This window comes from Lingula anatina, chromosome 2 (genome assembly GCF_051362555.1).
Source record: "Lingula anatina isolate TDL-2025a chromosome 2, LinAna3.0, whole genome shotgun sequence".
NCBI lineage: Eukaryota > Metazoa > Brachiopoda > Lingulata > Lingulida > Lingulidae > Lingula > Lingula anatina.
The window spans coordinates 31,910,095-32,040,637 of NC_141768.1; the positions used below are offsets into that span (position 1 = coordinate 31,910,095).

Here is a 130,543-nt window from a genome sequence, read left to right on the forward strand (position 1 = left end):
CCTCCCAAGTTCATTCTTGCACTTGATGTTGACTAAAATAATCATTTTTAGACCTAAAACAACTAACAATAACACCTACATGACATGAATTTATTGGTCAGTTCTGGCTATATCCAACCAAAGCAGTAGTATTACTAAGAATACTTTGTACAATAATGACAATGAGCATGATACCTTTTTACCATAATAAACTTAGAGCACCTGCCATTCATAACTGTGTACACTATGTACCTGCACATAAAAATAATCCAATCAAGACGGTTTTCAAAAGTTCTGCCCTTTTTTACCGAGCAAAACCACACTTCAAGTCCAAAATAAAACAAAAATATGGTTTTGCATTTATGAGGAAATGTTTGTCAATATACATGCAAAAGAAAAAAATCAATATTCTTTGTAAGAATAATCCAAACATGCTGACTTTTAAAAGGAATCTTTTTTAACCAAACAATGCTACTCAGTAAATTTAAGAGTAAACCAAACATATGGTTTGCCAGTTACAGGGACTGATGTTTCTGATGGAAACAGTATGGGTGATGACAAGGACAGACCAGTGATCAATATATACAGATACGCGTACATATAGTGGCTCTATTGAAAAATATATTTATCATTCTTTTCAATCATAAAACAAAAAAGTTTACACTAGAGGGTGCAGATTAAACACGCTATTCAGTTAACAAATAATTTCTCAGCCCAGTTCTTTTTGTAATTTCTAATTCGTTTCAGTATTGGATTGCCACTTCAATAATTCAATGCCTCACAAGTTCCCTTCATCAAGCAATGAGATTCAATTCCACGTGTAGAGATGCATGAACCACCAAGACACAGAGTCAGAGCTATTACTTATGAAAATGATATAACACTATTGCAAGAATACAGATAACTTAAATTTTATGTAATCTTTTCACCTTCCTGCACTGTACTTTAACTGGGCATGTCGGTCCAAGGATAGTTAGTTAATATTCTTGCCAAATTTCTCCAAACCTTCTTAAATAGTTAACTTTATTATTAAGGTATCCATATTTTATCTTCTGATAAGCAACACAAAACATCCTTTTTAGAGAAAAAAAATTAAAAATTACAAATTTTCTTTAGAAAAAAGGAAAAACAAGGAATATCTCCAAAAAAATAGGAACATGACACCCTATCAATAAAATATCAGTGTACACAGAGAAGAGGGACACACCATCAGAAATGCCCTCATGAGTTCTATAGACCCTCTGGAAAAAGGGGGAAAATGTGAGGTGATAAATGAAGGGAAGAGTGGGGGATGCCGTGAGGTGTACATTGGAGAAACAGGGAGATCCATAGTGGGAAGGGCAACTGAACACCAAAAAATCAACAAACAACAGGCACAGTAAATCATCACTGAGCCAACACAGGGACAAAAGATACCTAGTAAATATATTGTTGAAAAAAAAACAAAAAAAAAAAAAAAAAAAAAACAGATACTGAACCCAGAGAACAGAACCGAAAAGTCCTGGTGGTGATATATACAAAGATACAAAAATCTAGTTGAAGCAGAAACCATGGAGCCTCGTTCTCCGACCTCCATTCATCTACAGAAGTAATATAGAGGGAGGGAAGACAAACTGCACCCCTTGGTAGAGACCATTATAAAATCTGTAACTTCATTTCTTAAAGGCGTGGAGCAATACATTGAACCATTGGAGAGGTAATATTCCAATCTTTGGCTGATGTTAAATGGACCTATCATGATAAATTTGCATTATCTTGTCTGTAAATATCTTCACAAATGATGAACATCTTCCATACTGCTAACTCCATGCTACCTTTCATTAGCTTTGAATTTTTTTATCTGCATCTTTGTCATTTTTTTAATTCTATTAATCAGATATGGATAGAACTGTCATCACCTTAAATAGAGAACCCTTCACATTAAAAATTTGTCTGATGACACATTTAAAGAAAGAACAGTCATTTTTCCTTTTTATCTTTTATCCACTTAATCATTAATTATTAGATGTAATGTGATAATATTGAACACCATTGTTTCCAGTAACATTACTTCAATTACCTATAACAGGTAGTAAATACTGCATTCTGCTCTGCAAAATGTTTACTTAACCTTTGAATTGCATGGCACTTAACAGATGGCTTTGCTGTAAATGCTTCCGTTTATACCCGTTCTGACTTAGGCTCACCCCATCTATGTCACAAACATAACAAGCAGTTTAAAAGTTGGGTGTATCATGGAAGTAAATGGGACAGAAATGTAACAGGCTGAGAGTGTACCTAATTTCATTAATTCTAATTTCACTGGTTCTAATGAATAGAGAGATAATAACAAAAGGACCATGTGACTTACCAAAGGTACCTGGAATTTTTGAAACCCCTCTTTTTACAAAGAAAACAGTGATTTTGGCTTTTCCACGTAACCTAACCAAATCAAGGATGTAAAATGCAATGCTGTTTTGTCATATTAAAAAAATATAAAAAGTTAACTGGACTCTGTAAGATCAAATGCCACATGTCCGCATATGGTTTTCGGTCACATTTGTGGTTACTTCCTTTTGCACATTGTCTCCATCTTACGTGAGAGTAATAAAATAAGTTTTTTCAATCAAATGCACTTCACAAATCAGATCACTGGTAAATGAGTGGATTCCAATTCCTTTTTCTTGCTTGTCACTGGATGTAGCCACCCAAAACTTTTGTGAATCACACAATATAGCCTGTGATTCAGTACATTTTTCATACATACTTCTGATTGTCCAAGGTGTGACAAGATAAGCAGTCTTGGCGTTTGCTGTCAATGGTAAAACAAAATGGGATAAACCACTTTTTTCCATCCCTATGCCTTACATATTACTGTTAAATTTTCCTTATCAAATATTTTATTTGCTCAGTGAAATGAGGCAATTTTCCCCTTGTGTAGCCTCTTAGCAAAACCCTGGCTCAGTGGTTGCAACACTGTGGTTTTTTAGAACACTGTGCTTAAAATGACACCTGATATGTTACATAAAAAACCTAAAATGTAGAGACACAATTGCAATAATAGTGCATGGCAATATAGGCTTTTCCTCCACATGATCCTTTTAGTTAGGAAAGTAAATATCAATATTATAAGCAATCAGAATAACCAGCCACATACAGCTGACATGAACAGACAATCTTTAACACTATAAATATATATGAGAGTGACCAATATGTAAATTTTTAGTCGTGATATCATATACCTAACTAGTACTAGAAATACAGAGCCAAAATAATTGATAGCATTATTGAAACAAGAAAAATAACCCAATCCAACTCAATATTAAGTAATACAACAGTGTACTTACCACCAAGAATAAAGTAATTCTTCAATCAACAGTTAATATTGACAGCTTATTTTTCCTACACTTTTTCATAACATCTTTATCAAGGAATGAGGCTATCCAGGTGAATTCAGTGGATAGATTGAAGAGAAATTACATTATTCTTTTAACAGATGAAATTCTTCTCTGTAATTACCACCAATTTTTAAATATGCACTACTGTTACTGTAGTTCTTTAGAAAATGACTAGAACAGGGTTTCAGGTCCATGGGAGTTCTAAGACCCCATTCCCATAGATTTTAGATCAATCTATCCCTGTGGAGAGTCTTACTAGATTACTGTCAGCTTAGCCGGCTTAATCGTCTGTCCCGCCTACTAAAAGATGTAAGGGGGTAATTAACTATTGTGCGCACTCGGCTGACTGCAATTTAGCGTGAACCCCCAGGTAGTTAGGTTGATCTAAGTCTAAATCTCTGGATCGATCTTAATCTCTGGGAATGCACCCTAAGTCACACCTTGAAAATGTCAGTGTTTGAAAAATGAGAAATTGACAAAATTATTTCACAATTTCAAGAAAACTAGAGGACCAGAGAGGCAATACTGCCTCCTGGGTATGTAACACCAACATGATTAGGCACAGAAAAGGGACAAGTTTGCAATATTGGCATATAATGGCTGACACGTGTAAATGTACCAGTACCTCAGTTTACTATTAAACCATCAAGTGGGGGAGGGGGGGGGAGATCATCACATGGCAATACACGCCCAGTCACAATGGTGACTTTATGTCTAGACACAGTGTCTGTCCATAAAAATGGTGAATACATATCCTGTTATGGTCGTTTCAGTGTGTCCAAGTCTGGTAAATTTATGTTTAATTCTATTTTAGCATTAACTGCTTTGAAGCTGTCATAAACTATTTGTATACAAGTTTATTTTGTAAAAGCCCATGCTAATACAGTGTCCAGCATCTGTCCCACTGAAGTTTCCAAAAACTGGAACTGATATATCAGAATATAATGTTGGGGGTACAATAGAAATATCTCAATTTACTTTATTTTATACATTTTCATGTAAGAGCTATTATTACAGTTCCTGTGTATGGCAGTGGTACGTTACAGTTAACCTTCCAGTAACACTAGTACTGTAGTTCCTCACCGGTTGTCTGATCTTATGAAACCCAGACAAAAAATATATGTAAATAATTAAAAAATCCTGATCATCATTTAAAAACATTTCGATAAAAAAGTTTTGATTACAAACTACAGGTCTTCTCTTTCTACTTGTTTTCTTTACATTCGCATTCTCTCAGTCTCTCTCGCTATATCACAATTATTTTAAAGTAACGGCTCCCTCTCCACGCTAGGCCTGGGCCAGGAGACAATACTGGGAGCACTGCAGCTCCTCACTACTGGCACATTAGTACCCTGCAGTCCTTGCTGTCCTACACTTCTAAGAACGTGGTTCATAATGCACAATATTCACTGTAAACAACTCCAGCCTTGGCATGGTGTCTTATTCCTTCAAGTCAGTGATATCACTGGGGTAAAACTGAATCCTCTGGAATCTGGGGAATTCCCAAAATCATCATATGCAGGGATGTGATATGGCCATTTCTTGAGGAATTTCTTGAAGAATAACATTCATGACCTTTGCCTCACACATGGTGGTGGTGATGGTACAAAACTTTTGTTTTGCGCTGTGTCCTCCTGTTGTAGCTTTTACATTATTTTCTACCTACTACTACTTCACTACTTGTTCTCTCATTCTGAGACCCATTAATTGATGTATATCCATCTTTAAACAGTTTCCACTCAAGACCTATCTAGTTTCGCCAAGCACTGATATTCTGAAACCTGGATCATTCGCTACTGCTTTGACTCAAGTTGCTCCCTTGTATTCTGATTTGTGAAGCACACAAGAGACACAAGAATCTTCATGTACCATGCTGTTAGTCTTCTTTTTTCCTAAAAGACTTTTTTATATACATATATATAGTATATATAGCCATTCAGAGTTTTTTTATATTGTATGGATGAAGGTCTGACAGCTCTACATGGTACATTTTTTCCATCTGATAATAAGAACAGCGTAGAGTAGCAAAATATGTTCCAATCAAATGCTGGCTAATTTTCCATATTCTATTATACTGCAACATGGACAACGTGCTCTGCAGCTACACGATAATGCTCTTTTCTACTGTACTGGATTACAGTCGAGTACTGCTGTGCATATATAAAGCTGTACAAGGTCACAGTAAATTTTTGCTCAAGGTCACAGTGAAAACTGCAAGAGGTCACAGGATCTCCAGATAAAATTGGTTCTGTATGAGGTCACAGTAAATTGACATGAGGTCACAATGATTATGTATGAGGTCACAGTGCATCTATATAAGGTCGTGGTGGAATCGGTGCAAGGTCACCATTTGAATGCATACATGCTTTGGTACTTCAGAGTCGAGGTGTCTTTGACAAAAAAAAATTGTTCACACTCTTCCTTCATTCCTAAGTTCAGAGCATTTGTGCAGTCTCCTATTTACTAGGTCTTTGACCTTTGGTCTATGAACCTTGCCGTGCTGTTTCCAGTCTTTTCCAGCCTACTGTTTTGCACCATTCTATGACATACTTGAGCAGGGTAGGCGAGGAGAGCCCATCTGAGTGAGAACTTTGTCCAGCCACTGAAGAGGACCATTTAGGTGAATCTCTATCCAGCACGGGGTGCTTGTCACTGTCTGACGCCTGAAAATGGGACAGAATTCCAGTATTTCATATACCACTTAACTCCATTTACAAGAATGTGATAGACAAATTAAAAAAAAAAAAAGGATTCCCAGTAACGCATATAAGCCACTTCCACCAGTTTCTTATGCAACTAAAATTGCCAGGTCATAGAAATTAGTCCCTCATTCTGCTAAAAATAAGCTTAAAAGCTGCACCTTTTTCAAATTTTTGGTCATATATTGACCAATTTATTCACTCCTCCAGTTTATAAAAGCCCCATAAATGATGTGCAAAGATGGCAAAATCCTATGCCTATTGACATATTTTAGTTCAGAAATTTATCATAAAAACTGTACTTTTCATCTCAATCTTTATCTTCAAACTAATTTTATTGTACACCAAATTATCACTTTACCTATACTCGGCTCCCCAGCCTTTCACAAAGCTCATCCTTATGGTACACATGCGTGTGAGTTGGTAAACAGATTCAAACCCCTGGTTAACTGACTGAGCCAGCAGGGCAGCAAACTCTTGGTTGTTGAAGATCTTCAAATTGCAACCTAACAATAATGGTAGAAGAGTTCCAGTTCAGGACTCATGGAGAAATTGAACACATAATGTGGACTATATATATTATGTAAGCAAACCAAAATGCCAAGAATTCTGATAACTGAGGAAGATGATTATAAGACATATAATTTTGGTCATAAATTTTATTTTGTATGTAAGCTTGTAGCCCCCGACTTCTTAGGACCATGTCTTCTACCCTTTACCTGGTGGTATCTTGCAGACAGTGGCAGGATGCCATCCATATCTCTGGTTACAGTTAGGACTTTGCACAAATACTGCACTCTCACTGAGACATTCTGCAAACACCTCCCCTCCTATGTAGTACAATCGAACTCCTTTGCCTGCAAGAAACAAAATGGTTGGGTAAAAGTCTACAGGCTACCATGCTAGTGAAGTGACTTTTGAATTGAGTGCTGGAAGCACTTTGTCGAGTAATGCATTATGCCAAGATTGTCTGAGCAAAACAAAGCAAGCAGCAAAGCTGTAAAATATACAAAACATAAAAGTCACTAACGATGTACAAAATACATTATTTTGTCAATTTGATGCAATTTTACATGATGTTTGGAAAAATAATCAGATCAGGCTTGCTTTCGAACTTGACCTGAATTCAAGAAATATTGATCACTCTTATAAGTTTGAAGACAACAGATCAATCAGTTTTTCACTTTAGGTGTTATCTGTATTGCATATAGTATAATATAATATATGCTGAAAATGCTGAAATATAGTATAAAATATGCTGAATGACTTGTCTCTACAGAAAAACTTAAACAAAAATATCCACAAAGCTTTCACTCACAACCATTTTACTTAGAAAACATAGAAATGCTCACCTATATGCCGTCTTGTCATCTCCACTTGCTGTGTTCTGTTCACATTCGACAACAGACCAAGGCAGAACCGTTCGGAGTTGGAAGGATCAGTGAAACCATCCACAGTCAGTGAGGGCTGAGAGGCATGAAATGTCTCCCCAACACGTGTGTTCATCTCATAATAGGATATGGAACACCAGTGGGTGGGTTCAGTATATGTCACTGGTTCCAAATCTACATATAAAAGACAAAAAAAGGAAATACACATTGCAGATGGCACATATACAAACAAGACAGCAAAGATTGTAAATATAAAGTCACTTAATGCCCATGCATCTAATAATGCACTTGATTCTGTGCAATATGTTGCTTCCAAGAAACAAGTTGCATCATTATTTGACCTACAACTTAAGCGCAGAAGTCCATTTATTTATTTATTTATTTATTTATTGGACCGTTTAATTTCAAGGTGGCATAGCTGGTATTTTAAATACTCGAGTCCAAAAAAATTGCTGTACAACAATGATTGCTACAAAAAGCACCATAGCCTACTATGATTCTCTCTCCCCACTTAAATTTAAATCTACATGTATTTCATTTTATTATTTGTAAGAATTTCTCCCCATTGAATGAATGTTGCGGGGAAGGTGTGTTGTCTTTCACTGTGTAGTATAAGTATTGCTTTAATGTTATAATGCACTAAAAAATATTAAGTAAAAACTTACCCATAGAAGGGCTGGCTGGGATCTGATCCACTCCATCTAAATGTGACAAAGTGACAAAAATGTATAAAATACTGATGGACATGCTAGGAACATAAGTACAGTATAGAACCCATTTTTATACTACTGTCCATATCACACAAGTATTTTTTCATTCCCCATATTCAAAAGAAAAACAAAATTTCTCATTTGAATGTCAGAAAGGAAAAGATCATAAGTATGAATCTATGATATGTACAAGCCTTATAAATGAAATTGCCATTCTTGACTTGGAGTTGCAGATAAGTGATTTCCACTGCCAAATTAATGACTTAAACCAGTTTTCAATGTTAAACAGTAATTAAACAGAAATTTTAAACAGTAATTTTTTTCCGTCCCACGAGCACAGTAAACAAGATTGCTTCCGAGTGTGCTGTGTTTGTCTTGTTTTTTTCCTTAAAACTAATGTTTCGACACCTAGGTTATACGTCTAGGTTTTCTGCAAGTTTGACAAACACTTAATTTATCCATTTTGCTGGCCATGTGACCATTTCCATATCTGCACGTCCACAATACTGGGTAACAGCAGTGGGTGATCATCTTTGAAAGTCTGTCAAAATATTCTTATGCATTGGATTACAATGGGAGTGCTTTCATGTGAAAGGGGATAGATTAGTCTTAATACAACAAGTAATTTTATGTTTCCAAACATTGTTGTGTATTTTAAACTTTTTAATTCTCAGCCGAAAATGACACTAAAACAGCGCTTAAATGTAGGACACAGACATACCAGTCTGTTTTACAGCTGTACATTATGGAAAAGAAAACTCTCAAAAATGTATTGTCATGTGTTTTTCTCATCTCAGGGATCATTTACGGCACACGCATTAGAGAAAAAACAAAAATTGCTGTTCATCACAAATTTTGATGGGTGAGGAAAACGAGTTGTTGTGCATTACTATAGTTTCCATTTTAATCTTCAGTACAAAGTGAACATACACGTGAACTACACAAATCATTCAATTTCAGGATTTAAATACCTGAAATACACTCTGCTCTTCATAAAACAACAATGTGTAAGGAAATTCTGTCATCTGCATGTGTAATCACAGATGTTATGACCCAATCCTGTACTGTTTCCCCCAGATTCGCACGACAACGAAACTACAGCTAGTGTGTAGTTTCGTTGCCCCATTCAGATTCAGCCCAACCACATAGCGTAAATAGTGGAGATTTCCACTGACACTAATTAAATTAGCTATACCCCATCCCCACTTTTTGGTGTGTAACTCACAAAAAATGACTTCATGTCATTGCTGTTTTACCACCGATTCAGGATTGCAGTGTGCTTTCCATACTCTGTGAAGTTAAGTGTACTCTTCCCCGATAATTTTTGTATGTGTTTAATGTCATATTTTGCCATCTTTATGAATATGAAGCAAAATACAATGTATATAATAAACGAAAGGCGTGCACACAAGAGACGATTTCATGTCATAGGTGTTTAACCGCTAATTCAGGATCGCATCTCTGTGAAGTTAACTGCACTCTTTCCTAATAATTTTTGTATGTGTTTAATGTTACATTTTTCAAAATTTATGAATATAAAGCAAAATATGATGCATATTCTAAGTGGAAAGCGTGCTCACAAGATCAGTGCCATGTTGTCCCAATGTTGTTATCCAGTATCGTGGACATGCAGATATATATAATACATTGGTTAGGTGCACATAATATGCACGTAACATTTTGATTGCAACTGGTGAATAAAATGGCATTTAGATTTTTTTTCACATTAAACAAATCCATGTTGTTTAATTCAACCGGAGATGTAAGATTGGGTGGTAAATTACCCAGAGGTTTCGGCAAGTAATTCGAATTGCTGAAGAAAATCCAGCATGCTAGCAGAATTTTGAGAAACCGGTTAACCAGAATCCTCATGTGTTCAGACTACTGCAATTATTAAAATCAGGACCTAATTCACTATTTATTTGGATAAATGGCTGTAGTGTGAATGGGGTATCAGATATGAGGTTGCATCTACTCACCCATTCCTTGGCTGTTTTCATTATTGTCCCCTTCTTCACTCATGTAGCCTGGGGGAGGGGTCTCTGGAAGATATTCATTGTCATTATAATAATAATTATTATTATTATTTATTTACTTTATCACTGTAGTAGTACTAAATATTATATTTTTTGGGCTGTCTGAGTTTAGAATGATCCCCAGGTGAGCACCAAGAAAGGACAGATCACAGATGCACTATTTCACACAAACACACACAATAGGAAAGGGGCCTGGGCAATATTTCAGAAATTACTTCTTACAATATATAGTTACAGCATATATTACATTTTGGTAAATATTTCTAACATGTATTTATATATTTCATTTCAATGTTGACTATGTGGTTGACCTAGTTATATCATTTTTGTAGATCTTTTTTTTTTTATGTTAATCTGTCCAGGCACACATAATATCTATTTCGGAAATATTGCTTTTCTATCTCTTTCAGCATCTAGAAGTAGAACTAGAAGTGAAGAAAGGACAGGTCATTTCAGTGAGTCTGAAAGGGCATCATAACACAGCAGAGATATACTAAAAATGCAAAAATATCCACGACAACAAGGGCAACAAAAAGCCTACCTGGTAACTGAAAAGAAGATTCGCTGACGCCTGCAGGAAAATCAATGTTTTCAGGCACTGTATTTGAGTAGTCGTCAATTGGAGGTTGAAAATCTGCTGGGATTTCTCCTGTTTGACGTGGCACAAGCACTGGCGGAAGCACTGTAAAAACAAGGCAGCAAAGCTGTCAAATGTACAGACAAAAACAGAAAATAAAAATGCAGAAAATGGTTCATTTTGTCAATTTTGATGCAATAATAAATCATGCCTATAATAGCACTGTCAATCAACACTGAATTTTAATCATGCACAACAGGTGACATCGTCAATAACAGGAGCAGATCCAGAGATATTTTCTGACAGTATTCCAAATTATCTTTGTTGATCCATCCTCCATTTTTTGATGGTCTTCCAACAGAAAAAACAGATACCCATCAATGTGAACTTTAAAATCTGAAAGACCCAGAAGACGGCCTCAATCCGCCCCTGCAATAAGATTACAGTTTCAGGACCATGAGAGTTCAAATTCACATAATGAAAATCCCAATATTTGAATAATGATGACAGTGCATAAAATAATATTACATAATGTTTAAAGACATAAAAACCAATGCAACTGCTTATGTGGAAATACAGAAAATGTGAAGAGCTTCAGGTGGATGGGAGCTGAAAATGCCAGTGTTTGAAAAATAAATTAAAAAGAAAACACAACAAAAATATCCCATTAAAGCTGCTATTCAAACTTTTAATCTTGCTGTAATAACATGATATGAATAACCCCAATGTGTTTGAGGATAATAAGGCACTGTTATTTATCTATTTTTTTTTCTTTTGTTAACTTATTTGCAATATTAAACAACATTTACCTGCATAATTATCACAGATTCCTAATTATGTGACACAGTTAAGAGAGCTTAACCTATGGGACTTTACTGGGAAGTCTCAACGTGTGTTTTATGTAATCTTATTTAATGGGCACTTGGAAATTAATTAGGCAAATGATTTTATAGCTCTGAATTTAGCTTGTGACTACCCCGAGGGACAATTACCACCATCCATAAACAGTAGCCCCATATAGCACTCTATAGGGCTGCATTGCTTCCAAAACAGAAAACAATCACACTGATTTTCCAACACAAACTGCACGTCAGTCTTACGAAACTTTTCAGTAAGTATGAGTATCATAAGTAACATGGTTTTTCCTTAATGGTCATTCCGGCAGCCATTTCCAAAATAGGGTTTTCTTCAAGTTTTATGCAATATAACATAATGACCATCAATTTTTAATAATAAAATAAAAGTATCATGGATATACAGAAAATGTGACAAGCAAAAGCGTTCAAAGCCATGGAAGTTCAGAGTCAAACCTTGAAAATGCCAAAATGTAAACAAGAGATAACTGTACTGAAATGATTTTATTTCCATTTTCAACACCTTTTTTACATAAAACAAAAATAATCAGTTTACTGTCATTTTCATATAATCAACTAAGAAAATTGATGACATAGGAAAAATATCAACAGAACAGTTTTACATGTCCTATTTGCTCCATTCTGAGATTCTGAACATAGTGAATGATTGAATCTGACAGACTGCAATGATATGAGTTTATTTCCATTTTTAACACTTTAAAACACAATACATGATAACAGGTTTACCAACATATTCATATTATCAACTAACAATGTTGTTAAGATATAGAAATTGTCAAAAGAACACTTTGAATTATCTGATTAGTTCAATAATGAGACTGTTAACATGCCTTAGAATTGATTCTGAGAAAAAGTCACTCATATACAAAACAAGGCATTGCTTTTCAAACTCGACCTGTATTTTAGTAAGACTGTTCATTCCTGAGAATTTCAAGATGATAGGCCAATATGGTTTTCCCTGAAATGTGTTATCAGTGTTGCATGTATGCTGAAAAAAAAAAGGGAAAAAACATCATAACTTTTAAGAAAGAGGCCCAATCATGCTGATTTTTTAACTTAACCTGTGAATTATGAATATTCAACAGTTCTGTAAGTTTCAAGCCAAAAGGTAAAAATGGTTTTCCACTTAGCGTGTTATCGTTGAAAGTGCACGGCAACGCAGCAGTAACAACAGACGCAGGTGACAGCTATATGTACATACACATCTATGTCTGTACATAAAAAAGATATACAAAGTAAGTTATTTTGACAAATCTAAAACAAAATTACACGTTTCATAGCAAATTTTTTTTATGCACCCAAAGTCTGTTAGACATACAGAAAATGTAACTAAAACAGTAGTTTGAGGGTACTAAGGGAAACAGCTAACCATTGGTGTTTACAGGGAAAAGTACACGCTAACGACAGACACAAGTGATGGCTACAATTTACAGGTACAATCTGTCTGTACGTGACACCATTTTTGATCATAAATAGCTAGAAAAAAATTTTAAATTACCTGGTGTTTCAACCCTCGAGTAATGGTAAGGATTCACGCAAACTTCGTCCCGCTTCAAGTGGAAAGCATACTCGCATGTGTCAATAGCTCGTAGCTCGTGGTGGTTCTGCAGGTCTGGCCACCTCCAGAGTCGTGCATAGATGACGTGTGGCAAACCCTTACGATGCGATACTTGTAAACGTCCGTCTAGGGACCTACAAGATTCACTGAGTAAATATGTGTGGGGTCAAGGTCTGGTCGACAAAGGTTGAGCAAAGATATACAAACATTCTCTACACATATTTAATGGGGACCAGATAGTTTTACTGTTCAATATTTATAATCATTTTTAATCAAATGGCCTCGTATCCTTATTAATGAAGCTCTGTACAATATCTAACATCAGTTGTTCATCATTCTCATTCTCATTATTCTATTAAACGTAAATCATCATTTGTATAATCATATAATAGTAAGGTGACTATCATATGAAATTAAAGAGTCATAACTTCAAAAAATTTATGCATGCCTACCACTAATATTAAGGGATCTTTAGTCCAGTTTCTCATTTTTATCTATTAAAGGATGTAGCCCCAGACGGAAATAGTATAAAAGATAGATTAAAGTAATGCTGTTCCATAGTGCAGTTATGAAAAGTGCACAGTTTTACATGATGTAGGAGCCCTTCAATCTTTATTTTACCTCTCATCTCCTCAACTTGCACAATCCTGTAAGGTCAACAAAGCCATAAGTAAGATTGTTCATGGTATGTACCAATATAGTTGTTTTGATATTAAAACACCCCAAAAGAAAAACCAAAAACATATTTCTGATTGTTAGAGATATGTCAAATGATGATATTTTTTTCCCACCAGTACAAAAGAAGTTCCATGGCCAATGTAATATTTGAAAGTTTGTTTTAGGCAGGAAAAAATTTCCAACCTTTCTCTTGCACTTCATTGTGGCCATTGCCCTGTCAATTGTGTTCTTATGATTCCGCAGCGACCTAACTTATACTAGACAAGCAGATGAATCTTACCTTAATGGTTGGCATTACAGGAGTGGGTAAGTTGGAGAGATGATACCCTCTACCAGGGTGGCAGATATTATAGGCAGAGAACCAAATGACAGTCTATTTATCTAAAACCATATCTGTGAATATCTTATGAAAAATCAATCAAATGCCATGGAAGAGGCTAGAGAGATGAAAGGTAAGACAAAGATCTGATAGCTCCTATATCACAGCGGATATGCAAGTTGGTCATCACTTACACATGTTGAGGTCTTTACTTTCCTGAGTTGGCATGCACTACATATCCAGTGTTACATCTTGGTTTTAAAAACTTGGAGACAGTCGGCACCCTATTTTGAAATTTGAGGGACACGGATTCTTTCACCAAAATAATCCTTATTATGCTTGCTATGAGGTTCGCCATTTTAGTGATGGGTACTGACACATGAACTTTGTGCAAATGAACTATGTACAAAATTGAGTGGGCTGGTGAATAAAAAAAAAAAGGGAGTTAGTGCTTCAAAAGTGTTCATTTTTATTTCAATAATATAAAGATTATGTATTTCACACAAAAAAAAAAAAAAAAAAAAAAAAAATAGAGAAACTATTTTGCCATTTAGACCTTTCAAACATTTATTCCCCCTCTCCCTAACTTTTATCATGAACTTTTTAATTATGCCCTACTTCAAAAAGCGTTCTTATGAAATAAGCTTTAGGCTTCAGACCTAGATTCAAACTCATGCCTTGAAAATGCCTATGTGTAAAAAAATTAAAAAATTCATAGCAAATATACTTCAAAACTTCAAGAAAATTATCTGATCAAGTTGACTTTCAAATCCAAGCTATATTTAAGTCCTATGAACCATTTCTGTGAGTCCACACTGAATAATTTACACATTCTTTTGTTTATGGTGTCTAAGCGTAACAAGTGCAAGGTGACAGCAACAGCAATGTCCCTCTCCACTCATGTACAAACAGACAATTCATTCTACCTCCTACACCAACTATTTATTTTGACTGGCATTACTTGCACCAGGAGTTCTATGTTCTTTCACAATCTCAACAGCAATACATACATGCATTGTTCACCAGCACCAGCTATTACCTTGATTTACATTTTCATAATATTTTATAACTTGCCCTTCTGAAGCATTCTCGTTTTTTTCGCCTTCAGCCCTAATTCTGTTTAGTAAACAAAGCACTCAGACGGACTAAGTGTCAATCGCTCGGGCCAAAGTACGGCATAAGACTATAAATACTCGGGGAAAATGCTGTGTTACTCAATTTTATTACGCAAGTAGTAGAGGACATTAATTCATTAATTCCGCCTCCGCCATTTTGAATGAGGCATGCTTCTTAGATTAAGATACAAGTAGAGATGTACATACAGCTTACCTGGGGATCGTGATGCACTTTGTATTCTGATCCTGTGTTGTGATTGCCTTTTGGAGCTCATCCAGTCCTCCGGTCTTTTTGAGTTTCTTGACTAAACTTTTGACTGCTTTTTCCGACCACTTATCTTCGCGGTCGGCGCTATCCCCCTTCTTCCAACCCAGTAGGCGCTTGACAATTGCTGGTGGGAATGGGAGGAGGGAGCTCATATTGTCTTCAAGAACCCAACGGCATGGACTCTAAGTCTTCTCAAAAACTGTCAACCATCGGCAGGTTTGCGATCGACTGTCGTTTGATCGTATTATTTAATCCGAGTTCCGACATTCACTTGCAAAACATGGACGACAAGACCGCATTACTCTATTCCTGTGAATGTTCCAAAACGTCGCGATATAACACCGCATTTGTCTGTTAGTAATTAGACTATCACATGGTTGATGTGCATAAAATAGATGATTTTATTTTAATGGCAATAATTGATATGAGTGTATAATGTTGATACATGACATTCAAGGGTAAATGATGTTTGCTTGCATGCGTAAAATTCCAGTGTATTCCTACGCCAGCAGGTATCCGTGATCATTTGTATCGTTAGGTATGCGGATATACGTGCAACCTCCTTGCAGCTATCTTAAATGCTGATGTTAGTATTGAGAGGTTTTTCTTTATTTTTTATTTTCTTTTTAAAAGGCATGACTTTATCTGAATATTATTTTAGGCCTGCCAATAGTTGTCGCTGAGTAGGCCTACATCGCAACCCATATGTGAACTTTAAAACACAGGGTGACTGATGTCACGATGCCATGCATAGTTTATATCAGCCCGCCTGCGAACATTAATTTATTTTATTTGATATGTCGTTTTTACTGCAGTGATCAGCAGGTCTGCCTAAAATGCGCAATAAAACCTTACTATAAACAAGGCTTGCTGGTTTGCAAAGTTGTATTGTTGTAAAATTTTCTTGATTTGTCTAGCTTTGCTTTTAAAACGTAGGCTAAGTAAGGCATCAGCATCATACACTTTGCATAGAATTCAGCCTAAGTAAATATTTTGAAATTTCTTTGATGTAAAACTGTCTCGTAGCCATATCGTCAGAGAATAGCTCTACAATCTCCTCAGTATTCTCCTTTACACTGTCAGCAGTCCTTAATCAGTTCAAATTATTTCAAATCTTTTTTTTTTTCTAACCTGAATATAGGCCATAACGTGCTGGTGGAATGTCCTTTTTTAATCTTTTCATTTCATTTTCTCATGTTTCATCATTGGTGTATTAAAATACAAAGTTTGTATGTAATAATGCACCTTTTTTATGTAAACTTATAAATGACAGTAAATCGCATTCAAAAATCATTGAAAATTTCTTGAATTAGAGCCTCAGAAGTTCTTGAATTTGTTTTTATGTTGCTGTATGAACCCTGACAAGATTTGCTCAGTCGTCGAGCAGTATTCATGAATGTCTCCATCATTATATGTAGTTATTTGAGCATTCATATTTTCATGAATGAAAACTGTATGATATAATACTTAAAGAATTCACTCTCTTAAAGACTTTATTTCTTTACCAGAAATTAAAAAAACAGGCCAACTACATGTCAGAGAAGTGTCACGGGGTAACATAACGTTTAAAATGAAAATTTTAAATTAGAAAACCCATCTTCGATATACCGTGTACTATCTGACCCTATGCACTGTATCGTGCACCGGATGATCGTCTTTGCATTTAACTTGTGAAGTCGTTTCATTTTTGAGGCGTGACAATTAGTTATGGAAATTTGGACATTGACACCTAAGCAAAAACGATGACCTGCCTCCTGCATCACATTATACATAATAAGGTAAAGATATTAGCTGCATGTCGTAAATGATCTGTATAACCAATCTCATGTAATCCAGAATTTAGGTTTGATGATTTCACGTACGTATTGCCCATGCAATCAGCATTGTTCAATAAGTAAGATAGTTAAAGGGATAAAAACTCTTTGTATGAGATCTATATTTCACAATAAAAAACATTGTGAACAACTCATAGAAATATAACATATTCTGTTTTACCACATAAACGGCAGTTATAGCTATTATTCTGATATCTGAGCTTGTCTTTAGACCACGTGACTTCCATTGATGGCTATACTCTGTTAAAATCTCTTAAGAGATTTTATCAAAAAAACCAAACTTTTTAGAAAAAAACCAGGGACTAACTTTGAATGTAAAAATGGATTCATTAACCATTGGTAGGCCTAAGTATGGGAAAATTCTTGTTTACTCCAGGAAAATTCATTTTTTGGCCGAAACAAAGAGTTATTATTCCTTTAAGTTCCAAAAAGCTCAAGTGCTAAAACATCTGAGGATCAGCAACTCGTGAGAGCAGTGACTTAAAGGGTTGAAGTTGGCACTTAGAAATCTTGTAAGCTGCACTTCATAAATAAAATAAAGTATATTCCGAGAACTGACCCCTTTCATTAATAGTTACGAAGCTAATAACCTCGTAACAAATCATCAAAAAAGCAAACAAAGTGGATAGACTAAGACACAAAATTTTGGAAGAAAAGAACGAGGTGTGTATTACAGGACCCTTTTTTAACCTTGTCTAAGTTCACTTGTCCTACTGTGCAAGGCCAATTCAAGTTGCCTAGCAGTAATCATGAATGCAAATTTTCATCATTACATGTAGTTATTTCATTATTCATGTTTTCCTAAATTAAAACTCTGTGCATAATATTACACTCAAATAATTCACTCTCTTTATTTCTTAACCGAGTGCCATTAAAAGATACTACATGTCTGAAAAGAAGGAGGATGTTCTATAATAAGCAAACGGACTGGACAGACTAAAACAAAATATATGAAAGGAAGAAAGTACTAATGTAGGACCTTTTTAAGTGCATAGTTTGAAAAATAATTTAAATATCATAAAAGTTGACATTCTTATATCGTATTAGATTATCATTTAAATGAACTGTTACCCGAAGCAAAATTTGTCATTAAATAGATCCTATTTTTTGGAGGCAAAAGGCAAAGATTTGGACAGGCAAAGCGTTCACTTGACAGATGATTCCAGGAAAAGTACTCCCACGAGAGGGGGAATTAAGTTACACCTATATAGTAGGACTTAGGCATCTTGCAGAGAGTACATTTAAAGAACATTTCCTGGACCTTTCTTGGATTTTCAAAACAAAAAAAATCAAATTTCCTTGGATTATCAAAAAACTTTCAAAATACAAGTGCAACCTGAACAATCATGTTGTAATGGAATAAATGATAAAAGTTTATACTATGTGTTGTTCTGTTTTATCAGTATATTATTAAATCCCCACAAGAAATATTACATTTAAATAAGTAACCAAAGTAGGACAAATAAAAAGGTTTGAAAAGTTTATCTTTTGTATCTGGAAAGTTGCCAAAAGGCATCTGAAAGTTGAACTTTTTGGCAGGAAAAGGTGGAGGAAAGTCGGCCATTCATATACCTTTTAGCATGCAAAAAGCCCGTGAACTTTAGAATACCTTTTCTTCAGGCAAAAGATCGTCTTTTTGCAGCAAAAGGTGTATGAAAGTTCAACGTTTGTGCAGGAAAAAGGTAAAGAAAAGTGGGCCATTTGTATCCCTTTTCACTTATACATTATTGCCCAAAATGGTTGGTACAAAAATAACTTTTTGGGATTTTTTACTCGTATTTCTAAAACGCAACACTTGGTACGAAAAAAAGTCAATGCACCAATTGGCACGACATTACGTAACATGTATGTGAAATATGAACACTTTTCAGTCAATCACTCTCCATTTGTTATGACTGGAGTGCCTGGGGTGTGTGAAACATGTCACAGAGTTTAAGTACAGTGCTGGTGGGGTGGGGTGCGTTTGTCATGTTTTGTCAGTTTTCGCGGAAGTTTGCATATTAGTAACTGTGTCTACCCATTATTGAGACCATGCCGCGACCTACTGATATTATAATACGACACCAAATGGTTGCATATGCAGAGGGGCTTAAAACAAATCGAGATCGCCAGACGTTTAGATATGGACAGGAAAACTATGAATAGAATCTTGAGGAGAAGGGCTGTGACAGGAAATGTGACACCTGCTAAGACCGCGAAGTGGAAACGCCAGAAGTGATCGTGTCATCATCAACCTGGCAAGAAGAGAGCGGACCAAATCTTCTAAAGCGATTGCCTTGGAACTATAGGCCAAACGTTGGGCTCGGTAGTCTCGCCAGACGGTAAACCGCAGGCTGTTTGAGCACGGCTACGCTTCAAGAATTTCAAAGAAACCACGCTTGACACCTGCCCATCGAGCAAACAGCCTGCAGTGGACGCAGCAGCACCGTAACCTTACGGTCCAACATTGGAATCACTTGGTGTTTGCTGATGAGTCCCGTTTTCTACTGTATCCAACAGTCAGAAGATTGCGTAGACTCGGAGAGAGGCTGTCGACTGAAAATATCCAGGAAACAACAGCCGAAGGAGGTGGTTCCGTACATATGTATGGGGTGCCATTTGCAGCAACGGCATTTGCCCGTTGCGTCCTCTGGATGAAAACCTTAACGCTGCCAGATACAGGGATATTCTCAAACAGAGTCTGGAGCCATTCGCAAAAGGGATATACTGAGACAATTTTAGATTGCAACATGAAAATGCAACTCCCCACACAGCCCGCTTAATTACCGACTATATCCGCCAAAACTACATTCAGCTGATGCCACAGCCAGCAAGAAGCCCAGATGCAAACCCAATTTGAGCACATGTGAGACGAACTTGGTAGTGCTGTTCAGAAACCCTCCCCCTGCAAATGTAGGTCAACTGCGAGATGCCCTTCAAGATGAATGGACCAGATTTTCTCTACAAAGAGCTGTAACTCTAGTTCACAATATGCAACGCCGTCTGGCGGCCATAATCCAAGCTTGAGGTGGGCATTCCCGCTACTGAGATTAATAATGAAGTCTGAAGTTACAAATTTATGTTTATTTTTTTCCTTTGTTACTGTTATGTAAAAAAATACTCATTTTGAGGGGTATGAGCAAAAAAAAGTTTTTCTTATATTTGCATTGGTTGTTTCTCTTTGACTTTACTAATCCTACAGCTTCGCACATTTAGCAATATAAACGGTATTATTTTGGTAATAATAACGATAATGAAAAAAAAACGGCGAAATTCAACCCTTTTGAGCAAGAGTGTATAAAAGTCATACAAAATATCGTCTTTTACACTTTTCCTAAAAATGCTAAAGGATTAGGAAAGGTGTGAAAAGATGGATAAAAGAAGGCCTTTTGATCACCTTTCAGGATATACAAAAGCTGAGCTTTCATGCAGTGAACAAATCATCGACTGTCCAGCAACGTGCTCATCCAATCGACTGAAAACTGAATAAACTGGAGAACCATGATCGTCGACGCCGGCACCAGGCTTGACGCTCAAAGAAGAAGTATGCATATAAAAATTTCCCACAGTCATATTTTACTTGTCTATATCCTGCACAGCTACTCATCTTTCCAAAATCCAGATCTTCCAATGTGTTAAAACTGTAAAACCCTCATTAAGTTGATCGTTCCTTCTGAAATATACATGTATAGGATGACAAGGTGTTCTAAATGACTTGCCAGCCATATGAAATTAACCACTTCAATTAAAAGTTGAATAAAACATTAAATCAAAGTGCAGGTACGGGTGAGCAATGGTTCGTCAGTAGGAGAAAATTGGGTTTTATCTCGAGGGAAATTCATTTTGGTCGGTAAATCCCATATAAATAGCTTTTAAAAAGAAAGAGGCAAGCGCAAGAAAGAAAACTTAGAATTGTAGCAACTGCACTTCATCACTTTATCCGTGCCTGCCCCATGCATGTAGCAGTAGTGGGAATGTGTCAATGACTAGAATATAAAAACGTAATGTCGACGTCCCCGTTTGTATGAACCGAGTATAAGTGTCATAAAGACGTCTTAAATGATTTATCTTAAATACTTTGCAGCAATATCATTAAGGGGTAATAGCATAATTTTTGTACATGTGACTGCACATATTGTAATGAACTTTATCAATTCGTTACCTACTAATTTTACCATCTTTGCCCTTTGACTTGAAAGCTGCTCAGTGTCTCGGAAACGGCAACCAATGCAAATTAATTTCAAGAACGCAGAAAAAAAACAGGAAAAGGTATTATACAGCCATTTCATGAAAAAGGTTCCAATTACAAAACGAAAAATGCAGATTTTATATTCTTAGCAAAACTTTAAAACTTTTTACATTCAAAAGAGGGGGTTTTCAGAGAGTGACAGAAGAGTTTTTACCAACACCCTTACTTCTCTTTAAGAAACATTCACGTGTAAACACAGTAGGCGTATACTATTCTCGTTACGGAGGTTGGGTAACCTTTATATTGAGTTATATTTCAATCATGCCATAGGTATAGCATCCAATTTTTCACTCTTTCTTATTTATTCGCAAATATATTGGATTATGCGTCTGTAGAATTTGCATTCCACATTTTGGAGTAGTTTTAGAGAGTTACAGCAGTTATAAGGGAGGTTAGGTAAAATGTATCATTAATACACTACATGTAGGCCTACCATTTAAAGAATTCAAAATGTCATAAAGTACATGCATCGTAAAAGCTGACACGTTCTTGTTGTTTCTTGAGAATGTTTCAAAACAAATACAGATTTCGTCTTTTGTCGTTGCCCGTTTAAACATATAATTGTACTTGTTGGATGACTTTCTTCCTATGCTTTAAGCCCTACGGCCTTTTCTGCTATCTTTTTACGCTTCCACTCAACCCATTGAACTGGACCCTTTCCTTGGCGCTTACCGAATAATTTTACTGCGCAGGCAAAACAAACTTTTATATTGAACATGACTTTATTTCATTGCTCAGTGTGACCGTCAGAAAATTAACTTTTTCTGTGACACTCCCCATCTTTGTCAGAGGCAGCTTTACGATCATTAGATGCTTTTTTCTTTCTCTGTCATACCGCATTTGTAAGTCACAAATTTGTCCCCATCCTATAAAACATGTGGGTCCACATCTGTAGGCAATAAAAATAAATCAAAATTACCCCAAGCAAGCGAAATAATTTAACCTACAATTAATTATTAAGTAGACTGAGGTTCGACACGTGTTTGCAAACATTAACATTGATGAAAGTTTCAAGGCATAGTAATTATATGTAGAAAATAGTAAAATTGGAAACCACCATTCCACAATATTATTTACTGTATATGATTGTTGCTATCTGTAGAAGGTCCTTAGAGCTCCCGCGCAAAAGTGTCTGCTATGCTGTTAGTAAAGTACTACACTGTACGGATGTCAGATAATACCATTTTTTGTTATCAAGACCGTCCTGAAAACTCCTTATTATGGATGAAATCAAAAAGATAAGATCGACACAACCGTCAAATACAAAAATAAATAAATATAATAAATAAATAAAATAATAATAATAATAATAATTTGATAAAACATTTTATGTTTTTGTCTTCCACTGTAAAGCACAACTAGGTAACAATCGAAATGTTCTGATAGAATTACAAATATCATATATTTTAATATGGGGATAATGCTATAAACAGTGGGCGTTATAAATAATTCTTGTATCGGATATGGCTCAAGGACACCACAGAAATAACCCACAGAAGGCACTTCAGTAAGTTTTTATCACAATTCATAAATTTCGTTAAGGAAGTTTGCATAACGGAGATTAGGTAACCATTCATTCTTCATTAGATATTATCCGCAAGATTCAATTGCTGAACAATCGGATAGTGTTTATAAAAAGTAATTGATCCTTTCTCATTAGAAATGAGATTCTAACTTTCTAAAGCAAATATTTCTGCAAATTTGGTGTTGTTTTAAAAGCTCTAAAATGCGGCATTTCAACTTTTGTGTTAAACATTCTGCATCACGTGTACGCAGTATTTATAATGAAAAAGCACTATTTTTTAAAGTAGATGTATCGTGAGTTATAGAAAAGCAAAGGAAGTTGATTCATAAGCGTTATTATTTTTCTTATACTCATGTACTCCTTTAAAATTCGTTACAGGGGTTAGGGGGTTACTGTGCCACCGTAACTAACGGACTATTAGATAAAAATCGCCATGTATGAAAAAAGAAGAAAAATGACCGCAAATTAATTGAGGACAAACAATGCTAAAAGATAAACGCACACACACACATCATATATTGTGCTTTTCGCGGCATATACATGTAGATGCTCTGGGCTCTGCAATGTGAATTATTCTTTTTATGTAGAACCCATAGGCTCCCGCTGTAAAACACTAAAAATTACAATATTCCATACACTTTTATTGCTAAAATAGGCTTCGACAGATACTTTTGCAGAATTGGAACCCTTTTTTCGTGGAATATCTGTACTTGTACAGTGTAAGCATTTTGGCAACGCGACTCAATAACTCAAGCTCGTGTTCATCTCTAGTTGCTCCCGGATTGAGCACTGAAGCTGCAAACCTCGCTGATGCTGACGTTTTCGTGGACAGAATACCGAAAGTGCAGGTAGGCCTGCATGTCACGGGAGGTATTATATAAAAATTACTGACAAATCTCATCTATCGCAATTAGCTAGAACACAACAACAGCATTCAATCCTGAGTCAGGTGCTGAGCAGTGGCGTACATGATTTTTTCATCCTTTTTTTTTTTTTTTTGTTAAATAACATGCACCGTTCGCTTCAAAAAGAGTAATAAAATTATTCAGATGCTAGAGTAAATTATTTCTTATGTTAATAACGTAGAAATTATTCTAAAATAAACACAAATAGGTGTTCTTTGCATGTGAGGTGAGATCTGCGTGATAAATGAGGTTAGTATCTGGCATTCGTCTTACTGTCGCCTCGTGAATATTTTGCAAAGATGTACCGGTCGATTCTTCGTCGTCTGCTTTATCTTAGCACAAAGCCACGAACTTGATGAATCGTGTCCCGACTCTATCTTATAGGCCTTAGTTTTGAACAAAATTATATATAGATTGCCCACTGATTACGGATAAACATAAAACAGCTTCAGCATTTACGGGTAATTTGATCGTAGGAAATGAAAACTGGTTTCCGTCTAAGCTCTGCCGTGGCCAATCAGAAGTCACCGTGGCGAGCCAAGATAAAATTATAGTCTTTCCCTGCAGCAATCCGCTGTCAACTTTTGTAAACGCATCGGAGTATACACATTAACAAATACGTGGGGTATCCCTTACAACTTTATTCTTTTCGGACCAAAAATGTGGATTTAATTCAACCGAGGCTGCTTTGTTGCGTTATAAGCTTTCCGACGAAGGATTTTAGGTAGAATTAGGAAAATTCTGCGTGGAAATGTAAATCTGCAGTAATTCGATAGGTTATTTGCGCAACAATCACTTTAGACATCAGCCGCGCCAAAAAGTCTAGACAAACCATGTGATCAAGATAAGCCAATCATGATGAAGCCCATTAAGGTTATGCTTGTGGTCCTTCATTTAGAGTTGTAAGGGAGAATGGTTATAAAGGTTCATAATTTCTTGTTTTATTTTCCAACATGGAAGAAAAATGAGTGGGTATCTTCACTTTTATTCTGTCTTAATTGGTTTTTAATCAGGCATCACTTTTATGTTCACATTTTTGTGGGATTATAATCACTTCGACCCGGTGACCTCTGACCTTACACCCCTATTTATCACATTGGCATGTCCCATTTAGCTGGAGTACTGAAACATATCAGTGATGTTTTGAAGTGTAGAAGAACGGGAAGCTGTGCTGAATTTTACATGATTTTATACTGTTTCTACGTCTTAGAGAGGGAAATTACTACGATCTTAGCACAAGGAGGTACAGAGGCATCATTGGGTTGTGTATGTTGTAAAAATCGGTGTCGGATTTAAACAGGAAAGGGTGCAGATCTCGCGTGGAGTGTAAGCACTAGGTTGGGCAGATCACTGGCACCAGTGGTAATCTTGAGTCTGAAAATAGCGGCAATATATTAAGGATCACAACGAAAGAGGAGTATACGGCAGAAACGAGAAGGAGGAATATAATGCGCCAGAATCAACTTCATCATTTGTGATGTCAAGCACTGCATGTTTCGCTCAAAGCGAACATCGCTCCTGAAGCGTCTGTGGAAACAACGGGTAACAGAACATGAAGCCTCGTGTCCGTCTCAAAGTAGTCAGGATATAGATCTGAAAAGTGTATTGAATTCAATGTTAAAACGACTTAAAGAAGGCCAGTTAGAGGTCCTTTCACAGGCCGTAGAAACGAAGGGGGCGGACAAGACGCCGTGTGTGCTACTCCCAAAGGAGGATATTCGGTCGGGGCGCCTCACCGCCCCCCCTCACTTCTTATGTTGTCAGGTATGGCGGTGGCCGGATCTCGATCCGAGCCAACAGTTAAAGAAATTGCCGTGCTGCACCGCGGGGGATCAGACGCAAGTCTGTTGCAATCCGTACCACTGGAGTCGGCTCTATGCACCAGGTAGGGAATTTTAGTCGAGGCGTCTGCGTTCATTAGGGGGCGGCCATGTTGATTTCTTTTGAACGCCATGCGAGCCCGAGTCCCATTCATAAATTTCTTTCACTATTTACTATGCAACGCAGGGAAATCGCGCTTTACCAAGCATGGGATTTCGATCAATAGTAGCAAAGCGTAATGGAAAGCAGTTTTTAGCACGCGGAGTTTGGGAAGTGTTATCTTCATCCAAATCGGTCAGCGTGCATGTAAAAGCTGTACCAGCGTGATCGCTTTATATTTAACTGAACGCGAGGCCATCTGCTTTTGGTTGACCTTCTGGTCGTGTGTTATTAAAATCTGACCTACGCTTTTCCAAATATTTAAGGGTAAAACGTAACACAGTTCCTCACATTCTGGTAACGGAACGTCGGTGCCGATGGGCCGTGAGTAAATTGGCCTAGACTGGCCGGCGTAAGTGGATGCAAATACTGTGGCCTTTTCTTATTCAAAGCGCTACAATTAGTGGTGGCGCCGAGGCCGTGTACAGTCTATTTATTGGACTGAGGCCATCAAGGGCAATTATCTTCTGTCGTCATTGAAAGGTTTTATTTCTCTAATCAAAATCAATCTGGGATTAGGCCAGAGCAAATAAGGGGCATTGGCAAGCAGGCAGTTCATTATAAAATATCCACTTGGACAGGATTTTTACCCTAGTTATGTATGAGGGATGTTTATCTATCCTGAACATGGTATTAAGAAGTGGGCTTTGTAACAGGCAAAATCCTAAATATATCTAACATTTTTTTCTTGATTTGTTAATATTGAAATGAATGAAAATAATACTTTTTTTTGTCATTTTGGAAAAGTACTTAAAATAAGAAAATTATGAGATCCCAATCACAACTATGATAAAATGTTTTTTGCCTTATCCTTAATAGCTATTTAGCATTTTTTTTATTTCTCTAGTTTTTATTTCAGCCACTGCTGCAAGGGATAAATTTGCAACAGTTCAAAATATCTAGGGACTTTTGTTTTTTTAGTTCACCTTGAAAAACACTCAGTCACTCATTCAAAAAGAGTAAAATTTGTGAATTTTTTAAAACTCTCCCTCTCTGTGCTATGTGAGATTTAAAACATTCTGAACATTCTCTTCCAAGTGCGACTACCTGACTGAAATTTATTAAAGGCATTGTGTAATTCTACATAAAAAAAGAATAAAAACTATATGGTTTCTTTTACTTTTTATCCAGACTGCCCTCCTCCATCGTACACAGAAGCACTTCAAGAACGGGTAAAGCCACTAGAAGGTATGCAAACACAAAATTTGACACTAGCAGTGAAGATTTAGTCTACTGTATTTTCCTGTGACATTGTGTGTAAAAAAATGTCATTACATACTTGGTAACTCTGGATATGCCAGTATAGAGAATTGATCAAAGTTGATATAACATCAACCAGAAGAATTTTCTGTGGGAAATGTTTCATTGCCATTCTGTTTGCTGTGAAATACCTCTGCGTCAGTGTGCAGTTAGGAAGAACTTGGTGTGCCAGTAAATGGTTACATTTTTATACATTGTTTAGATATGTTACAAGGACCATATGGAACAGGAACCTTTCAGTAATGCTGGCAGAAATAGTAGTGGATTGTATACTTTGGGGTTCTCTTACCAGCCTGTTTAAAGCCTGTGCAAGATAGCTCAAGCTCATTTTGAATAAAGCACCGATTAATTTGTCAGTCCTGTCTGATTGGGGATTTTACTCATTAGGAACTGCTTAATTATGAAATGCACATTATTGCTAATCAATGCTTGTGTTTATGTTGAAAGCCATTGTGCCATTATAAGGAAGTTAATAGATAAATTGTTTGGTAGTATTCTATATATATTAAAGTATTAAACTATTTACTGCCTGGAACAGCATCACTTCTTATGGCTGTCTATGGGAGGGGACATTGAGGTATTCCAACCATTGGTTTTGCACTTTTTTTTTTAAGAATGAAAAAAAAACTTTAACTTTACTTGAGGTGTGTTGAATGCAAGTATGACACTTTATCTTGACATGTGGTATATAATAATATAGTTTAATAAAACATGTATTATTTTTCCTAACATTTTGTACTCTTTATCTGCAACACAGATAAACAGCTCATGTTTTTCTCTCTCTCTCTCACTAGACCCAGAGGCTTCAGTGGTGTCTACAGAAACAGGAGGTACTCCATCAGAACTCAGGCTAACTTACATTACAGGTGAGTCCTTGATTCTATGTTAAGAAAAAGATTGAAAAAATGTTTTATAAGAAAAATCTATGTATAGTTCTTGTGAGAGAATTTTATGCTTGATTTTCAGATGGTTGTCTTGAAGGTAGGAAATTGAAATGATTTGTTTGAAACATCATAATAAATTGAAGTCAAAGAAAAAGGAGGATATAGTTAGGGATCAGAATGGTGGTATGATGTCTTTCAAAGTACTTACCTGTAGCTAACTCCAGAAATGTGCAAGAGGGAGAAAATGGAGTTTTTTAATGCATTGCCTTTCCTTCAAATCTAGTTTTCAGAGTGGTTTGAATTGGATTTAATTTTTGGGATGATGTCAACAGACTTAAAGATTTCAGTGCAATTTTCCAGATAAAAATCTTCTGATGTGATCACTTATCTACAGACTGATGAGATCAGTTATACAGGAAACTTGAAATGTATTTTAATTTGATTACCAACAAAGAGAGCCAAATTTTTTTTGCTTACTCCTTGGCAGTATATTTAGCCTGTGGAGTGCATGCATGCATTAAGTTAACTTAATTACTGTTGATGGAAGAAAACTGATACTGTAGTATAAGGAGTGTAGTCAGCATACATGCCAGAGTGTTAATTTCTTAGCCCCAGGGAAGGGGTGTATGTGATCTCAAAGACCTGCTAGGGTGTAGCATACCTGAATATAGTAGATTATTTTTACCCTCCCTAGATATATGATTATGTAGGTAGTTGTAGCAGTCAGCAGTAATCATTTTGGGTTAATAGATATTGACCAACTGTTTCATGTAATGAAAAATTGTATTATTTTCATATTGCTGTAGTGTTAGTTAGGGGTGGGGTGAGGGTCAAAGTGTTGCTCAGCTAGCCAGCTATATGCATGACATAAGAAAACTAGGAGCTTATGGAAGCAGTCCGTTGCTGAGTGTTGGGCATCTTTCTGCTCCTTGTGGCTGTCAGAGTGCCTTGCACTCAGTCACCCTCTTCCACCCACCGTGTTCCTCTGTCCAAATGCTGTCAGCTGGAAATGAAAGGGCGATGTACCCAGAAAGGGCAGCCCGCTGTGGACCGAGGTGAGCCCTGAATACAATAGCAACTCCTGCCATCCACAAGGCCAGTTTATACCACCCACTGTAACTGTAATTTTTTTCTGTAATTTGGGATTTGCTGAGTGGCTCACTATGAGTTATCCAGTGTGGTGTGTTAACCATGGGAGGGGCTGTGTATGTTAAACCCCCAGCGGGCAGAATGTGGATTATGCTGTAGTTTTCAGGATTTGTTGAGTGGCTGCAGTGGATTATGTGTCATTGTGCTATATTGTTCAGCCTCAGGATGATGAGGCAGTTATTAGGAGCTGGAAATGAAGGTGGTAGACCAAGGCCAGTTTCACAAAAGAATTTTCAAGCTGAAAGTTGTCCAACTTGACTTGTTTTGACCAACAGTAAATCAGATGATGTTCACTTATCTGAAATAGTATTTTATAAGGGACACGAAAAGCTGTTGCATCTTCCTGTTAGTGGACTACTGCAGATCAAAATTTTGATGTAGAAGCGAAGATCAATTTTTCATATTTTTAAGATGCCCCAAGTGAGAGGATGTTCTTCTGGTATCCTAGGTTGTAATGACCAGCTCATTGAGTTAATAGCCCTCTGCTACGCCCTGTCTGCCAGCTACATAGGGCACTCTCAGCACTAAGCTGTATTATTTAGGGAAGTTTCTTTTCGTTTTTGTGTTCTAGAGGAGTAATAGTCAAATGAATTCTGTCTGGGATTCTTTTACACAATATCCAATTTTTTTCCAAAAAAGAAAAAAAATTCTTTTTGACTAATTATTGCTTGGCCTATCCCTGCTTTAAAGTTCAGTGTTTTATACTTTTTCTAATTGAATAATTGATTCAGGGCTAAATGTCTGCCCAGACATTGAGAGAACCTACCTAGTAGAGAGAGCCATAGTCTCTGACATTTCACCAGGGTATATCATCAGGTACTTATTGAATTTTATAATTTGTAAAAGGACTAAATTGGGAAAGAGAAGTGCCTTTGCAGAATATTTACATGCAGAAAAGATTTCATGATACTGTGTCTTCATGATACTGTGTTTTCATGTGGTTTAAATGCAATAAGAAATAGCAAGCTATGTTTTCTGAATTTTCAGTTTTTATAACTTTCACCCATGTTAATATGATGTGTTATGCAATCCAGGTAGTTTTGTCCAAGCTGCTGGCATTATGTAATGAAGTTATTGTATGTAAACAGCATAAGACCTGGACGAAAGCTGACCAAAACCTTAAATTGTTCACAGTTTGTATTTATATAATTGGACTGTAAAATTGCAGTGCCAGTCATTTATTTGGCGATCCAAATCACTAATTTGTGGCTCTAAGTCACATACAGCAATTATTGTTTAATGTGCCGCCATGCACAAAAAATGGAAATATGTCAACCGAGGGAAAAACTATAATCACAGGACAGGTATGTTGTCCCATTAGAAAAACAATTGAATATGTGTATTATTCTTAATTTGAAAGTGTATTATGATACAAGTATTTATCTATGTTTGGTAACAAGCCTTCCACTGGTAAATTTTACAGCTAAGCCCTGCTATTAGGCACTTCTTTCAGCCCAATGATGGGTTTTGTAACTCAAAGTGGAAAAGGAATGTTGGGGTGGTAAGGTAATTGTTCACTGAATACCTGCAGCAATTTTAATGGTTGCCATACCCAGGATACATGTTGTACCATTGGATAACGGAATTTTTGCATTTATCTCTCGATTACTAAATGCATGATGGATGGCTACTTGTGTCTCTTTCTCTAAGTGAAATGGAACATAAAAATTTTATGAATAAGTCTTTTTTATTTATATCTGAAAGAACTCCAGCTTACAGACATTCGTCCATCGGGTGTTAAAGCCAAACATGCTTTCAGTAGCCTCTAATAATTACTTGTTTAGTAACCGTATGTGCAGGTATGACCATTTGCAGGTTGGTCAGAATGTTTTGCACACAACCTGGCAGATAAAAAATGATAACATTTTAAGTCACATCTTTTTGTGATCATTATCCTGCATTTGTATATATGGAGCATTTTATAAATAAAACTGTCATTAATGGAGATGTGTTATATGGAGAAGTAGGAATACCTAGGGTCTGGCAGAACAAAAGCTTTTAAAGTTATGAAGATGGGCTATTAAGTTAATGGTCTTTCCCGTTATTCCATTATACGGAGGGTCTGATTTTACCAGGCATGACTGCTCTAAAGCCTGTTTGGTGAGCTGCTATGGAGAGAATACCAAAATAGGATTACCTATGAAGGTGGTCTGGGTCTCGTGAATTTATCTTGATTTTTTAACATATTTTGAAGGTGTTATTGTGAAAAGTATGATAGGCAGATGTATATATAAAGAAAGTCCATAAAACTGTTTTGTTTTGAACATTTTTGTCTTTTTGTTTCATCTGTTAGTTAGTAGAACTCAGTTAAATAGCAGCCTGAGATATGGTCCATGTTAAGTTTTATGTCATTTCCTCATTATAATTCTTCTGCAGCCTTGTAACTGTTGCTTGCATCCAAAACAAATATATTTGCTTGCTTGAAAGAACCTGGGTTTCTTTAACTCCATGTTAATGACCATTTCCCCTTCGTTAAGTGGAAATTTGATCAGTGGGTTCTGCCCCAAACTGCGATATTTTCTAAATTTTAGTAGGCAAAGCTGTGCAGCTCCATCCATCAGGTTGAATGGAGCCCAAATTACCTTAGACGTGGATATTTAACCAACAGCCACTGAGGGGAAAGACTGAGAAAGGAGGGGATCCAAAGGCACTGAACCTGATGTTAAATAGTAGGACGACAAATGAAATGCATTGTATTGTTTGGAGATTTCTCTATAACTCAAGGTTTGGCTGGTAACCTGGTAGGAAGAGAATTCAACTTGGGATACCATTCCAGGCAATTTTAGAATTATAAATTAACTGAAGATTTCTTCTACACATTTGTCAATATTCCTGTTTTGTCCATATTTACATTCTGTGTGTCTATGATAGGAAGGTCTGGTGTGGAATAAAGTATAGGACCTTACACCAGTATTGAACTATAATTGAAATATCTCCACATCCTAATAGATGGGAATGTGATAATATGAAAGGTGTGATCTAAAGATCAGAAAACTTTCTCGGATATGAAAAAGCACCAGTTTGACAGGGAGATTTAAGCAATCCCTTCACTGACCTATCTACTGGATGGCTTAAAGCCTGCCGTGTTGCTATGGTGTCACTCTTTCTCCACTTAACACTATGTCAGGACTCTGTTGGTCATGGGATTAGTATTTGTTTGTCTCTCTCCTGTGTTAGGAATCAAAACACTATTTATTTATGTAGTTTATAAATGTACACTGTTGATTCATTACAATTTGGAATATGTGTATTAGTTTATCAACATTCAGTTGTAGGTTATTAGTAGTTACAGGCAGGCGTGTGTGATTGTACTCACATGTTTCTGTGGGTTTTGTTAGGGTGCAAAGAGATGATACTTATGATTCTAAGGTGTGCTGACAATTAAACAATCACAGCACCTTATATTCCTCATTCGGTTTTCCTTTTATTGAGATAAAGTGTTTTGTGAATATAATAATTATCAGAATTTGCATCAAAACTGTGTTGGATTTTCAAATGCTCGTCTTGTTACTTGTGGCACTGAAGTTTGGTAACAAACGCCCCACTCACTAAATGTAGTGCACCCTGGGAGCTTGATTTTAAGAACCCGAATATAACTGTTCCTTTACATTAAGTGTTTTCTATTATTATTATTATTATTATTATTATTATTATTATTTGCTAGTTCTCAAGGTAACAGGCCTTGGTGTGACGTGGGCCTAGTAATGAATGCTGTTGTGTTGTTTTCTGTCTTTTGTGAGCAACACATTAGTTATAGCTGTTCTGTTTCCCTGTTACTGCTGGAGAATTTAATGACAAACTGATGGCACCACACAAACAGAAATAACTTAAGTTCTCAAAAAGTAAAACTGGTGTATTGGGATAGTCCTGCGTAGAAGTTGGCAGTCTTGAAAAGGCCAAGTGATAGCAGTTTTTTACAAAAGTTTACAATGTAGGAATTAACAAGTGTTACATATACTTGAAACATTCTGTTTTTGGTAGTGGTTGATTAAAAATTGAGCAGCTGTGGGTTAGGCAAACCGTTGAATAAATGTATACTCTGAGAAAATTATGTTGTCATAATTATGTGGGCTTCTTTACCTTCTCTTTTGAAAAATGAACATTTACACTGCTATCATGTATATCAAGTTACTTTGAATTATTGAGATTTTTTATTTTGATGTACACAATTGTTTCATATCATATTAATATTATACATAATTTTGGCCTTGCGAGTACTATCATATAAATGCAAACTCTGTTTAAGCAGAGACCTGCTGAGTTTACTTGTTGAAAGTCAGGCCTTGACATGAACAGTTGGGTGGTTACGTTTTGCAAAAACTCTTCACTCTGGCAACCAAATCTTGACCAGCGGTTGTCCGACAACACAATTGATTTATAATACTAATTTATAATAATAATAATAATAATAAAGTTACCCGAGCACGTGCATTTGAGGATTACCCAGAGTAGTGTAAAAATAGATAAACCTTGCTTTTTTTCAGTTTTGTGTGATGAGTGCAATTCCCATGCAATGACAGACTATTTGGATATTGACAGATTGTTGGTTGAATGGTCTTGGTCTTGGTAGCTAGACAGGTGTTCTGTTCATGCCTGATCATATATATATATAGAGAGAGAGAGAGAGAGAGAGAGAGAGAGAGAGAGAGAGTGTGTTTTTTTTCAAGAACTCACAAAGTTAAAATGTTTTTAACTTGGCATAGTTACTCCGTATATGCTGATCAGTCACAAAACCTACTTTATTAAAAAAAAAAAAGATTATCTCTTGACTTTACATATATAGTGAACATTTGTAGTCTTGGTTTTCAGTGTCAGTAATGGGACTTCTACTTCTTACAATTCACAATTTGTCTGTAACTTTTACTGTTAATAAAAGTCAAGCAAGCAATGTAACCTTAACTGTTGACAATAGACAACAAGTAGTCTCAGTTCTGTAGTTAACAAAGGCTCTCCTAGACTAGCTGGTGCTCATTTCAGTATTCAGCACTGCACAATCAAGGTAAGCCTATCCCTCCTCCTGTTGTTAACTTTAAGTTGAGTAACATGAAGTGCCGCCCTACAGATAGACACACCATCATCTCAGTCACCGCTGGCGCCAATGCCTTATCTGTGCAATCAGGCCCGCTCAACTCACCTCTCCGGCTGACCTTGCTGCCACACATTACCAGTCACACTGTTTTAACACTCTTCTTACCATGGGAGACAAATACAGCTTCATGGCTTGCCTTGCACACTGCTATACTTGCACAGAGTCACATTGTTTTCAACTTCACCTAGATGAGTGTGAGAGGCATTAGTTTACTACATTTCAAACACAACGTACACAGTTACATTGTTTTACAAGATTAGTACACGCTACCCTCACAGGCTTAATGTCAAGCACCGACTTGGGGGAAGAAATGGAACTGTTATTAAATTGGATGTTACTGTTACACTTTTTAAACTATGGCACTTGAGTCTATCTGGCTGCCAAGACAGCCAGGTTGATACAGGTGAACATATTCAGGATATATATTTATGAAACAGCATGCACAACTGTCCCAGAGGGTGTAACAGACCTTTACCAAAATATTCTTGTCCATGCTCAGAAGATAAATAATAATAAAAGGCATCTTAAATCACACCTGCACATAAAGGTACTTAACATAGGGATTTTGCTGTCTGAAGTCTTATTATAGTTCAGATTGTCTTTGTTTACATATGTTAAGCATAATGCACTGGACATCCTTTTTTGATGGGAAATTGATCCCCCTTCTCAAAAAATACAATTTTTTGTAGCTATAATGCAAGGAATGATTGATTTAAAACCAAGTAAAAAAAGTATATATATATATATATATATATATATATATATATATATATATATATATATATATATATGGCAAAGAAATGTTAAAATCCCAGTGTAGGGCATTATCATTTTTACACGGATTAATTGTTTAGACAAAACTAGCAAAGGCATCAATTTTTTTTTAATCATCCATAATGTTTCACACTGTCTCTTCATTCTTGTTGTTTTATTTATCCTAAAGATTGTCAGCCTTTTACTTTAAATCCTGGGTCACTTGCATGCTTGGACTGTGACATGGCTCTGCACTGTAGATGTGCAGGTATTTTTTAGGTAAATGTCCTATTGTCATCCAGTTATGTTGTGTGCAGTGGTTTCATGTAAGCATTTTACTAGTATGTGACAGAATGTTGAATGTGGTACTCTGCACCTTTGTCTTGTCCAATTTTTGGGCAAAGAGAGAGGGTGGGTAAGGGGATTACCAGTGAAACACCAGATGATATCCACTTAGAACTTTGTTAACAATTGAAAGGTTTAATACATCTAATTACAAATGACATGAAGTTATGTCACAGTTTAAGTGTTCAATAAACATTAATTGATTTATGTTATTCAGCTGAAGTGCACTAACTTCTTCAGTTCAGCATTTTATGGCTTGCGGAAAGTGCAGTGTTTTGGGTAGTATTAGAGATTTTACTGAAATATGGACAGTCCTGACTGAAGTGCCCTGTGTCTGGTTAGAGGAGGGTTAGGAACAGTTGGGGTGGTTTTTGTGTACTTAACGGCTTTAGTCCAGAGCCAGACCGGAGCCTGAGTAGGAGCCAGTTCCAACACTCCTGTGCTGGGGAATGGTTGATATGTTTGTGAAAGCAGCACTTGTTAGAAAGTCAAACTCTTGAGGGGGACTCTAAATTGTTGGCTCTCCTTGAAGGCAAGGGCTTTCAGGATTTATGATTAACGTGTATGCCTAAAGAACAGGAATCATGGGTTGACAAGGAAAATGTTTTCTTTGCTACATATTGCTGTAGTTTCGTTTACCAGCTGAATGAATTACTTTGATTAAACCAAAATTTATTAGAAATTTTTTATGCTCACTTATTTGAAAACTATATGTGTTGATAGAAGTAAATGGTAATATGTTTAACTAAAAAGTTGAGTGCAAACTAATGTGAAGGCAACATCTTTCCCAGTAAGTAATCACATTAAGGAACTATGACTGAACATAGAATTTCTAGTCTCCAGCCTGGTTTGTTTGGAATTTTGATGCTAGGAGTGTTTTAACTGTCTGGAGCCATTGACGACAGGGCTGCCTGCAAACTGACTGGATATTTATGTCTGCCATCTACTAAAGTGATGCTATCCAAGCCAAACAGCTGTAGTATTGGAGCCAGGAAGGAGTCAAGGTGGATGTCTCAATGAAGGGGATTTGCCATAACTGTGGTTCTTGGAAAAAGAGCACAATCATCTCTGTGAAGATTGTGAGGTCCACAGTATAAGGGACAAGTTAACAGTTTCATATTGTCAGGAGTTCATGAAATAATCATAAGATCATATGTGTTATTTTTGTTGAATTACTTTTAATATTAGTGGTTTAGTGACTGTTTGAGTGTTCATGTAAAACTATTAAAAAGATCACATTTTATATTTGTTTATAACTAAATCACATGGTGAAAGTAGTAGCTTATGATGACTTATATAAAGTAATCTGCTGTTAAGATCAGGGTGGAGAGTGGTACTCTTATATCCATTTAGATAATACATGTCTCTATTTCTCCAGTCAGTATTATCACAGAGTACTGGAAAACAAAGGCATTCCCTTTCCTTGTGAATAATGGTTTTCAGCAGGCGACAATAATATGATGACAGTCTGGGTGTTCTGAATATTTATGAATGGGGATCATTGAGATAGCCTTAATCTTGGGACTGAAAGCCTTTCCACATTTATATCTTAACGGTACACCTCTACAGGTATGGTTTGTGAGATTGACATTGACCCCTTATTACATAAGAGAGTAATCTAAACTGGTACCATGCAAATATATTGTTTGTATGCATGTTCACAGTTGTTTTGGTATGTAAAGGTCTTTGTGGGATTTTTTTTTCTTTTGATTCTTGGTGCTGCTGTTTGTCTTATTGTGTGCTTTATTATTGAACTGTATATAACATATCTGGCCAGGACACTTGCTCCTTGGAAAGTGATTAGTGGTCTCTTAATTTGCTCTTTCTTTCATGACCACACATAATGTGCTCATATATGGCTCCAGTCTTCTTTGTTTTCATTCTTCTTTTCCTCTTTATTTGCTCCGCATACTAAGACTGCGTTCCCATAAACCCATCATACTAGCTGGATCGATCTATCTCTGCAGGGCTTCTTGCTGAAGCTTACTGTCAGTGTAATCGGCTTAATTGTCTGCCACACCCCCTTGAATAACCAGTAGGGGTTAATTGACTATCATTAATTACCCCCCTAGCAGCTTGAGTAGGTGTGCCAGACATTTAAGCTGCTTACTCTGAATAGAATTTAGTGAGAATCCACGCAGAGTTTGATGGATCCAGCTGGTGCGAGGAGTTTATGGGAACGTTCCTAAAGGCTCCATGGGTCCAGTTCTCCTTGCCAGCAGTGAAAGAGTTGATGGAGAATTTCCCCAGAGCAAAGGGGATCAAATTGGAACTGCTATCTACTTTCACTGCTAGCATTTTGCTGCATTAGTCAAATTTGGTGTCTTTTGATGCAGAAATAAATGCAGCAGACTCTCAGGAGGCACCTGAAATTTAACTGCATTCAGAATTTTTCAAAAATATGGGATAGGTGTTTTCTTCATCTTTTTCATACTTAATGCATTCCTACTGGCTTCTACCAATGATATGATATTGAGAAGAGGAGTAAAGCTTGAAAAAAGGGATAATGAACTTGATTTCAATTCAGTAAACTACCTATGAAAAAGCAGAAAAAAGAAAAGAAAAAAAAACACAGCTTCAGATTATTAGGGTTTAACCTTTGAAATTATTTCCGGAAGTTCCCTATCATTAGACAGGATTATGTACCAACAAATGGCCAGGTAATTTATGATATTTGTTTTTCTGTTTTTTAAAAGCAGTTCCTCCTGGTCTCCCCCCAAAATGAGAAATGAAAACCTGGTTAGTGTTCATGGTGTCCTCTTCCCCTCCTGACCTTTTGTTAAGTGAATGTAAGGGGTATAAGAATGGGAGTGGGGTTGTGTGCCTTTTATCAAACAGCACACATAGCCTGGCTCTCTGTTGCCTACATTTACACACGTGAGTTTGCAAATACAACCACCATATTGTGTTGATTCGTTTTAACCTACTTGACATCAGTGCTTTTGAAAGGCAAACTAATCAGTGGTAACCCTGAAGAAAAGATGGGTTGGCCTGTCCCCACCCTCCTTTGGTGTCAGACCCCATCCTCCACCCCCACCCCCCACACATACATACCTTCTTCAGGTGACCCTGTGTTCCACTGCACCATATTTATAAAAAGTATCAGTAAGAGAACATAAGAAAAAAATTTGACATGTACAAACTGAATGGCCTGACTTGATTGATTGAAATAGTGATTTTTTTTTTTCTTTTGCTCATATTAAAATGCCTGCGCTCCCTTTGGCTAACTTGCAGTTTTATTTCAGCATATCTACATATCACCTAAAAGTGGATTTTATTTTTATGGCTTTGGACTCAAATGACAGCTAATAGTTTCCTAACACACCTAGGCCCCAAAAAAATTTTTAAAGGCACCAGTAAGGAACCCATTAGACAAAATGATATAACCGTCTAACTCATCAAATAAATTAAAAAGACAAGTGATAATTAGTAATTGAATTATAGAAGTTATGTTCTTCTGCATATTTTTAGGCATATTTTAGTTGAAACTCCATGTGTCATAAGTGATGCTACCTATGACCTGGTGTGATCTATGGTGACATATTTACCTTGTGGTCACACAGGCTGGTGACAAATCACTGGGGTTTTTTTTCTGTACTGGAGACAAAGAATCCTTGACAGACCTATAAGTAGACCAATGGATTATTTGTGTCAAGTTAAATTGTGATTAAGTCCGGCTGATAAACCATGTTCTGTTCTTTCCCTCCCTCTTCTCTCTCTCTCTCTTTCTGACACGCACACACCTACCCATACACGCACACACATATTCTGTAGCACACTGTGGTATTTCAGACCCATTAGCACATGGCTGCACGTTCAAAGAAAGTTAATCTCTCTGCTTAAGCTTCCTTTCCCTTTGCCAATTTTGTGTAACCTAACCCGCCCCTCTCCCCACAGGTCAAGACTTTGAGAAAACCAGGCAGACTAATTGCCATAACAAAATGTTTTAATATTCTCACACAGGAATTTCACAAACTCCGATGTCCCTAAAACAAAATACTTCATTGGTGGAGAAGCTATTGTAAAAATTTGGCGTGTAACTGAAGAACTGCTAAGATATAAATTGAATTTATTGTCATTTTGCTATCACTTTTGTAGAATTTCAAACTGAAACTCTGTGTGTGTGTGTGTGTGTATTCAAAATTTTCTTTACCTTAAATATATGTAGCATTCACTTTGGTTACTAGAAAGTTGAAAAAAAAAATGAAATTGTGTGAAACATAGTTTCTTGACAACATATTCAATATAGGCACAAGGTAAATTACATCAAAAATGGCTTTGGCTTCTAGACCTAAATTCTTCCCTGATCTGTACAGGGTAGTCATGAGAACAAGTCCTCTTGAATTTTGATCCGCGTAAACATGAAACAATAGTAGCAAGAGCACACATAAAGTGTTCAAATAGAGGCAGCTATTTGAACTGTCTGAGGAGGCCATTGTATCTGAATTGAGGCACACAAAGAGGGCTATGCCCCAACCCTCAAGCTACACTTTTAATACAAACATCTCCATTAACACACAGATCTTGTATGCCAACTTAAGGGTTGTAGGGGGAACGGGAGGAAGTGATGAAATAATGGAGGTCCCACTGTGAATTATTTTATTTAAATCTAGTTTTTTCTTTCCTTTCTTTGGCAAACTTTCCCATTTCTCTCTCATGCTCTCTCTCTCAAGTCTACAACACATAATAAAAAAGATTAGTTTGTCTAAACAGGACACTGTTATTTGGAGAGAAATGGTGTAGAAATAAGAAGTTCACAGCAGAACTTCAACTGAGGAACCTGAGTCTCTGAATGTTTTAGAGATGCTGTAATTAGTTGACATTGGCACTGGGACAGGGGTTCCCAGTATCTCATTTTATGTGTGTTGATGCCAAGTCAGAGCCATATACACTCCAACTTCTTTCTGGATAAATTCCCAGAATCTTTAGAGCTTCACGCAGAACTGCTTTAGGCTTGTGTGAGGAAAATTGCAGTTTAAGAAAAAGCATTAGACCTCACTATGAAAGGTGGCCTTATAAAGACAAATGCATTTTTGAACCTGCCTGTTGTGGTTTCAGAAAAATATGATTTAATAGTTTTGTTTGCAACCAAAAGATGCTATATTTGATATACTTGATTAGTTTGTAGGTTAGTGGTAAAATATGTTGAAAATATGTTGAATTTGGAAACTTTTTAGAACCACACATACATTTTTTTTCTTGTTAACAATTAGAACAAACCATATTTTTGTGAGTTTACTCTTCTATGGTGTAAGGAAGGAAATGAAGTGGTGTTCAGATAGCAGTGCGGAGCTTTGTGCCATTGATGGCAGCTCTCCGAGTGACAGGATGTAGAGAATCAAGATGGCAGCGATTGTGAAAGCAGCATGGGAAAGGCGAGGACTCCTTGTGCTAACTGCAGCAACTTTACTCTTTCTTTGATAATGTTTGCTATGGTGCCTTAACAGTGGGTGGGGACTTGTAGTGCCAGAAAGAAGATTGTGGTTATGGAGTGTGAGACCCCAGTATCTGATGTGGGTCTGTTATTTAGAAGGTGTAATTTTTATGTAGTTGGATATACATATGACTTGATAACTTGAGCTTATGAATGATTCTGTGATAAGTGAACTGAATCAAATATCTCTGACAGATTACTTACAGTACTGTATAAGTAAAAGTAACCCATGCTGATTTGTATTTATAAAAACCATTATCTCTTAATTGAAAGTCAGTGAAGTTTCGTCTTAGCTTCCTCCAAATACTGATTCAGCAACAAAGATAAGTGTTACCCATAATGTAATTACTGCACATGCTAAAGATGGAGTTTTCTGTTTGACATCCATGTATTATCTGGGGCCAGATGATGAATGTGAATGTATAACCTGCTGTCAGAGACACCTAGGGATTGGACTTGTTCTCTGCTGATTGCGCTGAATGGTATTGATCCTTATTAGGATAATAAAGAGGTAATGATCCTCTTATGAATTGAACAGTCTCTGGTAGCAGGCAGGAACAAGGCACCCCATGTGTGAAGGTGGTATTTATCATAGAACTAAAAAGTGCTCTGACCCCAGTCAGGCACCCTGAGCATGAGGTTGATATTAATCATAAAAGTGTAAGGCAACATGGAACCAGGCAGGAAGAGGAAACCCTGAAAATCAGGGTGGAATTTATCTTAGGGCAGTATGAAATGGTCAGATTTATGCCAAAAACAGGGGTGGGAGTCTAAAAAGATGCATAAGATAAACTTACAATTGGGACACTATAATATATCAGCCAGTGCCACACTGATTTGAAAGTTTGTTAAAAAATTATCAGTTTGTCTCAGACATGGTGCTTCATTAATAGTCTCAGGTTGAAATCCTATTTTTGACACAAATAATGAATAATAATTATTAATTGCCAGTGCTAATACTAAATGACATTTCTAGTGCAGTGGAAGGTGAGGTGTGAAAGGGCACCAAATAGTTGATAATGCTATAAACAGGTGCAATCAGTCATGAGGTTTAAAAGCATACTTTTGTTGTTCTGGCAATCATTATTGTAACCCCCTGACCTGATGTATAGAAGTTGTAGAACCTGGGTTGTTGCTACTATTATGCCCTTCAAATGCCTTCTGCATTACATTGCATGGCTTCTAGAGGTCTGTTGATAAATGTTACATCATGCATGTGTGTGTGCATGTCTATGTGTAATTTTGAAGTACACATTTTTTAATGCCAGCAGTCTCTTCGAGGTCTTCCTTTCTCTCAGAGTGGATACACTCCAAAGTAGAAGAGATCTTTAGGACAACTGTCCAATGCAGCTGTATATAATTGTCCAAGAATCAGTGGATATTAAGCTCTCATTAAAGCAAATGGCATTGCTAAGACTAGGGCATGCCCTGAAACACTGCACAGTTTCTTCATTTTGATAAAATGTTTATTTTACCCTGTGCAATCATTAGTATATACATATTATTGGAGGATGAGATGTTTTTGTGAAATACCAGCAATCCTAAAAGTTTTTCCCTAGTGATATATTTGATTTTTATGAACATATGAACCAATTTTGTGATGGAATATTTCCTGTAGAAGGTTATTTTTAGAAAATATATCAATAGCAAAAATACTGTGCAGGGGTACTTGTCTTGCTAAGATTATCAAGACAACTGGGCTGTTTTTACAAAGAAACTTTAATTTAAAGCTATCACATTCAGAACAGATGATACACGGACTTACTGATCTGCGGACTAAATATGGCTGACCCTGCTTAAAAAGAAGCTGCTTAATCCCCCTGATGATCTCTCTGCCTCTTTTTGCCTGGTAAAAGGTAATTTAAAATATAATTTGTATTGAAGGAGAAGCAAGGCAAATATCAATGGGAACTATTGATGAGAACCCAAAGTTAGACCTCAGATAGAGAACTCTTGGAACAAGTCTTGGACAGGGCTAGCAGCAGAACACATGCCTTGTGCTGTACCTAGCTTCAATCAGTAATAAACAGCCAGGATTCACATATTTTAAAGATTTCATATGCATTGTTATATTCAATCCATCCAAGTTAAGACAGAACTTTTTGACAAACACAGAATAGACCTGAAGTGATCTGTCATTTTTAAGGTTTCATCTATCAGGTTCTCTGAATTTATCAGGGTTTGCAGTCACATTTCATTTAAAAAAAAGGCAGGTACTTAGTTAAGTATAAAAAATCTTTTAAAAATGTCATCATTGGTCTTTTCAAAAGTGGGTTTTAGGGCAAACATGGCTTTAGGTCTTGGGTGTTACTCAACATTCTTTAAGAGATTTGGGTAATGTTTTATCGGTCCTTAGTCGAGATGTAAATCCTACAGCAAACAGGAGTCCTTTTCAACCTCTCACATAGCTCCAGTCTTTTATCTATGCCCCGCTGGTGCAGGGTGGAGGTAACGCCATTTAATATGCCATGGCATGCATTTGGGTAATAGCAAAGATTTGGGATCACACTTGTACTAGGTCATATTCTTAAATGTCTCCTGTGGTGGCTTTGAGATATGGTAAACATTGTAAAGTTTTGGTTGACCAGTTGGATGGTATAAGTTGGCAATATTTGAAGTGATTTACCTTTATTTTGAAAAGTTTATGCAATAAACTTAATATTCTGATAAAGTGCTTGTTATTTTAAATGAACTGCTTAGGAGTGTTGTGACCAGACTTTTTAATCCTGTGGCAGAATTTTAGTGGAAATAGCGTAGTGGTGTATAAAGGGCTGGCTCTATGACCCACAAGCACATTTAAAGCCTTGATGAAACCAAAGCACAGTAGCCAATTTTTCGATTACTTAAGAAGATAACGCAGGAAAATCACTACCTGTCACTCCGTTGCTATGGAGACCATTCTTGTTCAGTTCCTCCACAAGAGGGGACCCTGTCATTTAGATGTATTTAATGGCGTAGTTTGGGCTAGGTGGGCTTTCATCTACAGTCAACCAATTGTCGAAGGCAATCCTATTTTATGGCCAGAAGATGATGAAAGGGCTTGAACAAGCACTAGCTGAGTTGTGGCAAATAGAAAAGAAATATGAGGGGATGGGGAAATAAAGAAAAGGTGCAAAGAGTAAAGTCAAGGAAAGAAAGACAGTGTTATGTCTTGGCTTTTAAAGCACAAAAAATTAAAAGGAAAACTTTTTGTACTGAAGCTCAGTATTTGTAAGTTAGCTATATAAATACTGGTTACTGGACATTTCATGGATTAGCTAAAAAAATATATTACACACGTAAAAGAAAAGTATTCATGCAATACATGCTTTTTTGACATCCTATATAAAACTTGTATTTACATCATATATAACTTGTATCTGGCACTCAAAGGGGAATTAAAATGGAAATTGATGTATAACTTTTCACTATAAAAACATATTACTTGATCTTTTAAGTTCATAATGAAATTTCGGCAGATCACTATGCCTACTGCCTGTGTTTGGGGCCATACAGAACGAGTTACATCACATTAGCTAGTGGGTTATTAACTTTCTTGACACTCAGCTTCTGGAAGCTACCTGGACGTGCATGTGCATTGTTTGCACTCATAGTAAAGTAAGAATGGCAGATACACATACAAACAGAGACAAAACAAGGAGTCTTTCTCTGAACTTGTGTTATGATTTTCAGAATCTCAGGGCGCATTCCCATAGATTTTAGATCGATCTATCCCCGTGGGGAATCTCACTAGATTACTGTCAGATAATCTGGCTTAAATGTCCGTCCCGCCTACTACAAGCTGTAAGGGGGTAATTAACTTTCATGCCCGCTCGGCTAACAGCTATTTAGCGTGAACCCCCAGGGAGTTAGGTCGATCTAGTTGGATCGATCTAATCTTTGGGAAAGGGGTCTCAGTCTCTATCCTGGAGTTGGAGGAGAATGACTTTCTGCTATCATAATCTAAGATTGCAGTGTGTCCAGGTAGCTTTCTGAACCCAGGTACACACGGAAGTTAATTACCCTGCTTGAGGAGGCTTGTGAGTTTGTTAATCTGATTGCTTTCAGCAAGGGTTCCATTGGATTTCGAGGGCACTAGTATGGCCAGCCTAACTCCTTTGAATTTAATGCATATTTACTAGCCCAGTCTTTATTTGAATGTGCTGTATTTCGCTAGCCCTTTAGAGTTGTCACCACACAATTAGTGGTGCCATCAGCAGCTTTAATTAAACCTGAGCACCAGTTGCCCAGTAGTTTGTTAAAGCAATTTAAAAATATTCATTTAATGTGAACTTTTAAATGACTAGCATTGATTTACAAACACATAATGGCTAAAAAGTAAATTTTAATGCAATCTGATGTTATATAAATAGAAGACTTCCCCCTTTGACTGTGTATCCAGCATTTTGCTACTCCAATAATAGAAAGAGATTGCTTTCCTGAAGAATCACAACAACAAAAAAAAAAAAAAAGGGAGGAGAGAGGGAAGAAGACGGGATGAAAATTGATCAAGACCTTTACAACAGAAAATTTAATTAAGATCCTGCATGGCAGCCATTTGTTTGTTCTATTACTGCAGCCTAGTCTTAGCAGGGGCCGGCAGTCAACCACTGTTTGAGAAATTGCACAGTAACGTTCTATGTAAAAGCAACACCCGGACTTCCACAGGAACTTTTTGTACCATTCCTATAGCTCACCTTTCAGGGAGTGTATACACAGTAATAGGGTAAAACAGGGGAGAGAGCTGGGCCTCTAATCTTTGAGAATGTCTGCAGTGGAGCAATGTTTACTTTGCGGAAATTAGATATTTGCACAGGTATAATTTTCACTGGCATGCCAAGCTATTCAATATTTTCAGATACATGGGGCAGTGTGTGCCTGCTAACATTTTGTTTGAATGTATTATATGGCTCTGATTGACTAAATTTTTTTCACTGCGACTTAGAAAAATTGCACGCCCATGAAAACTGTATGCTATCTGTTCTTTTCCATGATGTCCAAGTTGGTTTTTTATTTGCAGCACTAATGTTTAATACCATTTTAAAATCTTTCTTGTCCCTTTGGGGACATAATTAATCTTCTTTTCTGAAATTACTTCTACTCAGAGAGTTAGAAAAAAAGAAATATTGGAAAGAAAGAGCAGGTAGAAAAGAAAAGGTAGAGATAATAGAGAAAAGTGATAGAGAAAAGCTGTAGAAAGAGAGAAAAATAATCATATATATGTGGTGTTTGTGTGAAAGCCTTCAGGGCACTAAATTGGTCTGTAGCGAGTGCATCCACTTTCCACAGGAAACGGTGACACAAGATGAGGAGGAAAGACGACCATTCAATATTCCCTGCCTCTACCAACAAGATTTGTTGACACTCCCCTGTGTTAATTAGCAGCAGTGTTAGCACAGGCAACCCTTGTAACCTTGGGTTTTATGGAAGGTTACACAATATTGTATAGAGAAAGTAAATGTTGCTTCTAAAAAGCTACCTGAATGGGACAAAGCAAAGAGCAGACAGGCGAAGGCTTTTGGGTGAATATTTGCGGTGTAGAGTATTGAACAACAGAGCAAACTGTCGGCGCTGTTGTGTTCATAGTAATGTAGAAGACTAAGGTGGGCTCAGCTGATGGCGATAATATGAAGCCCTTTAACCACATCTTTTATACCTTCTTTGTCTTAGCTAGCCTCTGCCACCTCTCCCCTCCCCTCCCACCAAAAATAGCATCTGGCAGCACCATTATTCACATTCTATGAGAATTTCTTCTTTACTTTTTTTTTGTACACAGCATTTTTCACTTTGCAGTACAAGCTAGATGAATTTTTATTGAAGGTTTCCCCTAACTCGCAGCATCCTACCTACAGAGTGCACATGTTCAGTGTTGCAGAACTTCGTTGTAATTCATGTATTTTCTGTGCACATTTTATTCCGTCATTAACTGCCATCAAACATACTTAAGGTAGACCTGACAGTTTACGATGACTTCTTCCCAACAATAGGCAAGGTCAGAGTTGATTTATTTTGAGGCTTGCTTTCACCGCAAAAGGAGTCATTGAAAGGAAATGGGCACGAACCATGCATGCAACCCAAGGGGAGATACATCTAAAGCAAGAAATGTGGTATGAGTAAATACATACATAACAGTTGATTTCTGGCTCTCCCTGTCAATGATTTTAAATTATATCAAGTTGATTATATCAGATAAAAGAATTTTATTGGGGTTAACACTTAAGGTGAAGAACCTTAACTGACTTGTTTATTTAAGTATGGGTTTAGTGCTTATTCAAAAGTTAAAAATAAATTAAATATCATTGATGGATAACTAGTGTACATCTAGAATGCATATTAGAAAGTATTCAGGTAATAAGTGACAGTTGAGAAAAGTTGGACTTCTTGAAACATGCCCTATGTGCATCGAGTTTCAGTACATTTCTTATCAGTAATTATCAGAATATTATAGATTAGTTATCTAAGTCTGTGGTGAAACTTTATCAATATCACCTGGTTCATTCATCCATTTACCCTGCCTTCATAACAGCAATACTTTGCTTATCCATCCAAGATAAATAGATAAGCTCTGGCGCCAAAGGAGGACACTGGTTGCAGATCTCCTCTGCTAAATATTATTATCCAAGAATGTCACTTCTAGGTGTAGGTTAGACATGATGCACATTTCACATATCAAAGACAAACACCTGAAATTTGAATCAGTTTGATTATATCATTTCAATTATAAATGTACCACAATTAATGTAGTCTCAAAGCCACTCTCTGTGTTGGTATCTCTTCTCAAGGTGCTTCCCCCTGACCAAGATAGCTGGCTCAAATTTAGAATATTGCTAGCAGTATTTTATTTGATTATGCTAAGAGATGGGGTTTCTACCTGGTTTCATCAACCACTAGAAGACTGATTTGTTGGTAGATTTTTGTCAAAATGCCCTGAAAGTTTACTCCGTGCAGGGGTGACTGGCTAATATTTTGGTTATATATAATAAAACTGGAGAGGGGAATGATGGTACAGGTTGAATAGTAACATTAATGCATTGCCGCTCACTTTTATGTAGGATCATTTGACAAAACGAGGGGGATGGAATAGGCATGGATTGGTGATTGGGTATATGAAAAGGAGAATAAATGTGGATAATACTTCAGATCTGCTATATAATGTAGAATTTCAACATAAGTCTGTAGCATTTAGAGATAGAAAAAGAACAGGTCTCTCAACTGGTTCAAATCCCCATTCAATAGTTGTACACAGTGTCCAATCCTCCCTTTGCCTGCGTGTATGCACTAGAGACACAATAACGCAGATGTAAGGGAAAACGCAGGTCATGCTTAAATAAGCAACCCTCTCAAATGTTCCATTGTGCGCCCTTCACCAGAAATAAAGTATGAAATTTTATTTGTTTTTGGAAGGAAAAAAAGGGAGGTTTTCAGTGTGCAGTTGCTTCAGTGAGCAAAGGGTTCTGGACTGATCTTGAGAAAGAAATGAGTATTCATTGAGGTTGGTTCTATAGGGGCAGTATTGTATGGCAGGACCTTCAGGGTTGGAAAGTGGAAATTGTTGTAGCTTTAATGAATGGACTGTGGTGTAACGAGATTGTTTGTTTTTCATAACCCACTAACCTCTGGTTCAATTAATGGCTAGTTTTCATGCAAAGCACCGCCCAGTAGGACGGAATTAAAATTTTGAACATCTTCTGGTTATGCATGCTTTATACTTGAGGAGGGGAGTGGGAGCATTAGTGGAAAAATAGAAAAATTGTTCTATTTGAAAAAAATTGTATTAGGTGAGTTAAACCCTGAAGTGAAGCATCACTTTTTATTTTGAGGCTCTCTTTTTCCATGGTCCATCTTGTTTTATTTTTTCATCTACTGGCCCTATTTCCTCAGTCAAAGCAAATTGGTCTCCCTGACTAGTTAAAGAGGCTTGTCTCCCTCCTGCTGTTAAAGAGAGTATTGCCTTCCTTGCTGTTAAGCATTCTTCTAAATACAACCTGGCAGCCCTGGCTGATTGTAGTGTCACTGGCTGATAGTGAGAGCAGCCGTTTCCACAGCAACATCCACTAAGCTGATAGGAAGTGACATGGGTACTCTGTGAAATGAAGCACTGTGTTTGGAAGGTGATCTGGTTACTGGCTGAGCAGAGTTGTTTTTCTTTTCTCCATTTTATGACTTCTCCTCAGGGATAGATTTTAAATAAGATTTCTTCTCATTCCCTAGCCAACTAGTTAGGAGAGCCCATACATCCCATTGTTTGTATGTTTAACTGAGGCTTAGTTCAGCTTCATCAGTCAGTCACTTCTTCTAGTGCCATCTATTGGGAGGACTTGGAACCTCCTAATGCAAGATCAACAAAGGCTTTGAAAATATTTGATTTTAATTAAAATTAACTCCAGAATTTCTCCCCTGAGGGAGAGTAATTTATATCCTAAGTGGTGAAGTGTAACTAGTGTACGGTGGTGTTTGGATAGGACTAGGCCTGCACAAAGCACTGTCAGTAGTGTTGTATGGACCCATATGGAATGGCAGGGAGTTCTACCATTATAGCTAAGTAGAAGTCCTGCCCCAGTTAGATGGAGATAGAGGAATACAGGGCACCCTAGTCTCTTGCTGTGTCTTGTCTCATACAGAGTAATATGCCATATATGTGTTGTCAACAAAAAAGCAACTCACATCTTCGGGTGCCTGTTATTTCTGACTTTCCTTGTGTCTGTCTTTGTCATCGCCATTAGTGTTGCTATTGCCATGCACTTCTCTAGGATCCTTAGTCCTAAACAATAAATGGAAAGTTGTGTTACTTATTACCTGCCAACTTAAAAGAGTGATTGCCAGTACTCAAATACAGCTGGAGTTAGAAAACTAGGCTGATTTCTTGTGGAAAAAAACTGAAGTATTTCTTTCTTTCTTTCTTTTGTGTGTGAATTTATTACTTTTCACGTATTGCCCTAAGTAACATTAGTACATAATCAAAATGTCATGATGTTAAGTACTATGTATCATAGAGTCAAAATTAACTAAAACATTTTGTGCTCTGTCAAACTATAAAACAAGAAAAGTGTTACTTAGTATTCTCAAAGAAATGATTCATAGTCTGAGTGCTAAAATGTGGCATGTTAGAAATCCAACCTGATTGAATTCTTTTTTTTTTTTTTAAGTGATTTATTTTTGGTGAATTTTTCCTTTTTCACAAATAATCATTTTCTAGATTTTCATGGGTCTGAAGACTGTATTACAGAGATTGGTAAGGCATAATATAATTTTATATCAAAACCAACTAATAGCATTTTCTGTTCTGTCCATTTTTCTGACTTGTTTAAGTTTTACTGACTTATTTATTGGTTATCCTTTCCTTCCTTTTTTCCAAACTTCTTCCTAAATTTAGACCAACTCTCTCCACCTGATTTAATAGGTGTATAAAATCCTTCTACTTTGGGATGGTAAGAAAAGATCCTGATTCTGGAAACTGGAGACTTTCCCATTTGGTTGACTTACTGAAGAATTAATCAAAGAGAGAAAAACAAGAATTAAATTTCACTTGAAATCCCTTTTTATAGAGACATTTCATTATGTAGAAGTCCGAGTGATGACATACAAGGGAAGAGTGGATCCAAAAGATATCTGCCTTGTTTGACTTTTTCACCATAGGCAAGATAAAACTTTGAAAGTATTTGTTTTATTGATACTCATTTGAGATATGCTTGTTAAAATACATTAACATTTATATGTGATCTTCTGGCTCAGTTTGTAAGGTAATGGAATAATTTGCACTCAAGCTTTAATAACAGAATATATTATGTTTCTACCAGAAATGAATTTACTTTTTTAAAATCTCAGATTGAATAAAGTACTGGTCCAAAAGGCAGATATTTTTCAAAGCTGCTGCAAGGTAAATTTTGAATATTGCATTACAGCTTTTATTGATAAGGGAATTAAACATGAGATCAACAAAGGAAAATTGTAGACCAGTGGTTGGCATATCAAATTCCATAACCTTCCTGGCATTGTTTTATAATTATAGATTTACCACAAAGAAAACATGACATCCCTTCTATACAAATTTCATTACTTTGTCAGGAATTTATATTGAAATTTTCCTCACTAAATCAAAATATAATCAACCACAGCTGAGGAAGAAATGCATTATACTTCAGTGGTGTTGAATATTTTCCATTGAAAAGATGTGTTGCAAGTAATTACAACATAGAAAATGACACACCACCCTCACAGGAAGCCTTCAAAGTTTTAAATACTATAATGGCTGTAATGTTGATACAGGTGTGTGCGGAAACAAGACTGCAGCTAATTTTCAGATTTTGTAACAAATTTATTGGAACAAATATCAGCAACTGCATTTGATTGGGCCTAAACAGTCAAATCTAGCAGCTAGTTTACTTAAGTCGAAAATGATATTCATAAAACCACAAAAGAATTGGCTCTTTGCCCCCTGAGTACAGATGTTCAATGGAAATGGGAAAAGATAATGTATATAGATTATTGTGATAATAAGCTGGGTTTGTTTAGTGCTTGATATAATCATTTATATGGGAAGGAATTAGTGCTGAACCCTTTACCCCCTCTGTCCAACAGAAAGAAACAAATTGAGTGTTTGGGTGAAATGGGGGTGGGGTATACAAGGCTCTCCAGGCCCTCATTTATGTATTTCATGGTTTTATGACTGTGTATAGTAAAAAGAAATAGGGACAGTTCCTTGTCAAGTGAAATTATAAGGTTTGATGAATATTTTTTTGAAAAGATAGGGGAGATTTCTTCCATTCCATACCTCTTCCAAAATAGTAGTAGGAAAAAAAGAAAAAGAAAAAACAATTCACTTGTTTCAAAATTAAGTCATACTTATGAAAAGGTTACATATCTTTTCATCTAATTGATTTGGATAATTTTGCATCCTCTCTCCATTCCCATTTTATTTAGCACTGTTGAAATTACCCAAGCTGAGACCGTTAACTGGAAAAAGGGGAAAAAATAAGAGAGAAAATTCTGTTTTGATAGGCCAAACAAGACATGGAATGTTCCTCAGTGGCTCCAGTGAAACCAATTTCCACTTATCAAGTTGTTGAGCTGCAAACAGTCTGCCTCTTGCTTGGCTGGCAGGTCAGGGTTTTTTTGTAAACTGGAAACACCCTGTGGATCACTTCTAAAGATATAAATACTCTGTTTGATAAGAAAGCATATATCGAGAAAAGAAGATGAAGCCTTTTGTAGTGTGCATTTAACCAGAGTTACTATAATTCAAATGTACAAATTTCAAATGAGAGCTTTGTGAGTTGGTCACTGCTGAGTGAGGTTGTGGAGAGAGGGTAGCTGTTCTGGGTGTCAGAAACCTGCAGTGCCCTGAATGCGCCGTGGTATTTCATTTCTTCAAGGAGACTGGGTGGCTGCCAACTGGGGAAAGACACACTAATGGAAATATTCATCTTAAAAAGACACCAGCAGTTACACTTAATATATACGAGCTTGTTACTTGTGTTAGATAGTGGGGTAGTGTAGAAAGTGTGAGGGGAAACATTAAAAAAGATGAGAGAGGGGGAATTGAAGTTGGTTTCTGTTTTAAGATTTTTTTAAAAGAAAGATAAGTATAGGATTGCAAGCAAAGGCCGTGTAGTCCAAAGACGCAGTCCAAAGACATCCTATCATATAGGCGCTTGCTGTTAATGGAGATGTAGCGACCAGTCAGTATGAAGCTTCTTATCATCAACAGACAGAGCTTTGGCCTCTATTATGGTTATAGAGTCCCAGAATCAATAGACTTCAGTCAATTATTTTGGCATCTGTGCACTCATTACACAGCCTATGCATACAGTAAACCATGAGGTCATCTCTTAGATCTTACATAGAATATTTAGTTGTGGAATGTAGGTGGTCATATCAGGAAATTGTATTGTTTCGTAAATTCAAAAGAAAGAATATTTTTATCTGATTCTAGCAGAGTAATCTTATCTTGTACTTGCATCCCCTTGCATCAGACATAAAAGGTTTGAAGAGAAGCGAAATATTTATAAAATTCTTCTTACAATATTTGTGCAAAAAGAAAAAAAAATAAAATAAAAGTATAGGTAAATATAAAAGTGGACGTGACAGTTTTTATTGAAACTAATCAGTAGCTTAATTTAGAGTTGTAGTTTGATTCTTTTCTTAATGCTAGCAAATTGGCTCCTCTAACCACCAACTCCCAGACTGACCCAACATTGACAGATCTTAAAATAGACAAAACATAGCTGTAAGTGAAGTCTATAAATGACAGGGATAAGTCTAGGGCCAGACCAGGACTCTTCTACTGTTAGCATTCCCCCGAGCATGCCATCTCTGATGGAGCATGCCATCTCTGATGATTAGCATATGTGGACATTTATATTGTGATCTACAATGTTCACTGGTATGTTAAATGGGGCCTCCTCCATAAGGTCTGGGATGTCTTGTCCATTCAATCAAGAGCACCATTCCAGTCATAGTATTTTGTGGGTAAGAATAAATGGATGGGAGTGAAAATGAAGTTCCAGTTTTAACCTTGTAGAGTTGCGTATATAATTTTATCTTCAAGAGGGCTGTGCTGTAGTTAGCTCGAAGCCAGTAGCCGTGTGTAAGAGCCGTGTGGCATAGCTGATGTGGAGTCAGAAGTCTGCCAGGCTCTAGGCAGCAGAAGCCTTGTGTAAGAGAGTATATGGGATAGCTGATGTGGAGTCAGCAGTCTGCCAGGCTCTATGTAGCAGGAGCCTTGTGTAAGAGAGTATTGGCATAGCTGATGTGGAGTCAGCAGTCTGCCAGGCTCTAGGCAGCAGGAGCCTTGTGTAAGAGAGTATTGGCATAGCTGATGTGGAGTCAGCAGTCTGCCAGGCTCTAGGCAGCAGGAGCCACAGAAGTGCTCTCATAATGTGATTATAGCCACAAAAAGACATCAGCTGTCATGACTGTCACAGATTGTAATCGCTCTAAAAGCTTTTCCTTACTTTGATTCCTAGGTAGGTATAAACACTCCAGGAACTTATATTTATTAGATAATTCAGTTGGAAAAGAGGCAATAAGTTTAGTGTCTGACCTTTGTGTGATGCAGCCAGTACCTAGCCATGGACACTGTTGGTGAAGTGAGATTTGTTACTGGTAGTTTTGATTCCAAACTAATGAAAAGACACCTAGGGTAGGTTTAAAACACTGGCCCTTACACCTGGTCTCTCCAGTTTAAGGTGAAGTAGACACAACTGACACCATGTATGCACACATGCACAGAGAGAGTTCCTCAACATTTCAGATTTGAGATGCTAGGTGGTAGAAGTTTTGGCAGAGAAAAGATATGGGTCAGTAGAGTCCCACTGTACTGGTGTGTCTCATTTAGCAACATATTGGATAAGTGGACATTTCTCTCTTTTTCCTTCCTTCCCATAAGTGCTCCACTAAATAATAGAGAGAGCAGCGCCTGACAACCTGTTGCAACTTTTGCATCTTGAACATTAGAAAAATGCTTTTCATGTTTCTCTTAATATGCTATTGACTGTCCAATGTTGTGACACCTGTAGCTGTAACAGGTGATGCCAAGTTATGCAGACTCTAAAGGAGTGACATGTTTGTAGTGCGTATAGGATCTGGTTCTTATTTGGTTTAATGCTAAAAGTTTTACCATACTGTCTTGAGGAGGCGTTCATTTCCATGACTGATGTCTTCAAACTGACCTTGAAAGCACCACCAGCCAACATCACCTAACCAACTGGTCTTATAAATGGATTAGGTGTTTACTAACACTACCCACAGATCTTTTAGCACTAATGCCCATATTAACCACATAACCCATAAATTAACCAACACACCATAAAAGTATTTACTATTACCAGAGCAATTCCTAGCCTTAACATTCATCTGTCTGGTAGTGCTGGTTAATTTGTGGGTTATGTGATTAATATGGGTGTTAGTGCTATAAGATCTGCGGGTAATGTTAGTAAATGACCAATCCGTTTATAAGGCCTATAATAGTAGGCCAGCCATGCCACTGGATCCACTCCAGCCCAGCAAGCATGGGCATTGGGCTATTCATGTATGCAGTCAAAAGATTAGTCACAGTCAGTTGTAGTGTATTGTTTTTACATAGAATGCAGATTGATTTCTTATTTAAGTTAGCCTTCTGGTGAAGAGAATGCAGACTATATGGTGTAGGCTAATGGCTAATTGACTTCTCCTACAGGCTTTTGTAGGGCTGGTATCAAAGGATGGAAAGAAAATGAAACGAATATTTGAAAGTTAGCAAACTAAATAATTCAAGATTTTTGTGAGGGTTGAGGTGATGAAAAATAGAACTCCAGTATAGTCGGACATTTCTTTGATGTGAAATTAAAACACAAAACCAGGGGTGGATATTTTCTGAGAGTCTTCCAAATGATCTATGTTGATCCATCCTCCATTTTTGACCGTCAAAAAAAAAAAAAAAATTAGATGCCCGTCAATGTAAACTTTAATATCTGACTGTCTTCCAAAAGACCCAGAAGATGGCTTCCATCTGCCCCTGAAAACAGTCTATTTTTTACAGGTTTGCAAACCACCCCATCTGACTTCAGAGATCCACTACTCTATGGGGATGTTGGTCAATTATTGATGTATTTTGTGGATGAGACAATGGATAGACTAAGATGGTCTTTCTCTGGTACTGTTGCAGTGTTGGCAGTTTATTTCTGCCTCAATGATTTCATTCTCTCAGCTTCTTCTGTTATTAAGCTGCTGATTGACTTCAGGTTGCTGGTTATATTGATCATGTCTTTTGACTACAGCAGGAATGTTGTAACTTGATTGCCTTTAAAATAATGACCAATGCAGTCTGACCCATAGCTTTGCTGATACATTACCACTAATAATGCAACTATTTACTATCCAGTTACAATGTTACCGTATTCAGCTGCAGTTACATTTTACTAGCTGAAGCTGCAAATTTGAGTAGCTTGTAAAAGGCACATTTAAGTTATTGATAGTAACAGAAACACTGGAATAAAATTTGTTTTCTTAACATGTATTTTTGTATAAGATAGGGTTTAAGTAATTAGTAAATTCCCCTTTATATGAGGAAAGGTTTTAATTCCTGTAAGGGACAGTAATATACCCAAGCTAAAAGACATCCTCTTTAACCAGAGTCAATATTTGTCCAATATTGACTTCAGTCTTGTTTTTATGGCATATTGCAATTTGGATTTTGATTAAGCATGTAGAGCTCCATCTTGATTTGATTCGATTCCCCACAGATGTTAGTATTCAGTTTCCATATTTGTAACAGGATTGTTGAAAGTAACTCAGTGTATTTTTAACTTAACATAAGATAAGTGGAAAAGAAAGGAATTTATTTTGATACAAGTTGTTTATATTAATCATCTTCACCTTGTGTGTAGTTATAGTTGATCTGAATGTGCTGTCTTGTCATTCCAGGGGACACACTCTCCAGTGGTGGACATGGGATGCACTGGTGCCATATAGCCTACTGGGAGCTGCGGCAAAGAGTTGGTCGCCTCTTTTCCGTTTTCAAGGAAACTGTGAACATATTTCAAGAACTACCTCATGGGGATGGAATGTGCCTAGGGGTCTTACAGCGTGAGACTCCTGCTTCGGATTCAGTGAAAAGAACTCGAAACAAAGTGGGCATTGGTGTGACATTGAGTAAAGAGGGGGACGGAGTGTGGTTGTACAATCGCTCTGAATACCCAGTGTTTGTCAACTCACCAACGCTGGATCCTCCCTGTGTGCGGACGTTGATGGTACATAAAGTGTTACCTGGATATGCTGTGAAAATGTTTGATTATGATTTATCGCACCTTTTGGAACAGACTCGACGGCCTACGTCTGATGGCCCATACAACCCAAACTCTATTCAGATCAGTTTTGCTAAAGGTTGGGGACCGAGTTACTCAAGACAGTTTATAACTTCATGTCCATGTTGGATAGAAGTTTTATTAAACGTGAAGAGGTGATATGAGGTGTACCTGGGAATACAACCAGTGATATGGTACATAATTTGATGGCATATGTAAGGAGAACCCATAGGATTTACCATCTGCAGTCTGAAAAGAAATATCACACAGCTTGGATTTACTATGACTTGTTGATGTATGACTTATATCAGCATTGCAATTGCAGGGAAAATAATCGTATTGCATAACAGTGTGGCTTATGGGTTGTTGCCTACCTCCCACTCCCCACCCTGAAAACAGCCTCTTCCCTGATCCCACCGATCCCCCCCCCCCCACCCCACCTCCTAGACAGCACTGCCACAGTCTGACTGGGTCTCTACCCACAGAACGCTACCATAAGTATTCTACGACACAAGAAATCTACGCAAAAAATATGATTGCTTAAATTGAGCAAAATATTCTGCATTTTAGTGGAATAGATTGGAACTGCCAGGAAGGAAAATTGCGGAGGGATTTTTCATTGTATGCATCTTGATGTGAGATGTGACAGAAAAGAGAAAATGTCAGGGATGTAATCACAGACAGGAGTTCACAAACCACGGGTTATAAGACAGAGTGGAGGATATATTTATTTTGATATATATGGCAGGGATTTAACAACTGGGAGCTTACTTGAGCACAAAATAGGGTGCAATGGAAACAGAATGCACCATAACTGAACCTGTGTGGAAGGACAGAAGCATAGCCAAGTGCCCTTTACTATGCATTGTTCAAATATGACATGGAGGTAAAATCAGGAGAGAGAAGAGTCAGGCTGGTTAACTGCTGCACGTGATTATTAGCATTACATGTTCTTCATATCTTATTATTTTCTGCACAACCCACCGCTATTTTACACAACCATACTATTATATCTTGTGTTTTGGGACATATTTACAGGTTTTTCTGTCAGGCATAAAAAAAGTTCAGGTTTCTTTGTCTCCTTTTCATGAGGTGATATATTCCACCTTCAATCTTATTTTTAGTTGCAAGCAAACAGTCCCCTTATATTTTGACAGTTGTCACATTCATTTGAATAAAAAAAAAAACTGCTATAAAAATATATTTTTCTCTTAAGTCTAGGAGTTAAAAACAATAGTATGTAATTATAATAAATGAAAAAAAAGGACCGTGTTCAGTCATTTACCTTGAGTGACAGACGCCAGGACTCATTGGTAGCATAGACTGGAAACCTGTATTTATGTGCTAAAACACAATGTAATGGTATGGTAGTGCAGAAATTTGTTAGATGTGGAATCTGTTAAACTATAAAATCACCTTGAAATGGCAGTGTAGCTGTCTGGTTCACAGGTACCCCGAGAGTGAAGAATTCAGGGGATAGGCATCTGTAGAGTGGGGATTAACTGCAGTGCCTCTTACCCCTTCAGAGGAAGGGGCTAGCAGTCTGATAAAATCTGACCAATCACGCACATACTGAATGAGGCCATTGCACTAACTGAAGGTGGTGATATCTGCTGGACTTAGTGTTGTTGCAGATACCTTCAGATGAATATTTTGTATACAATTATATTATATTGTACATAGTAACCTACATTTTTACATTGTAATTTATATTGAGATGAAAACAGTGCAATTTGTTCTAGTATGCACACACACACACAAGTGCACGCACACACAGACATGCACACACGTTGCCTTCAACACACATTTCTACTACTTCTCCTCAGAGAGGCTGTAGATTTCTAGACGGGAAACACTCACATTCAATGCAATGACGCAACTACTGCATTTGCCTTGCTCTAAGCAGTACCCATATCATATTACAACCTGTGTGAAATAGATACTGCTTTTGTTTTTTGTTTTTTTTTTTTGTTTTTTCCTACTGGCTGTTGCAAAGTAAAAGGTATTTTCACTTTCATATTTCTTACAGTAAATGACAAGTAAAATCAAAATTGTCTTAATTAAAAATATTGACACTAGATAAATTGATGTTTAAATGCAGATGTGTTGTCGACTTCTCAAAATTGAAATTCTTTGTATGCCCAACTCTTGGCAAAAGTCCACTTTCATTTAACCAAACTAAATTTCTTATACAGTCAACCGCAATAAGCATAAGGTCATCTTGCACTGCAGAATTAAAAATTTAGGTATGATTTCTAATTATGCTTGTTATTGTCTTCATCAGAATGCTCTTAGGTGTCTGTGTCTCACCTTAGTAGTTGATTCTATACTATAGAGTGAAAGTCCAACCTACAATGTTCTTTTAACAGGCTTCATGAACTATTCTACAATTAATCCAAGATATCCTAGTAAATGTAATGTATTTGACAATTGTTTTCCTTTAATGATTTACCTTTTTGTTGTTGTTGTTGATGGTGTCCTCTTGGAGATGTTTTCTTCTTTGTCACAATACTAGGGGTGGGCAAATGAAAGCTTTTTTGGTAATTTCAATTTCAGACAAGTGGATTCTATGGCCATTTTGGCTGCTGAATACAAATCTAATAAGTATTTTCATTTTAAATTACATCTGATATTGGTATCAGGTGATTTTTCAAAATGGCCACCAAACGCTCCCTCAAATCACATATTTCTCATGTAAATCTTTAAATATCAGTTCAAACATGGCTTTTTATATGTCTAACCATATGATTTCATGATCAATGAGCATAAATAGATACATTATTTTGGTTGGGTCAATTCATTTTGGGTTAAAAAGAGGATTTTTTGGTCATTTTGAGGTAAAAATCACTCCAAAATCACCATTCTGTGTACATAAATACAAATGTTTATATGCAACTGTGGCTTTTAAATTAGGAAAAACAATAATACAACAAATATGGTCAGTATTATTCAAGGATCACATGAAAGTGAAAAGTTTTCACATATAGAATAGCATAATGTTAGTTACATATGGGAATATTTACAGTAGAACACTCAGTAGCAGAGCATTAAGGATATTGTTACCAAAAATGAGTTTTTTCCTGCATCTAATTATTCAATAATGTCTTTGTCTTTGTGCTGCTTTGAAACAATGAAAAAACTCTTGAAAGTATGAAATAGCGGCGTTTATATTTTTTCGTTGCAATGTATAAGCATAAGCAACTCAAAGCTTTAATCTTCTATTTAACAGCTTTCTTTTTTGAGATTAGTTAGCAATGCATATGGGGCTTAACTTCATCCCTGAACAAGATTTTATCACAAGGATTGGCCAATGGACCACAAGGGCATGAGCTACAATCCCATGCCAACCTTATGGTTTAAATGCTTTTGTTATGGAGTCATGAGTCTGTAATGACAGATCTTCTAAAAACAAAGGTATTATTTTGCTTTATCAATGATCAAATCTGAACTAAGACTTTAAAAAAATCGCTGGCAGGGTTTTGGGGTACTAAATGGTGTCATTAAATTGGCTTTGAAATAGTGATCACGGTTGTTCAGGTAAAACAGACATTTGAGAAACCGATTTTTCAGTTTTTACCCCCAAACTGCAATTATACTGTCACCCGTAAGATGACATGTGTAAATGTTAATTAATGTAATCACTGAACACTGAAAATGTATTTATCACCGAAAAGAATGTATGTAAGGCAGTAAATAAGGAGTTTTGGGTGAACGGTGACAATATCCTTATTGTCTTCATTTATAACCTAGTCACACTAGAGGCGGAATGAGCTAGAATGTAGTCGGAATAAAAATTTCTTGTTTGTTCCTGGATATTTGAAGTATCTTAAAATTCTAAGCGCATTCTAAATGTTAGGGTCCATTCTTGCGTCCTGTTAAAATGTTTTGCTCATTCTCAAAACTTTCGAAGTGCATTCCAAGTGGAAAAATATCGAATGGCATTCAAGTGTGTTCTAACTGCACTATGAGCGCATTCTTAAAATTCTTACGAAATTCCAACAGCATTCGAAACATTTTGATCACATTCGAGGGAGAACCGAAATGGCATGGCGCTTCAAATCTTGTCAGAATGTTCCACATTATGCCTCCAATGAGCAGGAATGCAACTCGAATGCATCTTGATTGCAGGCCGGGATTCAGCCAACAATGAAACCACACTTGTATGGCATTTGAAGTGCATTCCAAATATTCTCACTATATTTAGGGTGAACGGCATTAGCATTAACGATATTCCTAATGTGTTCCAACTACATTCGAGCTGCATTTGAGAGCTAATACAATACATGGCTCATTCTGCTTGATTACTTCAGATTCCAAATAAGTGTGACAGGGGGCTTTACAGTGCCCTCTGGTCTCAGTGTATTTCTTGTTGATGCTTTCATGGTTGTGGTGAGATACTCTAAAACTACACAATTGAAACTAAGTACTATTCCAAGGTCAAGAGCTTAGAGGTTGTAAGAGGTTGATGTCACCTGACAAAGTTTTACCTGTTCTGAAGAAAAGGAAAATTATACAGCATAAAATTTGTTGGTACACATCCATGAAGGTATTTTCAGCATTGTTTTTATACCAAACTGTAATCCATGAATTCAGTATGTACATAATGGCCATTATTTATATTTATCTTAGGCTCGAAGTGTGTATCTTATGTATATGTTTGTTTTAAATAACATATTTTTACAGATGTCGCCCTAACAATATTGCCAATGTCTTGAATATGCTCATATTTGAACTCAGCAACCCTCAAAACATATAGAAAGACATATTACACATCATTTTTATGTACTTTACTGTGAAAATATGGCCAAAAAGCCATTTCCCGCTTTTTTTCACAAACAAATAGCAGATACCAATATAAATCTTTAGCTTTGGTAAAAAATATTGTCAGATTTGTGTTCAGCAGCAAAAATGGCCATAGAATCCACCTGTTTTAAAAAAAATTTGTCATTTGCCCACCCCTAACAATACTCCAGGTATTGTCTTCTTGATATGGCATCTGACTGTAATAGAAACACCATTGTATGTGTAGGTTTGGTTAAACACTGGTGGTGTTGTTTGAATGAACAACAGAACAGTTTTGTATGTTCTCAAAAGAAATGTAAGTAAATTTTAACAAATAGCTGTATTGTTTTCTATTTTAAAAAAGGAGCAACTCTCCAAGGACAAGAAATGATCCATTCGTGTTTGTCAGTATTCCATTTAGATAGCCATTTAAATTTCAGTCATAATGTGTGTTCAGGTTTTGTCTAATGTGCAAGAAAACCACTAGTCTTCAGATTTAAGTCATACTTAGGTGCTAAAACAGATAGAGGAAATAGGTACTAAGAATATCTACATGCCTGCTACGAGTCTCTAACCCTAACACATATATTAGCTTCTTTAAGTGCATTGTTTGTAATCGTAGTTACGTAGAATATACACCCATGTCTTTGGTACACCTTTGTAACTTGAAGCCTTATTCTGAAATTAATCAATTCACACATACTCAGACTTTTTGTCAACCGATTTCATTCATTGATATCCATTTCTATGGCAACTGTTGCCATGAGCTGGTTGATTCCCATTATAATGTCTCCATATCTTGCTTTGGAAGTTATTTTCTTTATCTCTTTAACATTGAAAACACTATTGGTCTTAGAGGTCAGTACGACCTTATTTTAAATAGATTATTGTGAACTATATTATTTAAATAATTTCAATTACAAAACTTTGACATTCTTTTAAATGTCAGTTTACTGTTGTACAGTGTAAATATATGAACTATATTTTTTAATGAACTGCGGGTTGGGCCTTCATTAAAAGCTACACAGTTGTACTGTTTGAGAAATCTTGTACAGAGGGAGTCCTCCCTGAGTTTATGGGCTGTTTGGATACATTTCAGCCTATGAAAGTGGGGTTATAGAAATGTAAGATGTATAAAAGATGAGGGTCATTTTCATTGATCCTTACTTCAGCCATTCTATTGAATAAAATGGTATTAAATATGTTATAAATGTGTTGTGATATTATCATCAAATGACAATTTTCATAGGATAAAATGTTTTAGCATTATTACGTATTAAAACTAGTCATCATTGTCATGAAAATTCTGTATGTATATAAAATGATGTTCATTGAAATTATTTCAGCAAAAGTGGAACTTCACAAAAAGTTTATAATTTCCTCAATCCTGTCCTTTAACCGTGGCAGCAGGTGAATTCAAACGTGCTCCACATTAATTTATTGAGGGCTTTCTTTGTGTTTGTTTTATCTCGGCCTGAGGTAAATGAAGACGAGGGTTAATCAAGACAGCGGTAACTTGAGGTTGGCGTTTGTTGTGTTTCTCTCAACTGTCTTGGTAAGGGGCACCAATGCCGATAGCCTCTTCAACAGGCTTCAGTTGGCTGCCCAGGAAAAACTAAACATGAAAATTATGTGTACTGACGACCTATTTCTGTTCAGTATACATAGTCTTTTTGTGTTTGAAATCATTGTCAGTTCGGCCATTAAACCTCTATATATTTCCCAGTACCCCAGGGAAGAAAAAAAAACAATACAGATGAGTCTCCAAGAGGATTTGTGAACAACATTAAGGCGCTACAATTTAATTGGAGGTCTCCGAAAATTGGACCTTGGAGCCAGTTAGATAATCAACGAAATACTTTTTTTTACGAGAAATAAGACGCCAAACCTGACTAGCCTCTATACAGCTTCTAGCCTCTATACAACAATCCTTTTCACCTTAAAGGCGTAGACGGGGTGCCAGGAACGTGGCTATCTTCATAACCGCCCAGGATATACCGACATGTTGCATATCAATAAACAGCTTATTAAAACAGCGTATCATTTCATATCATTATTTTTATTACGTAATAGTTCTCAGAAACGATTTGTGGCACAGTTCTGTTGATGCCTAAGGGGGGGGGGATAACGAACAATGCTGTCAAAACGTGTATGTTTAGTGGACTTTTAATTTTTAAGGTATAAAGATCAGGCTAAGGAAACCTATGAAGTGTTTTATCTCCTTACGTACCCATTACGTAAGAAAATAATGATATGAAATAAATAGCTGTTGAAATAAGCTTTTCATTGGTATGCAACAAGCAACATTTTGGTATATCTTGGCCGGTTAAGATAACCACGTACCTGCCCCCCCCCCCCTCTCCCCCCACCTCTACACCTTTAACATCTCAACCTGGTCGACTAATTCAATAAGTGTGATTTCTACCATTAATTAGAATGTTCGATTAACGATTATCTTATGATGTGTAACTTGGAGAGTGCGAGGGAGAGCATTCTTACTTCTGCATAATTAGCGTGCTTGCAAGCAGGTATATGTGTGTTACCGAGCGCGTCCATATACGCATTTAGTGAGACAGAGAGAATTGTGTAGTTTTGTTTTAAAGTATTCCTTTAACTTAGATCAAAATTGAATGCGTATCTCTTGAACACCTCCGGTCAATACTCGTGCCAGTAATTCTCTCCAGTCTCAATGTCTCTCTCTTCTTCCATAATGGTGGCATTAATTTGTCTGCCGGTTGATCTGCTTGTATGAACGATGGTGAAATTAATGTTTACGAGCCTTCCTTTTAAGTAAAAGACACTAACGTGCGTCTAGCCAAGCAATTAGATGTTACATAAACAACGCATTAATGATAATAATGATTTGTTTACAGCTTTTTCTGTGCAGTATTTTTGGCCAGCTCCCAAAATTTGGAATCGAAAATAGTATAGATAACGAGGAAAATAACGACAAACCTATTGATAAATTTTCCATTATAGAAATTAATTTGTGCGCGAACAGTGTCGTCCTACAACCTATTTGTTTACACTGGACAGAGTCAAATATGCCACAATTAGAAAAGACAATAAATGAAAATAAAACCCTCCAAAACATTCGTTTGAAACATCTGGGAAAATGGAGAGAGAGATAAAGAGACGCACGAAATCAACAAACCCGTGTGACTTCGTGGTAAAACGTATTTCCTCAGTCTTGTAGCGTAAAAATGATACTAAATAATACATTTTTAATGTTTTCTATAATTTATGAAAAATAGCATAAAAGTGAAATACTTTGTAAGAAAAATTATTTTTTAATATTTGAAAGTATGAAATAACAATAACGAAATTCATGCGGGTTTACATTAAATGATGTAAGTCTTTTAATCGCATAAAACATCTTGTAATGAACAGTGAGGGATGAATATGGTTACCAAATTAATAACACGAAAACTTCAGAATACTTTATTTGAATAAAAAAACACCCATGACAAGAATGATATCGCCTGGTGATTAAAGCATGAATGAAGCAGTCATTTTGCCTTTCCCGCCGCCAACCCCAGACGTGATATTTAATGCAGCGTTTTGTTTTGTCGGAGTTTGTCCTCGTTCACTGGAGCCAAGGCGATGTCAAGCCCGTGTTATCTGTCTGCTCGGCTTTTGTGAATGCAGACATTACATGCCAAGTGCAGTCATGGTCATGAAACATTAATATCCATGAAACACTTAAGTGATATCGCACGAATAATGGAGAGAGAGAGAGAGAGAGAGAGAGAGAGAGAGAGAGAGAGAGAGAAGATTTTTAAGTAATAAGATACTTATCAAATTATTAAATTGTTTTTTTTCCGACCCAAATTTCACATGGCATCAACTGAACCAGGTACTGAACCAAAGCTGTAGCCAGCACATGGTAACCTTAACGCAAACAAGTAGGGTGTGCCTATGTCGATATTTTATGCAATATTAAAGGGATTTACTTGCCAAAATGGATTTTCCCTGGGAAATAAGCAATTTCCTCGGTCTCACGAATCATTTTTCTATCCCTCTTTGCACTTGGATTCGACCATTGATTGAATTTATAAAGATTGATTTAGTTTAAGATGACTGGCGAGCTATTATAACCAGCGACCATCTCCCTAAGCTCCGATGGAAATATCAACATCAGGTACAATCCAAAAAAATTATTTAAGGTGTTAAATTGTTTTTAAGGTGTATGTAAGGTTTTATAAAAAGCTGTAGATGGCAAAATAAGCATTTGGGTGATTTTCAAACCCATCAAGTGTTCCTTAAAATAAGTGTGTAGGTATCAGGTAAAACAGGATATCTGTTGATATAATGGGGCCGTAGCAATGGTCCGAAGGTTCAATAATCCGAAGGTCCATTGGTCCGAATGTTCACTATAGAATCTTCGGACCGATGAACCCTTGAATAAAAAAAAAAAAAAACATTAACCTCTATGTAAAATTTATGTAAACCATAGCTCTTTGTAAAATTTTACTAGTACCGAATAAATAAATAAATAAATAAATAAATAAATAAATAAATAAATATCTCCCTTGCCAATTAAATACGTGCCAAAACCGCGTTAAAATTATAGTTAGAGGTGCATTACGCATAATCATTTAAAATTCCTAAAACCTCATATGAGCCAAAACGTTCATTAGCTTGGTACTTGGATCATAAGCTGTGTAGTTGGATCATGTATTTCATTTTTTAGTATCATATATTTCTTTAAAGTATCATCTAACAAAACTTATCATTATCCAACTCACGACAAGCGCATTTTACGCACAGAATAAAAATTGTAGAAGTTAAGCTTTTACGTTTAAGAAAACCTACATGACATTTGTTAGGGATTTGCCACAGTTCACCATTATTGATTTGATTCTATACATTCGTTACAGGGCCATGAAACGTCTCGTATCATGCCTCAGTTCCTCACATAAGTCTGTTTATTGTAGCGTTCATTGCCATTGTTTCAATACCGCAGGGCCATTAAAAATGACACACGTCGTCGACCTCAATGTCCTAGTAATAGACTAGCGGCAACAGCAACGTTCCGCCTCATTGGATTTTCACCTGCAAAAAGAAGTCCGTTTCATTGTGCGAGGTTATGAAACGTGGAAACTGACAAGCGCCATTAGCACTACGCTGTCGTCTGCTGCACGAAGTTCGTGGTCTGCTTTCAATTTGCGCGTTTAATGTTTTCCAATCACCTGCGAACCGTGGAACACATATTCTTTGTGATACATCCATGGAATAAGCCACGCAAGCAGACTAACTGAGACTAACTGAGCTGCCTAGATTAAAGACCCATTAAGCTTTAATTAGTTGAGAGCCAATATGTCTCATGAACAACAAAACGAGAGGAAAAAATGGCTCCTTGGAAAAAGAGTGTCTACAACTCACGAAAGCAATTATTCAGCGACGTCTGTAAACCTAAAGATGTGGTATCAAGCAATAATGTCGATAATATTCATAAAAAGACATATTTGATGAGATTAGTCCTACAAATGCTGACCTAAGAGAGCTTTTCCATCTTTACCACAGAGCACCGGTTGCTTACAATGGCGGCGCCATAATCATTACAAGAATTGACATAGGTGCATCACATTTTAGTGATTTAATCCATGCTTTCGATATTCCTGAATACTCCTTAATAATACTCTGAATTTTCCTGAATACCCAATGTCAACTCAACATTTCAATTTACTCATGATCCATTCAATTTTAAAGATCGAATATATATATATATATTTTCACAGTACAAAAAATTCCACATAATTACCCAGAGATACATCTGTGAATATTCAGTGAAAAATCTATTTGTGGCTCTGGTAGAGGTTAGAAAATAACGACCAAAATGGGACTTGCGATCTTTATATATGCTATTAAATGGCGTCAAAAGTTTTTCAACCAAAACGTGTGCAGTTGCAGTTGTCCACGTTGCCACTTAACAAAGCCACCTCCCGCCCCGGTAGCAAATGCATCACAATTTCATACCATTACGACGATGATAAATTTCTGGTGATAAATTAACCATTACATTTTTATCAAATTTACTTTGAGGGTTCGAGGGTCTCGCTAAACGCCTAGTCATTCATTTCCAAAATAGGAAAAATGGAACCTGAACTCACCAGAGAAGAGCTCGGGCATTAGTTAATTATTTTAAAGGGTCTAATTCTGCGTTCTGGTAGCTCATCCTGCTTTTCTTTCGTTCATCGATATAAGTACAATCGTCTGGCAATTCATTTTTGGATATGATCATGAGAAAGCCTTAGTCTTCCTATAACTGTACCGGTAGCGACTGTTGACCCACGTTGTAACCCATGGTGCAGCAAGATCTTTAGACAGGTCGAATTGTCCATGTCTTGTAGGTAAAATAAGAGTCCTGATATCTCTGATTGTTGTTGCCGTTTTCTTTTAGCAGCCACTGGGAGCCCTTACCAAGGGATTGCGGCTTGACAGAAAATCTTTTATTTGTTTACTAATTTTTTTTAGAAAAGGGTTTTCGACATAGACGATACGGTGAAGCAGTTCTGTTTCTGGCCCACGTCCTCTTTTTATTAAAAAGCTTTCATAACTTCAATAAAATCTGGTATTTGAATTGTTTCTAAGCCCTTTGCATCATTCTTTTAAGTTTGAGCATAATAAGTAGCATGTTGTAGGTGTTTACGAAGAAAAATCCCAGGAAAATGCACGGGACACCAACGGCGACATAGTCCTAATATGAACGTAACTTAATCGACGCAACAAAATTTGATGATGTTATCATAATTAAACGTACATGACTCATAAGACAAATCAAAACTTCCGAGCCTTCTTCACAAATCACTACAAAACCGCACAAAAATAATATTCCAAGTTGTCACTTTTAAATCAAGCTCTCTGTCATAATATATCTCTAACAGATCTTGTTTAGATAATTTTTCTTTTGTTTGAATTGTGACCAACAGAATTTTATGACAGCTGTTTCCTATACATTATTCATATTAAGAATCTCGCCCATATCACTTTGCTACATGTATATATACATTTTTATTGGTACTAAAGCTAATAAATTGTGATAACAAAATGAAAATTAAATGAAAAGAAATATGTAATTATAACGTTTTTATTCCCCCAATAAATGCTCAAAGACATGTAAGAACCAGCTTCATGACTTAAGATGCTACTATTGGGATGTCACTCCCTTCACCTTAAGTAATTCTTTGACTTCGTTAATCATAATTCATATGAAAAAATAACAACGAAGAGTCAATCAAGGAGAAAAACTAAACACAACTGGTGTCTGTTAATAATAAACAAGCAAAAAAAAAAAATCAGGACAGACCACCCCGAATTAAGAAAACAATTCTGAACATCCAACACCCTCCTGTCAGCGTTCATTCTCAGTGAAATGCTTTGAAGTTTTTAAAATCATAAAACATTTTTTTGAATTAAAGTCGGATATAGCAAGAAATTTATCGCCATCTCTGCGGGTGGTCTGAACTGGCCTGCGGTATTTTTATTCCTAGTCGTTAGTAATTAGTAACTGAACAATTTGCAAAGAAACTTCAAAAGTTGAAATTCTTTGATGTATACATTGTATAAAAGACATTTGCTCTTGGCAGTTTCTATTAGCGAAGCCGCTTCTACCTTCTGAGTTTTACTAGTCTCCTGAAAACGTCTTAACTAAGAAAAATACTAAGCCAGTTTAATTGGCTGTATATTAGTGACCGATTAACTACAACATACAACATTACAAACTTCTCTATTCAGAAAGTTGACAACATGATTGCGGAAATAGGTCAATTTTGGGCTGCCCTTTTTTGCTTAGGCGTGCCAACACTTTAAATGTTAATCTTTAAAACGTGCGTCTATTATATTAAACAATATAATAACCCTTTAAATCATAAGTTAATCAATTGTACAAATAAATAAAAACCCGTACGTATGAGTACATAAAACTTGCATGCTGGGTTTTAATGCCCTTCCTGTCCAATGACATGTCACAAATAAACTCATCCGTCATGAACGATCACCATGACCCAAGGCAGGGTTAACATAGAGGAAGGTGGAGAACAAGACGTTCTTATTGTGCCGCGAGCGGTAGAGCAACTGAAGATGAACAATCTGGTGTGACAGGAACCGTGGTTTGTTCCCCGTCCGTCCCATATACAAACCCCAATACCTCGGATATTCCTTACCTGTACAAATTGCACGAGACCCTGGGCTTTCATTCCTAGGACTCCTATTACTGTCACGCCGGCCACAGAAGCTTCGTTCTACTTCGTGACTGACAATTATGGACGCTTTCATTTCAGACATAGTTATTGGTCGGTCAACATAGTTCAGTGAACTTACTATCTCGTCCATGCTGCCTACCTGACACCTCGGCGAGTTGAGGTCACTGGGTGCATGTCAACAATTCTATCTAAGCTTTCTAAAACTTAAATTCTAACTTTTTACATAACATAATCAGTGATTTTATGTGTTTCCAATCGTAGCCCCTTAAATTTTAATATATATCATCTTATAAGACCTTTGTCCGATATAGCCTGGAAAAAAATTGGAGGGGGGGGGGGGAGCAAGCTTGGATAGAAATTTCATTTAATTTGGTTTGAGATACCTTTACTCATTATGTAATTTGAAAATTACCCTCGGATCGCCTCAATCAAAGCATCCAAAGATGCATCTAGGTGTTACTTTATTTTTTTACTAACGGAGGATAAAAGTTGTGCCGTGCTTTATTTCGTCAGGTATTTGCATGGTATACTATATTTTCAGCACCAGTCCCCGTGTGTACAGGCAAGATGCGGCAGTATATGTCACTGGTAATTTTTTTCAGTATCGCAATCACACTGAGTTCATATGCGCATCAAAGTTTACACAACTTTTCTCATTCCACAATTTGCACGTATCGGCCCCAATATCTTAGGCATTAAGCATATTTTGACATTTATAAATCCCTTCCAGGGAAGTATAACGCAGTTCAAATTGCGCCACCCAGTTGGAGGACGAAGTCTGAGCCAGACAGACGACAGTTATGGTCGCATCTCCTCCCAATCCTTTGGCAATTCAGGTCACCCTTATGAGGTCAGACGCCGCTTTTCCTTAGGGTAATAATATTTTTTTCTATTTTGAGGCCTGGTCACAATCAGCCTGTACCAACAGTGTACCAACAGTGGACAAAATGGTAATTGCTCAATCCCTTTTTGTCCCCAGTCAAATTGCAGCTTTACATTAACAGGCAAATCTTCCCGACAAAGATTGCTGTGTCATGTTTTTTTTTACTTTAAGACATATCGGTGTGGTATTTCTTATCTACATGAAATAATCTACAAAAGAAATAGTAACATATTGATAATACATGTATAAATAATTTATTCAGTTCTCTTTTGTTCAAACCTGATATCAATACAACAAAAGTATTTTAGATTAATAGAATAAGGGAATATCCAGGATCAACACACAATTTCAGTGAATACCTTCCATTTCTGGTTTCTGGTTACACATATATAAAGGGTCCATCATTTTTAATTTTAAAAGCTTCTTGTTTACTTTGATTGAGTCGTAGTAATAACTTTAAAGTAGTCCAAATTTGCTTTTGTAATAAAGGTTTTCAATGTCACACATTTTCCAAGCTTCTGGATCATTTTCCAAGCTTCTGTTTTAAAATCAAATATTTTGATTGATTTATTATCACTGTTTAAAACAATCTTGCACTTTTTATAACTTCTCACTTTTCATAAGTGTTACCACGGACTGTACACGGATGGAAAATGAGATTTTTATTCGACAAAATGAACACATTTCTACTTGTCTAAATGTCTACGTATGAGATGAGCATCCTAAAGGGGATCAGCTTTACGCACGGGGACGCATTTCAGCACAGTTGTCATTTCAATGATGACTTCTATTTCCTGTAATTTCACCAAGCATTGCGCATGCAACCTGAGTTTCGGGGTTTAGAATTAACTGCTGAGGCCTTATATATTCATATTCAGTAGATATACATTTTTCTGTCTTTCTATATTTTAGCTTGTTTTTTGGTTTATCTCGAATGATAAAAAGATTTTATGCATAAATTCATATTCATCAGAGACGATAAAGTGTTGTGCCTATCTATACGTCCGATTTTTTTTTCTTTTTCACGAAAAAGAATTTCTTCATATATTAAAAGAGCAAAGACACGGGCCACCCCGCATAAATTTTACTGTCCAAACGAAAAATCCTTTCGACATCATATCAATACAGTGTTTCCCTCAAGACTCACTTGCACATGGCTCGTCGGGATCTATTTAAATTCAAGTAAGCATTTGGCATCACCCACACGAAGTCTACTAGGCACATTAAAATTGTGCTCAGTAAATAGCAATGATATCAAAATAGCTGTATCTGCAATAAGAGTAACTTCTGAATTTGTTAATGAATTTTATTTCCGGAGAACTCCAGACAAGAAAACATCAACATGAATGCTCAGATGACACCAGACAAAAATACACCCACACAGGAGTAATGACTTTTTTTTGTAAGCACAATTAAACATAAAAGAAAATTAGGAAGAGTGCGTTTTTATTCCATGCTGCTTACGTAGAAAACAGTCAAAACAAATGTTGAGAGTAAAATCCAATAACCTTCTCTCAAAACAGAGAAAGCCACAAAGGACTAAGAAAAATATATTTCACATACAGTCCCTGAAACGATAAATTTCAAAGTGGCTTGCCCTTACGACATCTCTTCCGGTCCGTTATAGGTAAAAATGACACATAGACGCCAGCCAGAGCCCATTGCCTTACGATATTGCACAGGCCCGTAGCCAGGGGGGTTCGGGAGGTTCGAAAGAACCGCCCCTTTTGCTGGGAAAAGGTATTCTCTGATCTTCGGTACATGAAGTTTTTGTGGTAAAAGGTCCACTTTTTTCAGAAAAAGAACCACCACCCCCTTTGGAATTGCTGGCTACGAGCTTGTTGTAACTTATTCGAGTGGGGTTCACTCTGAGACAGATGCTGCTCCTTGGTGCTCCAGGGTAAATACTTAGTGGTTTCACTCCTGCTATTATGGTTGCGTGTGCAGGGCCATCAAGGCGGTCCATCGAGCCCCGTCTCCACCCGTCGGACTATAGCCAGGTCGCCCAAAGAACTGTGGAGCCAAATTATTGGATTAATGACGCCCTTGTTAACTCACGGTTTCACCGGTCCAGCGGTGTCCTAAGTGACCCCTAGATACGTCACCAGTTGTTGCTAGGTAATCTGCAAGAGCTAGTGCTTTGCATAAGACGGTGCGGAGTTGCATGGTTATTTTGTAATTTCAAAATGCCATTTCGATGATAAAATGTCAAAATATAAAAACTGCTGTATTGCCTTCTTAACTTATGCCTTGAGATGGGGGTACACCCTATATACCGAAGGTTTATTGTTCCGAGGATCCGATATTCCGAAGATTTAAAACCAATAAGCGAATTGCATAAAGCGGCAGTTTATATATTCTTCAGCTTCTTTTCGCCGCTATTTATCTTTAACAAAATGTTTTACAGGAATTATACATTTAATATGTTTACGCGTTAAGCTGGTTATAAAAAAAAAGTTTCCTAGACATTTGACCCTACATTTTCCTAGAAACGTCATTGAAAACACTTTGACATTTGGAAGTAGGAGTCGTATTTCCGTGAAAATTGCTGAAGAAGAAGATAGTTTTGTAAGAACCCAGTTTAGTGACACTAGCCTAGGATTCGGTTGTAAGGAAAACGTGACAATTCTTCTATCAGATGGAATACAAGTCCCGTCTTTAAGGAGGGCGACTAGACAAGACTTTTGTGATATCACTTTAGCGGATCATTATCCTTGGCTTCTACAGAACAAGTGCTTTTAAAGGTCGAGGTGAAGACATTATTTCCCGTCACGTTTCATACACTTGTAGTTATTCCTTCATGCAAGGCTGGTTTTTATGATTTTGATGTCTTCGTTTTGGGATAAGATTATTTCTTACTTAATTTAGACACCCTTTGTTAAGATCCCAAGCGTCTTCATAAAATGCCATTACTTTAAAACATATTCTGTGTCTGATATGTCAGCAGTTCATGCCAAATTTCCTCGTCTTTGCAGAAACGAAATGATGCATATCATGCGTGTGGGGCTGTCTGCATTCAGTTACGGTGAGCAGGCAACATTGTGAAGCAACATTTTGTGTGGTGTATCACGTTTAATAAACTATTAATCATATATCCTTCCTTTACTTGGTTATATAAAAATATTTTTTATTAAATGATTAATAAAACAGCCACAATAAAGAAGCAATGAACACCTATTGCAATAAAACAATAATGATAACTAGACAGCAAGACTGGCAAATATACAGACACTTAGCAAATAGTGTCTATAAATCACAAAGTTGGAAAAATATTACTATTAGTTATCTTATATATGTAAAAAAGCAAACCACATTAACTAAGACTAGTAAAAAGAGCAATAATTTGTATTGTGCATTTCTACACGTGAACTCCTTGGAGGAGGATTCCTCCGTGAAACTGCCAAGAAGCGCTTGTGTGTGTCAGTGAATAGTGAGTGTTCTTATAGAGACCGTCTCTTTCTTTCCATTTTGACTACTACACCCAAGCGATAGCCGAAACCCCAGTTCTTACGACACAATTTTCTATCCAAAACGTTCCTTTAAAGGTGACGGACAACATAACTCCAAGCAGCTCCCTCTATCTAATTTCAGGAATCGCTTCTGGCTTACTCATTTAGATGACTTATTATTATCCATTCTGCGAAGGGTCAAATATTAAATAATACCTATTACCCATAATATTTTGTGCAAGCTTCTAATCATTTCTGGCAGTACAATGTATAAGACCTAAATCGGTTCTAACAAAGAAATAAAGTGACAAAATTGAAACAGGTTAAAAACGAGCATGAAAAATCATCTTGACATTCCATATGAAGCTGTCAATATTTCAAACAATACAAAACACGCTTGCAGAATAAATGAGGTGTCGAAATCATTACTTCACAAATATGTTCAAAGATAGCAAGATTAATCTACTTACCAGAAAAGTCCTATACTGTACACCAGACGCGTAAAAAAAGACTGTCCCAAAACTGAGAACTGTCAAATCTTCAAGACATTCATATCCTGAGCGGTGAATACGTCTAAAAATTTTAGCATGATTATTTTATAGGATTTTAATGAGTTTTAAAGATTCCCAATGTACCAAATATCATTTGAACTCACTTAAACACTTAAATAACTTTTCAAGTAACTTTATTCAATACATTTTACAATTGTATGATCTTATATTTCGTTGTACAACTATTTTTAGTTACAAATAATTGCCATGATCATTATTAAAACAAAATGATACAATCTTAAAATGTAAAAACCCCTTATATAGTTCAGTATAGTTTATTGGATTTTAAAAATGTTGGACAACAGAATTTTGAAATACCACAAAATGTGAAAATTAACACATAATGTTAACTTTTGAAGTCAGACTGTCTTTTCACCAAACAAGATTTTCTAGCATATACAAAATAAAATAAAAAAAAAACATGGTTTGACACTTATGTTGCGAATGTCGCAAAGAAAGAAAAAAAAACAATAACTTTTGTTAAGATAATCGGATCAAGCTGATTTTCAACTTCAGAGTGCCTTTTTATCAAATGACTTTCTTTAGTATATTTTGAGCAAAAGAAAAATTACGGTTTGCCATACAAGGGCGAACGTCGTAAAAATACATTCAAAAATTCAGTAACTTTTGTAAAATAAAATCCCATCATGGTTATCTTCAAACCCTGTATATAGACAAAACGAAGTCGTTCTTTAAATCTACACTTAAGCAAAAATATTATTTGGCAGTTATGTTGGGGTGAACAAATATGCAGTGTGGCGACGGCGACGGCATAAGCAGGCACAGATAATCACAATGTATCATTACCAGACGCTTCTAATGTCTGTTCATAAAAATGAAAGAAAATCTTCACAAGCCCTGCTTTAATTAGAATACTAATCAGTGGCGCAAAAAAATCACTTAACTTTCCAGTTAAACGGAGTGAGTAAAAAAACTTCAACGAGAGACGTTTTTAAGGAATGAAATAAACTCGCCTGTTCGTCTATTCTCAGTCCCGTCAACAAGGAACTGGTGGATAAGATAGTGTGTCTGTAGACAGAATAATACAATTTTCATGGGGATTGTCTCCTCGCCACAGCGTCTCTGGCGTGGATGTCAGGGCCTGGACAGCAGCAGAGAGCGACTGCGTGCTGTAGAGTAACTTAATAACGACTGTAACCAGGGAAAAGAAGATTTCATTGCGCTGGAGATATGTTGATTTCTGAAGCCGTTAGATGAAAGTAGTTTTGATGGTTAGAAGATTGGTTTTAAATCCACTTGGCTGGCTTGACCCAGACGTGTGTAAATCAATTTGCACTGCTGACGACTGAAGGCCATTACTTAATCCCCTTTAACGGAGAGAGTGAGAGAGAGAGAGAGAGAGAGAGAGGGTGAGTGATGGTGAGAGAGAAAAAGAGAGAAAAGTAAATACGCCGTACTCTCTTTAATCATGTGTGAACTGTAAACAGAAAGAAAGATAGTATACACAAGAAGTTGTATAAAATATGCATGAATCAAACCTGATGGACTTCACATAGAATCATTTTTCATCTTACGTGATGATTCATTAAGTGCTGCAAACTTGGATTCATAACTCTTGCATTACCAATGCCTGCTACTTTTTTGCACTTTTTTTAATGGTGTTTGTTCAATAAAATGTGTAAAATTAAGATCAAAGACCTTTGCGTAGTATTCATCAACAGATCTTTTAATATGAATCTTGTGAAGCAGAGTCTGTTCTCTTAATGTGTCGGTCAACGTAATTAAGTTGTGAACTCTTAACTTTCATAGATTCATTGTAAAAATCCATGCAACAGCGTTTTCGTCGCGAACTTTTTTCATGCCCATCTTTATTTTATTAAAAGCAGCATTGAGCATTCAATGGCTACCTTATGAAATACAAGATAGATAGATGGAAAAATAGATAGATTTATAAATGAATGACGGATTAGCATAAATAGACAATAAATGGGAAAATATACAATAAGCAGATAAAGAAATAAATAGAGAAACCGGGGAACAAGAGAAAGAAAAACCAAACGAGAAGTTTGCATTTCATTGTATATGATAGTACAATCTTGACTAGCGTTGTTTATGATTGCTTATTAAGTAAACTCTGGATAAGAAAGAGCCTAGCCAGGCACAATGCAAGATACAGATTGGTTTATTCCAGGGCCTAGGAGAAGAGCAACTGAGACGCAGTAATATCTCGCTTGATTTGACACCTGTCAGTCAAGTGCTATTACAAAGAAAAACGTCACAATATGCGGGCATGTATTGGAAACAATATTGTCACACTGGTAATCGTCAATATCAGAGATGGAAAACGTAATGGCTAACATTCTAGTCGCTGCTCAACAAGCCAATAATGAATTTAATTGAGGCGAGATACTAATCTGTGATCTACAAATGGTTCAACTAACTAACTAACTAACTATCAATTTGAGGGGCGACAGTCTCGCAGAATATACAGAACAATGTGAGGAAGGGGCCTGAAAAAGGCGATCTTATCTTTGATACGTGCCATGAAATATCTATCTCGTCAGGCATAGTCACAAGCGCCGATCCAGACGAAATCAAATTAGCTTAAGAGAGACAGAGAAAAAGAGAGAAGGGATTAAAAGAGTGCAGACTTCGGTCAAAAATAGTAGCAATTACTCTAAAGACAACAGAAAAATATGTAATATTAGGAATTCAGTTGAAAGCATACCCTAATTTTTTTTTCAAAATTTGTAAAGAGCTCTTTGAGCTACCTTGTCCAGTCATAAAAACACAAAGCGACGCTGATCTCGTTGCCGGAGATAAAAAAAACTAATCAGGATACCAACGGGCACCCGTACAAGAAAAAGTTAAAGTACGTGCCCATTTTCGTTGTTTCCATCAAAACAGTTAAACGTTTTATCAAATAGGCAATATAAATTGATTAAAAACAATGGGAAGTTGGGTTATATGTAAATTACCACAGTTTTTAAAAAGGCAATCTAAATTATTACTAAGAACAATCATACATATTAAGTGTTCTGTGACAAATATCCCGGCGAAATGTGATACTTGTTCATGTTAAAGATGGCCATGTCAAGCCTCTTGTCCTGAAGATCTGTGCTCTGTATCTCTGTCTTCGCCTCACACAGGTCAGACATCATAACAACATTGAGTGATCTCTTCATCACCGTGTCACGGTCTCCGTGCACCGACGTCGTCTGTCTCGGGTCGCACTTGACAAACTGTTTTTAAAAGAACAGCAGTGAGACCTGGGGACAAAGAGAACATGATTGTCCCGGCGTCACCAGCGCGGAGACAGTAGCGCCCTGTGTAGTATTGTTAGTGTGGTCGAGAGGGAGGAGCGGAGGTGTGTCTACAGTCTCGACGGCGCACCATAGAAATTTATGTTCAGTGATTACAGTCTTTGGTGAGAGACATCAGTATCGGTGCTGTGCCTTAATACCCCCCCCCCCCCCTTTCTCTTCTTACCTCCCTTCGCCGTTCTCTCTCTCCCTCTCTTTCAACAATACTTTGTAATAATACGGAGACCTACAACAGAATAGCAAAATCGAAGTGAACGCTAGTGTGACATTTAACAACTGACAGACCTGACAATGACACTTTCATCAATAAACTGTGAGTATCAATATGATCAGTGCCAGTCCTGGGGAGTGAGTGGACTGGGCATGCGTCATTATATTAAATAATGTCATTAGATAAATTTTTATTTGTATTATCCCATGCGCTAAAACTGAAATCGACAAGATAATTACAAAAAATGCTCTTATGTTCATACACACACACTCCTCTCTCTCTCTCTCTCTCTCTCTCTCTCTCTCTCTCTCTCTCACACACACACACACACACACACACACGCACACACACACACACACACATGATTTGTATATGTAGTTCTACTGGTATGTTCATACAAAATTTCATTGTATGTTTAATATACCTTGGGCTGTGCAGAGAGAGCATCGAGTGTAAACATCTTCTGGGAATGCCATGGTACATTTCCCCCCACTTGGGGAAGCTGTAGCTGGAAGGCTGTGGGCGGGGGCCAAAACCATGTTATAAACTACCAGGATACAGATTGACTTGGCAGCTGGGGCACTGCTATCTGAACGCCTGGTTTACGGTACTTTCTTCTCTTTCTATTAGACTTTCTACAGATTAAAATTTTTAGTGATCAATTTTGGCATTAAATCGGTGTTAATCTGGTTATTTTTCTCGTGCGTTTTGTTGCAATTTTCAACACCCTTTGAGTCAACAAATAAGTCAAATCTTTTGATATAGAAAATTTCATTCAGTTTGCATACTCCAAAAAGTATACATTCCTCCTTCTCCCCTTCCACCCATCTCTACCGAAAGCAATATCTCACATAGCAGCTCTCTCAATAAGGGGGGGGGGGGCTTTGATTGGGTTTTTTTGTGGGGTTAATGTCGCCTCTAACTGTGATATGTAACGAAAAATAAACTGACAGAATCTGCCAAAAATACAAATTAGAAATACACATGGCCACGCCCATGAAAAAAAAAAAAAAAAACTAAGATACATACATTTTTCTCACCGGTATCGTGCGAAACGTAGAACGAAACCTCTGTGGCCTTGCTCAGACGCGAGGCGGGGATACCTTGGCTACAGCTGTCACAATGGCAGGCAGAAATCATCAACAAAATACTTTGGCAGTTCTAGTCAGAGAATTTAACCGGGTTTTTATACAATGATTCAGCTGTCGTAAAGTTAACTGGGCATCAAGATCGCGTTTTGGCAGATTGAACCAGTTTTTAAAAAGCAATTCATGGCCAAATGTGAAATACCGGGATTGCATCTGTCACAAATGCGGTCATAAAACATGGATGTATAGGCTGGCAGAGGGTGAAACTGATGACTGCATTGCAAATGGCTGAATCACGCATTTACTCATTTGTTTCTAAATACTCAAAAATTTATATGTATTTTTCAAAATTATGACACCTCATTTAACCTCGAAAAAACATTAATGTTATAACAAACACGGTACCACCAGCATCAGAAAAGACTTTTTAAATTTCTATACTTTTCTCTCTCTTAAGAAGCCCAACTTGAAAATCATCAGTCGTGTCACTGTAGTTCGCATGAAAAAGGAATGGTATCTCGCTGCAGAAGAAACTGCGTTGTTCTAACCTCTTCCTCTCTGGTACGAGGCATATCAACACGTATATCGCCTTGAGAACAATATAGGGCACGTAATTGATGCTAATTATTTCAGTACAGTTAGACACGTAATAAATTAACCATCCACTTACCATTAAGTACAAGTTAATGAGGGGCTGATTTATGAGGTTCGGGGAGCTGTTTACTGACCTGACATCTGGCGGGGAGTTTTTCTAACCTGGGACTACGACCCTTTATCATCTTTTTACTGGGTCCTCCATCAAATGAAATGGAGGATATTCAGAAACAGATTTATTATTTTAAAATCCAAAAACTTTGTCCTATTTCATATGGAATCGAAAATACTTACCTGTCTACCCGTTACCAAAATTAATCATAATTACTGTCTGAAAATTATTGTTTTGATTATGAAATTGAAATTTCTGTGTATTGCAAAGGACGTGTTCATTAAACAAATAAACCAATGTAAATTCATAAGTGCTTAACGATGAAATAATTTCAACAAAGACCATCGCAGAATAATGGAAAACATATAGGGAACAGTACCAGCATGTTCATTTTCAAAGATGATGCGTTTTTCAGACCCACAGGTAGGCCTTAATCCAGCCATTTTTATCAAAATGGAATTACCATTTGGGCGATACAGTATCCGCAAGGTCAAAATTGATAAAAGAAAACATGAAGATACAACCATAAATCGGAAGAAGTTGGCAATGGCTTCAGCAAAGACTTGAGCTGGTTGGAAATATAAGAAAAATATATTTTCAAATGTTAGTAGGTTTGAAACATATTTTATTTGGTTGTGTGCATCATTTGAAAAACTGTTACAGCTGCTGTGTCTGTGCATAATAGTGGGTTAAGATGTTAATGCAGAGGAACAATTCCATTGGAGTCAATAAATGCTGTTTTCCCCTAAGAGAGAAAGAGGAGCGCTGCAGCAGTTGAGGCTCAACAAAAAGGCCACCCCCCCTCCCCGTCTTAGCACGACTTACTTAGTGAATGCACGTCAAATCTCATCCTACTCACTCAATCTAAACTATCTCCCAAATGAAAAAAAAAGGCAGCAATGTCACTGCCCTAAATTTGTTTATCACGAGAGAAACGAATTGGTAATTTGTTACAAAATTACTTCAGCAATTCCGTCGCCTGCGATAACAACTCTGCGAGGCAAATGAAGATTACAACGTGCTTTTCAGTTCGGAATGTATTTTGGATAGTGTATTGAAGGAATACTTGAAAGAAATGAAAATTGAAAGAAAAAGCCTGTTGTAACGCCTTAACGTAATCACCCCTCTGTCAAATCGCTTCTGCATTTAATGATTTTTGTCATTTTTTCTCTTCTATCTTTATTTCATGCTTTGGCTTCTCAGTGTCCCACTTAAAGCAAATCAAATCAGAAAGACAGATTTCAAAATAGAACATTTTCTTTAAATTTAATTCAGTTGATAGTAGTGTCTCAGACAATTTGCTTCAAATGTTACTGAACATTGCATTACAACATGTTGTGCAAACTTTCGATCGTTTGAAGTTGTTGATAAGAGAGCTACTGACAAATGAATTGGCTATCTGGAGTCATCGGCGTGTCACGATAAGGGAGTAAATAGTCACCTCATTAATATACAATTTGTCATCACTTCATCGATTCTCGCGCCATCAGAAGAGCGGAAATTTGATGGGACACTTGATGACATCTTGAATTAGATCTGACAGACGAATTACCCAAGGGAGCGCTTGGGAGACCTGGGGCAATGTCATCAGCATTTCCTCGACTCTGTCTCACATTTCAGTCTTGGAGAATCCCAGTGGTGTATTTATTTCTGATGGTTTCCTAGCCATTTTGTGTTCATACAGGATGACAATTTGTTTTGTCTGATAGACATTACCAGAAACGCTGCCTTATGTGCGAATGTTCATTTCGATTGCAAATTTAATACTTAAAATTATCAAAGCCACACGAAACTGTGAAATAAACACTATCTAAAAATCACACAAAGGGGATTTCGGAGACTCCCAGTGGGGTAATGCCCTTTAAAGGAAAATTTTCTTGCTCACGTTGAGTGAACAAAAATTCAATGTGTAGACGATGTAATTTTCTAGGCCGACAGATGGCGCAGTGAAATGGGTCCTCCCTTTCTACCTCAGATATTAGTATAGGTGTGACCATCGCACGTTCGCGCTCACTGTGAAAATGGTACGGTACGTAAGAAGCGTTAGAAGTATGGATGCAAAAATAAATAGATAAATAAATGAAGAAAAATAAACAAAGAAATAAAGTTAAAATTAAAATATAGTAATGTATAGTTGATTTAAATGTCAAATGAGCCAACCACAGGGTGTACTGCATAGAAATATTCTATACTGTATATAGTGTCAAAGTATCGGATGACATCTGCTACACAACTACCCAATCTGGCTGTTTAATGCATATTTCATAATGTTCCTTTTCTGTGCTTTTTTGTAATTTTTTATTGGAGGTTCCTTCTGTCGGTCAGAATATTTAAAGTTAAATTCATGCTTAAGCTGTTAAATTACAATAAACCGCGCTCCTATGTGGTTCAAATAACTTGAAGGTATTTCAAATTATCGAAGAATTCAAGTTTTGCTGAGAGTATTTGAACGGCCCGGTCACGGTCTCCGTGCTTCGAAGTGTTCAGAAATCTTCACAGGCAAAAAAAGAATTGGATTGCGCCACACCGGCATACATCAGCACAAAAGAGATGGATGTGTTAGCATTTTAAAGTAATTAAAAATAATTGCTTCCAGGTACAAATCATTAATGAAATATGATAATGCATCAATCATTCAGACGTAGGTTTATCTAACATCCTATTTCTGCATTTTCCCGGGTGACGTGAGCAACTGCATTTTTCGTTTTCGGTGTTTTCTCACTTACAGGAGTAGCTATCAATATTACTCTGACATCTATATAACATATACAGAACTATCGCCAAACTACGTCGCACACTCCCACGTTTTTCCTGCTCATTTTCTTTAAAGCAGTCGTTCAGATTTTGACGGCAACTACAAGTTGTATTTGAAAATAGGCTTTTTATTTGTTTTCTTGCCACTGAGGGTCATACAGTAGCCACATAGCAAAAGGTCTGATAAAAAAGGGGTATCGATTGATCTGTTTTTTCACGATCAGTGTAAATGTTAAGACTGTATCTCCCGTGGTTAACATATAACTATTCAAACCACTCCTCAAACGTGTTCTCTTCCCATATTAGAAAATCACTGAATAATGAAACGAAATTCGGGTGACCTAGTAACTGGGAACTTTTAAGTTATAACTTGTTTTAATCTTATCTCTTACCCGCTAGCAATTCAGATTCTCTGATGATAATTTACCGGGTGTCAACAAGCTACTTCTGTGCCATTCACAAAGCCGATATATGGCGCTAGATTTACATTATCTGTATGTCGGGAATCGATTATTGATTTGTTCATTATAAAAATATGATAACGAAAATAAATATCTCTCTGCAGTGATGTAAGATACATTTCTTACAACAAAGTGTGAGTTAAAAAGCCCAAAACACCTTTTTATTAGCGAAAGCAATGCATGTAGCGCCCTCGTCTGAGAGAAATTGTTAAAACGCGCCTTCTGTCGTCTTAAACTGAATGACTTCATAAAATGAAGTATAACCAATCTTCTCTAAGGGGGTTGACAGGACTCCGTAGCAGTTTAGATGCGCATGTACCACATGTACATGTATAGCCTATACTGGAGCAGTGGACAAAAATTCGATTTTTTTATGTAATAAACATTTAACCTGGAGCAGAGGGGTCAATGTGCAGGCAAAGAGGATAATTTATAAGTGCGCAAGACTTTTCTGTCAATTTTACGTAATGAATTATCATCACCACTTTTTTTTTTTGCAAGAGCTAATTAGGTACAAGTTATTGTGAACATCAAAAAAAAAAAAAAAAAAAAAAAAATGTAAATTTGTGAGAAATAGAAAATGAAAAAGAGAAAGTCACTAAACATTTGATGTTATATGAAAACATTTATTTGCCACCTTTTTCTATATACAGCCACAAGGTATACAGCCCATGATATACAGTTATCACAGTAAACAGGGATTTGAAGCTAAGTGTACTTAAAATAAAAGAACCAAATCAAAAACAAAATGACTTAAACAGCACATATCCTTAAAAAAATTAACCAATTTACATATTATTATGTACAAATTTAGTAGATACTGAAAACCACCAACTTTCTACACCTTTTAAAAAGCCCGATATCTATACATGGTCAAAACTGTTTCTGCACAAAAAGAAGTCAAGACTTATGAAAGGAAGCAGCCACACACCTGCTATTTCAAACCAATCCCGGTTTAATTTTCAATATAATTCCAATAACAGTCAATCTCCTTGTGATTTCTTTTTGAAAAAAACATTGCATTACGGCTGTCTAGGTATGTGGAGGACCTACAATGTAATAATGTTGCTTCATTTTTTGCATATTGAGGTGGGTAGTTTGAAAATGCATTTTTTATATGAATATAACATTTAGAATATTTTGTACAGTTTATGGGCAGGGCAATAAATTTTAACATATCTCTAGAAAAGAGATCAAGAGTTTTTTCCTCTAGGATATAATGTGAAATTTCTGGTTTATCCCTCCTTTAAGCAATATTCTATCACTGTTCTATCTCTAATGAGATATAGTTATATGTGAATAAAATTATGCATGGGCAGCCCTTTTTTATAATTATGTTACCTCAGTTAAGTGTAATACCATATTAACAGTTAGTGGACAGTTAACAGGTATGTTTTTGTTAGAAAATGTTTTCGTAAATATCTAAACAAAGCATTTGCTAGCTGTGCCTCATGCCAAGCTGAACAAGATCTGTTAACAGAGATGTTGATGTTGTCAGCACACAAAATGGGTACTGCATCAGTGCAACACTAACACCAAGACTATACATACTACAGAAGAAGCCACACATTTCCCCACATTTTAGTGGCTTGCTAATTCCCAGATGCTTATAATTCCAGATAGATTCTTTAATATTCATAATTACAAGTTCACTTGACCATATATATCTAGCATATAAAATACATAATGCATCCTCCCGACACTTGCTGTGACTGAGGTGTGCCAAGTCATTATGGTTATAAATTCCCTACATGCAGTTGCAAGGTTGAAATATCAATAAAGAGAATCAGTGTCATGTATTGCCAATAATATCCAACATTGTTAGTTACCCAAGCAAGCAGGACTTTGATACCACTTCCTTTATGGTACAGAATCAATAACCTCCAATCACGAAAAACTTAAGCATGAAAAAAATCCCAATGCACAAAAAATAAAACTTTGGATTTGAACCTTTGGATGAGTTAACTATATACATATTTCATAGCATAACTGCCCACAAATTTTACATCTTTTAAGCTGCCTTCAATCCATACATAAGTCAACCAAATAAGACCCATGGAAATGGGGATTATAATTAATGTCCAAATTAATAGCACCCACTGCACCCTGGTGCCCAGTCCTTGACCAGTGCATCGACTTACAGCACAATTTTCAGGGACACTTGCCCACTTTCCAGCAGCTGCCCACCTCATACTTGTGTCCAGTCACTGACCCTAACCAACTTATGGCAAGGTTGCCACAGTAAGAACAGACCATTTCCCAATTGTGTCCTTGACCAGTGCACTTTTAAGCGAGGTCAACAGAGCGAGGACTGCAAGCTGGTCTTAATCTAGTGAGTCATGACTTCATTCCTGTTTGTTACATTGGAACTCCCCACACAAGTCTATTCACACTTTGCAATCAAATCTAGTGTTGAGTCACCATTTCACCTTGACCCATTACCTAAGTATGTGATTTGCACTCACATACATATGTTATTCTCATCATGTCTACATGCACTCATTGTGCTATGCAGGCTATACCCCAGTACCCTCACAGTCCACTAGTCTCTTGCAGCGTGTGTGTGTGTGTGTGTGCTTGTGAGCAGGCATCAGTGTGTTAACCCTGGGTTGTTCCTAAAGAGAACAGCTGTATCCGTGATGCATTAAAATACAAGTTGGAGGAGTGGTAGACCAATGACCACACATAAGGGATGAAGAACTCCTCGGGTTGATCCTCTTCCACATACTTGAACTTAAGCTCTGGGAATTTCTGCAGAAGAAAAAACAAGATCAATTAGGTACACATACAGACTGAACAAACCAGCTAAATCTGACACATACAGACATCCTTGCTTAGTTGTACTTAACCAATAATGGGTCTCTAGCCCTCATGGCGCCAAAGTTAAAAAGAATTTTCAGTTTTGAGTTGTTTTAATGGCTGCAATTCCTTTAATTATTTGCTGATTAACTCAAAACTCAAGCTGATGAAAAACAGCAGAAAACTTTCAATGTTGTAATGGCTAGGACAGCTATTACAGAGCATGTAATCCTTGCGAGTTATGAAGCAAAATGGAGAAAAAAAAATTCCCTGATTGGTCACAAGAAATGCGAATGGCTCCAACCATCACAATTTGATTACTTGCATGGAAGACTGTTTATTACCATGTAAGTATCCAAATCAATTAAATTTAGAGTTCAGAAACCTGTAAATAAAGAAGTTAGTAATTATTATAGGAGTTTCCCATTGGTTAAAATCAATTACATACCTATAACACACAGATGGCACATACCTTTAACCTTTCTCTTTTAAACTGTCTTGCTCCCATTTTGATTATGTCTAACACTTCATGAACAGAGAGATTCCTGTCTGGTTTCTCCAACTGTGCAGTAAAGTAACCTAGAACCTAAAAATTAGTTTTAAAATACCAATTAAACCATGCAATAAAAAGCACAAGTCTGGAAATATTTTCTTTTTCAAAATTCTTAACCCTTAAATAAGTCACAATCCTGTTCCAAATTACTCAGCTTTCTTCAGATCAAAACCACAATCTCCATTTAATCAGAAATAAAACTGCACAATTCTTCGAGAACGTAAGATATTTTAAACTGACTTTACTATTTAATATGAACATGAGTTATATTACTAATTAGAACCCAAAATATCTCAAATTCACCATATCAACATTTCTGAATAGATAACACTGAGAACAGTATCTTGAATCTGACAGAGAAACAAGGCAAAGTTAAATGAATACAAAGTAATACAGAGGCTGCACCTACTGTGTCTACATTCTGTATGATATCCTGGAAAGTTGGGTGTGTCCTGAACTGAGAGAACACCTCTTTGTTGTAAAGCAGAGTGTAGATAAGGTTGGGGTTGTGGTGGAGGGCATGAGTCAGACACGAGTTAATAATCTCGAGGACCATACGGATGACTTCTTCTAATACACTCAAGTCCTGGCCCTGTAATATAAAATTCTTAGAATATAAAACAATATAACTTGAGAGCAATCCAAGACATAAATGAGGGCAAAATGTGAATAAAAATAACATAATGATAAAAAAGACCTTCAAAATTGACAGCAAAGCTAGGAAGTATACACACACTATATGGAAAATATTAATTCTCACTGCTCCAAAAAAGAGCACATTCCACTAAAATATAACTTTTGTAAAAACATTCCCATAATTCCGACTTTTAAAAAGAACTTGACTTTTTATTCAACAAATGTCACAAATATGACATATATTGCCAAAATATGTGAAAAAGAAACTTTTGTAAAAATGATCATGCTGATTCTTAAAGGATACCCTTTTTAACGACAAAATAGCACTTAGTAAATATTAAGTAAAACAAAAATATGGTTTGGCAGTTACAGGGACTGATATTTTGGATGGCAACAGCAACAAGGACAGACAGTTATCAGAACATATACAGTGTCTATACGTAATAAGTTTTTCTTTTTATGACATTTACAACAGTGCACAAACTGCTTTTGGTCAATTCTGATGCAATATTACATATTTTTTTAAAAGCATAAACACCACCCTACTATACTGCATTTGTACACAATAAATCCACAACACCCCAAATATTTTTTATTTATTTTCACAATGACAGTCTCTTACATAGTCAGGCTCAGTATCAGCTTCGGAGCCACTCTCTGCCTGGCCGTCCTCCAAGCAGGCATTCTTCAGTTGCTGAACTAGACGATTATGCTTCTTCACTAACAGGGCAAACAAACTACAAACAGAATAGTAGATACAAGTTAATTTTTACAGCACGTAAAACCAGCCAGATATCACTTGCAATATACCAACAAATACAAGTGACTGAAATCATTAAATTTTCTATTTTTTTTCTAATTTTTTAATGATTTATGTCAAAGTCTGTACAATATTGTGTAGATAATGTAACAAGAACAGTACACCTGCAGTTTCAGCAGACCTGCTGAAATTTCCACAAAGGAAGGAGAAGCTGTGTTGTCAACTCAAATTATGCAGGTCCAGTAGTAGATTTAAGAACTTAATTCATGTTAAAGTCTGCATGGCATGTAAAAACCTTTTTTCAAATATTTGAAGGTAACTATTAGCATGGAGATTGATTTAACACTTCCACATGGATGAAATAAAACTCAAACGTATTAATGATTAACACTTCAAGGGAGAAAGCATAATATGTTAAGTGTGTAAACCATTTCCTGTTGAACCAATCCCAGTACAAGTAATACTTTTTGATCATATTTTAACAGATAAATGCCATAAATTAATGTTGCCAAAAATAACTCTTTCATCATCTCCTGACGAATCTTGCAGCCTGTCAACCATCTTGACACAGTTTTTAACTGTGTTAAACCTTGAATCCAGTAAAAGAATTAAGCTTGAAGATATGACAGATTTTGAAAAACCATCACTCAAGGGTGGGTTAAAGACTTCTTACTTCTTTCAGATTATTAGAGTATCAGGAAAGTAGGATCAAAAGAAGGTTAATCAGAGGAAGAATACCATAATTTAAATGTGTCTGATACAAATGTAATTTACGCATGCATTCTTCTGAGTGGGTTGGACTTGCCATAAAATATTGTTTGATGCTGAAAATTTATAAATGACAGAATATAAAATATTCATTTTTTGTAACCTTTATTGACTTATTCAAAAGATTATTTTAATTGGTTATGATATGACGCTTTAGAGCTTACCTTATCAACCTCTGTGTTACATATGGATGAAGGTTGTCAAACTGAGCAGACATATTGGCTAGAGCTGCCAGACAGTTGGTGTGTAGGTACTTGTCCTGGAAATGTGATAAGAACATGTACATGTCTGAGGCTACATTGCCACAACTGACATGTTTTGTTTTAAATATTATTTTTATTCTTTAGATTATTTTTAATAATCTTTAGTAAATTAAGAACTTTAAAAAGCAATTCATAATTTTTCACCATTAATTTTTAAGGTGCATAATAAATGTGCCTTATAGAAAGTAATAATTATTACAGTTAGTATTAGTATTAACACTACTGTTATTATAAACCTTATATAAAACAAGACTACTTGGAAAGGGTCATTTTCAACCTTAGGGCACAATACAAACAATCTCTTCTAGCTTTGGATATATTACCCCGTTCACACTACAGTTGCCAAAATGCGCATTTCTATAATTCGGATTTTTCGTAAGGAATCCGATTCAGTATTGTGTTCACACTCGCTAAGCGAATCCGAATCCCATGTTGAAAATTTCAGGTTTAACTTCCTGTTTTGAACACTCGCGCATGCGCCGCACAGGAAATCTTAAAATATCAACAAAAATTTGTGACGACAAATGCAACTCAAAAGACATTCCAGCATTCTTGAGAAGTATAAGGTGGCAAAATAAGTTTGTTTCCTCATGTTGTAGTGAGTGGTGACCTCCAAATACGTTTGGTGCAATCGCTAAAGTAATAAACCAGCGTTCATAGATACCCGCACTTATCTGCACACATGCGCAGTAAGATCTGTACAGGTGTCGATTCCGGTAAGTTATCCGGATCGCGCTTAGAAATCCACCTCGCTTGCAGGATTTTGAAAATGCGCATTTTCAAAATCCTCTTGCGTTCACACTATTGCATTTATTCGAATTGTGACCTAATTCGCAACTTATCCGGATAACTGAGCGTAGTGTGAACGGGGTATTTAAGGTCTGGGTAAACCTACTTTTGCGCAAAAGACCTTATGATAAAATAACCAAAAAAATATCCATGGATAAATTTTTATTTTTGTTGCTGGGCCATAACTTTGTTTGATTTTTGCACGGCACTCAGTATTCTGCCATTATTTTTGTCCCCACTCTCTTCAATGTTTAGTTTCAGTCTGTTTTTCTATTTATTGCTGGAATTTTGAAATGCTAGATGCTACTCACCCTCATTTTGGTCATATTGTACTGTATTGTCCTGATTACAACTAGCACCAGTAAACCACCAAGAGAGATCTCTGATATTGTCCTTTCTTTGAACCATGCTATATTTGTTATTGTCTGGAAATAGAAGTAGACAACATCTGAATCCTGCATATACATAGAACCTGTCATATACATAAACTGTATGCTTTAAAATGTAGTTTGTTTTCAAGTAAGACCAGCACTCTAGGTCTGGAGACAAAGCCTAGATGAATAAAATCATGCTCAAACACCATGTAAACTGTGTAGATCTTACAAAGAAATGTTACAACATTTTTCACTGTCCAAAGCCAGCTACTTTGACAATGGATTATATGCACAATTTGGTGTCAGATTGACCTGAAGTTGACCTATAGCATGCTTTTACCAGATGACAAAAGCACTAATTTTAATATTTTAGACAAACACTTTTTCTCAGTAATGGACAGTAATTATTTCTTTGTTACTTACTAATTCATGTACGGCTTTATTAAAAGACTCATCTTCACTCAAGATTAGCAGAATAATTAAAGCCATGTAAATGTGATGAGAATTTTTGTCCTCTGCATGGTACAAGATTTTTAATATTGGCATAACCTGAAAAAGACAAATAAAAAGGTCTAGACAACATTTTCATTCTTAATGTCTGATAAACATCACTGATAAATAGCAAGTAATCTTTTACGTCAGCTTAAGGACATACTGTTAAGGTCTGTATTGTTCCTCTTCCAGGTTCTATATGAAATATGACTTGTCATTGAGCTTTGATATGTCCAGTGAGGAATCCACTCACCACTTGGTCTAAATTTGTCCTAGAAAGCACAAAGGTTTTGAAGTTGATATTCCTATGTATGAGCAGATAGAGTAGCAACGTGGTTTGGTCGTCTCTCATGTTTTGGCACAGTGCCTTGTAGAGCTTGGGGAAGTCCATTCTGAATGTGGCCAAGGCCTCTGTGGGGGCGCCAGCCTCACCTGGGGAGAAAAATAGATTTCTACATATCAGGTATACTTGGTATGATTTATCTAAAGGAGACTCTCCACTCAAGAGTTTTTTTTTTTTTTTGTGCTAGAAATTTGATAACTTAGCATTGGAAATTATTTTTCCCGAAACTATCAGTCAGCCTGAAATACTCTTAACAGGTTATTGAATTTACAGTTACTGTTGGTTACAATTATAGTGAAAACAATAGAAATAATCTGACACTATTCAATAGTCTTGCCCTCTGATAAAAACAGAACTCAATTCATTATATGGTATTAGGGAACTGACCCTTGAAACAATGCTGGTTGTCTCCAGTGAGGACGAGTGTTACAGAGGACATACAGAACAGATGATCCGCAGACTTACTGATCCATGTACTAAATATGGCCGACCCCACATAAAAGGTAGCCCCTGATGGTCTTCCCGCCTCCACACACACCGTCCCTGCAGGGACCTAGCAATTAAACCTCAGACCTGAGATTTAATCTGTTTAATGGCACGTGTGAGGGTGGTGAGACCATCATGGTTTGGCCATATTTAGACAGCAGATCAGGAAGTCCACGGATCATCTGTTGTGAACGCACTCATGGTCTATTTTCTTGAAACATGCTTTCAGTGTGTGGATTGAATAATTATGGTGACAAGGGGCCAAAGCGGGAAGTTGTCAAGGCTCAGGGAGACACAGCGGTGAGACATTCTTCATAATCAAGTAAAAAGGATTGAAACAGCCTTGCCATTGGCATGGGAGAAAAGCTGGGTATATTTGTAGAAGGCAATGAAGGGTTTATTGTAGCACACACTCCCAGACATGACAGTGGAGAAATACCATAGATTATGTCCACTGGTTCTTGGCAGCATTATGAAAACCGACACTGATCCTTTTATTTCCTAGGTTCTCTATTACAGAGTTATGTATATTTAACAAAACTTTGGATTATGTCCTTGAGAATTTTTATAATTATTTCTTTATTAATCTGCCCCTAGTTACTTCTCTCTCAAAGCTCACAAGAGACTCAGGACAGTTACTCAAAAGAGAGCTGCCTGAACAGATATATTTTAATTATTAAACTGCCAAATATCATAAATGTACAAAACATGTACAAAGCAGAGAGGCCTTACAGGTCACTGGATAAGTACCATCAGCTGATTAGGCATGCCAGATATGATAACTAATACACATGAAATTGTACCTGTGATAACTATCTTAGGCAAACACAAGTGCATAGAGTTTATATATATATATATCTTCCAAAGTTTAAACCAATTAGAAAATGAGCCAAATAAAAAATATGTACACATAACCTATACCAGTTAAACATGAAGACTGCCAAAGAAAAAAAATACATACACAACCTTATTTGTACATAAAAAAATGGGTTCTTCTTACCATGCGAGTCCATAAAAGAGCAAAGGGCCTGTCTGTAAGGATTGTTCACCTCACGGTCATTTGTACAGTGGTTGACAAGGACAAGGGTCAGCAGGATACTCTGCTGGGCCAACAGGTTCCTGTCCACTTCATTCTCCTGTGTCTTCTGACCAGTGGCCAGTCCTAGTGTCATCACTGTCCACAGGCCAGCTGGACATATAGGAACAAAATTCTCAACACTACAACTGTATAGGCTAAAATGTGGTTCATGAATGTAGGATACAGAATTAACCACAAAATGATTAATTTTTGAAAGAACTATAGATCTAGCCAATATGTTGATTTTATTGATCAAATTTAGTGTGATAATGTTTAAGACATGATTTCCTTGCAAATGCAATTAAATATAATGGATCTCGTGTGAACAAGATCTTTATGTTGTTAATCAGGTTAATGATAAACATAAGACAAAGGCGTTCACTTACATGCCATGGCTGAGGTAAGCCCAGACAACCCTCCAGAGTGGTTCTTTATTAAGGAAGCCGGACACTTTTCTTGTGCCACAAAGTTATGGAGGAGGCTCTTCATCAACATGCATGCATGGATAGAGCTTAGGGAGGATTGAACACAACAATGTTAGTAAGTGTTGAGATAAAAAATTACAGTAAAATCTTTAAGTGTGTTTGTCCATAAAAATATAAGGTATATTAATCAGATCAGGCCAATTATAAAACTTGATTGGCATCAAAGAATTATGAGTAATCCCCGATTCATCTTTAAAGGCTTGGTTTTAATCTTATAAGTCACAAATCTAAATAACACTTTTCTTTAAGAAGCACCGTTATAAGGGGGCCATAACTCCAAAACAAAAACATTTAAATCACAATTTACATACAAAATTTTTGTTCATACCCTGTTGGCTATGAATGTGTGTTGGATGAGTTACTATTCTAGGGACCATTTCCATAACTCTATCATACTAGCAGAATCAATCTATCACAGAAGGGATTCTCGCTAATTGCATTCAGTTTAAGCATGCATGAAAGTTAATTATCCCCTAGCAGCTTCAGTGGGCGTGACAAACATTTAAGCCGCTTAAACTGAATGCAATTTAGCAAGAATCCACACAGAGTTAGACCAATCCTGCTAGTACGATGGGTTTATGGAAACCAAGTCTTACATTTGTATGCTTACCACTTTCCATGCATAATGTATCTATAAAGCATAGTCTCACCAGCTGGCTGTGGCTGGAACATCTGGATAGACAGCAGGATTAGCAGACAGTTCAGAGCCTCCAGGTGCAGGGCATATGTGTAACTTCTGTTAAAACAGGAGGAAAAAGTGTTTTGACCAAGTACAATGTGACATATCCAACACAACTCAAAATATGCAATTCAACTGTAACAAAAAGTTTTTAAAATCTGTTTAAAAGGAGGTCTTAAATCAAACAAAATTTCTCACGCACCAGTTTCTCACTGTTGGTGTTCTACCTTATTTTCTATAAAACCTAACACAATCTGTGTCACATCTGTTTGAATATGCATCACACCTAACACAATCTCAGCCAAATCGACTACATCCTCCGCTGGTACCAGCTAAAGCAATGTGTCACACCTAAGATAATTTGTCACATTTGATACAATCAATTGTACATGTGACACTATCTGTGTCACACTAAAGCAATCTGTCACAATCTATGACTGACTACTCACACCACTGTGACATCAACTATCAGCTCTATCAGAGCACTTAAGAAATCCTGGCAAAGGTCTTCCTCTGCATCTTCAACTGAAAAAGAACTCTTAAAATACAAACTGTATCACAGGAGATTCCTATTTGCATTATCTAAGCATAGCCATGTGGCTACAGTCACCACAAAACATTTAAGGTTACCTAGAAAGTGGTGTTGCAACATCTTGAATGTCAATCTTACATTATTAAGTGTTTGAGAAAAAAATCTCAAAGTAGTAAGTAGTGAATAGAAAATGTGTATTTTCCTTGCCAATCATTTAAATAAGTAATGGAATAAAAAAAATATCTGAATTTTACCTCAGTCACTCTTGGATTGACTGTATATAAAGTTAAACACTTACCTTCCCCTGTGGGCTGAGCCTTAAACTGTTCCAACAGAAGTTCCTCTGATAAATTCTCCACAAAATACTTGCAAATGTTCCTTACAATAAACAGGGCATTGTATGTCTGCCAGATAAATAGGTTGCTGAAAGAGGAAAGAAAATACTGTAAATATCAATATTGAATTTTTTTTCTCTGATATTTTTCCCCCAGGACAATGCTCTCCTTTTATACAATCATTCTATTTATATGTTATTTTTTGTCAAAAGTACATAAAGTTAATTTTTAAACTAAGTTATACTGCGATTTGTGTTGTTCATATATCTTTAAGAATGTGAATGTGTGTATGTTTATATTAATTGAAATATTATGTAAAATGAAAAATTTTTAATTAGGAGGATATGTTTTTTAAATATGTAAGTAAGAATACTCTGTTTTGATAAACCGAAGTTTATAAAAATTGAAAATATGATGACTGGCACATGTGTCTCAATTTTAAGAAGTGCATATATCTTAGTAATGGTATTTATATTAGAAAATCCTGAAATATTTCAAATCCTTCAGTGATGAAAATCTAAGTATAAAACACTAATTACCTTAATGACAGCTTTATCGATGCAAATTAAATGGAAAAATAACTTTCTCACTCACTCATCACACTGTGTAGATGCTTTCAGTTCTGCTGCCCTAATTAAGAAGACCCTGACCAAGGCTCCGAAGTTACCAGACTGAAAGTTGTTGATGGCCAGGTTCTTGCATATGCCTGATATAGACTCTTCTAATAGCCTGTTGTCTGAACTAAAAACAAAGATAACAACAAAATAAGACTACACTGATCTCCAAAGGCATCAAACAAATTAACACTAAGTTACATGTATCATCTACTTGCATTAGCCCTTATATATATTATACATATATAAATACAATATGAGCAACTGTTTCATATTCACAGGTTAATAAACTAACTATGCCTGCCTGCATAATGATTACCAATGCCATGGATAAATAATGGAATTCTAACAGATGATGACCATGAGTGGCACTGTGCTGGATGCACGGTGGGAACAGGGAAAAAGTTAAGAAACAGTTTCAGTTTCTTAGAGACTCTGGAACAGGGGTGGATCCAGAGATATTTTCTGACAGTCTTCCAAATTATCTTTGTTCATCCCCGTCCATTTTTGAGTCTTCCGACAGAAAAAAAATTAGATACCCGTCAAGGTAAACTTGGAAAATCTGACCGTCTTCTAGAAGACCCAGAAGACGGCCTCAATCTGCCCCTGTAGAAACTGTAAATAACATATTATATCTAATACTTGCAAATCTTGTAGTGATATAAAGACACAACTATAACTACCTGTTGTGAGGAATCTGCAATGTGAATGACAGCAGCTGATTCCAGAAAGGATCATTCTTGGAGACTGGGTCTGTGCCACACAGCTTGGCCAGGTAGGTATTACTGGACAGCTCACTGATACTACTGCTGTTGGCTCCCATGTTGCCACTGGAAATAGATATAGGATAAAGACATTATACATTTTTCAAATTATATATAAGACAGTACAGTGTTCTTTATTTGTCATGAATTTATTTATTAGAGTACCTTTATTTACCACAAGCAAGAGTGTATATCCTGTATATTTTACCTATTATGTATCTGCTAATTATTCTTCTGTTATACTGCAGTTTAAAATATCAGTGACCTTCGTCACAGACCCATGCAACATAACCTAGTGGGGTTCTAAGGCTGTGTTCAGAAAAGAAGTTATCATACTAGTTCAAGCTGGATTGATCTATCTCAGCAGGGATTCTCACTAAGGCACAGTCAATGTAATCACCTTATCTGTCTAGCACGCCCACTTTGCAAAGCAATATAAACAACATCATGGACCACAGAGTTTTCCCTGACTTTATTCAAGTACTTGAAGTTACCATGGGGCATGCCAGACAATTAAGCTGATTATATTGACTGTGCCTTAGTGCAAAAACCTGCTGAGATAGACTGATCCTGTTAGTATGATTACTTCTTTTCTGAACATAGCCTAATACTGGCAAATGCAAAACGGTTGCTCATGAGATATTTTATGAAGCAACTTATTTGACTGAGATAAAACTACAAAAAATGTGAAGTGTCATTTAAAACAACTTTACCCAGAGTTGAACAGAGAGCAAGTTTATGTGGGAAGCCTTACAAACTTAATGTTATATCAGTCTTTTGTTAAATGCTTATTAGCCTACTGATCACTATATAGAGTGAAAATGTACACAACAATACCAAGACATTGTGGGTTTTGAACTAAAAGTGTGTGTGTGTGTGTGTGTGTGTGAGTAAGTGATTTACTGGGCATGTGGAATCTCAGGTGTAGGACACTTAAAATATGAGACTGACAGTGACATCATGCCAACGCTGTAGGCTTCAGATTATTGTGGAAGTAATTTAATTCAGTTTCAACGGCAGGTGATTAGATCATAATACCAAATCTTGCTGCAGGAGACACCAAGAGACATTGATAAGCTGATATCCTGCGCTGCCAATTCAACGCTGGAGTTTAAAAATAGAAATGAGTCGGATTCTCAATCTGTCTGACTCGGAATCACCCCTAACCCCACCAACTTCGTACAAATCACACCGTCAATAATCCTGAAAACCATGACATAACCATTACTATGTCAGAAAATCTTAAGTAAAACATACCTTTTAACCTATGTGTCACAAAATATTGTGTGATTGCACCTGAAGTTTGTGCACAAAATATATCAGGAGAATTCCTTCAATATTTACATCCTCTGCAACATTTCTATCATGGTTGCATCCACGTTCACTTCCGTCGAATTCGGGTGCTTCCGACAAATAGAAACTTGTCTTTTCAAGTATCCGTACCTTAATAAAACTCGCGCATCGTATACTCTTGTTTGATTATTATTTTATGTCATATGGCTACAATGAAAATATTCTCAAAGTATAAGAAAACATTAATGACAAATAATTGGAAATGACCTTGACCTTTACTTCGACATTTTCCGGATATCGGCGCGAAATTTGATGCGTTAAACAAACAGTGCAGTTCTATGCAAAGATAATCATGACGGGTTCAGGAAGTGGACAGGGCTGCAGAGGGAAAATATACTCCAGGGCTCGACATTAACATTTTTTTCACAGGGTTGCTATTGAATGCAACCAGGTCTGGTGGTTTGGTTGCGGTTCCAGATTAAAATAAAATTCCAAACAAAAGGTTATGGCCGTTTCACTACTTTTTTTTCTACAAAATGAGATTGCAGAAAACGTGATATATTCAGTATTTAAGTATTTTATTGTTATCTCATAACACAAACAACTACTGTGCACGTTTATCAAGAGGAACATAAAACATACTGTAATAAAACATACTGCCATAAAACACACTGTAAAACATAACAATAAATGAAAAATATTCCAAATGGAATCAGTTGCATTTTGGACAATTGCTGGTGGGCCATTCTGTTTTTTTTTCCCCCCGTTTTGGAAGGAAATTTGACACTTCAAATGAAAATATTTTAAAAAGCAAAAAAAAAAAGTTGGAAGGCCCATTTTTTTGTTCGTTTATTCCTCTATATGTAAATTATATTTAGGCAAAAAATTAGGTTATAGTTAAAGTTATAGTTACGAAAAAATTATAATAAATAGCATCTTGGAAGGACGTGAAATGGACATGGAATTTTAACTTTCAACTTTAGAACCAAAATTCTGCTCTGTCTGTGGAGATATTTTTAAGGTCATTGACTGTCAAATTAAAATATGAATATTTGATTATAATTTCACTTTCTCAATATATGATTTTTTCTTTTGGAAAAAAATTAATTTGAAAATTTTGCATATAAAAAAAATCAAGTATGCATCTCGGAAGGACGTTTTGTCCACTGCTAAATAACATGTAAAACAAAGCTTAATAATTATATTTAATGATATATTTACCAAGATAAGTTTGATGAATAATATCAAAGGTAAGCATGTCTTTCCATGATCATATATTTCATCTTCAAACATGTTACCATTTTTGACTATGATACGAGTTCTCATCTGCTCTGATCATCTTTAAATAGTATTGGGACATAAAAGAGAAAATCGGACCAAATTCATTAATTATAACTATAATAAATTGACTAAATTATAATAACTTCAAAGTTATTCATTCAAATGAAATGTTTCTCAATTTAAAAATGCTTCTATATATTAATATGTTAATAATAATTGTGCATTTTTAAGTTCACATTATCTTGAAAGGCATAAGGGTTTTTGGGCTCATTAGTCACATGACATCACGACCTCTTATTGTCCAATCAAAATGCCCCACTTGTCCTTCCACAGTGCTAGGTGTCATGTTTAATGCTTATGTATTTTAATTTAATTTCTCACTGAAGTGGTTCTAAGCAAAAATGTCTTCAAATCTTATGGGCCCATATCATGTTTGAGGTGAATATGAAGTTATACGATTTTAGCTTTTGTAGTTACTGAGAAAACTTAAAAAATACGTAGGTACCAAAATCATCTTGGAAGGATAATTTGATATTAATTAATCCATTCTTTTATAATCAACTATATCTGAATCTGATGCACTTGACTTAATGTAAGAAATAAGTTATATTTAATGCATTTAGCCTTTATTATTTAAAATGATCATTATTATGAAAAATATATCAAAGATAAAAATGTCCTTCTGTAACACCATTTTATAAATTTTCCAGATAAAAGTGTCAATAAAATCATAATTAATCATCAAAACCTAAAATTTCTTTGGATTCTGGTGTCTTGTGGTGTCTGGCTTCAGAAATTATGTTTTGTAAGAAGCAGTCTTGTTTTTAATTTTAAGGTCTGCGGACCAAATACCAAGGAATGGCCCTGGTCAAGATTTTGTAAGATTTCTGACCTCAGCATTTGCTCTATCATAATATAAAATTTTATTTATTTATTTATTTATTTTTTGTTTCAATTTCTTCAGGTGTCTGGACAAGTTTTCTGGTGCCTTGCAGTTTTCTACCGAAGCTGCCTGCAATATACTTTCATGGTTTTGGTTACACAACCTGTGCATGCGTAGACACCCAAATTATTGAAACTGTCTACACCGTATATATCTGAAAATGTAAACAAGATTGTTGGGCTTGTATTGGAGTGTGCATGTTATAAAATCTTGGGTTTGGTACATCTTCTGCTCAATCTCCTTACAAATACATCTAAAACATATGTCTACAAGGAGAGAATCCAATCATTTATTTCACAATTTTTCTTTTGTACTTTCCTTTTAGATATTTAAGCAGTTTCTCTTATTAACTCCAGCTCTGCCAAACTCTTTTTATTGGAAGCTTGCAAACTAAGTATTCATCATAATTGCCAAGTAATCTCCAATGTGGCTCTCATCATATCCAGCCAATAATCTGGTATCCCAGGTTTATAGGAGTAGCGAGTATTAGCCTTACAAACACAAACCATTTATTTCTCTTTAACATAGACATCTCTCATTCAATAATTAGAAGTGTTTGTTTTGCCAGTGTTATTTTGACATGAAACCATCATACATGTGTATTCCACTTTCACATATGTCCTTGTTTTGATCTTATTCTGGCAGTGTCCAAACATTTTGTTTTTATCCAGTTTGGGTACAAAAAGAATGTATATGATATTTACAAGATCAAAGTTCATATCTGATATCATTCAAATGCAGAATTGTGGACATACATTGTGGTTCAGTAAGTCACTTTAGAGGATGAAAGTCATACATGCTAGTCTGGCAACATGTGTAGGTTGATAAGATGGCGAATGGTTGGTCGACCATGTGGGCAGTTCTGGAAATGATAAAAAAAAAGACTGATACTTTTGTTCTATGTACTGCAACTGATATAGTGTGATATGCCAACAAGTGAGAAATGCTATTAAAATAATGTATTATTAATATAATTATATAGGTATGGTATAAAGTTAAAAGATATAGTTTTTTCAATGAAACTATATTAAACTAATAGTTACCTGACTGCTATTACTCAGTTCTGTGACTGATTCACCAGTAAGTTATATTTAAGACAAATTCCCAGCATGTGTTACTTAACTAAATGTTTTTATGGTTTTCATTGCATGAAATCGATATGAAAATGAGCACTTCATCTTAGTGTTAAAGCATTTTTTGTGTAAATTTGAAGCAACCTACCCATGGCTGATCCAGTTCCCCCATGTGACAGAGAAGCTGAAATGCAACACAAGTCCTTTTAAAAAACATTAGCAAGTTATGCCAGAAATTCACAATAGTTTTATAATATCTTCAACAAGTCCTAATTAAAGGAACAACAACTCTTCATGTGAGATTCAAAATTCCACAATAAATACGTTGTAAACAATACAAAGAAATATAATAAATTCCATTTAACGGTTATCGCAATTATTCTGAAAACTATGCTTCCCATTGGACAAGACGGACCTTCATAGATATTTACCTGCAGTAGTAATCTCTTAAGAGATGAGTACAAAAGGCAAAATAATATCCTCAACTAACAGATTCATTAAAATGTATGGGATAATTTGCCGTTTACCCTGGGAAAGTCCATTGTATGATACTTTTCCCACCAAAATGAAGTTGTTATTCCTTTAAGTCTATTAATAGCTTTCTGAAAATAAGTTCTAAATTTTCCATTTTAACATTATTGTACGTAAGCAGGATAACAACAAAATAACTAGCAAGTGAAAATGACAAATATACAGACAGTTTATACAAAAAGGAGTGGTGACAACAATGAAGCATTTCCACCAATGTACACAGGTGCAGCTGAGGCAATGTTTTCCTGCCAAAATCAGTGTACTAGATACAAGTGGTCTTTTAGAAACAACACAATTTCTTTAATCACATAGCTGTTTTAATGGCTGCAGATGCCAACTGCAGCTGATAAAGTAAACTAGCACAATATAATGAATGTAAAAGATATTCACAAAATATACCCAAATACATATGCTGAAGCCGATTTGCAGAATGGATCTGTATTATATAGACCAAAGAATTTATGCAAGTATAAAGAATGCTGACTTGGAATCCCAATCCCCATGTTTTCAAGGAAAAACTGCAATCAATAATTTTTCCAATTTGCCAGCAGCAGTGATTCCCTGGACTGACACAGTGATCAGATTATATACAGACTCTGTCTGAATATAGAAATTCAAAACTAATAAAATTTTTAACTTTTTGCAAATCTGGAACAAACAAGAACAGAACTTGCGTTTTAAAACATTTCATACCTTTTTCATTTCTGCTTTATCAAGAGCTGTTCCTACCATTATGGAACTTCTACATGCTCTTGAGGCAAACATCTGGCGCACTCTGGTGGGACGGCACATGACACCCTGTAAATAGAACGTTGTATCAGTACTAGTACTTCACCCCTTGACATGGAATACTTGCCACAATGCAATTAATTTAGTCAAAACTAAGAAATAATAATAATTCATTAAAATATTCTTGAATGTTATCTTCATTCACACTTGGTCCTCTGGAACTGATTTATAGATGAGGCATTTATTGGTCATACAAGTTGACAACACTGATATTTTGCTGTTATGTACTTGACTATTACCCTTGAAAACTGACGACCTCACCTGATGCCTTTATTCAATATACAATAGAGGATCAGAAAGGCAATACCGCAAATGCAAGTGCATTTGTGGGGGAAAAAAAAAAAACACCACCTCCAGTGTTGTACTTGACAAGGTGTACAAAATGCAGCTAACAAGAGTTCTCATTTTTTTTTGTTGAAAACTACAATTTATAACAAAATCATGGGGAAAAGCAAAAGGTCAAATCCAAATTTGTGAAGTGCAGTTAGGTTAAGGGTCAAATTCAAGGTCACAGAAAGACTGTCAATATACGAGTTCCTATTCAGGTTCAGTAGTATCAATGGGCATATCTGTGCCAGTTTTAGAGATATAAGGGCAGAAAATTTGCAAAGATCAGTTTAAAGGTCAATTTTAAGATCACATTTATATTGCCAGTATATAACTTCCTATTCAAGTTCAATGGTAGGTATGGGTATATCTCTGCCAGTTTTGGGGATATAATGGAGGAAAACCTTGCAAAGTTTAGTTTATAGTGAAAAATAGGCCAAAAGTCAATATCAAGGTCACAGTTAGATTGTCAGTATAAATATCTTCCTATTCAAGTTCAATAGTAACAATAGACATATCTCTGCCAGTTTTGGAGATAAGTTTTGGACTAAAATGTTGCAAAGTTCAGTTAACAGTGAAAAGTAGGCCAAAGGTCAATTTCAAGGTCACATTTAGATTGCCAGTATATGACTTCCTATTCAAGTTCAATAGTAACTATGGCCGTATATCTGCCAGTTTTGGAGATATAAGGGACAGAAATCTTACAAAAGTCTTTTTGCGAACGAGAAGGGTCGGGACTAAAACCAAATAATTTAGTTTAATACTTTTAGTAATTTTACAGTCACAGCACTTTTTTCCCAATGGTCAACAGCACTTTAAAGCTATTAAAAGCCAACTTCAATTACTTCACTTACTGGTGAATCTGTCAGCATGAATATCAGTTCTTCTATATCTATAAAAATATTGTTTATGGAATATGAAAAACATTCAAAGTTGGCACTATACATTTTCATAAAGGTTACAAACATATATTGTGAACCAACAATAAAACAGAAAATTACAATAATGAGACATTGTTATATGTATAATTCTGTGAAACAAAGCTTTTCCTCAATCACCAAGGAATACCCTATCCAAAATGTTGAATAAATTACCAGCTACAAACTTTTTTTGAGTTAAAATATATAGTATTTAAAGTTTTTCTGAAGCCAAGTCAGAATTTGAGGTATTGAGCTAAAATTTACTATGCCGGGGCAATAATTTACACCATAGATTAACAAATTATGTAAAACATTTTTTGTTGGTAGCTTTCACTTGTTTACTCACCTTCCTTGCCAAATGTCCAGTTCCTGCTTACAGGCATGGAGACCAACTTGACACGCTGAGTTGGTACAGCTGAAAATGAGAGCAGATTTAATCTATAGTGTAGATACAGAGGTGCAGCACCACCTTCAAGCATAACAATATGGAGGAATAAAAAATCTGGCAAACAATGGCTGTTACACCTCAGAGTAAAGTATGTCATTAAAAAAATCTTAAACTGTAAAATCTAGAGAAGAACTCAGAGAGCTCAGACCTCTGCCAAGGGAGGTCAGGTCAGGGCTAGCAAATAATGTCTGTGACGTGTACTATTAAAATAGGTCAAGAAGTAATTACTACTGCATGTGTAGCTTCAAAGCAGAGTGTGTCTCATAGGTAATCCCTATCACACCCAAAATATAATAATTTTTTTTCTTGGCCCAATTGTGGCCAATCCTGTAAATTTTATCAAAATCTGCCTTTGACATTTTGCATAATACTGCAAACAGACTAACTAATTAAATAACAGAACGGATTGGTAAATTTCAAGTAAAACAAAAATATAGTCTTGCATTTATGGGGTAAATATCTAAAAATTTACCAGATGGTGCTTATTTTTTAACCCAACTTATTTGCCAAATAAAGTTTCATAGCTAATGAAATAAAACAAAAAATACAATTTGGCAGTAAAGGGGGCAAAGATTAAAAATCAGTTTGTGCCTTCCTTTTTAAAGCTCCCTAGTAAGTTCAGTACATATATATATATATATATATATATATATATATATATATATATATATATATAGAGAGAGAGAGAGAGAGAGAGAGAGAGAGAAAGAGAGATAACCCTTCATTTTACAGAGACTTCACATCATGATTAGGGACCATTCCCACAGATATTTGGATCGATCTATCTCCACGGGGAGTCTCACTAAATTGTTAACTGCTATCTGCTATCGGCAAGGCCCAGTTAATTACCCCCCTAGCTGACCCCCCTAGACAGACATTTAAGCTGATAGCAATTTAGCTCCCCCAGGGAGTTAGGTCAATCCAGATGGATCGATCCAGGCATGGGAACCCAGTCTTATAATTGCCCTCACCATCTTCATTTATTTGAAAGTCAAATCCGTTCTTCCGGAAGACTTCTAGATTGTCCACTAGTATAGTTTCATTGGCTGCAGTCAATTCCAGTGTTTGTGGACTGAAACAAATGTTGCCTATAAATTTTTGTGCATCAATTAAAGTAAAATGCCTTCTATTTTCAATCTGAATTGGTTAAAAAGATACACATTTCTAGATAAGATCTGATAAGGCTGTATACAAAACAAAACAGTCAACATACACAATACATATACACTGGTCAAACAGTGCAATAATAAGGTCTGTAATGTCAAGCAGCAAGATATGAACTCAAGTAACAAATATTTGTTGGATGACCAATTTCTCTCATCAATTTAAAATGCCCACAAGTGCTGTAACCAAAACATGGGTTTGTATGAGTTCTTTTAGCTGCACTGTAAGGGAAATCAATGTGATAGGAAAATAAAAACTGTGCAATGCTGACATAATGCTGGATATACCTAACGCGTGTGTCACACCCACAGTACTTACTGTATCAATTTCTGGCTCTGTATCACTGTATGCTTTTGCAGGTTTTCAAAATTATACTTCTCATCGGTTGCATGTTGATCAATGATAAAAAGATCAGGCCCTAGTTTACCTATGATAAATCCTAGGTTAAACTGCCCTAACACTTCCATTTCAGGAAACATATCCATTCTGGAAAAATGCCCATTGTACAAAATGAATAAAGTTCACAATGATGCTGATCATGCAATTCCTACAAATTTTATGAGGAAACCAAGTGGCTTAAAAGTTTAATAAAAATGTAGTGCTCATATTATACTAATATGTAAAATGCAATTAACATTTGACAGTGTATAAATACATCCCAAATTTATATTAGACATTTTCTTACTATGTGCTAATGGAAAAAGACATTAAGATGTGCAATACTTTGCCATCTCCTATCTACTTGACAATGTCTTGCAATGTTTTATTATATAAGAAAAACTAAATGATAACCTTATCTCTTTTTTCAGTTCTTCCTCGGCTGTTGTATTGTCAGTTGGAGAGATAGTGGCTCTAAATTTTCTGCACACCTCCCCTGATTCTTCTTTACTCAATTCTATAAATAAATAAATAAATGAATTAATAAATAAATTTTACAAAATGACAAGTTCTCTTTAATTCATTAACATAGAGCAAAAAAATAAAAACTACAGTACATTTTGTTAGACTCTATACCTCTTCTCTTCTGTAGCATTTCCTTCAGATCAGACATGGAGAAGGGAATAGCATGCTCTTTTCGTTTCACACTTTCAAACTGGTCCTGCAATAAATCATACAAAGTCCAATAAACGTTTTTATAAATAAAGCCTAATATCCATCAAATGAAATGCAGTGCTGTTGACAGACAATAAGTCAAAGAGATTACCTGTGCTGTTTTCACTATTTATCACAAATAACAAAGAAAACAAAATATTACATACATTTAAAAATCTCATTCAAAAATATCTAAGTTAAAAATGTATAAATAAAAACCTATACAGACCACTTCTTTTTGTGTCACTTGTATATTATTCAGATTCTCTCCCTCTGCCACAGTCTCATCAATTTTGTGGCGAATGCCAGCTTCTTTGACGCTTTCACTATTTCTACCGTCTTTAACAGTATTGTTTGAAGAAAACACTTCTCTTATAGCAGATGGTAAATGTTTTGAACTGATGTCACCATCAGATATTACACATTTCCCTCCTAAGTTGCTTGCAGAATCCTCTGCCATTTGTTTATCAGATAATTCTTCAGCATGAAAAATTAAAGACTTAGTCCTGCTTTCCAGGTGAAAATCTGACTTTGAATTTGAACTTGACTCAAAAGTCTTATTTGTAAAGCCTAGATAAACATCATTTGCACAACTGTCTCTATCATTATGTTGACCATATGTTGTTAAACTATCAGAATCTACAACATTTAAAGGTGAATCATTGTCTTCTGTCATTCTGTTCCACGACTGGTTGAAAGGCGGTCCTTGGGACACAGAATCCTCCAATATGTGGATGTCTGATATTGACTCGGAATCTGCTCCATCTGAAATCTGACTTGCGTAAGTTTCCTGTGAAGCAAATGCAGAGTCTGGTGATGATTTAAGATGAAGACCATTGCCACTTTGGTTAAGAATTTTCTCAGAGGAAGTTTTAGACTTGAAACTGTGCAATGACACAAAACTATCAAGACATCTCTCTGAAAATAAAGAAACAAAATTTTCATTCATATGGAGGAAGTGAAAATTGCATAAAATTTTTAGCATAGTGGACATACACCTCTGAGTATACTTAAATAACACCCGTGAGTATGCTTCTATAGAACAATATGAGCACCAATTAATTTTATGAAGATCATTATATTTCCAGTGTAGATAATATCAAGAACGTATTACCAAGAATTTTCCTCCAAAATGACAAAATCAACCCAGAAAAATGCACTCTTAGTTGGATTTATTCTCAGAAGCAAGGCTCAATTTTTATATCTGTTAACTGCTGAAGGTTTGGTCTTTCCACAAGAGTGTGATTTAACATTGTTTCAGTCACACTTCAGCATGAAATCAGCATTTAAAAACAGCTCTAAAACACAACTGCTAGCCTTCAGTATAGGGGGCATTTTTCAGGCCGATATTGGCCATTTTGGTTGAAAATTCTTAGTAATACTTTCTTGAAAATATACATGGATACACAAATGTCTTTCAGTTATAATTAATAGTAACCTCATTGCTCAGGTGAAGCAACAGGTGAACAGCAGTAAAAAGTCTTCATGTAAGGATGCAATATGTTATCATAATAATAATGTATTGCCAGATATTATTTAAAAATGATTTACCAGTTAATAATTGTGTATGCAGTACAAATGTCAGTATCAGTGATTTAGTAAAATATTGTGTATTACCGTCTCATAATTTTATTTACACAATGAAACATCTGCATGTGTATTCTTGTTGAGGCATAACAGATGACACACTGTCTTATAGCAGGTGCCCTCAGTGGTGGCAATCAGCACAAGATCCATACTCACGTTTTGACACAGGAGATCCATCAGCCTGCTGGACATCTTTGGCAAACGCACTGGAGAAACACCTTTTCAGCTTTGCGAGTGTGGATGGCACTGGTTTCTAAAAAGTTTTTAGTCTTTTAAAACCATATGTATATACATGTAAAACCTTAAATGTGCAACATATTTTTATAGGTACATGCACTGTCTGGGGAGTAGGGCAAGATTCAAGTTGAAAAACACATGAAAAAATGAAACGTAAACACATAACATCGAGATTTCTTAGGCCCCCCAACAGAAAATGAGAAGGGTAGCTCAATCCTGTTGTGATTAGGAGAGGAAAGTTAGAAATATGAAAAAAGACCAGGAAGTATAAAATAACTGTCAACAATGGTTGTAATTATAAAGAGCTGAAAAATGAGAACAAGCAGATGTGAGAGATGCGAAACAACATAATTTCAAGTCCATACAGATAAGTTACCTTTTCATTTTGATCTGGCTTTGCAGATGTTGGACTGGTCAATGTAGACACCGAACTGGTCAATGCAGACACTGGACTGGTCAATGTAGACACCGAACTGGTCAATGTAGACACTGGACTGGTCAATGTAGACACTGGACTTGTCAGTATGGTAGGGAGGGAAGACAGGACAGGATTCGTCATTGTATACATTCTACCTCTAGGCTCAAACATTTTCATCAGAGAGGACTACATGAAAAAAGAATGTAACATTCAAACCAAACATTTCAGCACATATATATATATATATATATAGAGAGAGAGAGAGAGAGAGAGAGAGAGAGAGAGAGAGAGAGAGAGAGAGAGAGAGAGAGAGAGAGAGAGAGAGAGAGAGAGAGAGAGAGAGAGAGAGATTGGAGGCAGTGAGAAGCACCAAAATTACTTGACATGCCAAGTTTTATCAATAAATGGTGATCCATTATACAGTATGTGCATAAAAGAAAAACCAGGCCAGATTTGGCATGTAGGTTTCTCAAAACAATGAAAGTCTTAGTCAGAGCAGAAATTCTTAAATTTCATTATTCTTTTTACAAATCTCTTCTGTCTCACCTTCACTGTTGCCAGTAGAAGTTTTTCATTTTCTAAAAATACCTGTCTCTTGTCTGGGGTCACATTGACATCCACACTCTCTTAAATGAAAACGGTCTAATTATAAAACATATCTTAAGCTCATATTCAAACTTAAACAAGGCATCACAGCTGCCAAATCTACAGACAAACGGCAAAAAATTTGGTGTACAAAATAGGTTATTTGATGCAATATTACACAGTTCATATACAAACAATAAAATCCCAACATGTGAAAAATGAACATCACACACACACACACACACACACACACACACACACACACACACACACAAAAAAAAAAGAAAGAATCCAATCAGGGTAGCTTTTCAACACAACTTGAATATTAATCCTTAAAATCATTAATGTAAGTTTGAAGATAATATTTAAGTGACAGTTTTCCTTTTATACTGTTACCATGTCAGCACAAAAAAAAATTTTTTTTGTCAATTTTTTAATTATTTCCTCCAGATAACATGGTTATTCAGAAATTACAACTAGCACACAGTTTGAGGTTCATGGGAGTTCTAGGTCCCACAATGAAAAAGCAAATATGTAAAAAACACGGAAAAAAAACAAAACTTCAAGAAAAAGACTGGGTATCCAACTTAAGCTGTATTTCAATTCTATGAACCTTTTCAATCAGTTTGAGAATGATAAGAAACATGTTTTTCTTTAATGGTATTTATGGTGGCAGTGACCAAAAAAAGGGGTCTTGTAAATTTTGATGCAATATTACATAATGCTTAACAGCATAACCAGCACCATTTTTTTTTTCATATGTATCATCGATATTCAAAAAAATTAATTAAAAAGGTTTTCATGCCCATGGAATTTTAAGTCACACCCTGAAAATGCCATAATGTGAAAAATGAACATTTCACAAAAAAAAAAATCATCTGTTGAGTCTAGGTTTCAGACTTAACCTGTACTTTATTAATTGACATCAGTTCTGTACATTTGAAGAGAATAAGTCACATGGTTTACAATTTATTGTGTTACATGTAAAAGTCCACATCAACATGGAAGACTTGATGTTGGCTATATGCACAGACACAATATGTCTGTACATAAAAATTATTTCTTGTTTGAACATTGGGAATAAAAGGTTCTTATGTGTGATATTGAAACTTGTATAAAGACTTGTCGTATAACCTATATACTGGTATATAGGTTTAATTCACATGTTCACTGGACTTAACTGTTAGACGTGGTCCTTTTATTAACGGTTGAAATAATATGCCTCATACTATTAGTTAAGAAACATGTTTGTAGAAGCTATTTCATATAACCATCTTTACCCAAAAGTTTATAAAGAATCTATTCTGACAATAAGGCACCTTTCTACATTTTGTCATTTTCATATTTTATATCCTATAGACGTTATCAATGTAAAGTGTGCTCACCCTTTTCAAGAGACACATTCAAGGCCACAAAGGGGTACTGGTGTCTGTTGTACATGTGGTAGACTTCATTGATCACTTTAGATAACTAAAATGAGACACATGAATGCAACAAGTGAGTTAAGCATATATTCACAAATGTAGACAATTATATATGCAATCTGGAAAAGGCTTCTTCTGAGACAGCTGCTTTTATTTTAAGACACGTTTTAAAGCATAACATTGGAATGATTTTATATACCAAAAGCAGAAGTGTCAAATTTAATGTCAAGTACAGCAGCAGTGTCTCTGTGACTGATGAAAGAGACAAACTACATGATCTATAATAAAACCCAATCATATAAAAGTGACATAGAAATCAAACAATCTATGAAAGGTTGTATCATTTGTGCATTTTCCTTAAAACAGAATTAGTAGAATTAATGAAGTAGAATTTCTTACTTTAGTGAGATCACAAGGTCTTTTATTGATGAAAAAGAACTGTCTGTCGGTGCTACTCCTGCCAAGACCATGATCACATTTAGAGATGAACCCTGTAATTCTTAATAAAGTACCACTGCACTGAATATAATGAGTCTATATATATATATATCACTACAGGATCAGAGGCGATACTGCCTCCAGGTATTGTACCACCAGCTGGAGTAAGATCAAATCCAAGGGCATCTCCACATATGACTTTCAGTCAACCATCTGTGGAAATTTTTACCATAATTCCTTCGGTTTGGGAGATATTTAGCATTTAATTTTGCAAATTTTGGACAAGGATGCATTGCAACAAGTGCCACACCTAGACCTCAGCACCGACAAAGCCCAAAATTTACGTGGATCGAGTGGAGATTATATATCCGACCTAAATCCAAGAGATGTGTGCGCAGGTTCTTGTAGTCTAGGAGAAGCGGTAACAGTGACTTAGCATGGAGTCAGCAGAACATGCGGGTCAGGACTAAAACCATGTGTACCGCCAGCGCCTACGCTGGTGGTACAATAATGATACATAAAAATCTTAAATATTGATTTTAATCTTCAAAACTCTAATCTGAATGAATAATTTTTATTGTTTAAACAACAACACATACATATATTAAATAAATAAATAAAATAAAATAAAAAAATAAAAATAAAGTAATCATTTAGAAACTACCTGGTTTAAAAAATACTATTCTACAACACTCAGACTTCTTAAAAATAGACAGCAAAACTTGGAAACATACAGACAATGAGAAAAAATTTAAAAATTACAATGAATCTTAAACAAATATGCCATAAAAGCTTTCTTAAAACAAGTAAAATAAAGTAAAACAATGATTTTTGCCAAAATAAAAAATCAAGTATTTTTTGGAACAATAATTGGCTCATCCTGATTTTTAAAATCAACCTGCTCTTTTACGAAGCAGTCACAATGAAAATAATAAATAACAACATTTCTAGCAGTTATGATGTAGACAACAGCTGTGGTGGACAGCAATGGTATAACACACAGAGATTAAAATATATGCAGACATTTACAGCATCTGTATATGAAAACAGCAAATGCTACTTACTTCAACAAACCATTCTTATTTGTACTTTTCAAACCATATTCCTCTGCAGTGTCATCTTCAGGCTGGCACTGGGTGAAGTCCATCAAAGTGTTCAACTACATATACATATAGTAGACAACAAAAGGAAATGGATCATTACTTAAATATGTCCACATAAAAATATGATTGCTTTTTATTTTGTTTTATTTTTTGTAAAATGTTTTTTTTTTAATTCAATGTTTATCTCCAGCTTTCTGTGGAAATAAATTTGAGATTCAATGTACGAGTTCTTCAATATACTGAAATGACTAGCTACAGAATTTAGTTAACTGCAACAAGTAGGTTAAGGCAACTGTCTCATTTGCATACCTGCTTGGCCCCAAACACATTTGTGATATTTTCTCTCATTCCTGGGTTTCCATTTGTGCTGATGACTGTACTTTTCTTCCTGGTCAGGTATTACAGAAATCAAATTTATAGTGATAACAGTAATAACATAATTGTTGCTAGGTGAGGCAAGTAAATATAAACCCCTTTTCAGGCTGCAGATTTTTTCTTAATCCAAGAAAATTCTTAGCACTGGGCAATTTGATTTTTTTTTTACTTCAAGCTGAAGATTCTTCCTCCAGGTAAGTGTTTACAATTGCACTTCATCTTACCCTTTTTCAGTGACATTGGTACAAGAGATCCGGACACCAGTTGCCACAATGCAATAACTATTTAACACCTGCACCATCTTGCTGAACTCCTTTTTCAGATTCCTCTGGAACTCCTTGTGTCTGACTGGCAGAGTGGAGAACAACTGGGAAAGACAAACTGTGGTGCCTTGCTGAAAATAATTGGGGAGGATGGTCTCAACTGTCACAATCAGGGCGGTTTGTTACAAGTAATAAAATTACAGGTGGATCTTCTGCTGCCATTACCATGAGATTTTCAAGGAAATGTTTTACAGATAAAACTAGGAGAACATGATCTGACACATCCTTTGTAACCTTCAAGCTTTCCACAAAATACTTGCAACACATTTCTTACACTGTTACAATATGCTTTGCATAAGCTTTTAAGTTGTCAAATAAGTAGAAGAATCTTACATAAATGGTGTCTGTTCATTTATAATTATTAGCAGTTAATTCATTTATATATCACTTATGGAACAGAGTAACAGTAATGTTTACCTGCCGGGCACATGGTGTTTGGTTAATCAGCTTTCCATTGTGATCATACTCTAATTTTGTCCCCACTTTGGCATCAACATGGCATGTAGTTATGGTTAATTTGCTAAATTGAATATGAATGAGAATGACAAACAGCTCAAAAATCATAGCAGTGTGATAGTAAATGAGTATATTGTTGTCAAATCATCTTGACTTAAAGATCAAAGAAAACTACTTATATTTCTTAATAATATCGACTATTATTATGAGGAAACCTAGAAATAATGGAAAATTAACCAAAAACAACTGCTACAACTTCAATTTCAGTTATTCTTGTACATTTGAAAAATTTTCTTTACAATTCAGGCACCAGATTTACAAATCTATTGCTTTGGACTGCTGATTGATATCACAGAATGTAAAAGTATTTGGTAGAATGTGATACTTGAAATATTTCTGCTGAAATAACAGCTTTACCACATATAAGTAGCAGTGTGAGTGAATGTGCCAATGCATACAGTTGCGTGTAATAAAGTAAAGTCTAACTGCAGAAGTTGGGGCAGTGTACTGTTTTTACATGTATGAAATAACCTCACTGTTAAACAATAAATGAAATTTCAAACATAGCTCACTACTACATTGTAAATATTTCTAACTGCTATGGCAGTCTTTATAATCACCTAAGAGCACAGAGAGAGCTCAGAGCCTCCCCGCGGAAACCAAACGTCTCCACACTAACCAGGTCAGCAAAGTCCTGCAGCTTTGAGGTGTGGTGTTTTAATGCTGGAAAGTAACCATACAGTAATCCATCAAATTAATACACAAAAATTATGCTTCTTCAGTAACAAGCATTCACCAAAAAATTTAATATTCAGCAAAATGTTATATTCAACATGTTCAAATAAAGCAAGTCTGCTGCATTGGAAGTCCATACTACCACCTAAAATAACCTAAAGGTCAAGGGGAGAATATATTTTCCAGCCCCTAAATGTTTGACCATCGACAGCCTGGTGTGAATAAAACTCGGAAAAAAAAAAAAAAAAAAATATATATATATATATATATATATATATATATATATATATATATATATATATATATATATATATATATATATATATATATATATATGGTTTAGAAAAGGGTGGGCATCGTTATCAACATGGGCAGACAATGATCACCATCTAGATAAAAATCATCATCTCAGTATTAAGGAGAAAGAACTAGAGTCAGTCTAGCATCTTGACTTCTTACTGAGTCCCTCAAAGTTGCTTTCCTCCACCCCAAGCCCATTGTCCACCACCTCCACCAGGTCACTGCCATATTCCCTGAGACGCACCTCTGAAATGTGGAAAAAGAATGGATGAACCCATTGCTCAGAGTTAATGCATAACTAGACACCAAAGATGGCACATATACAGACATAAAGAAAATTTAATGGAACAGAACAATGAAAGCCAGGCAAGATGAATGGAGAAAGTTTTAAAACTAGATCTAGACAGCTAATCTTACATATATACACTCAGTAACAGAAAAAAGTAATTTCCAAGCTTTAAATTGAACAAAAGGCTGACACAGTGGTACTCCTAAATCTTGAATACAGTTTTTGATATATGCATCTTAAAACAGATCATCAAGAGTGAATTAATAAGGGTCTACCATTATCTACACAGGCTGGTAGCCAGGGGGATTCAGGGGGTCGAAAGAACCACCCTTTTTGCCATGAAAAGGTCCCCTCTGGGTAAAATTTTACCAGTACAGCTTTTAACTAAATCTAGGTTGAAAGTCACAACAGTCAGTGGTATTTAGCCAACTTGGATAAAAATCTTTTTACTAGCCAAAATAAACTTTATACTAGTTTATAGTGTGGCCATAATTTTGACAAGCTACTAGTAGCATAAGCTTGCCTAAAAGTAGCTACCTATAATTGAAGCACCAGCATCAATACTGTTCTCCACAAGTTCTTTCACAGCAGTAGCTAAGTTCAGCACCACCTGTCCTGAACATATACGATGCACAGACTTCTTATCAATAGCCTGGATGCCTGCAGCCATTTTATCACACCAGAGAAAGAACTAACTGTATGCAGGCTCTGAAACAAAATAATGACAATCATTAAAAAATAAAACATTAAAAACACTGCATGGGAATATAGTGCCTATCGACTGAAGATGCCTAAAATGCCACTAAACACACAAAAAGGTGCATGATCTACTCTGGTATTAAAATGTGGCTTAATTACAATGCATGTTTAGCAGATACTGTTCCTGTGATTATAAGTGGCCAATGGAACATCTTGAGTACAGATGATATAAAACGTGAAAAAATGCAGCTTCTACTTAATCATTCTGGAGGGGAAAGTTTTTTTTTTTTTTTTTTTTTTTGCCAAAGATGTGGTTACATGACAATGATACAACTGAACACATACTGTAAGAGGCATCGTTCACATGGAAAGTCTATTTTCTAAAAATCTATTTTCTATTCGCAGTATCTTATGATCACGGTCTGTGCCCTGAATATCCCGCGGCGTAATTACTGGCAGCGCGAGCCAGTTACTTATACAAAGCTTTAATTAATTCTCGGCAAGTGCAACCGTCATGATCCGATGGCAAGCGATGCGGCAGCGGAGGATGAGATTTTATAGAATGCGAGCACAGCCGAGAATTAATTACAGCTTTGGAAGTAACTGGCTCGCGCTGCCAGTAATTACACCGCGGGGTATTCAGGGCACAATCCGTGATCAGAAGATATACCGCGAATAGAAAATAGATTTTTAGAAAATAGACTTTCCATGTGAACGAAGCCTAAGATACTCAGTACAATCTGAATATAAAAAGGCAGATCTGCTCGTCCAAACTACTGCACTGTACATATACCAGTAGAGATGCGTTTCAGGATGAAAAAAGTGGACTTTACAAACACAGATTAGATTTCCAACACAATAACTCTGTGTCTGTACATAAAAATGGAAGTAACTTGTTGAAAAGAGGAATATTTGATTCTATTATAACTGCAGATCGATATAATAAACCTACATCATATCAGCTACTAGTAGAGCTATCGTCGCCTTCTGACGTAGGATTTGCTATTAGAACTAATTGGAGATAAATAATCTCCTTAGAAAGCTAGCAGCCGATTCCTTTATTTTGTGTTGTTGCTCATTACCAAATATGACTTACCAAAGATGCTAATTTGGGTCAATCATAGTTGTGGTTAGAGCTCCCGCCACACTGCGATTGGGTCAGCCCAAAGCGAGACTGCCACACTTCCTGTGTTAAAGATCTGCCGCCGTGAGTATGCATCGTAACTACTAGCAGTGTTAGAAATTAAGGCTGGACCGTCTGCCCGGGGTGACAACTTTCAGAACGGGCTGAGAAGTTTTCCCACCTGGCAGACATTCAGTCCAGCTACTTTTCAAGATGGCTAGACTTTCGGTCCAGCAACTTATTTTCCTAAGAGGCAAACACTGGTTACCAGTAGTTTAGATATCACACTTTTTATGTTTACAACTTTCAGTGGAAACTTTCGGTTGTGTTTGCATTATAAACCGTTACAGCTGGCAGTTAAGTAGATCTTGCACATATTTTCCACAGGCATGTATCAGGCATAATCTGCTAGTCTAGTCTACCATAATTTAACCAGAAAAACTCTCCGAGAGCGTATACCTTCGCCAAGGCAGCATTATTATTATTATTATTATTATTATTATTATTGATTATTGATTGATTATTGATCCGAATCACCACCGAAAACTAATTACTTCAAAGTTAACCCATTTCTGACCTATCCTGAAAATTTCATCAAAAAATCCTTATAACTTTTGAGTTATGTTGATGATTGATTTTTGATTATTGATTGATTATTGATTCGGATCACCTCCAAAAACTGATCACTTCTAAGTTAACCAATTTCTGCCCTAGGAAAAAATCAAAATGTCTTATAGAAGGTCAGTATCTTTTTAATACAGAGATATGTTTATTATTATGGACAACTGATAAAGCATACCTGCATGAATCGCACATGGTTTTCCATCTAACTGAAAGCATAATGGCATGTATTCAACACTTGGTTGTCATCCTTGTGAGGCAGTAATTCTAAAAACCATTAAAACATTATTTTCAAAATAATCTTTCCTACTCCACCAGGTAGCAGAAAGTTACTTCCATTTAATATGTTAAATTGTAATGACTACATTGACTTTTTCAGATAATGCAGTTCAGTGAATAAGTGGAAAATGATGACTGCATCCCAGGCATATCTCACAAGAAGAGTAATTCTTGGCTCCCAGTGTCATTTAGGATGTCCTTTAAAGAGTGCTGGAAGGCTAGTAGGTGTTGTCATAGGCAGATATCTGCACAGACACCATCATGGATCAGAGCATGGTCAATGCAGTTTGTGCCCAGTGTCAAGTGACTCAGATACATGGAAAAAGAACCTTATTGTTACTTCTCCAAAGTGTCATCACTGGACAATCAACCCTAGAGACACAGCAAGCAATGTGTATGATTTTAAACATGTTTTATTAAGTGCCCCGAGGATGGGAGGGCGACACTTTGAGGTAACTAACTCATTGGATACCAAACTGTCACACCTAACACATCTGATAAGACAAGCCAATGTTATCACTCTACCCAACAGATGTCACCACTCATCAGCCAATTCGAGATGCGCCAGAATGATTCTGACCAAGAGATATTTGTTTTGTACTAAACCAAAAAGGAAAGTTGAAGAAGAAAAGGGGGTTAAAACGAAAGGCAGCTTCCTACAAGGTGTGGTTGCAGACCTTACAGAAGCAACTGATGACAGCCACATAACACAGTTACAAGAGGAGCTGTTCCAGAAACCTAAAGAGAAAAACAGAGAAACTTTCATTGCTGCTGTGTCTCAGTACAGGAACACACCTAATGTGTATCGCAGGGGAGAGGTACTTTGTTAAAAACACCTGCATCCATTAGTGTTATCCCTGTTATAGATGATGCATTTTTATATTCAGACACTGTAAGTGTCTGTATATATTCTGATTGGTCTGTCTGTCCGCATTGTCACTGTTACTGTCCAACACATGACGTTCGCCCCATAACTGCCAAACCGTACTTTTGTTTTACTTTAAATTTACTGAGTGGCTTTGTTTGGTAAAGAAGCAGATTGCTTTTGAAAATTAGCACAATCTGTTTACATGTATGGTAGTTATTCTGTTTTTTGCACATTTTGGTGATGTTTGCCTCTTAACTTCAAAACCGTATTTTTGTTTTTCTTATAAATTTACTGAGTGGCTTTGTTTGGCAAAGAAGCAGGGGCCCGTTTCACGAAGCAGTAGTTAGTTAGAATAACTAACTACTGAACTATCTCACTAACGAGAAAACTTTAGGGGTGTTTCACGAAGCAGTCGTTAACTCATCGCTAAGTTCAGTCGTAAAGTTCGGTCGTTAGTTCTCTCGTTACTCACCGTAGTCTCGAAACAGTTTACTGGAAGTGGAACTCTTGCGTAAAAGTGTCGCGAAAGCTCTAACTCTCCAATTTCCGGCAGCTGGAAATGCATAAGAACGTCTGCTTTGAGGTCGTCGTAAAGGATCTCTACCACATTTTTGCCGCTCTTTTTGTCACAGCTAGGCGCAACCTCTCGTAAATTGCATCATCGCGTGTATATTCTAATAGATTCTGCCTATCATAAAAACCTCGTAGTGTACGTTGCCGTCTGGTGGTACAGATAGTAAGAAAGGTCGTTGCCATATTGGATACAAAGACAAACGACAGACAACGGTAGCTAAGCAACCTTTCTATTTCATTCATTACGCATGCGTACGATGAAACTCTAAAGTTAGCGACTGGTCTGACCAGTCGCTAAATATCCATGGTAACAACGACACAATACAGAGCGAGAGAACTAGCGATAGCTTCGTGAAATGGCACTCATAACTAGCGAGAGGCTAACTACCGATCTCTAACTAACTACTGCTTCGTGAAACCGGCCCCAGGTAGCTTAAATGCTGTATGATAAGGTAGAATTCCAGATTAAGAGCATATGGCGATCTTGCTCTTCAAGTCTATGGACCAATTGAGTGGAACAATCTCCCTATTTTCTTAAAAATGATAGAGTCTGAGGACAATATCAAAAAAGAATTAAAAACTTATATCTTCAAAAAGTTTTATCTTTTACATTGTACAATTTATTTTTAATATCAGTTGCATTTTCAATTACATTTTAGTTCACATCTTAATTTCTTATTATTTTAACTACCTTTTGATTTTACTTTATTCATCTCATTCTGTTCATTTTACCCATGTAAAGTCTACTGAACATTTTATATGGATTTTAGACTATAAATAAATATTATTATTATTATTATTATTATTATTATTAAATTTACTGAGTGACTTTGTTTGGTAAAAGGGCAGGTTGCTTTCAAAAATCGGCATGATTGGTTAACATTTACAGTAATTATTATTATTATTTTTTCCACAATTTTGGTGACCTTCGCCCCTTCGCCTTGTCCATGTTACCTGTAGTACTTAATGTAAGAGGATAAGAGTGATTACGCTGTTTTAAAGCATTATGTAATAGTGCATCAAAATTGGCCAAAGCATTATTTGGTGCACTCTTTTCTGCATAATGTCTGAACATTTGTCAGCTTTGATGCCTTGTTTCCTGTATTGTGTCTGAATCAGGGGTAGCGCTAACACTCGCTAATTTAGCCAAATGCTAACTGACTTAAGTTAGCTAAACAAAAACTGGTTGATTTGACTGAAGTCAAATTTCAACCATTTGGAGAAAAAAGTGATAAAAAAGTAGTGATTTGGCTTAGAGAAAAAATTGCCAGCGCTACCCCAGTATGTTTGTCAGCTTTACTGTCTAGTTTTAGATTACTACTATAATCAAAGCCATTATTTTGACAATAATTATCAGATTATATTAAAAGTCACAACTGAAGATAGAATTTTACAGTTAAAAATGTAAGAAAACAGTATAATCATATGAAAAGATAACAGTAAATTCCATTGTAATACCACATACATAAATACTGTATGTTCTTCAGCAGTTTGACACAATATAAAATGCTGTTATCTGTTTTTAGGTTGAATTCATCAATTCAGCACTAAAACATATGAAAGATTTTAATGTCAGTGATGATTTGGATGTGTACAAAGAGATCGTGGATATTTTCCCAAAGGGCAAGATGAAGGCATCAAATGCCTTGCAGGCAGATTTTATGTGGTTTCCCAAGCATCAGGATTTGGCCCTGAAGTTGATGCATCAGATGGATGAGAATGGTAAGTGTGCTTCTTGGATAGTTGAGCCATTGTTCTGAATTTTGGTAGGCGAGAGATGCTGTCACAGTGTGTTACAGTATTTTCTGTCATTGCAGTTGTGTCACAGCCAGTTGCTAAACCCAACAATTTTTATGACTGGAGTGTTTGGGCTGTCTACCAGAAATCTTCCTGTTAAAGATGCTAATGCCAACACATACTTTTAAATAGCATAACTTAAAGAAATACCAAATGTCATAATTTAATATTTCCAAAAGAATGATATTATATGAAAAGATATTTCTGCCTCTTTCTGTGTTATATATAACCCTTCGTTGTTTTCAGCAACTTATTTGAATAATTGTGGCAACGGCAATGCATTATATACCCGTTTGAAAATCCCTGCATGTCATTTAACATTAATTTCAGGTGTGTTACCTGATGAAGAGTTTGGTCATCTCCTTGTAGACATCTTTGGGTTAAAATCTTTTGTGGTGCGCAAGTATCGACGTACTTTATACTGGGCAACCAAGTTGAAGTATGAAAACCCTTATTATGTACCAGTTAAGTTGCCCTCGGATCGCTTGGAGCTTGCAAAGATGGCTTTGGAAAAGATTTGTGTAGATTTGGATAACAGGATAACTGTATTTGAGGTAATATTTACATTTATGAGATATGGACATTGAGTTCAAGTCCATGCGTTTAACATAATAATGTGAAGTTAAAGGGTTAACAATTCTTTGTATTAAATCTATATTTCACAATAAAAACATTGTTAACAACTCAAGGAAATATAATATATTCTATTTCACCACCAAAAATGGCAGTTAAAGCAATTATTCTACAATCTGTTCTTGTCATCCAACTATGTGACCTCCATAGATGGCTATAATAATCTCTTAAAAGATTATAACAAAAAAAGCAAACTTTCTAAAAAAAAAAAAAAAAACGAACTAAATATGAATGTAGAAATGGATTTATTAACCATTGGTAAGAATGGGAAAATTGTTGTTTACCCCAGGGAAATTCTTTTTTTTTTTTGGCTAAAATGAACAGTTGTTATCCCTTTAAATTTTAAACAGATTAATGTGTGTTAATCACATATAATTATCAGGCATGCCATTAAAGCACAGATGTAGATATTGAAGTTTTACATAGTTACGGCTAAACTTGGATCTTAATAATTTGTGTTTAAAATGTTTTGATTTAGTTTTCAGTCTAAATATTTTAAAATTCCATGATTAGTTGTTTATATTTGTTGTAATTTATTAATGTTAGAAAATAGGTTCATATGTCATCCATAGGTGTGTGTGTGTGTGTGTGTGTGTGTGTGTGTGTGTGTGTGTATATATATATCCAGCGAAAAGTTCAGCCAATTGAAAACTTACATATGACATGAAATTACAAGCATGGCAATATGTACAATGACTGCAAAGTCAAATAGACATTCATGTGTTTAAAGTAATAAACAAACATTTTAAATATACATGAAACAAAAACTTCAGATTGCCTATGGATGTCATATAAAAATCTTAGTATCTCTGAGAATTTTATTACACAAACACACACATAGAAACTTTTAAAAAATTATCAAATTAAAACTGCTGTTTTGTTCTGGTAAAAAAATACTTTCTTGTTGATCACGTCCCAATGGCTGATGGCAAAAACACTGGTCTTGTTATGAAGTTCTTAAATGTAATTGATATCATCAGTGGCACCTACACAATCATCGGATTTTTTCCTGCCTCTGTGCTGCCTCATCTTAATTACCATTCCCATGTTTCAGAGTAGTGCCTTGTCAGAGACTGCAACCCCAGAAGAGCTATTCATAGCCACAGCTCAGAGTGGTCAGCAGCAAGCCCTACTGGCTGTCCACCCTACTGACCAGCCAGTGGTAGTGGAGGGAGGGTTCCTGGTCTGGCTGAGACGGGTACCTGTGACTTTCTTTGTCTTGAAATCAGAGAATGTGGTAGGACACCCAGAGGACACCACCAAGGAAGAAGATGGTGAGTGCTTTTGTGCAATGTGACTGGTCATTTGCCAAGGTTCCAACAGGCTTTTAACACTATTCCTACTTACCCTCTCTACCAGGGCTGCAGTTATTATATATAAACTGTCCGGAGCATTTATGCACAATTATAATAAATAAATAAATAAATAAATAAATAAACAAGATATGTGTGAACCCCAACTCTGAGTTTCATGGGCATACCCATAATGTGTGCCTGATCATCATTTTTAAATGGTGTTAGAACGGTTTATTTACATGGCGTGACGACACTTACATCACACGCCATGGCAGCTATGTCACCTTGTGACGACACATGGTAATAATTTTAGTTCTTTTATTTAGAGTATCTGAAGCAGACTCAACTGAATATTCAACAGATCCACGGTAAAAGTTAGTTACTGTTGTACGAAAAGCATTCAGCAAATTATTCATGGCCTTAATAAGAAAATACTCAAAAATATGTCAGTTAGTACTCAAGATAAGAAATGCAATTGTAGATTTCCAAACAAGTGCTCTTTGAGAGGGGAATGTTTGTCCACCAATATTGTGTACCAAGCAACATTCACTACAAAGAACAAATGTGTGAAATATATAGGCCTTTGTGTTGGCTAGTTAAGATATAACAACCACACTTAAGTCATTTAGGGACAAATATATGCTGTTGAAACTGAGCTATCTAAATATATTCAGAAATTAAAAGAAAGTAACACTCAGTATGACATTAGGTGGGACGTCATAAAAAAATCAGTGGCACAAAGGAGAAATCAACATCTATGCAACCTTTGCCTAGATGAAAAACTGCTAAATATGATAACACCAGATACTCTAAATAAAAGAATTGAAATTATTACCATGTCGTCACAAGGTTACATAACTGCCCTGAATGTGTCATCATGTCGTGTAAATAAACGGTTGAAACACTTTTTAAATAAACACCTGATGATCGGGCATACCCCAGAGTTGGGGTTTACACACGTTTTGCGTTTCTTTATTTATGTGCGTGTGTTTGTGGTTGCCCAATTATTACAGTGGAGAAATGTATATATTTATGTTGTGTAAGTTGCCTGGTTAGTAGTGATTTAAATAAATAATTGAAATGTTCAGTATTAACTTTTCTATTATTGCTCTTTGTCACAAAAATATCTAAGTTGCAGTGTTATTTTTGGAAATTTATATATTCAGCTCTTATTGCCTTTTTATCTTTTTTTTTTCTAGAGTTTGACTTTTCCTTCACCTCCTTCTTTGGCACCACAGAGGGGGGAGTTTGCCCACCTGACACCTCTTGTGAACACCACCAGGAGGATGGAACCATCTATGCCATTGCAATCACCTCATCTGGCAGTAAACCTTCCCTTATCTCATGGATCGACTGTTTACAGAAAACAAACCCCAGACTGAGGGAGCTGACTGTTTTGTTTAAGATGAGAACTCCAGAGAGTGGCATACAGAAAATGGAGAATGACAGTCAATCTGCCAGACAGTGAATTGCAAGTCTTTTGAAATCTGGGTGAAGTTTAAATGAGGGGTGGGAGTTTGAAGTCCTCAGTTGGTATCAGGATCTTGATGTTGACTTTTATACCACTAAATCCAAGATTAACTAGAGATTAACTAGAGAGGCGATATGAACTCCAGGTATTGTACCACCAGCTGGTGGTACGAATAACAGTGCTTTTGTATTCGCACATCTGTTTTAATTTCTTTATGGAAAATCTACTTCAGAAGCAGAAATAAAAAAAAAAAACATGAATATATAATACAGTGTAATATATTTCTTAAAAGGTCAAATTAAGAATTAGAATGTGAAACATGCAAGCCCTTACGAAAAAGTCCTATAGGATCCTATGAGATCCTCTAAAATTCTATAGGAAATTGACCCAATTTCTTATAGGATCCTATAGGATTAAATTTCTTCTTTAAACCACACATAATGATTGCCAAGACTTGAAACCCCTAGGTAACACTGCACAAAACTAGTTATTGAAGTAAAAAAACTCATCAATGCCCAAGCATGTGAAGAAACTAGAAATTTAAAAATAAAAAAGAGTAGTAAAAGTCTTTTGAAAACCTTATTCCATGTAAATCTCATTATCTGTGTACAGTGATAGTAAGACATGGATCTTGATGCCCCTATTTCACACAGACCACGAATCCCACAAATCGCCAGGAATTGACAAATTTCAGGATTCATGAGATTTTGCAAATTTTCTGGCCTAATTGGACACACTCTATGCTTCAGTTACGATACAGGTGCAATAGTGTTACGAATATTCGTGGAATTCGGCTGAAATCCCACAAATATTGTTAAAAATTCACTACAATTGTTTTGGAATCGGGAGTTCGTGACCAAAATTTTGAACAGCTCAAAAATTTTGCCACGAATTCCCGATTGATCAAGAATTGCAAGAACTGACTATGATTATATACGAATCTGTTAAGAACTTCACGAACTGATTATGATTCAACCACGAATCCTGAAATTTGTACCCTGAGTGTCAGAGCAACGTAAAAGCTAGCTTGTTAAATATATACCTTGTGATGGAGTCGCTTTTACTAGCTCTGACGAACAACGACAATCTGAGGGCGTTCTTCTTCAAAATTTTGCCTGGGGCGCTTCCATATTTGGAAGTCACACGTCACAGCTGTGTCCGCCTGGATCCATATTTGGAAGTCATAAGTCTTGTACGTCACAGGTTTGGCCGCCTGTAGCTGCCTTTCCCGCCTCGCGCTGAAGTTATCTCGTGCAGACGAGACAAGAAGCAAAGTGCCTGATGAAGTTTGAATTGAAAATATCTTGCAGTCGAAGGTCAGTGCCACAATAGAAGCAACATTCTGCTTTAAAAACTGATTTTGGTGTAGCCATTGCGCAGCCCTTATAGTGGTATCGGGCATATAGTGTAGCTGTCAAATTTGGCACACGGCAAACACGTGTATTGCGCACGTGTACATCTCAGGACTAAATGTTCTTTGATAAGCAAAAGATACAAAAACATTGGATATATCTTTTCTGTTCGAAGAATATTATTATTTTTTCTCTTTACATCTTAAGTGTGTGTCCATGATGAGACCAGTCAGAGGGTGGCAAGGTGGGGGTCAACAGATTTCAACCAAATTCATAATATAGTTGCATATATAGGAGATATTCACATTGAAGGCAACAATCCCAAAAGAAATCATTGGATATAATTTTAATATAATATTAAATGTTTTGGCCATTTTTGGCTTGATTTTCAGCTTCGGTCAATAAAGCTACTTCATAAGCAAATATGTCAAAACTGATGACTTTTTAAAATAAATTGATAATTTACCTATTTAAACCAGCCATTTGCCATTGAGAATATGTTACCTATTTCAGTTTAACCCACAAACTAACAAGCCACGCCCATTTTTATAACCCCACCCCCCAAACTCACTTTTCTACCAAGCAATGTTCAAGCATTCATATCTCTCTTTTTGCAGGGTTGACAGCCATAAAATTGTATAGGGATCCTGAGCATATATTGGTCTCATCACACAAATTTTAAAAAGTGTGTTAAACACAACAGAAGATATTGAAAAAGTGCCTCAAACTTTAGCAATTTTAGCAGAAAACCAAACGACTGAAATCAAGATATCAGTACATTTTGAGATAATACCTTCCAATAATCAAATTTAATCAAAGACTCACAGCCAGGAATTCAAACAATGCTTTGATAAGGGCAAATCTATCCAATTTTTATAAATACAAGATGGCTGCCATCAATTCTGTCCCAAAATACAGTTACTGTAATTCCTCAAAATAATCAAGAGGCCCATTTTTGCAGGTTTTTTATTTTGAGATCTGTAATACAGGATTGCTCAGATAATATTCTTTTCAAACAGAGCCATACAACTTCTGAATAAATTTAAATTATTAGTGACAAGTTATTCACCCCCCCCCCCCCCCTTACTGTGCATATCCAATGTCATCAGCATTGTGTATATACCTTATTTTCAGGGAGCAATAGAGAACAAGGCAGCAAAGCTGTCAAATGTACAGACAAAAAACAGAAAATAAAGATGCAAAATAGGTCATTTTGTCAATTTTGATGCAATGATAAATAATGCTTATAATAGCACTGTCAGTCAACACTGAATTTTAATCATGCACAACTGGTAACATGGTCAATAACAGGAGTGGACCCAGAGATATTGCAAAATTTACCTGCATAATTATCACTGCTTCCTTATTATTAATCTAGCAGACTGGCTTAATCTTTGGGAGTTTACAGGGAAATATCAACAACTGTGCTTTATGTAATCTCATTTAATAACCTATTAATTAGGCAAATGACTTTATAACTCTGAACTTAGCTTAGTGACACCCAAGGGAAATTCACAGACTGACCCTCTCAAAGGTCTTTCAGGCCCATAAGTCACATCTTAAGAAAAGCACAAAGTAATAATGCACAAAATAGGATGCTGTCAATTCTGATGCAATAATATATTACGCTTTTAAGCAAAGTCAACATCAAATTTAAATTATGCAAAACAGGTAATACCGATGAAAGTAAAAGCAGGCCCATGAGAGTTCAAGTTCATACTTAGAAAATGCCAGAATGAGAAAAATGAGAATTTCACAAAATGTTGCGTTAATTCAATAAAAAATGATAATCCAATAGAGCTGGTTTTCTTATTTGAGCTGTATGTCAATCCTAAGAATCATTCTTTTAAGCTAAAAACAATAATAAGTAACACAGTTTGCTTTTTATCATAACGTTTGTGATGACAGTGCATGAAGTTGGCTTTTTGTCAATTTTGATGCAATATTACATAATGATTAACTATAATTACCACCATTTATTTTTATTAATAACGTGGTCATTTAGAAAATTTGATTACCACTGGGCTTCATGACCATGGGAGTTCCAAGTCCCACATTGAAAATGCCAATATATGAAAGATAACAACTTCACAAACATGTACAACAGAAAAAGAAACCAATTAGATTGCTTTTCCAACACAGGCTGCATTTTAGACCTGTGTTTCTTTCCTGTAAGTTTTAAGAAGAGTAAGTAACATGGTTTTTCTTTAATGGTCACTATAAAAGCAGTGTCCAAAATAGAGGTTTCTTCATTTTTGTTGCAATATTAGATAATGCATAATGACCATCAATTTTAATAATGAAATAAAATTATCATGGATATTCAGACTAGCAAAGGTCTTCAAACCCATGGAAGTTCAAAGTCACACCTTGAAAATGTCGATATGTGAAAAATTTAAGGATGAGTGCAGATAACCATTGGCAAAGTGCCCATCGTCAAATTTTTAAAATAATTTGCTATTATAAAGTTTATGCATATATTTGTTGTGTGAAAAAATATTATTTGGTTTGAGGCATCGTTTGAGGCATCGTATTTTTAATGAGTAATATGTGGGGGTGGAGGTAACCAGATTTACCTGTTGTATGCAGTCTAATATGAATCAGAGCAAGTTATTTCAGCATATATATTGCATAAATAATTTTTTCTAATGAAACTTGTCTTGTGGTGAAAAAAAGAGTTATATGTTAAATAATTGCGATGTGGCACAAGTAAATGGGAAAGTAATTGGTTTTTTTTTTTTTGTTTGTTTGTTTTTTTTAATCCTAGAGAAGAGAGGGAGGGGTGGTGTATTACAATATTTTCTCACAGAAACCATCACTGATTTCACTTAACTGTATAAAAGTCTTGTAACTAGAAAAACTTGTATCAGCGTATTTATTAATTTTATATAACTTTTCTCACAGACCAGCATTTGTTGGTCTAAATAATTATATTGTTAACCAATACACATTTTGTACAAAGCCCTATAGAATAGTAAAAAATGCTAAAAGCAAAAGGCTGTTACAGTAACACAAAAAAATCATGTGTTAAAGCACTCTAAACACCTATTTGGAATGTTTCCATTAACCATACAATAAACAAGGTATAAATTGTACCACAATAATGATAAGGTAAAAGTAAAAACTAAATGAAAATATAGTACACATAATAACAGTAATGGCCAATAATCTGTATGACAATGAAAATAAATCACCTAAAAAGTACTTCATATATGATAATGTATGTGATAAAGACCTTGTATAGAAAGCAATGCAAGAGTTATTTTATACAAAATATATAAATATGAGAATAAAAAATGTATAATAAACAATAGATAATTAATCAGATGTGCTGTCTGAAACACTTTCTGCCTCGCTAATACTCTCACCACTCGATGTTGGTAAATGCAAGAAGTTATAATGAGACTCTTTATAACTTCTTGGTAAATGTGAGGCATCCTACCTCCCTACCTCCCCCCCCCCCCCCCCCCCCCCCCATGCACACACACACAAACACACACGCGAAGTTTTTTTAAACCATGCCAGTTCTGAACTGTGAATAGGGGAACTATGGGTCGCTGCATGCCATCTTCTTTCAAGCAAATCAAAGAAATGTTAAAATATTTAAGCAATTATAAATAGTAACTAAAACATTTTAATTTAAAAATCACACCAAGCATATTATCTTTTCGTTATCCTTTCTCCTTGCAAAATCAAAGCAACCAAAAAAACTGGACAACTCCACATAAATATTAATAGCAAAAATGTATTATCAATTTATCTTTATTGTCATCATCTGTGAAACAAGATATGGAATGAAAGTTTCTTCAAAGTGCATTGTGGATCAGTGTATATTGTGGATAAGTGTTCCAGTGTACGCGGACAAGGTCGTTCAATGACGGCCTGGGGCAGGTTAGTAAACTTCAAGTTGATATCATGTCAACAAGATGCAAGGACACTGTCAATCACAATTAGGGGAGAGGCATGCGTGGTTTCCCTTCAAAAACTATTATAGCCTAACATTGATTCTTCCCTCCGAAGTAATTGTGTGATTTTTTTCTTTTTAAACAAAAAAGTTAAGGTATGAAAACGCTGAATGTATTTCAAACGTAGGTGTATATACAATACAAATAATGAAATCTGTGTCTCACTCTCACACGACACCCCCGCGTCCAAACTGACAGGATGGTGGCGACAGCAACGCCCCCAGTCGACAATCTAAGATTGGAAGTCTATGAGCGACAGACTAATCAATGCCAAATTTCCGCATGACAACGATTTATAGACTCCCGGGAATTATTTTCCCTCAACGCTCTTTGTCGCACTGGCGGTCAATGCAGCATTTATTTCAAAACAAGTTGACCGCAAATTAAGCACGATTTTGCACCTTCAAGTTCCGTGTCACGTTTTCATATCATGCATCTTTTATTTCTACAAGTATTCTCTGCCCAAAATGCGTAAAAAAAGAGTTATCTTACCAGGTTGTTTAGAAAATTTCTTTTTCTTCCGACTACACGTCTTCTCTCCCGTTCACCTCCAGGTTAAAATGACCACTCAGCTTCGCTTCTAACACCACTACACGTCACTTCCGGGCACAATCAGTCTTCTCCGATTCCCTTTATTAACACACGTAGGAACTGCAAGTCTTCAAAATGGTTGAGTTTAAATCAGTGAAAAGGGATCCAAAAAATATTTTTTCATTTTAATACTTATCATTCATCAGCTTTTGCATTTTCCATCTATTTTATCTCAGCTGCTTATGATAAGTATTTAAATTATCAATTAATTCTCGTAAAATATAAATAGTTTAAGTCATGAATAATCCTTAGATATACACCCAATGCATATTTTCAAAGATGCCAGTGTGTTATTGTGATGTTATACAAGTTGTTATTATTTTAACAAAAGTTAAAAGAAAATGATAAAAAAACACCAGACTAAGATATGGGTCCCGTGACAATCTTCCTTCTACAATCTAAGTGTGAATTACTAGTAACTATGAAAACAGGAACTCACAAACAATATTACAATCACCATTTACCGAATCTGTATTAATTATTACTTTCAACCTTAAAACATTTAAGTCAACCATGAAACAATCTATAAGAGAATTGAATTGTGTTAATGGTATGGCAACTCCTGAGAACATCTTCAGTTATAATATAATGGCAGTGTTCCAAAACCACGATACATATATATTAAATACAGGCTTGCTTAATCTTAAACGGAAAGGAAGTATTATCAAGTGTTGCACCTGCTCAGCAAAGCTGCAAATTTTATTTTGCAGCATCACAATTTCACTAGCACAAATCAGTAATAATTGTTAGTATATATGTAACATATTTAATATTCGTCATTTGCCTCTAATCTTCGCTTAACATTATTAAAATATTACCACACATATTTATGATAAATGTATGCATATTTGTAATAACTAAATTTTGTCATTTGCTACGGGAATGGGGGGGGGGGGGGTCTTAAAAATAAAAATTTTGGGCCGCAATTCCCACAGCAAATATGAAGGAGTACCAGTAGATAAGGCCGGTGCCATGAAACTGAGGGTCCGTGTGCCAGAAAGTCCGTCCTCCATATAGTTAGGGTTAGTTTGACCTAAGTAGGTCAAAATCTAGGGCGAGGCTCACTTGTACAAATGAATGGGAAGCGGACTCTCTGTCATGGGGGACTTTCTGGTACATATGTCACCGGTGATGGCACAGAAATGGTAAAATTCTTGGTTTTGTCTAGTTTTGCTTGCATTATACATTTATATAAAATCTTATTCTCAAAATAAATGCAATCGGCAAGTATTATGCTACAGGGATGGGAGTGAGGTGTTCTTAAGAATAAAAAAATTGGGCCTTAATTCCCT

At 36.0% G+C, this 130,543-nt stretch overlaps 5 protein-coding genes across 11 annotated transcripts; 2 read left to right on the forward strand and 3 right to left on the reverse strand.

Moving 5' to 3' along the window:
• Positions 1-4,193: 4,193 nt before the first annotated feature.
• LOC106179664 (SMAD family member 3) lies at positions 4,194-15,900 on the reverse strand. 4 transcript variants are annotated; one of them, XM_013563390.2, is made up of 9 exons: positions 15,529-15,900; positions 13,143-13,336; positions 10,734-10,874; positions 10,136-10,198; positions 8,112-8,147; positions 7,408-7,620; positions 6,775-6,912; positions 6,417-6,561; positions 4,194-6,019 (listed from the first exon to the last, which is right to left on the reverse strand). In XM_013563390.2, exons 1-9 carry the CDS (start codon positions 15,732-15,734, stop codon positions 5,896-5,898), a joined length of 1,260 nt encoding a protein of 419 aa, XP_013418844.1. In that variant the 5' UTR covers positions 15,735-15,900; the 3' UTR covers positions 4,194-5,895. The 4 variants fall into 4 exon arrangements, with proteins under 4 accessions (XP_013418844.1, XP_013418843.1, XP_086862404.1 ...); XM_013563389.2 differs by having other exon boundaries at positions 13,143-13,348; positions 15,529-15,899; XM_087006278.1 differs by having other exon boundaries at positions 15,522-15,893.
• An 8,855-nt stretch (positions 15,901-24,755) lies between these two features.
• On the forward strand, positions 24,756-59,237 carry LOC106179662 (SMAD family member 6). 2 transcript variants are annotated; one of them, XM_087006279.1, is made up of 4 exons: positions 24,756-25,318; positions 27,187-27,243; positions 28,110-28,181; positions 56,351-59,237. In XM_087006279.1, the coding sequence occupies exons 1-4, from the start codon at positions 25,177-25,179 to the stop codon at positions 56,887-56,889; spliced, it is 810 nt and encodes a 269-aa protein (XP_086862405.1). In that variant the 5' UTR covers positions 24,756-25,176; the 3' UTR covers positions 56,890-59,237. The 2 variants fall into 2 exon arrangements, with proteins under 2 accessions (XP_086862405.1, XP_013418840.1); XM_013563386.2 differs by having other exon boundaries at positions 25,166-25,960.
• A 24,471-nt stretch (positions 59,238-83,708) lies between these two features.
• On the reverse strand, positions 83,709-97,286 carry LOC106179665 (dymeclin). Its single transcript, XM_087005207.1, has 16 exons — positions 97,111-97,286; positions 95,773-95,919; positions 95,070-95,216; positions 94,439-94,563; positions 94,058-94,133; positions 93,540-93,665; positions 92,831-92,955; positions 92,367-92,555; positions 90,791-90,969; positions 90,469-90,594; positions 89,983-90,096; positions 88,784-88,878; positions 87,714-87,828; positions 86,865-87,047; positions 86,375-86,488; positions 83,709-85,854 (listed from the first exon to the last, which is right to left on the reverse strand). The coding sequence occupies exons 2-16, from the start codon at positions 95,910-95,912 to the stop codon at positions 85,702-85,704; spliced, it is 2,007 nt and encodes a 668-aa protein (XP_086861333.1). The 5' UTR covers positions 95,913-95,919; positions 97,111-97,286; the 3' UTR covers positions 83,709-85,701.
• Positions 97,287-99,631: 2,345 nt separating this feature from the next.
• On the reverse strand, positions 99,632-115,915 carry LOC106151627 (mismatch repair endonuclease PMS2). Of its 2 annotated transcripts, none has more exons than XM_087005056.1 (23): positions 115,780-115,915; positions 114,522-114,692; positions 113,855-113,941; positions 113,281-113,383; positions 112,622-112,724; positions 112,106-112,275; positions 111,816-111,894; positions 111,468-111,562; positions 110,365-110,464; positions 109,927-110,011; positions 108,503-108,582; positions 107,915-108,142; positions 107,458-107,554; positions 105,944-106,632; positions 105,637-105,721; positions 105,415-105,517; positions 104,941-105,108; positions 104,430-104,530; positions 103,357-103,425; positions 102,945-102,982; positions 101,668-101,772; positions 100,592-100,627; positions 99,632-100,232 (listed from the first exon to the last, which is right to left on the reverse strand). In XM_087005056.1, exons 2-23 carry the CDS (start codon positions 114,652-114,654, stop codon positions 100,170-100,172), a joined length of 2,817 nt encoding a protein of 938 aa, XP_086861182.1. In that variant the 5' UTR covers positions 114,655-114,692; positions 115,780-115,915; the 3' UTR covers positions 99,632-100,169. The 2 variants fall into 2 exon arrangements, with proteins under 2 accessions (XP_086861182.1, XP_086861183.1); XM_087005057.1 differs by having other exon boundaries at positions 115,636-115,783.
• LOC106166781 (evolutionarily conserved signaling intermediate in Toll pathway, mitochondrial) lies at positions 115,766-123,610 on the forward strand. 2 transcript variants are annotated; one of them, XM_087005058.1, is made up of 6 exons: positions 115,766-115,890; positions 116,807-117,524; positions 119,674-119,869; positions 120,275-120,498; positions 121,632-121,851; positions 123,072-123,610. In XM_087005058.1, the coding sequence occupies exons 2-6, from the start codon at positions 116,835-116,837 to the stop codon at positions 123,338-123,340; spliced, it is 1,599 nt and encodes a 532-aa protein (XP_086861184.1). In that variant the 5' UTR covers positions 115,766-115,890; positions 116,807-116,834; the 3' UTR covers positions 123,341-123,610. The 2 variants fall into 2 exon arrangements, with proteins under 2 accessions (XP_086861184.1, XP_086861185.1); XM_087005059.1 differs by lacking the exon at positions 115,766-115,890 and adding an exon at positions 116,054-116,193.
• The last annotated feature ends 6,933 nt before the right edge of the window (positions 123,611-130,543 follow it).

Bases quoted from the DNA above. Each gene is read 5' to 3' on its own strand.
- LOC106151627 (XM_087005056.1), bottom strand. From the start codon at position 114,654: ATGGCTGCAGGCATCCAGGCTATTGATAAGAAGTCTGTGCATCGTATA. The intron at 106,633-107,457 runs GTGAGTATGGAT...CTTTATTTTCAG, and splicing joins TGGATCTCCTGTGTCAAAAC to AGAGATGTCTTGATAGTTTT. The intron at 104,531-104,940 runs GTAAGTACTGTG...CATTTGTTTCAG, and splicing joins CAGAGCCAGAAATTGATACA to TCCACAAACACTGGAATTGA.
- LOC106179664 (XM_013563389.2), bottom strand. From the start codon at position 15,734: ATGAGCTCCCTCCTCCCATTCCCACCAGCAATTGTCAAGCGCCTACTG. The intron at 10,875-13,142 runs GTAATTTAAAAT...TTGTTTTTACAG, and splicing joins CTCGAGGGTTGAAACACCAG to TGCTTCCGCCAGTGCTTGTG. The intron at 6,020-6,416 runs GTAAAGTGATAA...TCCCATTTTCAG, and splicing joins GGCTGGGGAGCCGAGTATAG to GCGTCAGACAGTGACAAGCA.
- LOC106179662 (XM_013563386.2), top strand. From the start codon at position 25,567: ATGTTTCGCTCAAAGCGAACATCGCTCCTGAAGCGTCTGTGGAAACAA. The intron at 27,244-28,109 runs GTATGCAAACAC...CTCTCTCACTAG, and splicing joins ACGGGTAAAGCCACTAGAAG to ACCCAGAGGCTTCAGTGGTG. The intron at 28,182-56,350 runs GTGAGTCCTTGA...TTGTCATTCCAG, and splicing joins CAGGCTAACTTACATTACAG to GGGACACACTCTCCAGTGGT.
- LOC106166781 (XM_087005058.1), top strand. From the start codon at position 116,835: ATGATGACTGCATCCCAGGCATATCTCACAAGAAGAGTAATTCTTGGC. The intron at 117,525-119,673 runs GTACTTTGTTAA...ATCTGTTTTTAG, and splicing joins ATGTGTATCGCAGGGGAGAG to GTTGAATTCATCAATTCAGC. The intron at 120,499-121,631 runs GTAATATTTACA...CCCATGTTTCAG, and splicing joins ACAGGATAACTGTATTTGAG to AGTAGTGCCTTGTCAGAGAC.
- LOC106179665 (XM_087005207.1), bottom strand. From the start codon at position 95,912: ATGGGAGCCAACAGCAGTAGTATCAGTGAGCTGTCCAGTAATACCTAC. The intron at 95,217-95,772 runs GTAGTTATAGTT...CTTTGTTTTTAG, and splicing joins TTGCAGATTCCTCACAACAG to TTCAGACAACAGGCTATTAG. The intron at 87,048-87,713 runs GTAAGAGACTGT...TTTATATTACAG, and splicing joins CTGATACTGAGCCTGACTAT to GGCCAGGACTTGAGTGTATT.